Source organism: Nyctereutes procyonoides, unplaced genomic scaffold (assembly GCF_905146905.1).
Source record: "Nyctereutes procyonoides isolate TBG_1078 unplaced genomic scaffold, NYPRO_anot_genome, whole genome shotgun sequence".
In the NCBI taxonomy this organism is placed as follows: domain Eukaryota; kingdom Metazoa; phylum Chordata; class Mammalia; order Carnivora; family Canidae; genus Nyctereutes; species Nyctereutes procyonoides.
In genome coordinates, this window is record NW_026575040.1 from 1,726,454 (window position 1) to 1,866,270 (window position 139,817).

Here is a 139,817-nt window from a genome sequence, read left to right on the forward strand (position 1 = left end):
TGGCCCTTCACACTGTGTCACCCGGGGCAGCCCTTCCCATGGCTGAGTTTGCAGCGGCTCGATTTGGAGCGAACAAGCAGGGCGGCTTCTGACCCCCTGGGTCCGCTCCAGTGCTGCAGATCCTGCTCCCAAACCCACGACTCTCCCGACCCCAGGCCGGGGCGCTGCTCTGAGACGGGCCTCGGAAAGACCCCAGAGCGGCCCTCCCCCAGGATGTCCCCAACCCTGACGGCCCTTCGGGAGCCCCACCCCCCACGGTGAGAGAATAATGACCATAGTGAGAACAGTCACCCACACATGTGCACAGCGCTTTACAGGTTACAAAGTGTTTCACATACATCATCTCATCAATGCCTCACAACAGCCCTGTGAGGTAGGCAGGGCAGGGAGTCACGTTTCCATTTGTACAGATGTGGAGACTGAGGCCCAGAGAGGGTCAGCGACCTGTCTGAAACCACACAGTAAGTCAGCGGCAAAGCGGGGACCAGAAGTTAGGCCCGGGTCCTGCCTCCAGCCCCTGGCTCTCTCCACCGACTGTGCTGTCCTCCAGGAGGACCCCGGCCCCTGTCCAGAGTCTCAGCCACACCCGAGCCAGGCCCCCAGTCCCCAGCAGCCGTGCTTCCTGGCAGCTTGGCTGAGGGCCCCCACCCCATCAGGCAGCCCTGTGTCCTTCACCTGCTCCCTGCAAACAGCCAGCCTGGGGCTGGGCCCGCCCCCGCCCCCTGCCCGCTAGTGTCAGCTGCCTGGGCAGGTGGGGCTGGAACCTCCTTTCCTGTTTTCCTGAGTGATCCCTCCCCATAGGGGAAGAGAAGAGAAAGGAGGAAGAGAAGGAGGAGGGGGGGAGGGGGAGGAAGAGAAAAACCAGAAGCTGAGTTGGAAGAGGGCCCTGGAGCAATCAGGACGTCAAAAGTTTGCATTCCGACTAGCTATAGGAAATAGTTTTTTTTTCTCTTTTTATTATTTCAAGTTTTCATAAAAATCCATAATTATTGAAACCCAAGTTACAGAGGAAGTTCGTAACTTTTTTTTATTGAATTACTGACTGTGCGTGTCAGCCTGTCAGCTTCCGACTCCAGTCTGTCAATGCGTGCCCCTGTGCAGCGGGGTCCCCGGGCCTGGGCGGCTGAGGTCCTGGTGGAAGGAGGGCGGGTGGGGAGGGGGGCAGGGGCGGGGGAGGGAGGGAGGGACGGAGCGTGTGCGGAGGGAGGAGGCGGCAAGGACTGAGGACCAGGCCCCTTCCCCTGCTCCCCTGCCCCGCCCTCAGATCATCTTCATGTTGAACTTGCGGGGCGCATCGGTGGCGCTGACGCCTGCGTCTGACTTGCGGGGCACGTACTCGATCTCGATGTTGTGCTTCGTGTTGCCCTTGCCCCGGCTCCAGAGAAAGAGCAGCACCAGGCAGAAGAGGACGACGCCCAGGAAAGAGATGAAGCCCATGGTGGTGGCAATGATGAGGGTCTTGATGTCGAAGGGGAAAGGCACGGTGGCTCGGGTGCTGTTGGCCTCTCCCTCGCCCGGCTGGTTGGAGATGAAAGCGAAGGTCTTGTTGGGCTGATGGGGCCAGTCGGGTGAGTAGCTGCGCACGTGCAGGTGGGCCGGCATGGAGTCGTTGCCCCCCGCGTTGGCAGCGATGCACAGGTACGTGCCATTGTCCTGCACCTGGGCGTAGCGCACCTCCAGCGTGCCGTCGGGGAAGACTGTGAGCCGCCCGTTGCTCTTGGCCGAAACCAGGTGCTTGCGGGGCGAGAGCCAGAGGATGGCGGGCGGCGGGTCGCCGTCCGCCCGGCACACGAACTGCACCGTGTGACCCTCATCCACAAACACTTGCTGGGCCTTGCGGTCCCGGATGCGGGCGCGGCGGCAGGTGAAGTAGTTGGGCAGGAGCACGTCCGGGAAGTCTTTGAACTCCTTGCCCTGGACGAACTCGGGTGTGGCACATGTGGGCTGCTGCCGGTTGAAGTTGAGCCGCCAGCGGCGCCGGAACACCCACAGGAGCCGACAGTCGCAGGCCAGCGGGTTGGAGTCCAGGATGAGCGTCTCCAGGTTGCCCACAGAGTGGAAGGCTGACTCCTCCAGCGTGGTCAGCTGGTTGCCGGACACGTTGAGCACGCGCAGGTAGTTGAGGCCGCGGAAGGCGTAGGGCTCCACCACGGCCAGCTGCCCGCCCACCAGCTGGATCTCCTGCAGCCGGAGCAGCTCATGCAACATGGAGCCCTCGATGGTGCCGATGGGGTTGTAGGAGAGGTTGAGGAAGCGGAGATAGACCAGGTGGCGCACGGCCAGGTAGGGCACAGCGGTCAGGTTGCAGTGAGTGATGGACAGGGATGTCAGGTTGAGGCCGTAGAGGCAGTTGGGCGTCATGGTGTCCAGGTAGGGCCAGTGGGAGATCTCCAAGACCTTGAGCCGATACAACCTCTTGAAGGAGTAGTCCCGGATGGCATTGATGTTGAGGTGCCGGAGCCTCAGGACGATGAGGCTGTGCAGGTGGGACAGCGCCTCGGTGGGGATGGAGGTCAGGTTGCACTTCTCCAGGGTCAGCTGCTCCAGGCTGTTGAGGCCGCTGAAGGCCCGGTGCGAGATGTAGACAAGGTCATTGTCACCCACCTCCAGTGACTTGAGGTTGTACAGGTCCTGGAACATGTAGTCCAGCAGGATGACGATCTTGTTCTCGCTGATGTCCAGCTTGGTCAGGTTGCTGAGGCCCGTGAAGACACCCAGGGGGATGAGCTTCAGCCGGTTGCTACGCAGCCCCAGAGTCCGCAGGCTGAAGAGATTGTTGAAGGCGCCGGGCTCCACGGCACTCACGATGTTCTCGTTGAGCTCCAGCTCTTCCAGGTGTGGGAAGCTGGCAAACTCGTCCTGGTTGAGCGTCTTGATGCGGTTCTTGCCCAGGTCCAGCAGGCGGGTCTCGGTGGGGATGCCCTCGGGAACCGCCACGAAGCGCTTGCGGTGGCACAGCACCGCGCGGTCCTGGGCGGAGCACTCGCAGCGGGGCGGGCAGCCGGTGGCCGAGCCTGACAGCACCGAGCCCAGCACCAGCAGGAGGATGGGCTGCCAGCAGGCCAGGAGGGGGCTGGGCATGCTCCTCGCGCCCCCCGCCAGCATCCTCTCGCTCACCTGCAGCCGGGAGCAAGCACAGGACACAGGGTGGTTAGAGGACGGTGCTTGGCTGGCCCCACCCGGGCCCCCCACCCCGTCAGGATGTCCCTGGCACACGTACAGAGCTGCCGCTCCACAGTGGCTCAGGGCACCGGCTGCGACCCTGCGGTGAGGCCCGGATGCCCAGGCCGCAAGGCCTCCTGCCCTGCCGTACTCCTTACCCTGCCTGGAGCCCCCCCAAAAGGACTTCCCCAGCATCCCCGGGATTGAGGGGTTCGCTGCAGAGGCACCTCGGAGGAGCCTAGCCTCGGCACCTCCTTTATGGTTTATGATTTCACAGGCGACGTGATCCATGCACGCACCCTCTACCCCACCCCACCCACCCTCTGAACCTCAGCTTCCCCCGGTGCTCACAGGGATGAAGCCAGACCTGCTGAGTTGCCCTTGGGGCTCACAGATGGGATCAGAGGGGCTCAAAGGCTGAAGCCTCCGAGAAGAGCCTAAGGCGGAGCCAGTCTGGTCCCCCACCTGCCAGGCTGGGGCCCCCGAGCTGCTGGGGCCACCCCGTCAGCCTCCGCTTCCCCGGGCACAGACACCACAGCCCTCTCCTCGCCAGCCCTGCCCGAGCCCCCACCCGGGAGCCCCAGGATATCATTCGACCCAGTGGCACCTGTCCGTAGCCAGGAATCTGCTCCCTGGTGGGCTTTCCAGGTCAGCAGAGGGCACCCCGGCCAGGAAGCCGGGCACCTGGTGCCTCCCTGCAGAGTGCCCCCACCTCTCCCTTCCTCTGCGTCCAGCATGACCCGCCCGGGCCCCAGAGCTCAGGCCTCAGTCCCCGCGGCCCCTCCTCCCGGAGCGCCCCTGTGCCTGCTGCCGAGACCCCAGCATCCAGCGCTCCCAGAAGGTTTTTCTGACCCTTGGCGGGAAGCACGCTCCTCTCCGAGGACCACCAGCCTTCATCTGTCTCTTGGGGTTTGGGTCACGCTCCTCCCAGAGCCCCGGCCCCGGGCTGCTGCTGGTCTGGAGCGTCCCATGGCCCCCCACAGCCCGGCAGCCGGAGGCACCGTCTGGCCCACGAGGCGCTGGGTTTGGACCGTGAGGTGACGGGGGCTTGGGTGGCGGTGACAAGGGCGATGCTGTAGGTACAGGCTGCAGGTGGGTAAGCAAGGGGTGTGCAGGGGCCGCCCCCGTGACCCTCTGCCAGCTGGGCTCAGAGGCTGCTCTGCCCCCCATCCCCCCCTCTGCTCCGTCCTGTGGAGAACGGGCCCAGCAGGGTGCGTAGGGGGCAGCAGGGCTGGTCTGGACTCCCCCACACTGCAGGGCCTGGGTCACATGGTCTCCAGAGGCCGGACTATAGTTGGAACACACACCCACACCCATGGTGCTGGGCGGGGGGGGCGGGGGGGGATGGTGCTCACCGCAGGAAGGGGAGCCCCACAGCTCTACCCCCGGCCATCGGGGCTGCCCAAGGACACCCAGCCTGTAGAAGGGGGTGGATCTGGGACCAGAGCTCTGGCCACTGGGGCTCCAGCGGTCTCCCAGGACTGACAGGTGCTCTCCGGTTGTTGATCGACTAGGTGACTAATTAACCAGAGAGGCCTCTGGGTGTCACTGACATGTTCTGGCATCTGCAAGGTCCTGTCATCCCCAGTATCTCTGTCTGGCCCCCCTGCTCTCAGCCCCTCTCATCCTCTCCAGGCTCCGTGGTTCAGCCTCCCCCCCGCCCCCCAGCCAGGCCATTTTCAACAGTCACACACGCTCCAGTGAGCCACCAGGAAAGCAAACATCCTGACAGGCGATCAATAAGTAATTGGGCCGGCAGCTGGGGCTGGCTCGGGGTGGGGTGGGGGGTGGGAGACGTAGGTGGGGCTCCCAGCCTCCAGCTCAGGACCGGGCCGGTGGGCGTAGTGGGGGCTGCAGGAGGCTGGGGTGAGGGGGCACCGGCCACCGGAGATGTGGGGAAGCCCCGCACACACCAGAATAAGGCACTCAGCCCACCACCGCCTTGCCTCCCACCAGTCTGCCCTGTGACGCTGCCCAGGTGTCCTCAGCTGCTCCTGGCTCTGCACCACCTCCTTTTGGAGAACCCTCCCGGCCTCTAGGCCCAGCGGCCTTCGTGACCTCCTTTCCCAAAGGCCACCTTCTTAGTGAAGCCGTCCGTAACCCACGCAGTCAGAAATCTTCCCCTTCCTATAACACGGAGGCACCTTATGCTCCTTAGCAACATCATGGAACTGCTATCGAGCACATCCCTCCTTCTAAAAATAACTTGGGCCCATTGACAGAAGATGTTATGCCACAAGGTGATAAAAAGATAAGGGAAGCCCGCGAGGAGAGAATGCCACGACATCTTGCGTAATGGTGGAGGGGTGAGCTTCCTGGCAACCAGAACAAAGAAGGAAATATGCTCGCAAGCCTCTGCACTTGGCGCTGCGCCTCCACGTATAATCCTGGGTTAGCCGTGGGTGCTTCTGTCTCACAGAACAGCCCCTGGGATGTTCTCTGAAAGACAGGGTGTAGGGACACCCGGGTGGCTCAGTGGTTGAGCACCTCCCTTCGGCCCAGGGCGTGACCCCAGGGTCCCAGGATCGAGTCCCGCGTCGGGCTCCCTGCGTGGAGCCTGCTTCTCCCTCTGCCTGTGTCTCTGCCTCTCTCTGTGTGTCTCATGAATAAATAAATAAAATCTTAAAAAACCCCACAGGGTGTCCACTAGAGTCTTTGCAGGGCCGAGGCCCCTGAGTGGGCGGTGAGAGGCCCGGGGAATTCAAATACTATGGAAAAGCTGACTGGCGTTGCCTTGCGTGGCTGCCGTCCCCGCCCCCCCAACCTGGCAGTCAGACCCTCAGAACAGGTCCCGCTGTGCAGGACCAAGACCGCCCCGGAGGGCACATCCTCATCCTTCACCCTGTTCATGCGGCTGTCCCTCCGGGGGTACACTGAGGCCGGGAGCAGTCAAGATGCCTGCCCCAGCCGGCGCGGCAGCTACACAGCACACGGCGAGCCTCCCTACAGGGTCGCTGCCGTCTCGGGGCGGACAGGGCCACGTCTGCAGGGTCACCCCAACTGCTGAGCGGGCAACGTGCTGCTCCTGCGCTCCCGGTGCCGCGGGTCCTGCTGGTTAGCCCCGCGCTTGCAAAGGAGAAGTGTTTTATGCATTTTAATCAGCATTTTATTTTGGATCCCTACCCCCTGAAGGGCTTCCCACAAGGGCAGGAGTTTAAAAATTGGACCAATAAATACAAAAGGAATAAACGTCCAAGGCAGGCAGGTGGGCAGCCAGCATAGGAGCCAGGCCCGGGCACAGTGTTCAGACCCCGGCACAGCCAGAGAACCCCTGGCCCCACAGTGGTCCCGGGGCAGGACCCGGGGCTCCCCACACTGGCCCCACATGGTTCCCAGCCTCCCCACCGTGTGACCTCAGCGAGGCCGGGCCTCCCTGGTCTACTCCCCGCACTCTGCGGCGAGGGGAGGACTCCAGGCTCCCAGAGGGAGCCCACGACAGAAACGGACTTTCCCCAGCTAGAAAGCCAAGATTCTCAAACCTGGTCGGGCTGGCGAGGAGTTCCACCGGGGCTGGAAGGATCTATGGGAAAGGCCTCACTGTGGGGCCGTCCCGAGGGGCTCAGGATGGGATGGGTGACTGCGGGGGGGGGGGGGGGGGGACAGGAGGGGCCTGGGGCCACCTGCGAGTGGGCTTGGGGAGGGAGGCCAGGGGGCACTGTGCCTCCCCAGGCCGCATTCAAAAAAGGTATCTTTAAACCACTTTTAGGGCTTCCCAAATGGAATTCATTCACCCTCAGGCCTAGGCACCAAGTCCGTGGGCTCTGAGTTCTGGACCCACGGGGAGGGGCGGGCACAATGGGCGTGGAGAGGCTCGGGGGCCGGGGTGGCTCCAGTCCTTGGAAGGTGTGAGCGCCCTGCCCCCAGGCCCCACAAAAGCCCTTCCTCAACCGTGAGTGTTGAACACACTGGATGATGTCCCGGGTGCCCGCCGCTGCCTCCGCCGGGCTCGCACCTGATTTGGGGTCGGCTGCAGCACAGGACGGGAGGTTTAGTTATTTTCGGTTTATAGTATCAGTGTGTCATGGTGTTCCCACTCAGCGCTCCCCAGGGAGCACGGGGCTCCCCAGCACACGCGGGCGGGGCGTCCCTGCGCGGAGGTGCCCGCTGCCACCGCTGGGCCCAGGGCCTCGAGTGGCAGCCTGGGTGTGTGACCTGAGCGCCCGCAGCGGGTTGTCGCCCCCCGTGGAAATGAGGCAGGTGTGCACCACGGCGTCCTGTCCTGCCAGGCTTCGTGTCTACCCCGGGGCTGCAGCGGGAGGGAAGGAGCAGGGACCGGTCAGCCCTGTGGGGGCTGCCACCCAGAGATGAGCAGAAGCGCAGGAGGGAGGGGGTCCCAAGAGGAAGGAAGGGGAGGAGTGGCAAGGGTGGGGGGAGGACAGGCGAGGCTGGCCCACACTCAACCACCAGGCCCCAAGCACTCAGGCAGGCCCGAGTCCTCAGCATCAGCACCGCCCCACGAGGTAGGCCTGATTGTCTGACTCCAAAGGGGAAGGGACCCCTGCAGGGTGACCAAAGCACCGACACAGTCCTCAGACTTGCCCTGTCCCCAAGTCCCCACCAGCCTGACGCCAGAGCGTGGTCCCCTGCATCCGCTTCCTGAGACAATGAGGTGTTAGTGGGAAGCAGGCCGCTGGGAGGGGGCAATGGGCTCGATGGGGTGGGGGTGAAGCCTGCCTAGGAAGCCCTCCACGGTCACCCAGGTAGGGCCTCCGTCCTGTAGGGGTGGCTGGCTGCCCATCATGAGCCACGAGCCCAGGATTGACCACTCAGCTTGTGGAATCCAGCTAAGAAGGGATCACTGTCCAGAGCCCCCAGCATCTCTGCGGGGTCTGAGGACACTGCACCTGTCTCCCTTCTCCCCGCGGGAGTTTCTGCGCACCCCCCCCCGTGTCTCCCAGCGCAGGGCCTGTCCCACGAGTGCTGGGGCAGCTCCTGACACAGCTGCTCCTCGCCCAGGCTCTACCCGAGGGGCTTCCTGGAGGAGGAGGAGGCTCACTTGAGCCCAGGCTCCGCAGGGCTGGAGAGCATCCAGGGACCCCTAATTGCTCTCTCCGATCCCAAATCGGATCCCAAATCCGACCATCCTGGGCTCCTTCCAGAGCCGCTCCCTGCTGAGGTGTGAATGGCTGATAACCCTTGGCAGTGAGCTGCTAATGGGGGAACTGGCCAGGTCAGCCTAACTGGGCAGGGGCTGCCCCCGGCAGGGGGGCTGGGAGAGGGGTGGGAGGGCCCCGGAGCCCTGAGAGGAGGGCCTCAGTGTCCATCCTCCTGGGCTGGCCACCCGCCCTGGCCTATCCTCCCTCTCTCCCTCCTCCTCCCCCTGATGTTGCCCCCACAGAGAGGAAAAAATCAACCTGGAAGAAAATTGAGGTCACGTCCTTTGTCGTGTAGGATTCTTTATTTTCCTCTTGTTCTTGGTTCTGGCAGAGTTGCTGGACCCCCAGGGTGTGCATGTGCCCGCGTGGGTGTGCATGTGCATGCGGTGGGGGGCTGTGTGGGCGTGCCTGCCTGCTGCCCTCCTCCTACCTGGCCCAGTGCCGGGCCCAGTGCCACCAGCCCGGCTCTCAGCTGTGCTGGGCAACTCCAGCCTCTCCCCAGGGTGCTTGCCGGGCCCCTCAGCAGCAGCCAGGTCAGAGGGTGCCACCTGGGTGCAGTGGGGCCACCTGCCTGCTTGCGTGGCCCTGGGCAGGCACCCGCCCCACCGCCCACCCCACTGGGGCAGCTGACTTCAGGAGCGGCCAGCCTTCCGGCCAGCCCACAGCTCCAAGCCGTCTTCGGGATAAATTATGAATTTTAATTGTCAAAGCATCTTAGTGTTTAAAGGCTTCTAAATATAGGCTCTGGCCTCCAGGAGCAGCCGGCCTGGTGGGGCAGAACAATGGTAGGACACGGCTGAGAGGAGCCAGTTCTGGGTGGGCGGAGGGCACTGGGCCCACAGGTCCCACGTCCGCGGTCCAGTCCGGGCACCCTGCGCATCCGCCCTGCTCTCTAAGCGCGGGTGAGTCCTGGACCACTCTGGGCCCTGGCTGCCCTTCCCAGGCTGGCTCTGAGGTTAGGAGTCCAGCTAGGAGGCTAGGAGCTGTCCTAAGGGAGGTGGGAGGGAGCACTGGTTCTAGGAAGCTTCCGTACTGTCTGTGCTGAGCCCACCTGAGTGCACAGCATGCCTCCTTGGATGGGAGCTGTCCCAGAACCGAGGAGGGGTGGGCAGGTGCCCAGGGGCAGGTGTCTCAGAACCGAGGAGGGGTGGGCAGGTGCCCAGGGGCAGGTGTCTCAGAACTGAGGAGGGGTGGGCAGGTGCCCAGGGGCAGGTGTCCCAGAACTGAGGAGGGGCAGGCAGGTGTCCAGGGGCAGGTGTCCCAGACCGAGGAGGGGTGGGCAGGTGTCTCAGAACCGGGGGGGGGGGGCAGGTGCCCATGTGGTAGCCTGAGGAGGCGCAAGGAAAACACGGGTCCGGGCTGCTACAGCTCCCTTCCCACCTCTGCCCAGGTTAAAAGGCCAACCTAGGCTCAAAGGGGCAAGAAGGTACCCGCCAGCCCTCACCTGGGCCAGCGTGGGAGGTGCCTGGAGATCTCCTCTCACCTTCCCGCCTCCCCCAGTCCTCAGGGCTCCTCTACCTTGAGGACAGCTCAGGTCGCCCATCTCAGGCTTTGGAGGCCTGGAAACCAGCCAGCCCCCCACCCGGGAGCGCCGCCCCCCCACTCCAGCAGCCACACAGCCACGCAGCCACGCACGGGAAGGCCAGAGACCGAACATCGCGAGGATAATGACGGCCTTTCGCGTGCCAGGCATCATTCTAAGCACTTTACGTACAAAATTCATTTCTCCCAACATGACTGGTTGAGGTAGGACGTGCTATTCACCCCCATTTTGCAGATGGTAAAAAACAGAAGCACGAACAGGTTCTCCAACTTGCTCAAGGTCACAAAGAGGTCCCGTAACTTGCTCAAGGTCACACAGCTCGCAGGGTGTGACTGCAAACATGAGCTTGTTTCACCTTCGCGACAATCTTGTTAGGTTGGTATCATTCTCCCCGTTTTACAGATTCGAGGGTTGGCGACGCACAGAGGAGGGGCAGCGGGCCCCGAGTCCCGCAGCAACAAATGGCGGAGCTGGGGCTGGGCCGGGGCGGTTGGAACCCGGCTGTCCCGACCCACATCAGGCCTTTCTCTGATGCAGGTTCAAGGGCCTGCTAAGCTGTAGGGTGGCGGGCACGCGGCTCCATGTCTCGGGCTCGAAACTCCCCCTCCAGAAAAGGGGAGGACAGACCTCTCGCTGCCCTCTCGCAGCTGGGGGCAGAGAGGTCAAGAGGAGGAAGGAAACACACTGAGTGCTTTGCAGAAGGACCTCACCCACCCTCACCACATACCCCGCTTCGTGGATGGGGAAACTGTGGCTCCAAGCCATTAGTTCACCTGCCCGAGGTCCCTAAGCTTGCCTGACTCCAGAGGCTGGGTAACCCTAGAGACCACCACACAGGTGACGGAAGGCCCGAGAACATCAGGGCCTCATCCCTGGGTCCCACAGCATCTCAGGGCCAGGGCCTGAGAGGAAGCCCAGCCTCTTGGCTGCAGCCAGAACCTTCTCTCCGCAGCGTGCCGCCAGGATCCCGTGCTGGGGCTAGATCAGGGACAAGTGAAGGTTTGAGTTATTTCTGCCTCAAAAAGACGAGATTTAAGAGCAACCCCCAGATTTAACCCAAATCAAGGTCCAGTGAGTTTTTTATAACATGGACGGGGAAACCATAAATAAAAACACTTGCCCTTCCACCGCCACGGACTATTCAAAGCCCTCTCTGCTCAAGTGGATCTTGGCCAACCCCTTGCCGAAACCCATTTTTCCAACCCGTACACGGAGATCAGAGTCAAGGTGGCGAAGCCCTCTGGTTAGACGTGTGTGAGTGCTATGTTCTCAGGCACAATCGATGCCTTTACCCAGCTGCCTGTTCATGAGCAGCCCAGGCTTGGGGGGGCCTGTCTGCAAATCTCTAGGGGTGTCCCAAGGCAGAGAGTGCAAAGAGCCTGATGCTGGCTAGAGAGGGTGGAGTCAAAGCCCACGGGCAGAGTCCTGGGGGAGGCCCACTCAGCTCAGTGTGAGAAATCAAGTGGAAGACCACACGGTTCAGGATGGAAGATCTGCCCTAGTAGTAGTGGGTGAGTGGCCTGCCATGAGAGGTATGCGAGCAGAGCAGAGCAGATCACTGACACCGGAGGTGAACCCCTCTGCTAGGGCCACACCTCAGCGGCCCCTCTCAGCTCTGAGACCCCTCCACTGCACACCTAAGTAGAGGGACTGGAGACGGCCGGGCCGGCCCTCCCGAGAGCCCTACTAGGACTGGGCTCCCCCACTGGGCCAGGCAGAGGAAGCATGCTGGCTGGGCCCACACCCCCTCGCAGAGACACGAGCAGGTTCTCTGTAGAGGGAAGCAGAGGAGGTGGCAGAGAGAGATTAATTCCCTGAAAGGGGAAAAAATAGAAAAACACACACACACCACACACCCTAATAACATGTAATAAGAGGTTGGAGACAAGGAACAATGCCCTGGTAATGTCACCCTGGCGGCAATCAATTTGGGTGTCACATGAAATAGGCATAATTATTCCGCCAGCCCTGTCGCTCGTCTCTAACTAGCTCCAGGGGCCCAGGTCTGGGCGGGGAAAGCGGCCTGGAATCAATCGTTGGTGCACCAGCTGGCAGAGAGAGTGGCTCCAAATTACCTTGCCAGCCCCGAGCTTCTCAGCCTCTGGGGGCACGCAGGGTCCTGAGGCCTCCCAGGAGGACTCTGCTAATGCCCAGGAGCCACCTTGCTCAGCCAGCCCTCACCCACTCAACGGGCAAGCGCAGTCAGGGAGGACTCCCCAAGGAAGGGGGAATACATTTGTCTCATCCAGTATTCATTCCCCAGCTCACCAAACTCTTATTAAGGACTCCCCAGGCCAAGCCCCACACCAGACCCCAGGGTGTGGAGACAGGGTTTTCAGGAGGCCATGCATTATTAAGACAATGAAGCACAAGCTCACTCTCTCTCCCAAGCGAGGACCGCCCCTGCCCATCTTGTGGGTGAACGCAGAACTACTGGGGTTCCTTTGGCTTCAACTGTGCAGGACTTTATCTCTCTTTGCTCTTCTTTTACCCCCCCATCCCTGGGGGGTCCTCCTGACTGCTCTTGCCCATCCCTGAGCTCAGGGCTTGTCGAGACAGCACCCCCACTAACGGGGGATGCTGAGGTAGAGAAGGGACAACTGCTTCCTAAGCATCTGTTACACGTTGGCTGTTGCCCATCTCAATCCCCATTTCCTACATCAGAAACCCTGAATCCCAGAAATGCAAATCAAGACCAGAATGTAACACCATTTCACACTCAATCAATTGGTAAAACCCAGACGGCTGACCACACCGAGCACTGGCAAGGGTTGGGGGAGCACTGGGGACACCACTCCCCTGCTCAGGAAGCATAAATGGTCCGACTCATTTGGAAAACACTTTTAGTAAAGGTGAGTACGAACATGCCCTGCGGCCCAGCAATTCCGCTCCTAGCCAGATGCCCCAGAGCCACTCCGCACATCACCTCAGGCAACGGGGCAAGAAGGTTCACGCAGCATGGTTTGGAGGGAGCAACCCACATGTCCATCAACACAAGAATGATAAATACACTGTTCAAACAGCAGAACATAAAAAAAAAAATCCAGCAGAATATTATATACCTGCAAAAACAGACTACATCTACCATTCTTTGCCATAATACCGACGAAGCTTAGGAATATGACGCTGGAGGAGGAAAAAAAGCAAGTTCTAGAGAGCTGCAGCCGGTTTCAGGTCCTTCTGACAAAGTTCAAAAGTAACCCAAACTGAGCAATTTCCATATATTAAAAGACACGATTTTAGAAAGGCAAGGGCATGCTCACCAGATAATTAGGATAGTGGCTGCCTCAGAGAAAGCCACCAAGGAATAAAGTGAGGGGAAGCACATGGGAGGCGCGCACCACTATGGAAGCGTTAGTATTCAGGCTGTGGAGTAGCGCTGCTGCATCTGTAATACTGTTATTACTACTAATGCTAAATACGTGAATCAATTCCCAGGCCACACCCAGGTGAGTGAGCTCTGAACCCCAGGAGACTGAGGAAGGCTTCTAAACGGAGCGTGTGAGCTGGGGACTTTGGGCGAGTCAGTCTACCTGTCTGGCTCTCTCAGATTTCTCAGCTATCAAATCAAATCTCTGTACCAGCTCCAGGGGAAAGACTGAGAACTCATCACTGATAGAAGTTACGAGTAGCTAGGGCAGCCGGGGGGGGGGGGGGGGGGGGGGGGGGGCCTCAGCGGTGTAGCACCACCTTCAGCCCAGGGGGTGATCCTGGAGACCCGGGATCGAGTCCCACATGGGGCTCCCTGCATGGAGCCTGCTTCTCTCTCTGCCTGTGTCTCTGCCTCTCTCTCTCTCTCTCTCTCTCTGTGTGTGTCTCTGACGAATAAATAAAAATCTAAAAAAAAAAAAAAAGTTACAAGTAGCTAGCATTTCCTGAGAGCTTACTCTGTACTAGGCCCTGTTCTAAATGTTTTGCATATATTTGCATACTAAATTGTCCCGCTGGGCCTACAGGTCAACAACCTTGCTATCCTCCTCCCTTCATTGATAAGAAGCCACAGGAGGCCCAGGGAGGTTAAGTAACCAGGCAAGGTCTGAACCCAGGCATCTGGCTCCAGGGGTCACATTCAACAAGTTCACCATAGAGTGACATGAGAGGAACCAAGTACATAGGGGGAGACACTGTTGTCAGTATGTGGCTCTCCCGGACCCACAGCACCCAAGGACATTCATTCATTCATTCATTCAACACATAAACAAAGGTCAGTATCAATGCCTCAAATGCATTTGGACATGAACGTGCCTTATCACCACATGTTGTTTCTACAAAGAACTGTCCCCAATTCTGGAATCCCGTTTTCAGTGTCTCTGTAAAGTCTGCTACCACCTCAGGACCCGCAAGTCTCTCTCTCTCTTTCTGGAAGACTTCTGACTACTTCAGCCTCCCCAAACAAATCCAATCCTTCTCTGAGGGCCTGGGTGTGCTACCAAGTACCCTACCTGGGGCATCCTTGGTGTCACCTGGCTCTGTCCATCCACACAGGCTGAGGATATGGAGTCCCCTCCAGGTGGTCCTTGCTACCAGCCAACTACTGCTCCCCAGTGCCTCCCAGCATCTTCCCTATCCAGGGGGCCAAGCAGGGGAGCCCCGGGGGTGGGTACGTGATTCCCCAGGGCTGAACATTCAAGGCAATCCATGGGAGCCCTAAGACGGCCTAGTCCAGAGCTGAACAGACAGTTGGTCCAGGATGTGTAGAATTAGCACATGAATAATTGGTACAATATTAGGTCCAAACCAGTGTGGCTCTTCACTGTGGGTGCCTAGAGGAGGAGGGTCAGTAACTTGGAGCAGTCAGGGAGGCTTCCCTGAGCAGAGGTAAGGAGAAGAGGAGGGGGAGGGCCTCTGGGTAGGGATGCTGGACCAAGACAGGTGGTAGGAACTGGTGGGAAGGTAGAGGAACTGGTGGGAAGAAAACAGAGCCATCACTGGGTAACCACTGGGAGGAGGTGGAGGGGCCCTGGAGCTGGAAGGCACCATCTTTCCATAGAGTGCCACGCAGAGGACAGCAGGACGGAGAGACCCCGGCCAGCAGGCTAAGACTCTGACTTTGAAATCACCATCGTCCACTGCCTCCCCGCCCTGGCTGTCACTAGCTCCACATCTGACACAGCCTCGAGCCTCCATGGGACCCTGCATAAATCACCCCACACCGCCTCTCTCCTCCAGCCCCAGCTGTGATCCTCCGGCCCTTTGCTCTGGTGGGCAACTGGAGACAGCAGCAGATGAGCCATCACTGGTACCAGGGATCCCATCTGGCTTTATGCTGAACAAAGACCCACACACAAGAGGTTTCTGGGTCTTTTTTGGTTTTGGTTTTTCTTGGTGTCCCTCTGAAATTCTGAGTTTTAGAAAACAGTATCTAGGCAAGGAAAACATGGGTGGTCAGAGGCAGGGGATGGAGCAGCTGACTACTACACAAGGGGCAGAGGAGCCTCTCCACTTCCCGCTAGGCACCCAGGGCCCTCTCCCCACAAGCCAAGGTTCCTGGGCCTTGAGCACGAATCTGGACCCCCAAAATCTGGACCCGTGGACTGAGGACCTTCTCTAACTCTGGGCCCTGGGGAGCACTGCAGCCTTGACCAAGCCCTACCCAAGGCCCACCTCACACTTAAATTGGCAGGGGGCGGGGGAGGGGACAGAGACAGCAAGCACCTCTCGGTGAGCCTGCCCTCACCCTTGCTAAGCCCTCCTCCAGGCAGGCATCAAGGCATCCGGGTGCTGCCAGGAGTCCCTACCTGGGTTCCTAGGAGTTCCTGGCCTCTCCAATCTGCCACTTTATCCTCTCTCTCCTGCCTCAGGCAATGAGGAGGAAGCAGGCAAGCTGTCCCCCAGCAGACCAGATCCCACATAAGGACAAAGGATTTCGGAACCCGTGACCCTCTCTCCCCTCACCTGCACTCCTTGCTGGATGTGGGGAAGCCCCGGGTGCTTTGCCGCCTGGATGCCCTGGCTCATTGCTCCCTGGGCATGGGAGGCAGCAGTGTTGGTGGCATAATGACCAGCAGGGCTGAGCCCAGAGCTGTGGGCAGGTGCACCTCCGGCCGCCCAAGCCAAGCAGAGGAGGACCAACGGTGGGCTGGGCCGGAAGGGAAGGGGCCAGCCCAGATGGTGGTGCCTCCCACCTCAGGGCCTCCGGCACTCCCAGGGCACCTCTCACATGCCCCTTCTCCCCCACCCTGAGCCCAGGACCTCGGAGAACAAAGGGGATGCCTTCAGCAGAGCCAGGGCTGGATGGGGCTGGGCTGGGACCCAGGGTGGGAACAGGGGGCACTGCCCACGGGCCTGGCCCCACCCCTCCTCACGGTGGAAGCCACCTGGAGGGACATGGCCTGGGGGGGGGCACTGGGCCACCTCACAGAGGGTGGAGAGGCGGAACTGGATGCTCCCTTCTCACCTCCCTTCTCTAGGTTGCTTCCCACCTCCCACCGGCAGCCTCAGAATGAAAAGTGGGACAGGAGGAGGTGAGAAGCGGGGCTGAAGACAAAGGGAGGCTCCTAAAGGGTTCCCGAGTCCTCCACAACCTCAACTCCGTCCCCTGCACCCTCCTCACCCTCCAGGTCCCCTCTCCTCCCTCCCCGTGAGCCAGGGCAGGAAAGGGGCTGCTCCTTGTCGGGGGAGGAAGACGGTGCCCAGGCCGGAGCCCGTGGAGAAAACTGGTCCCGCCTGGCATTCACCCCCTGGCAGGTGCCGGGCGCCGCCCGGGGGCATCTGGGACCTAGGAGGGGTGCAGCGCCCGCTGGGCAGGGGCTTACCGTCCGGGCTGGGCAGCGCTGGCGGGCGGGGGCAGGGGTGGGGGGTGGGGTTGGGGGTGGGGCAGGCCCACCCGGCCCGGCGGGTGGCGGGTGCCCTCCGGAGCTGCGCGCCCAGCCAGCCAACACCCAGGCGGCAAGGGAAGGAGCTTCAGGTCTGAGGCCGGAGCGGGTCAGGCCTGCGACCCCGCAGGGGGGTCTGGGGGCTCCGCACCCCGGGGCCTCCGCGCTCACCTGCATCTCGGGCGCGCCGTCCGTCCGCTGGGCTCGGGCACCAGCCGCATGTCTCCCCGCCGGCTCCCCCGGCCCAGCCCCCTCCCCGTCTCCTCCTCCTCGGCCCACACCTCCGCCCGGCGGCGCTGCCCGTCCGTCCGTCCGTCCGTCCGTCCGCCGCGCGCGGGGGAGCCGGGCCGGGCCGGGATGAAGCGCGGAGGGCGGGGGCGGGGCGGGGCGGGGGCGCTCAGGCCGAGCCTGGTTCCGCGCGCCGGGCCGGGCCCGGGCCGCCGCCGCCGCCTGAGCCGCTGGGGCCGGGGCCGGGGCCGGGGTCGAGGCCGGGCGCGCTCCGCAGCGGGGCGGGGGCCGGGGCCGGGGCTGAGGCCGGCGGGCAGCGGGCGCGCATGCTGCTGCCCGACCCCGGGCGGGAGAGGGGCCGTGGGGGGGGGGGCGGGGGGTCCGCACGCTCCGGGGCCGGGGCCGGGGCCGGGGCCGGGGCCGCCCGCCCGCGCCGCTCCCCTCCCGCTCCTGCGCCCGCTCCTGCGCCCGCTCCTGCGCCCGCACCGGCTCCCGCCCGGGCTGCGCGCTCTGCCGCGGCGCGGGGAGGGAGCGCGAGGAGCGAGCGAGCGGGGAGGGAGGAGGGGCCGCGGGGAGGGGGGAGGGAGCGAGCCGGGCGGGGGGAGGAGGAGGCGCGGCCGCGGGGCCCGGAGCCCGGGGGCGGGGAGGGGGCGGGGAGGGGGCGGGAGGGGCGCACCGGTCGCGCCCTCCGAGGCCCGGGCGCGCTTCCCCGCGTGTGAACGCGCCCTCCCGTGCGGCCACATGCGTGTGCGCGTGAGCACGTGAGTGTGTCCGCACGTGTTCAGCAGGTCAGTGCGCACGGCCGTGGGGGCGGACACGCGCCCGACAGCGGCCAAGGAGGACGGCGTGGGGGTCAGGCCCGGAGCGCCCGTCCCCTGTCCCCGGGCCGAGGTGCCTGCGGGTCCACACGCCCGCGGCCCCGGGCCCCGAGGGCGCAGGGGGGCAGCTCCGGGGCGCCCAGCGGAGGGCTCCGCCGCTCCCACCCCGCCCCCGCCCCCGCCCCCTGCGGCCCGCGCCCCTGGCCCCGCCCCGCGCCCCCGCAGCCCCCGCCCCGCCCAGCAGGGGGCAGCCGCCGCCGCGACCCGCGCGGGCCCAGGGCGCTGCACCCACAGACCGGCAGGGGGCAGCGCGCAGCCTCGGGGCGGGCACGGCGGACCCGCGTCCGCGCCTCCCGCGGATCCGGGGCTCCGGGCCCAGGGAGGAGCCGTCTCCTCGGGCGGCGGATCCTCCGGGGCCGGCCGACGCGCGCGACCCCGGCGCAGTGCGCTGCACGGGGACTGGCACCCCTGGGCCCCACCACCTCCCGCCCCGCCCCGCCCCCCCTGGAAGCAGATGCCCTTCGGCACTAAGTTAACTTGGTCGATAAAACCACCAATGAGGGCACCCCCCGCCCCCCGCCCCTCCTCCACTCCGGACAGTCTACCGCATGGGCGCCCTGCGGTGGTCGGCCCGCGGGGGCGGGGGGCGGGTAGGGGTACGGGTAGGGGTGGGGGGTACGGGTAGGGGTAGGGGTAGGGGACGGGTAGGGGTAGGGGGTAGGGAGTACGAGGTACGGGGTAGGGGTACGGGGTAAGGGGTACGGGGTAGGGGGTAGGAAGTACGGGGTAGGGGTACGGGTAGGGATGGGGGTAAGGGTAGGGGGTAGGGGTATGGGGTACGGAGTAGTGTACGGGGTCGGGGTAAGGGCGGGGTAGGGGTACGGGTAGGGGGTAGGGAGTACGGGGTAGGGGTACGGGGTCGGGGTAAGGGGTACGGGGTAAGGGACGGGTAGGGGTGGGGAGTAGGGAGTATGGGGTCGGGGTAAGGGGTAGGGGGTAGGAAGTACGGGGTAAGGGTAGGGGTAGGGATAGGGGTACGGGTAGGGAGTAAGAGTAGGGGGTAGGGGTAAGGGCGGGGTAGGGGTTAGGGTACGGGATAGGGGTACGGGTAGGACGAACGGGGTCGGGGTGGGGGGTAGGGAGTCGGGGCAGGGGGTCGGGGCAGGGCGCTCCGGCGGCGGCGAAGAAGCCCGGGACCTCTCCCTGCGCCCCCCCACCTGGCCGGCCCCGGCCCCCTCGCCCCCCACAGCGCGCCCCGCCCCGCCCCGCCCCGCCCGCCCGCCGAGCCTTACGCGCGCAGCCCGGAGAGTCGCACGAACCTGCTCCAGCCAAGCGGATCCCGGGCGCTCCGCGGCCTCCCCGCCGCCCCGCGGGCCTGCACCGCCCCGCCCGGCCGCCGCCCCGCGTCCATCGCCCGCCCCGCCCGAGCGCCCCCCCGGCAGGTGCGCGCCGCCGCTCCTGCCCCCGCCGCCCTCCGAGGCGCTGCGCCCCCACGACGGGAGGGCGGACCCGGACTCGCCGCGGGGGGGCGCCCGGCCGGGGGCAGGCTCGGCAGGGGCGCGGGCAGGGGGGCGGGGGGCGGGGAGGCGGCACAGGTGTCCGCGCCCCTAACGGAGCCCGCCCCGGCCCGGCCCCTCCCCGCTGCCGGCGCTCCCCGCGCTCCCGCCCCCCGCGCGCCTCCCACCAGCCCGACAGGAATAGACGCTCTCCGGCTCCTGCGTAAAGGCTCGGCGGGCGCGGGGCGGGCGCAGACCCGCAGGGGGGCGGCGGCGGGGGCGGGGGCTATTCCTGGTGCGGCGACTGACGCAGGCACCGCGCGGCCACGGCATCGCCGCCCCCGACTCACCTGCTGCCAGCCTCGGTGGCGGCGGAGGAGCTGGGGGGCGCCCCTGCCCCCACGGCCGGCGCGGGTCGCCCCCTGCGCGCACCCCAAGAGCCCCGCCTGTGGCTCTGCCCTCGGCCTGGCTTCTCCACGGTGCACGGGTCCCCGCCCTGCCCCCTTGCCGTCTCTGCAGAGGACCGACCCCCCTCCAGCGCTCCGGGTGCACTGCGGTGGGTGGGGTGCAGCTGGGGCAACGAGGCGGAGGAAAGAAGCGCCTTTCGGAGGGTCCAGCCCGGGCCTCGTGCGCAAAGACCCCACAGAAGGGCGGGGAGGCCTGTCACCGGGTCCCCACCCAGTCGGATGTCTCTGCACAAGATGGGGAATGAGGCGCCTCTGCGCTCTGGCTGGTGGGGTGGACCCCGCAGAGCCCCCTCCCGGGCCCCATTAGTCCTGGGGACTAATGTGAACATCGGGGCGGCCTGGCCCAAGGCTTCCTTGGTATAACCCGGGGACCCTGCCGGCCTACAGCTGCGGACTGTTCCCCCCACACTTGCAAGCCTCAGTCCTCACTGGCCTGCCCGCACCTGGGCTTCAAGACCAAACTGAGACCTCTATTAGTGGTCTCGATTCCTGTCTCCCCTCCCCAGACTGAAAGGGCCTGGGAAGCCAGGCCGGAGTCTCCTCCCTCTCTGTCCTCAGACTAGCAGCTCCCAAGAGCAGGCCTCAACCTACCTGTCTCGCGGGTGGGCACCCAGCAGATCCTGGCTTCAGGGAGAATATTCGGCAAGCCTCAGTCAAGCAGGACCCGATGGCTGGAAGCAGCAGCCAGCCTGCAGTGGCCTGAGTGAGAACAGCAAAGTAGAGAAACTGGAACGGGTTTGCCAGGGGCCTGGGGAGGAGGGGACTGGGCCCTGGAACCTTTGCTCAGCCCCTACTGTGAGCCAGGCTCAGAGCCACAACTTCGAGTACTTGTCACTTCAACCCTGGTATTACCACCCCTATTGTACAGATGAAACACTGAGGCTCTGGGGAGGCTGGTATCTTGCCCAAGTTCAGTCTGATAGAAGCAGGGCTGGACTTTGAAGCTCGGCGCGTGCCTGATGTCACAGCGCCAGCTCTGGGCTCCCCCACTCTGCGAGGCCGTGGACGCAGGAAGAGGGGCCAGTTCCCCAGGGCCCAGGAAGGAATGGGTGGCACTCGCAGGCCCGCCTGTGCGCCGGCTCTGTCGTTGCTGGTGCTGCCTGTGTGCGGCCCGGCAGCTCGAGGGGTTTTACGATGATGATTATTTCTGAAGCCACTTGAAATTAATGACAGCTCTAAAATGGCTGGGACAGTGGAGTCATTGCTGAGACCTCTAATTAGCAAGAAAAACGGAGACCAGGAGCTGGGGAGGGGGTGGGGGCTGGGCAGGCAGCACAGGGCATGGAGCAGGTTGGGGAGCAGGCTGGAGTGGGAGCCAGCAGGAGGTCCCTGGGGAACTAGTGGACCCCCCCCCCCCGATGTCCTAATTTATATCACAAATTTGATTCCGAGCACTTTTAATAACTTGCTCTGGGACCTTGACAGGCCACTGCCCCTCCCTGGGTAAAAGCTTCGCTGGCTAGGCAACGGGGGTTGGCAGGGTGGGAAGGTGCTGTCTCTGTGGCCCCACCTGGAGAGTGGGGTGAATGGGATGTGACCTAAGGGGGGACTCCTTCAAGGCTTCTGAGTTCCTAGAAGGCTGAAGCCCAGGAATGGGGGGTGGCAGTGCAGCCCTCCGTGCTGGGGTTGCTGAGACCGCGGGTATAATGAAGTCCTAAGGACTCAGGCTGCAGTGAAGTGGATCAGGAAGTAGCAGAAAATCCATAGGTCAGAGCCCCGCACTGGTGCAGCCATGGAGGGGGCGGAGATGGGGCCTCCGAGGGGCTGGCAAGGAAGCCCCTCTTGGAGGTGGGCTTGGAGCTGTGGCCAGGGTTACGACCTTCTTGACGCCCTCTGAAGCCCCTTGCTGAGCCAGAGTGACTCAGGGATGCCAGGGGACCAGTCAGGCATGTGGCGTAGGGTCACGCCCAGGAACCGCGAGGGAAAATACAGTCCTCCAGGTGCTCCCCAGTCCCTGTCCCCCATCCTGCATGGGGCAGCCGGTCCCGGGAAGGGCACTGGGGCTCAGCTCAAGGGGACTTTGCACAAAGCACACGTGGAGATGTGCTGATCCCCACGGAGGGATTCCCCCTGCGGCCGAGGCCGAGGCCAGGGCTCCAAGGGCAGAGGTGGAGAAGCCCACCGTCACTTCCCCGGTGTCTCTTCCCTGGCAGCCCCCTACCTCACCATGTCTTGTCACTGAAGCTTTCTCAGACTCTCCACCCATTTCTTCCAAACGTTCCCCTCTTCCCTTTCAATCCGGGGGTCTGTGTGGCCCCCTCCTTCCAGAAGCCTACTCTGAGCACCTCAGCCTCCTGCTCTGTATCCTTGGGTACCTCTCTGGGCCTCAGTTTCCTCTTCTGGAAGATGGAATATCAGTAGAACCTATTTCATGGGGAATGACGTGAGGGTCTCATGACTTAATACATATCCAGTACTTGATGCGAGGCCTGGCACACGGTAGGTGCCTAAAAAATGTAGGCATATAATAGGTGCTTAATAAATGGTTATTATGCTGCTATGGTTGCTCTCCGTTCCCTGGCCCTCCAGCCCCTCCTCTATAATGACAGAGGTAGCTTTCAACGTTCCCACTAAGAGAAGCCTCGACCGAGTTCATCCTCTGAGAATCAGGAACACCCCGAAGGCAGGGATTGATCTTGTGTCTCTTCCACTTTCTGCAGAGAGCCCAGAGCCCTGATTCCGGAGGCGCTGATGTGTGCAAATTAAACTCCGCTGAAATCCACTCATCGGGAAGGACTAGTGGGTTCCCCCTGGAGGCGGAGGGGGCCAGGGCATGGGGGCAGAGACACTCAGATCCTCAACTCTCACTTCCCCTCATCTCGGGGCCTTGGTCACCCACGCCTCCACTGGAAATGTTCCAGCATCCATGACATTCACTCATCTAGCAGCAATGTAGGCAGCAGCCTCCACTACTTGGAATCCCACTGAGAACTGGCTCCTGGAGAACCCAGGGTAGGAGCCGTGCAGACGCATAAGGTCGGGGGACTGGCCCTCACTCAGCCTGGCCACACAGCCCTGCTGGGGTTCCTGGGGTGCCTGGTCACTGCATCCAGGAGAGCTGAGAAGCAGGAAATGCATCTGGGGCCAGTGAGAGGGCTGGTCAGCCCCGCCCACCCCAAAGTTCTCCCCCCACCAACACTTGATGTTCCTGACCTTGCAGTTAGCTCTCCTGAAAACGCAAGGAAGTGTACACGCTACTAAAACCAAACCCTCCCCCTGCCCCCAAATAAAACCCACAGATACACCCAAATGATTAAATCGAGAGAAAAAAAAAAAAAAGCAAACATAAAAAGCAATCTGTAAAAAGGGACCACTCCCTGGCTCTTTGGGAATCTGGGCTCCAGGCTTGGCAGAGCAGCTTCTCCTGAGAGCCTGGGCTTGGCTGTCCCCATGGATCATGTCAGGGGGCACCTGAGCTAATGTGTGCAAACAGGCAGCACTATTAGCAAATCCATTCATTAAGCGCTTGTCTTGAGTTCCGTTGTGCAGCAGCCTTGTTTATTAATTTAAGTCGGAACCTGTTATTAAGTCAAAGGCAGCGGGTGGTGGCTCAGAAGGTGTCTAGCCTTAGAGCGGAGCAGTCCTGAGTTCCAGTTCTGGCTCCACCTCCAACTGCTGTGCGACCCTGGGAAAGTCACTTCACCTCTCTGAGCCTCCGTCGCCCTGTGATAGGCGGCAGCTCCCTCAAGGACTCCCCGTGGTCCCTACCTTCTGGCATTAACCCACTGAGTGCAATCCCCTCCCCCTGAGTGTGGGCTGAACTAATGGAGTCACTTCTAATGACGAGGATATGATGGCCTAGCCCTTCTGAGGTCAGGGTACAAAGCTACAAAGAGACTAGCTGTCATCTTGGGAACCCTCTCTCCATCACTGGCTTGTTCACTGGGACAGGTAACAGATGCCCTATTATTAGCTGCCCTGGTGAGGAGCCCACATGGAAAGGAACTAATGTCTCTAACCAACACCCCCGTGAGGCCCTGAGGCCTTCCAATACCCACACGAGCAAATGTGGAAGCAGACCCTGCCCAATTTGAGCCTTGAGATGACTGATGCTCTGGCTAACACCTGTACCGTAGCCTTGTGAGACACCTGGAGTTGGCGGTCCCCAGCTAAGCCTCACCTGGATTCCTAATCCACAGAATTTGTAAGATAATATAAATTTGTTGTTTCAAGCCACTGGGTTTTGGGGTGATTTGTTACGCAGCCATAGACAACTAACAAATACATACTCCATCCGTGAGATGAGCAAAACATTACTTTCTCCCAGTGTGGCCGGGGGGTGTTGAGATAATGCAGGCAAAGTGCCTACTGCCGGTCGGGGTGAAAAATGGCACAGCAACTTGGCGGTTACCAAGTAGAGTTGAAAAGATGCACACTCTATGGTATGTGCCCCGCAGGAACATTCACAGGAGACAAGGACACAAGTGTACAAAATGTTTGTACTAGTGAAGACCTGGAAACACCCTACATGCCCATAACTAGGAGAAAACATGACCAGAACAGTGTGTAATCGCACAGGGGATGCCACGTAGCCTTGAAAATGGACGAGCTCCACGCACCAATGTGGGTGACCTCACAAACATCAGGTGGAGGAAAGAAACCCAAGGACACGTACAAGATGGTATCACCTACATAAGGTTTAAAAGCAAGCCCCAAATCTTATAAACTGTGTATGGATACCTACATTTTTAAGCAAAGTCTAAAAATATGCATAAAAAGTTAAAAAAAATAAAAATATGCTTAAAAATGGTCAACAGCAATTCCAGGGGGAGTGCTCCCTCTGGAGAAAGACAAGGCGGAAGTGGTAGAGGCAGGCCCATCCTGAACTCCACACTGAGGTGCTCCCGATGGTTCTAAGCAACATATGTTATCCTCTTGGCAGTCCCATGGGTCTATCCTTATTATCTCTTCTTATAGAGGAGGACTCTGAGGCACAGGGTCTCAGACGAGGCGTTCCTAGCTTTCGAGTCCAGCCAAGAGGCCAGAGCTTGGCTCCTCACTCTGCCGCCCATTTGGAGGAGGCCACATTACCTCCCTGGCCTCAGTCTACTCTTCTGGAGCATGGGAGAGACTGGTCCTCTTCCCCTTTCGCAGGTGTGAACTGAGACACCGGGAGTCTTGATTAATCTATCTAGGATGTTTGCAGGGCTCCCATGAGCGGAGCCTGGGGCCACGGAAAGAGATGTGGACAAGAGAAGGTGTGACTAGAGGACCCATCCACCCATCCACTCATCCACCCATCCATTCACTCCTTCCCTCGACAAACATTCGATACGGCTTTCTCCGAGCCCCAAAGTGCCCACGGTCTAGTGTGCAAGACTTAATGCAGGTAGAGACGGGGACGCACACACAGGGGAGTCAGAATGGGTCACCGGGAGGTGGTGGTGGCTGAGCTGCAATCTGGAGGCTAAGCACGAGTCGACCAGCCATAGGGAGGGTGGGGGACAGCGTCCCCCCGAGCGGAGAGAAAAGCAGGTGCAGAGGCCTGACCCTGGGATGGTGGGGACACACAGCTGGCCCTCGGGAAGGCCAGCGCTGGCCCAGGTGGTTCCAGCTGCCCCGAGAGGGGATGTGCAGCTGAGGCGGCCGCAGTCTCGCAGGTACAGGTCTGCCTGCCGCATCCTCCAGCCAGCTGGGCCCCCGTGTCAGCTCAGCCCTGTTGGGCAGGCTGGGCCCTGCTCCAGAGGGACTAGGAGCAGGAGCGTTCAAACCATCACGGTGCATGTAATTATGTTCAAAATGAAGGCCAGCTCCTTAATAATTGATGGTGGGAGAGAGTCAACATCGGCAGAGGCACCTGGCTGCATCGCCTGGTCCTGTCTGGCTGGGACCCAGGGCGGCCGCCTGGCCACTAATATGCCCGTAAATTATTGAAGTTAGAAAAAGAAAGCAGGTGTCATGTCACACCCATCAACAGCTTGTTAGCTAAGACTAACAAAGGGGCGCCTGGGCACCCGGCATCGCACGGCGTCCCCAACACCCCGCGAGCGCAGAGGGAGATGGATGTGAGCAGGTGTGGGGGGAGCCTAAGGGACTGGCTGGCCCTGCTGCCCGTCCCCTCCCTCATCCAGACCCCCGAGGAGGCCCACAGACCAGGAGCCAGAGGCGGACTGTGGGCTCCCTCGCTGCAGCGCCAGCTGAGGCCAGACAAACCTCCAGGGGCGGTGCTACAGGGGCCTGCCTGGCTCCCGAGGTCAGGTCAGGGCCACGCCCACAGGGTGTCATCCCAGGGAAGCCACCTGCTGGCCTGTGACCTGGAGCAGCTCACCTGCGTGCGCCCTCTGAGCCGCTTTCCATCCATGCCACCTGGGGACAGTTGTGCCTACCCTGGCGATTAGGAGGAGGTCCTAGGAGAATCTGTGTGTGATATTCCTGGTACACGGGGTGCTCCCTCGTCTTCCCAATCTCGCAGGAGCTCCTAATTAGATCAGGTCTAATGAGGCTTCCCTCTGCTAGGCTCTCTTTCCACTCCATTAAGGCCTGCGTGCAGGACATTAGTAGGAAGGGGGAAGAAGGCTGAGGAGGGGAAGGCATCCAGCTGCCAGGGCTCAGCCCACCCCAGGCTCCACCACACACGGGGCATCCCCATGCTCCAGGGAACAGAGGAGGAAGACGGAGGCGGGGCTGCCAACAGGGAAAGGCCTCACGGGGTATGGGCAGGAGGGGGGATGGATGGATGGCAATCCTGGCATTTTGGAACCTCGGTGATGAAGAGCATGGCACCCCACCATCTCTCGGGCCGAGCGTCCCCAGTCTCTGGGATACTTCCTTCAGGGACCAGGGAGCCCAAGCTGGGCATGTGGGTGCCCACAGTGCACCCAGCTCTGCCAAGGGCCACGCAGGACAAGGGGAGGCAGGCCTGGGAAGGCAGCCCTCTCCCCGACCTGGCCCGAAGGAGGCAGCCAGTTCACCCAGAACCTGCTGGAGGCCACGCAGGGAGCAGGCGAGGCACGGCAGCGAACGGGCTCCTCTCTCTAGTCCAAAACATCCCCAGTGGTATATTAGTTCTACAAGGGTTTCCTTCTCCCAGAGGAGTTCTCACCAGCGACGCTTGGGGCTGGGCCTCTCCTCTGGGGGGTCCTCTCTGTACCCCCTGCCTTTACAGCCTTGGTCTGTCCCATGGCACCCGTTTCGCACGTGGACAGAGAAGCATCACAGCTGCCAGAGGCCACACAGCAAGTCAGTGCTGAGCCTGCAGCCTCGGCCTCCTGCTTCTCCCCACAGGAGTTGGACTCAGTCCCAGGAGGAGGTGGGGAGATTCTCACGCTCATGCCCATGCTCAGCGTCATGTTGTGACAACCGGGACAAGCGCTCTGACAGCCGCTGTGGCGTGGCATTCCCAGGAGCTCTCTTCCTGACCAAGAATTCCTGGTCCTTGGCACCTGCCTGCCCATTAACTGCCTGGTGGGGTTGGGGCAGCTGGGGCGGGTGCCTGTGGTAGCAGCCAGATGGCCTGGGCAGAGGGGGATGGGGGCTCTTAGAGGCAGCTCTTGGGACCAGGTGCTCAGTCTGAGCCCTCCGGAGTCCTCCCTCCTCTGAGAGGGAACGTCTTTCACCCGGGATTGCATAGGTCATATGAGGGGAGCTGGAACGTGTCTGTCCAGTTTCAAAGTCTGCTCCAAAGCGATTGCACCTGCCTGCCCATCACCCGGGGATGGGGGAAGCATGCAGAAGGTGCAGGGATAAGACTACCGGCTGCTACAAGGACCCGAGCAGGTGTACTTTTGGGGCTGCGCTGGTTGGGTCAGGCCACAGCCCCTTGTGACCTCAGAATTCAGCACCAACCCCTCTCTGACCCCTTGAAAGTCGGCCCCTTTCTGTCTCTCCCTCCGTCTGTCTGGCTTACTCTCCTTCACTCAGAGGGTCAGGGGAGAGCAGGCAAGCCAGAGCCCTGGGCAGGTAACAGGTGGCCCTGACCAAGCCCCCGGGACGGTGCTGGAAGCTGACGAGAAATGGGGAGCAGGACGCCTGCCTGCCCTGGACCAGGTGAGAGAGCACGGCTTCCCGGGGGCTCAGGGGAGCGATCCAAGATCCTGGGGGTAGGACTACCTCAGAGGCGGGAAAGGCCCTCTGTCCCCCCTCATCCGGGTCAGATAGTGGCTCAGACGGCTGGAACCGTCGGCAGTGGTGACTTACAGCGAGGGGCGAGTGGCTCCCAGGGGGCGTGTGGATGGCGGGGGGGACGCAGGGAGGAAAACCCCAAGGCCTCAGGTCCCTGGGGCTCCTGCGGGACCTCTCCTGGCCACGTGGGCCTACACTGCCTCTCCCACCATCCTTGGGTGTGCCACCCGGCCAGTCCTAGTGCAGGGGGCGGGAAGGGGCAGTACTGACGCTGCTCCCCCACGCGCAATGCTCTAGGGCTTGTAGGGTTTGTGCCCCGTGAGGAGCCACGGCACTGGCCCAGAGGCAGCGAGCCACGGGGGAGCCTCAGACAGGGACTCGGGAGACAGGGGCATCCTTTCTGAGAGTCTGCTGCCGCCCCCAGGCAGGATACCCAGGTTTCTGCCCTTCTACTTCATCCCCCTCTAGTATCTGAGGACAGGGAAAGGAGTGAGTGTGATACATGAGAGAAGCTTCTAGAATGGAAAACCAAGGGCCTCCATCAGGGCTTCCCAGCTGTGCTGGAGCAGCAACTGGGCTCTGCATTTGGGCAGTGCCCTCCCTCTCTGTCCCTCCTCTGCCCAGGTTGTTTAGCAGCCCAGTCGGGTTGGTGAGGGGCACCCTGGTTCCTGGGGTCCCCGGGGAAGCCTGAGCAACAGTCTGCTCCTTCTGGGCCCACCTGCTTGTGGCATTTCTGTTTCCTAGGAAATGGGGTTGACATTAGAAGTGTGAATGACGCCAGGACGGCAAGAGAGAAGCCAGCACATGGGCCTGGGGCTGACAGGGAGTGGGCTCCAGAACAGGGCTGAGCTAGCAGCAGGCTGAGCCCTGGGCATCTCCTCACTGGCCATTCCTGCAGCTGATGGTGGCACAGCACTGGCTGCCCCAATCCCTCCAGCAACACGGGCGGAAGGAGCCACTGTGCCCATCTCACAGATGTGAAAACTGAGGCTCAGGAAGGTGAGGTGACTCACCCCACTGAAGCCACAACCAGCAGGCAGGCCTGACCCTGGTGACAGTCACAGAGGTCGGGGGGCAGGAGGAGGACCCTCGTGTGGAGTCCTCTCCGTGGGGGAAGTGACGTGCGGCTCAGGCTGGCAGGCCGAGGTGGGGAGATCTGGAAGGCAGACAATGGGAGAGCCCCCACACTCCCAAACCAAAACACAGACATCCAGGCAGTGTGTTCACACCACCTGCTGGGGCGTGAAAACCAGCCATAAATACCTGCACTGTCGTGGTGGCTCACCAGACAAGTGGGGACAGAGGCCCGGTGTGCCCTCAGGAAATTTCCCAGTGACTCACACACTTGTAGCTGTCCCTCTGCACACCCAGACGCTCCTCCCCCACTCATACACCCCCAGAACCCACTTGCCAGGGGGCCTCTGGCCGCCCCCCACCCTGCAAAAGAGCACGGGGCAGAGAAGACCACCATCCACTCCCCAAATCAGGGGCCTGAGGGATCTGGAAGGAAGCAGCCCTGGCCAGGCAGCTCGCAAGAGCTCCGTGTATCCCAGCCCAGGAAGCCAGGCCAGCGGGGGCCCTGGGCACACAGTGTGGTGGGGAGGACGGCGTGGAGTGAGGGCTGACCCTGTGCCTGGCTCCCCCTCCCCCTCACCGTCCCCTCGTGCCCCCACCGCTGCCCAGCTCCACTCTTGAGCGCGGCAGGAGCGCCTTCCCATTCAGTCAACGTGCTGGCGGGTGGGGGGAGGCACGCACCTGCGCGGACCACGGCTGAAGATGAACGCTGGTGGCGCCTCAGGTGTGGAGAGCATCACGAACGCACGCAGCAGCCTGCCAGCCCGGCCCCCCCGCCCGCCCCCAGGATGCCAGGCCCCGCACACGTGCAGGGCTGCTGCCCAGGTGAGCCCACAGCCCCGTGGCTGCCTCACTTTATGCCCACACATGTCTCACGGGTCCCTCGAGACAGCTGGCTCCAGGCCCTACTTGAGAAAGGCTGGTGGCCTTTCCTTAAGCCAGAGGTTAGCTCTGGAGGCTGAAGAATAAAGAGAAGCAAAGTTCAGCACGTTGCTGGTAACTCTCCCCTTGTGGTGGATGTTAGGCAGCCTTACTCGGGTGTGGACGGAGAGGCCGCCCAGGAAACGAGGTCCCCCAAGCCGCTCTCGTTCCCCCGCTGCCCAGGGGACCGGGGAACGAGCGAGCGCGCGAGCAGGCCTCCGTCTGCCCCTCTCTGTCCTGGGACAGCGCTGTGTGGCCCGCGTGCGTCGTGCAGGAGCCCGGTGGCGGTGTCACAGGGCGGACCCCCAACGGCAGAGGCACCGCCGGCTCCTCATGTGCTCTCGCTGCACGTCAGGAAAGAGCATGTGGCCTGGAAGGGACATACGGCCCCACCGCGCCTCAGCTGCAGGAGGGCCCTGGGCAGGAAGCAGAGGCCCCGCCCACCCCGGGCACACACGCTGGCACACCGTGGTTCTGTCCCCATAAGGGAGTCTGTCCCCAGTGCCCCACGGTCATGGCAACCGAGAGCGCGGAGCGGAGGGGGTGTGGACAGGCGAGGAGGGGACGGGCTGTGCCTCACAATTCTTCCAGAGGGCTATACTCTTTGGGACCCAAATTTAGGTCACGGATCTTCAAGCGGGTGGAGCAGGGCAGGAGCCACCTCCCAGGGAGCCGGACCAGGGGCCGTCCAGCCCTCCCTCCTGGGAGCAGATGGAGCAGGGTATAAACCCGCATCCGGGGCAGGACCCAGAGGCCCGGACGTCTCCCATCTCCTTCCACACAGCCTGGAGGATTTGCTCCATGGGGCCCCTGAGCCGGCTCTGTCCCCAGAGTCACCCCAAGGAGGGTGGGAACTGGGCCAGCCTTCAGTGCCTGGCCTGGAATTAGCCGACCAGCCAGGGAGGGTGTGTTCCCCTAAACAGGGCTGGGCTCTCCCCATGCGTCTCCCCTGCACCAGGCGCCAGGGTCCTCCCGTGTTCTCCACAGTAACTTCTCCCACAGTCTCAAGAACAAAAGGGGAAAGCTCTGCTAGTGCCCGCAGAGTCTCCCAGGGAGGGAACCGGGCCACAGAGAGGCACAGGGACTCACCCAAGGGCTCAGGGAAGTAGGTGGTAAAGCTGGACTGGCACGACGGGTACATTCTAGCCGAAGAGCACAGGGGAGCGGGGAGGGCCCGGCTGGCTGGTGTGTGTTGGGGGACTTAGAACTTCTGTGGTCCGGCCGCCTACTTCACAGGTGCTGATGCTGCTGCAGTTTCCCCGGTGGCTTCCCTGCTGGGAGTCTAGGGACCTGGAGGTCCTCAGACCAGGCCCTGCTCTGGACCTTTGGCCGTCCTGGCCCCGACCGCAGAGCACAGGCCCATGGAGAGGCAGGCCCTGTCTACAAGAGGGTCTGACACAGGCGGGTGGTCCTCAGAGCAGGAGGGGAAGAGCGGTGAACTGGGGCGTGGGAGCCCCAGGGTCTGCCTCGAGTGTCCTGCAGGAGCGGTCAAATCCTCGCATGCAGAGAAGGGAACATCTAATGGGAAGGAACAGAGGTACGAGGTGCAGAGGCTGCACAGAGCGGGGTCTGCACCAGGCCCACGGAGCGGCCACAGCTGCCCAGCAGGGGCTCAGAGTCGGGGTATGCGAGCGGCCCGCTGGGGGCCTGGAAATGCCTCTCCAGGGCCTCCCGCCCCATGCCGCGGCCCGTCTTACACCTCGCTGGGATGCCCCCGATGCTCCCCGAGGTGAGGCAGGCCGACTCACAAGTGCAGCCAAGGTGAGCTCTCACGGCCGCCCCCCAGCACAGCCCGGCTCCAGCAGGCACGGGGTCCCGGTGGCTTGGGGCGGCCCTGCCAAAGCCTGAGGGTTGTCTGGGCTCCCACGCCCGCCTCGTCCCTCCCTGCGCCCCGCCCTTCTTTCCTTGTATCTTCCTATTATTGTTCCTTTATTTTATTTTCAGCTCTCAGCACTTTTCCTGAAAGGGAACAGCTGGGCTGCTGGAGTCACAGAGGAAATATTTTTTTGACTACTTTGCAGATTCCCCTTCTCTATGAAAACTGACACCACCCTTGCTAACTGACTGACGGACAGTGAGCGATTCCCTTCCCTGCATCCTTCCTCCCTCCCCCTCTCTGTTCTAGGGCATCTAGGAAGGACGGGGCCAATGGCAGCAGACACGGAAAGTGGGTCGGGAGCCGGGACGCCTTTGGCATCAGGTGGCAGCTGGGGCCCCCAGCAGCATCACCAACCCCATTTTACAGATGAGGAGACTGAGCCCCAAGATCGCCCAGGTGCAACCGTCATTATCATGTTGACGTCAGCCATGGAGCTAGCATTCAAGGAGCGCTCGCTGTGTGCCAGGCACTGTGCTGGACACTTCATGAGCAACGGACCCTCTGAGGCCAATACGTCGCCAGCCTTGTTTTATGGAAGGGAAATCGGGGCTTAGAGAAGGGACATCAGGAGCGTCCGGCCACACTCCCGGGCCAGCAGAGCTACAGCGCCGACCATGCAGCCAGGGGGTGGCCATTCTGCAACCACAGCACCCCGCCCTCTGCAGCCGGCTGGTAGTGGGAGAAACGAGCCTCGAACTCGCGTTGGTCCGCACTCCCATCCCAAGGCTGAGCGCCACTCCCAGGTCAATCCCTGTCGCAGGGGGAACATTAAGTAGCAGTTGTACACACAGGATGGCCTGGTCCTGACCCCAACCTCGATCCCTGAGACGAGGGGTCCAGAGCTCCCGGCCCTTGGGGCTTGGCTGCCAAGTGACAATCACAGGGAGGCCAAGTTGATGTCCATACGTCATGTCAGCATGGGCACAGCATGGGCATGTGTCAGAAGCCCCGAGGCGCTTGGCGACTGCCACGGAAGACGGAAGCCAGGGGGAGTGAGGCTTTAGGATAAGCTCAAAAGTGAAAAAAATTATTACGCGTCTAAAGGAGTCGGGGGCTTAAAAGGCTCCCGGGTGGGACACAGACTAGGACGGGCTTCGCTGTTATTTTGCGATGGTGTCCACACAGGGAGAGACCCCAGGTCAGCAAGGCAAGCCTGGGCCCTGGTGGGATGGGGACGGCCAGCCAGGACGGGCGAGGACAGGCCGGGGACATCTCAGGACGGGGACTCCCCGGGATCTGGCCTCACCGGGGCCTCGAAGGCCAGGGCTGGACGGGCACGTGAGGGGACAGATGCCCACGGGAGAGGAGTGCGGGTCAACTGCGGCTGGGAGCTGGCGGAGGCACCCTGGCTGGAGAATGCTGGGGCTCGCCCCTCTTGCGCTGTGTAACCCTGGTCCCTGACGCTCAGACACAACTGAGGAAACGAATGGACAGAGACTGAATGAGGGCGTTTAGAAGGCTCCCCGGAGCTCTAAGGAGGCGCCCCCTCCCGTCGTTTGCAGGCTGGCTTCCAAGGAGCTGAGCCGCGAAGGAGGCCAAACCCACGGGAGCACCTGCCTGGCTCACGCCATGGAGCCTGCGACTCTCGGTCTCGGTGTCGTGGGCCCGAGTCCCACATTAGGTGTAGAGATTACTTAAAAGATACACTAAAGGGGGACCCCTGGGTGGCTCGGCGGTTCAGTGCCTGCCTTCGGCCCGGGGCGCGATCCTGGAGTCCTGGGATGGAGTCCCACGCCGGGCTCCTGGCATGGAGCCTGCTTCTCCCTCCTCCTGTGTCTCTCTCTGTCTCTATGTCTATCATGAATAAGTAAATTAAAAAAATCTTTAAAAAAATATACACTTAAAAAATTTAAAAGAGAGAGAGAGAGAGAGAGAGAGAGAGAGAGAGAGAGAGAGAAACCAGACTGACCTAAAAATGCAGATGGGCTGGTGGCCAGAAGCCACAGCAACCCCCACACTGCGGGGGCCCAAGGCGCGCCTGGAGCTCCCACAGGTGCATCTGCAAAATGAGCTAACGGTGACTTCCTAAGGCCAAATGATCAAAACCCAAAGCTGTATCGAGGAGTCCGCGGTGACAATTTCCACCCAGAAGGTCCCATGTTGCACCCAGGGCTCTAGATCTCGGGCGTGCTCTTAGTAAGTGGCGGTTCTGAAGTAGGCACTGGGCTCCCAGCCACAGGCGACACTTTCTAGACAACTGCAGGTGAAGAGCGAGCACCGTACCCTCCAGGGGCCCTGATGGACGAGCAACGCCAGCGGGAGGGTCCACGGACTGCGGGGCAGGGTCGTGGCTGACCCCGCGCCGTGTGGCTGCCACTCTGCCTTCCTGGGGGGAGACGCCCTGCAGCAGTGTGGGGGCTTGGGGTCTCCGCGGCTCTGGATTTGCTCAGGCCCTCGGGGAGCCTGGGTGAAGGCGGAGCAAGGGTGGCCCTGGAACACGTCTCGAACCTGAGGAGGCAAGGAAATCCACTGAGCGGGAAACCGAGACCGAGCTTCTCAGGCCAGCACCCTACCTGCCAAGGAGACATCCCCTAGATGAAGCCCACGTGGCTCCTAAAAAGCAGGCACGGATACACCACGGGGTCACGTGGTGTGAACCTACGGCACGGACCCAGCAGCTCTGGGCACATCTGGCCGTGAATCAGGGAATCCGCGGGGCAGAGCAGCCCTCACGGGGTCACGGGAGGATCGAATAAAACCACATAACCAAAGTGCTTCACGGATGGTAAAGTGCCAGGAAGGGTGCCTACTGCTCCTGCTGTCACCGGTTCGCCGGGGAGAAGGTCCCCGGGGCACACGGGGGGCTCAGAAGCCTCTCCGGACCTTTCTCCACATTATGAAATCCTGGTGACAGCGCTTCTGTCCTGAACAATCCCAACATCTCTTGCCTGCGGCTGCAGCTGGAGAAAGGTGTGTGCGCGTGTGCGTGTTGTGCCACTAGAACACGGAAGTCACCTGTCCCCGTGTCACTGTATCCTCCGGGTCATGTGGGTCACTCACTCCCACCCCAGACACACCTGCCTCTGAGCCATCGTTCCTGCCGTCCTCCAGCTGCAGCCTGCTCCAACCTCTGACCCAGCGACGTGGTTCAGGGGCTAGCTCCAATTCCTCCCTCACCAGGGAGTCCTCCTGGATTTCTCCAGCTCCGTGGTGGTCAATGGGGGGGCAGGAGGGGAGAGGCAGGAGACTGAGCTCAAGCTCCGGCCTGTCTGGTTGGTGCCATGGCTGCTAACCAGTGAGCCTCCTCGGGGGTAGTGTTCCTTGGTCACACCGCCCCATCTTGGCCTGATACCCATCGCCCCGCTGACCATGAGCTATGGCAGGGGAGCGCGGCGGGGTCTCACAGGCCCACTGAGTGCAGAGTGAGGGGTGGGGGGTGCACAAGGCCCTCTCACCTCACTTTGGGAACGGGAAACGCTGGTTGGTAAAGAAGCTCTCAGAGCCCTGATGTTAGGATGGAAACGCAGACCTAGGCCTGTGTTTCAGCTGTGGAGACTGAAAGCCGAAGAGGGAGAGGGACTTGGCCACGGACACACAGCCTTGTGTGTGGCTGTGGACTCAAGTGACCCGAGCTCCAAGTCCGTCCCACTGTCCCTTACCCTCTCCACCTCCCCAGGCCTTGCTAAGCACCTTGGGCTCATCTTGAACTCTGGTTTCCAGGCGGGGAGGATGCATCTTCCTGAGGACTGAGCAGAGGTGCTGAGTGGCAGGCGGGGTCCCAGCCCGGGGGGCCGCCCAGACCACCCCGGGCCCTCTTGGTGTAGAACAGAACATTCGCTGAACAGAATTGAGTTTACAATTTACTGTTCAATTGCAGGAGGTGTAATTGGATCTGGGTCTTATGAAGCCCTTAATAAAGTCAAGGTATTACTGGCATCTGCTGCTTTTTTTTTTCATTTGTTAAAAGCAATGCTGGGAGGGGGGCAGGGTGAGGGAGTCCTGCCCATTGTGGCTCCGCTGCCACCATGCCATGTTCCCCTGGGAAACACACCCCCCCTCTGTCCCAGAAGCAAAGGTCTTCCACCACAAGGCGGGCACGGTCCAGCGACCCTAGTGACCCATTCAGGGAGCCCCCCAGGAAAGAAAACAGGGTGTACATTCCTAGGACCTGCGAGCGAAGGGGAGGAGAGCTGAGCCTTTATTTGGCACCTTCTGTGTGCCACAGCCCCATTCCTCCCTGGGGGGCAGGTGCCTGCGGTCATCAAGGAGGAATGTTCCCTAAGGGCCCCCTTCCTGCTGCCATATTTCTGGGGTACAGGCCGGCGGGGGGGGGGGTGGGCAGCTCCTTCAGCCTGGGGTCTGAAGTGACAACGAGAACAGACCGACCCTGCCCCGATTGTAATCAGAGCAAGAAAATGCCCCAGAGTTGTGTGGACCCTCTGAGATGTTTGAGGTCAGTATTGCAGCAAAAGCCACCGAGTCTGGCGGACGGAGGCCTCTCGGTTCCCGTTTGCTGGGTGAGCAAAGGGAGGCGCAGAGGTCAGCTCACTTGCCGGGGAACCACGGTGAATCGGCAGCCAAGTTCAGAATCGGCCTCAAGATCCCCGATACCGGGACTGTGCTCCTCGGAAGCCGGGGTCCTGAGGCCGCCCCAGGCTGGCTCGTACGGTCCCACTCCCGCCGGCAGGGAGCACCCGTGCCTCCTCGTTTCTCTGTCTTTGCTGAGTGCAGCATCCTCGCAGCCAGCCTCACCCTGTGGCCCATCCGGGAGGCCAGGCTGCGGCCTTGGTGTGGGAGGGCTGGAGGAGAGAGGCCCAGAGGGATCATGGGCAGGGCTCCAGGGCCGACCGGGGCTCTAATCCCGGTGCTGCTACCCTAGCTGGGGACGGGGGCAACTACTCTCCTCCTCTGATCCTTGGTCTTCTCAGGTGTCAAGTGGGAATAATGCTACTGCCCCATCACTGCCTCCTTCCTGCCGTCCCTCTCCTCCTCCCCGTCAGGGCAGCTCCTCTCCAATGTCGCCTCTCCAGAACGCGGCCGTGCTGGGTCCCACCGCCACACCTTTGCTCAGGGTGGGCAACCCCCTCCAGGCCCAGGACCACATCCAGTTGTCCCTGGGCCCCCACCCAATGCCAGGGCCCACGTCCTGAGTGACACCACCAGGGGCAGATGCCATCTAACAAGGTCCACCCCCCCCAGGTGGTGAGCACTGCAGGAAGCCCGCAGCACGTGCCATCACCCCATTTCACAGAATGGGGAGAAGGAGGCTAGAGGAGGCTCATCTGCCAGAGGTGCCACAGGTATGAAGAGACAGCGCCAGATTCACACCCGGATCTGTCTGCCCCCAAAGCCTGTATTCTTAGCATATCCACCTCCCCCATCCCTTACCAGATGGATGGTGGAAACAGCCCTCTCCTCTCGGCTCCCCAGCCCTGCACGATTCCCTGTTCTCCAGGCAGCCTTCCACGTCTGTCCACCCTGCCACGTGGAACCCCACCGCCCAGCTACCGAAGCCATGGAGGCTGTGATGCGCTCGGGTCAGAACAGACTCCTGCCCCTGACCTCCTTGCCCCAGGGTCACTGCGCACAGGCTGGGCACTCAGGGACAGGAAGGAGGATGAGAACCCAGAAAGGGGCCAAAGACTTGGCTTCCAACTCAGGCAGGGCGCGGGGTTTGTGTGTTGAAAGGAAAAGGTTTACAAAGGCCTGGGTAAGGGGTCAGAGGGGACACCAGGCCCCACTCTGGCCCTGGGCTCTGCTCCTGCGAACAAAGGCCCTTGATCAACCCCACAGAGCTCCAGAAAGGACACAGCCCCCGTGGCTCCCTGTGCCTCATTCCATGTCTCTCCCTCCTTATCTTTTCCACCCCCTTTCCCTGCCCTTTTTCCCTTCCTAAAAAACACAGAGAAATGGGATTCAGAAGCCTACACCGCCTGCGAAGTATGGTTCAGCTTCCCCAAAAGAGGAAATGCCAGCGTGCGGGTTCTCATGGCAACCCCAGCTCCTCCCCCTGCACCCACCCAGCGCCCATATGGTGAGCTTCAAATGGCACTGACTCAGCTGGGCCCTGGGGTCTGGGGCCTGGGCTGCAATGGGGTGCTGCTGGTCTACTTGGCTGCTGGCTGCCTTGGTCAGGGCCTACCGTCCCCAGCAAGCGAGCCCATCTCCTGCAGGGACTCTTGTGATTGGCGGGGCGGGGGCAGGGCGGTGGGGGGCTGGAGGTGGTGCTGTCCTGCTGGCCCAGGCCCTGCCCAAGGAGCACAGAGCTCCCCAGCCCTGACAGTGATCTGGTGCAGCCTCTGATGGGGACAAGGGGGACAAGGGGACGGGGGGCCACGGGACAGAAGAAGACAACTCCCTCTGCCTCCTGTTCCCTCTGCCTTTGCTCCCTGATACCTGCCCTGGACTTGGAAGTTCAGGTGTGTTAGGTGCACAGGGATGCAGGGCACAGGACGGAGCGGGGTTGGTTTCTTTGCCCCTGGGCATGGCACGCCAGCCACCTGCCCCCACGCCATCACAAGCCATGGCACAGGTGCCCAGAAGTCTAGGTGTCTGAGCCGCGGAAAGAGGATGTGAGGCTCAGCCCCTCACCATGACTAAGCTGTCCCAGGGCACGGCCCCTTCACACTCTGAGCAGTTCCCAAAGCCCAGGGCATCTCCTACCAGCCTGCCGTGTGTACTCCGGTTTTCCAGGCCAGTTGGCATTTCCATGACTAATGAAATGGAAGCCAGAGCCAGGCAGGCTCAGGGCCGAGAAGCAAGTCTTTGAGGACCTAGTGCCAGCCCTGCTTCCTTTCCTGCAGGACAGAGGAGCACAGTGGGGCAGTGGAAAGACGTCTGGGTCCCTGGCACGACCACCTGGCTCCTCCTCCCTCCCCCCAGTTCCTCCCCGGAGCAGCCAATCCGACCTGGTCACCCTCCAAGCACCTGGGTCACCCTCCAAGCACCACCCGGGGGTGGACTGGGTAGAGTGGGGATTAGGTTGTGAGGAACCCTAGCTGCAGGCCTGAGGGGAGTGCAGGTTGGGACACACTGAGTCTGGGGTCGGGAATGTGGTTCTCACTACCACGTGGGGGCCACGATCCCTGGGTGCTCTGAATCCCAAACTTCCCTTTCTTTACTCTCCCAGAGCGTCAGAGTCACGGAATCCAATGGGGATGGGCCTGACCCCTTAGGAACGCGGGGCAGGGCGGGGGGTAGAGGGTCAGAAACTGCACAAGGTCCCACAGCAAGTACGGGGTCAGGCCGACGCCCCAAAACAGGTCCCCCGCCTCCGTGCCCGGGGCACTCTGGGAGTCTCAAGCCGCTCCCTACTCCTTGCTTCCCCTCAGCCGACAGGAAGGATGGATGGACGGACGGCTGGAGCGACGGCAGGGTGTGGGGGTGCGGGGATTCGGGAACAGATGGGCTCGAGGCTCCGCCGCGGGGGCCTGGGGGAGCCGGAGGAGGCCCGGAGAAGCTGGAGCTGTTACAAAGTTGCGAGTTAAAACATTCTAACACTCCCGCCTCCTTTACTGTTCTGATGCACCAAGACGTGACAAAAATGTGTCAGATTTTTTAAAAACCACACACATACACAAATGCCAGTCCTCGTCTCTGCCACCCGCCCAAGCTCGGGCCATCTGTTTCTCGGGGGTGGCGGGGAGCGGGGCTTGGCAGCTGCGCCATTGCTCTGGACACCCCCAGCCCTGGGTCTGGACCAGGAGCCTGGCCCAGAAAAGGCCCTCAGGTGATGGTGGGACACATGGGCAGGTGAGGGCTGTGAGCCTTGGCTCCCTCCCGGCCCCGCTGCCCTCGCAGCCAGCTCTGCCCCCGTCTCCCGCTTGCTGCATGGGGGGGCCCTGGGCCCAGAGCCGTCCCCGAGGCACCCGGAGCCCACTCTCCGGCTCCAGGAAGGGAACTCAGGCCAAAGAGGAAAAGAGACTTGCTCGGGTCCAAGTCACGCCCCTCACTCATTCATTCAACAAACCAACTGAGCGCGCGCCGGCGCCAGCATCCTTCTGGGCCCGGGGGGTTTGGGGCTGGACGGACACGCAGGACTGCTCTGCCCTCTGGCAGCTCAAGGCCAGTGGCGGGGACAGCTGACGGAGAAGGAAAAACACCGGGACAGGCTGGTCTTCTCGCAGAAGAGTGGTGAGGACAAGAAGACAGGCAGGCTTGGCAGTAGGGGCTGGAGGGAAATCAGGGTGCCCAACCAGGTCCATGTGTCAGGGACTGTCCTGGTTTCAGCATTAGAAGTTTTCTGGAAAAGCCCTAGTCGCAGGCAAACCAGGACGTCACCCGGTGGCTGCTGGAGCTGAGCCCCAAGCAGGAGGCTGCAATGCCGGGGTCTGGGACCTGGAGAGGGGGCGAGGGTTCTGGGGGGGAGTGGAAGGCGGATCCCAGAGGGCCTGGCGGGCCCTGGAAGGGAATGGGGGTCATCTGACCACAGAGTCAGGCATTACTGTGGTCACAGCATCAGGTCAGGGAGCAGCTTGCGCAAAGGTCCCAGCTCGGACGAATGAAAAAGAAGTTGGGCGCGGCCAGAGGAAGCCGGGACCAGGCATTGCCGGGCCTCTGAGGGACTCTGGCCCAGGGCGTCGGGGAGCCGCTGAAGGGTATGCGCCGCGGCCTACATGGTCAACAAGTAGGAACCGCAAGTCAGAAACTCCCAGGCCGCAGGTGGGCCAGGCCCCCATGGGGCCCTTCTAGCCACGGAGAACACCATCGCCCGGTCTGATGGTTCTTCAGGGCCAGCCCAAGTGCCACTTCCTCTGAGAAGTCCTCCCTGACTTGCTGACAGGCAGGTGTCATCACGCCCGACGCTGGCCTCCCCCAGCCCGAGGACCTCCAAGGACGGGTCCCTTGGGAACCCTCATCATGGCGGCCACCCTGCCAGCTCCCTCACTCGATCACACTGCACCCTCAAGGCCATCTGACCTCCATCCGTGTCCTGGGTGTGGACACAAAGGCTCAGAGAAGGGAAGTGGTTTGCTTGAGACCACACAGCAGTTGGTGGTTGAGATTAGTTCAGAATCGCGTTACCCAGAACCACGTTTGGGCTCAGAGCCCCCGGGGCCGTGCCCTCGGGAGTGTGGGGTGGGGGAACAGGGAATGGCCAGCTACCTTCCCACGGGGGGATGGATGACCGGTCACCGTCAGGGCAGCTGCGAGGAATGGGCTGTGGGGCTGGCAGCTGGCCGAACGGGAAAAGCCGGCTATGCGGGGAGATTTCCAAGGGAAGTCTCCAGATCAATGACTGAATTTCCAGGCCGCCTGGCCTCGAGCGCTGGCAGGCAGGAGAGGCTGAGCGGGTCTGGCTCCTCCAAGGGGGGCTGCCCGCAGGATCCAGGAGACAGGGTGGTGGAGATGCAGAGCGACGGGGCCTAAAAGGCCACCACTACCTCATGCTCCTTTGTTCCAAGGGGGGGAGCATCCCTGTCTGGGTGCAATCAATCAGCCTTCTGACCCCTCACTTCAGGAGGAGTCCATTAGGCCATCCTTCCGGAGAAGAAGATTCAGCACAGTTATTTCTCTTTGAGCTTCGGTCTCCCCATCTGCAAGATGGGAATGCTTGTCCCTGCTCCACTCACTCTGTAGGGTTTATTTGAGGCTCGTGTTAAACCACACTAATAGGCTCTGGGGCATGTCCAGCCTGGCACCGAGTCAACGGTATGGTCAGAAGGCCAGACGCTGTTCAGCCACAGGACACCTGGAAGGGCTCAGGGACCATGGAGGACACTGCCTTTGCCTCCCGGGGAGGCGGGGGGGCTGTGTGATGACCCTTAGCAGCAGCAAGGGACTTTCTAAAGGGCGCTCAGAGATCCCAGATGGAGGGGGCAGGCTGCCTAGACTGGGTGCCACCCTCCCAGGCATCTCATGGGAGACCTGTGAGCCCCAGGGAGAAGCAGAGCCTCCCCGCCCTCCCAAGGTGACCTCAAGCAAATGTCTGACATGGTTTGCAGTGCAAACCCCTGGACTCCTTTCTATAGCAAGTGGGAGCTGGGATGGAGGTTTGGAGGAGAGTGGTCTGCCCCCGCCTGCTCATTCTCCTCCCGCCCCTCAAAATACTTTCCTCATCTTCCCGCCAATTAGAAATTCATCAGAGGTAGTGGATCAATTGAACGATGTAATACGTGTACGGTGTCAACAACAGTATCCGACGCAGTAAAAACTGAGTTAGTAGTTTGTTACTGTTATTATTAATATCATTGCTATAATGCTCCTCTGTTCAAATCCAAATACCATAGGTAGGATAAAGGGCTATCAGTCACTGCCACCTTAGTATGAATTAGTTAAAAGCCACCTTGCTTCCCTACTCCCCCTGATCTAAGGTCAGCTTCTCTTTGGATGGAGGCAAATCGGGGGCTTGTTGTAGGGGGCAGGGCACAGTAAGCAAGGTCTGGGCCTCTTAGCCTCAGATTTCAGGGTGAACCCTGTGTCTTCCCAGCCTGGGTGGATAAGGCGGAGCGAGAGTGGAGAACAGCCTTCAAGGGCTTGAGAGGGATGCCCGGGTGGCTCAGCGGTTGAGCACCTGCCTGCAGCCCACGGTGTGACCCCGGGGTCCTGGGATCGAGTCCCACATCAGGCTCCCTGCATGGAGCCTGCTCCTCCCTCTGCCTGTGTCTCTGCCTCTCTCTCTCTCTGTGTCTCTCATGAATAAAGAAATAAAATATTTTTTTAAAAAAAGGGCTTGAGAGCCTGCCCCTAGATCTCAACCAAACCACAAGCCTGGTTTGGGAGCTGGGAAATCCCCAACACAGGCAGGAGCGGGGAGGAAGGGCTCTGAGCCTGCCTGAGCCTGGCTGGCTGCTCAGTGCTGTGCTGGGCTCTGTGGACACACACTGGGAGAGAGGAATGGGCAAAAAGAGTGGAAAATAAGGCCCTTTGGATGGCAAAGGAGTTCAGCAGAAACGAGATGGGCAGATGATGGGGACGGCAACACTAGGCAAAGGCGAGCTATTCTCAACCGGCCTGCTGCAGAGGGCGCTGCCGAGGGCCGCGTGGTCAGTCTGGAGCCTGGCCCCCAGGGGCTGGCCAGGCTGCGGGGCCCACCCACAACCAAGAAGACAGAGGAACAGAGGAGAAGTCGCTGAGGCCTTTGGATTGACCAGACCCCACAAGAGTGGTGGGATCAAGGTAAAGCATGAGGGACCCTGGTCAGACTCACAGAAGCTCAGGGAACAAAACAGGGTGTATAGCGTCCTAAAGACAAGCGTCCATCCTCCCAGAGGAGCTCGGCCCAGCCCTGCCTCAGGGCAGCGAGGAACGCCTTGCTGAGAGTGTTCAGCTGTGGAAGACCCCCTTGCCAGGAGCAGGGCTGTGTCCCCTTCGGGCAGGCGCTGGCCCTACCCATCCATGTGCCCGGGGAAGGCCTCCCTTTGTGCCTCAGTGTGTGCATCTATGAAACGGGGATGCTAGCACCTACCTCGCCAGCCCACGTGAGACTGCAAAGGGGACCCAGCGTAGGTCGCTGTCCATGCTCAGCTAGGCCACCTCTGCGGAGGGCAGGGCTGGGACAAGCCCTTCTCCGGCCAACGTCTGCTGGGGGAACAGCTGGTCACATCCTCACACCACCCTACATCTTGCATCCTGTTTTCCTGACTTTGCTGTCCTCTGCTCCTTCTCGCCTCCTGCCCTCTCGGAGGGGCCAAGCAAGCTGGGGCAGGGTGGCCCTCACCACACACAGCCAGAGACCAGCCCTCTACATTCACCAGGCCTCAGTTTCCCTGTCTGCAGCTGTGCCAAACCAGAGGGTCTTACAGACCCCCCCAAGGGCCAGTGCTGGGGGGAGATGATCTCAGACTGTCCCAATCTTCACGGGCCATCCCTGCCCAGGACACTGCCCACACCACAGCCCACCCTGCCGTCTTTCCAGCTGAGAATCCCGTGTGGCCCTCGGGGTGCCTGCCCCTCCGGGACCCCAGCCAGCCCTATCCCTTTTCCTTTCTGACCGGACCAGCCACATCCTTTGGGCCTGTCTCAGACACCCACTTGCCCCCTCGGGGCTCTAGCTCCATCCTGAAATGGAAGTGACCTCTTCAGCTGTTTGTCTGTCCACCTTCTTCAGAAACCCGCCCCTGAGGCACCCAACCCGGACCCCGGCCGTTGCCTACTACATGGAATTCCAGCATTGGGGGGCCTGCCTCGGGTCAGGCATTCTGTGCATGGGGTTCCTACCATGTGTCCCCAGCTCCAGGGACAGTCTTCCCCCAAACCAGGGGCTGAAGGCAGAGGGTCCAGCAGGGGACGGGAAAGCCTGCGTCGCCCTCAGCATGGCCAACAGCAGAGCACAGCACGGCTCACCCCCATTCTCCAGGTGAGGAACTGAGGTGCAAGGAAGCTGAGTGCACCCAGCCCCCGCCCCGCCGTGTGAGCCCTGGTGTCTGGCTGCGGGGAGACATGGAGGCCGCCGTGTGAAGTCGCCCGGGGAAGGGGGGCCCAGGGAGGGGTCCCCGTGCAGGGCAGGCCCGAGGCAGGGCCCCGGCTGTCAGACCACGGCCCAAGTTTGCCACACGGAGCATCTGCTGGGGAAGGTGGGGAGACGCCAAGAGCCTTCTCTGGGAGACTGACCCAGATTTCTCTCCCTCTCTCAGCCACACAGGAACACCGAGTGTGTGTGTGCGTGCCTGTGTGCATGTGTGTGTGTATATTCTCAGCCCTGGCAGGCGGAAGGGTGGGAAGGGAGGAGGCTTGCTGAAAGCTCTGGGAAATGAGAGAGAAATCCTCCCCAAATCCCTCGCCGCTGTCACTAATAGCTAAAATATGCTCTTGACAACAAGGTAAAAGGCCCTGAATCCCCAGGCCCGACCTCGCTGCCAGGAGCCCATGCCCCAGCTGAGCCGCGACCCTACCCTCCGACTCTCCCAACCTCTCCTTTCTGGGCACCTGGGTGCTGCTCCCTGAGCAACCCGTCATGGCAGGGGAGGGGCACGTAGGGATGGGTGGAGGGCACCCACTCGGCTGTCCCCTGGATGCCCACCTCCACCCACAGCGTCTACCCCCGGGAGGCCGGACCTTGGGGCCCCACGAGCTACGAGAGAAGAAATATCCCCAGAGACAGGCCACTTGGTGCTCAAGTTAAATTCTGGAAACCCTTCTGGGCAGTGGTAGGTCTCCAAAAGGAAGTCGCCTCCTCGGCCACCTTCCAGGCTCCTCGCCTGACCTCTGCCCTCGCTGAGCCCTGCACTTCTCCACAGCTCGCCTGCCCCAGACCCCGAGAGCTAGGGTCTCATCCCTGCCGAGGACCCCAAAACCCCTCCGAAGGGCGGGAGGCAGCCCGCCTCACCCGCTGCTTGTGCATGAGCCGGTGCGGGACCCCACCTCTGTGGGGACTCGGTCTCCCCGCTCCTACTGGGGTGACCCCTTCGGAGGGGCTCATGGAGGGGCTGGGAGCTCTGACGGCCGGGAGGCGAGGCACAGATGTGTGCAGCCCCGGTCCAGGTGTGTCTGGCTCCCCAGCCCAAGGCGCCTGCCAGCGAGCGTGGTCAGGGCACCCTTAGTCCTTGCACAGACCTCTCGCGGCTGGCTCAGTGAGCAGGCTGGAGACCAGCACCGCCACCCGACCGCGGACGCTGGCCTCGCACACGTCCCCCTACACGGGGCAGGGAAGATGCACTGAACGGTCCTCACAGGCCCCTCTGGGTGGGGGGGGGCGCCAATCCACCCAACGGCCCCAGTCAGCCCACCCTGCCTCAAGCAGGCCCACCCACCGCGTATTTTGTCACTGAACTCCCCCTGTCCCGAGCTCGACGTGCTCCCTCAGACTCTGAGCTTTGCACAGGCTGTTCCCTCTGCGTGTGATGCCCTTCCCTCTCCCTCAGCCTGAAAATCGCTCCTCCCCTTCCCGCCCTCCTCCCCCACCCTGCCCAGCCCCACACGCTGCCCTGGTACTTGTCCCCGGGCAAGTGTTACCCCGTCCGCTGCTCCCGTGCCACCTAGGCCGTGTGCCCAGTGGCCTGGTCACCTTAGCGAGCCAAAGGCCCTCCGCGGAGCCAGGCACCGAGTGTGCAGCAGCCACCAGGGCTCGTCCAACAGAAGAGGAAGCGATGGGAATGTGTGGGGACCCTCGCCAAGTCCCGGGAAGAGCTGAGACCCAGCTCCGAATACCCCTGTGGTGCCCGGGCCCGGGGGAGTGTGGCTCGGCAGGCAGCGCGGCCTCTTGGCACGTCGGGGCGCTCACAGGCAGAGCCGGGCCTCCTGCGGGACGTGGGGCACGAGACCCCTGCTGCGGTGCACAGAGCTCCAGGGAGGGGAGCCATCTGCTGTCGCCGCCACTACCCTCGCTGGCCCATCGGGCACCCGCTGTGGGCCGGGCACTGGGCGGGTGGCCAGGCAAGACGTGACCCCCACCTGTCCTGGGAGCCCAGGGGGAGAGAGGCAGGGGGAGGCAATGGCTTGGCGGGCGACAGCGGGGCTGGGTGCACTCAGCTTCCTTGCACCTCAGTTCCTCACCTGGAGAATGGGGATGATCCGTGTATTTACCACGTAGGGCTGTTTTGAGGACCGGATTGCTGTTAAGAGGCTTTTAACAGAACCTACCACAGGATAAATACTCGAGAAACAAGAGCGGCCACTTTAGCGCTGTCGCCTGTTTTCCTGTTAGGTGAGGCCTGCAGCCTGGCGGGCTGGCAGTGAGGTTGCTGGGGAGATGGCAAGGGTGGGGAAGTCCCTGGATGACGCCGGCTTGGCTTCTGCTGCTCAAGGAGCCAAAGGATCCAAAGAGATCTAGGGGAGGGAGGCAGAGGGGAGGCCCAAAGGGGTGGACAAGGAGACTCCAGGGGTCTGGGAGCGCTCCTCTTGGCCCCCCTGTTTGAAAGAGCTCACGGACGAGGTGCTGCCTGGCCCCCCAGGGGTACGCAGGTCCGGCTGGGACAGGGCCCGAGGCTCCCAGGGCTGCGGAGGCCGCTCTCCAGTGGAAGCCAGCGGAGCCGAGCGGAGGGCTGAGGGGCCGGGGAGCCGAGGGGGAAGCGAGCCCCCAGGGGGACACGGGGCCGAGGGGCCGCTCTAGAGGGCCACGCTCAAGGGCACGTCCCAGGGGAGCAGGGCAGAGCTTCGGGCCTTGGGCTCGGCGTCCGCCTCTCCTTCTCCTCTAAGGCCAGTCCCCTGTCCGCCTTGTCAGGGTGACGGTAACAGGCCGACACTGCGAAGTGTGCTCGGACCTCTGCCTGGGCAGCTGCTAATTACAGCCACGGGGGGAAACACCAGCGATGGGCATCACGCCCACCGCCTCCGGCACCCCCGGTGCTACTGCGGAGAGGACAGGGGCGCTGGGGCCACCTCTCCCAGGGGCAGGGCCCCCCTGCCAGGGCCAAAGGCTCGGCGCAGGGGAGGCGGAGCCGGCGTTCCTACTCACAGCCTGCTTCACCCAGAGACCTCAGGCAGGCCTCTGCCTCTCTGGACCTCAGTTTCCTCCTCGGCCGGACGGGTACGACAGCTCCAGCCCTGCCTACCGCGCAGCGTGGAAGAGGCAACCAACTGCAAAAGCAAGATCCAGTGGCAACACCCTCACAGCCTCTGTGCAAAAGGCCAGGCTCTTCTGGGCTGCACGAGACCGGTGGGGTAGCCAGGGGCTGGGGGCACCGACAGAGGGCCAGACGTCCTCCCGCCCTCCCAGCCCCACATCAAGTCCTTAAGACTTGCCGGCAAATGAACCCTCACGTCAGAAGAGAGGCAGAGCCTGAGTCCAATGCACGGCGGGCCAGGGCCGTGTGCGTCCCTGAGCCCAAGCCCGTGAGGACCCCCAGGCCTCCAGAAGCCCGCGTGCCGTGCAGTCACGGGCAGGACTCACGCCCGAGAGGGTGTCGCACGGCCCTGCCGCCCAGAATCACAGACGCAGGGGCGGAGCGGGGAAGGCCCTTCAGAGACAAGCCGGGGGGCTGCGAACTGGCCTGTAGGTGCCGGGGCATCGGCACACGCAACACCACGTGCGCACGCGGCCGAGTTCATACACCAGTGTGCACTGGCTAGAAGCAGCAAGCACCCCCCAGCACGCGTGCACACATGCGTGCAGCATCTCAGGCCCAAAGCCAAGGCTCTTCCAGCCCGTGGAAACCTTTCCCTGTTGAGAAGGAAATAAAAAGCCCCATGTGGCCTTCCAGGCACATGTGGCCTCTCACGCTGCGGCCAAGCCAAGCAGCAGCGATTAGGCGGCTGGGAAGTGAAGCCCAGCGTGGCCTGAATATTTCACGGGAGAATTTGCTTCAGAGAAAATCCCTTCTTCGCCTCTGTGCACGTCAGGGTATAATTACCCATTAGGTAGCAGAGCAGAAGCCCGGGAGGACGCGCGGCTCCGGGTGCGGGCCCTTGCCCTGCCTCTGTGCGGGCCTGGTCCAGCCCATCCCGCCTCTCACTGGCCCCAAAGGAAGGACAAGCAGATGCCATTTGGGGACGTGAGGTGTCCTAGCCCATGGTGCCCTCTGCCCTAGGTCCTCGGACTCTGCCCCCAGCACCCAAGCCCCCATCCTTGGGCCCACCCTGCTCAGGGTCTCTCTGCAGAGGCCGTTGGCTGCCCTCACCCCCTCATCTTCCCCTTCTCTCAAGCTGCTTGCAGTTCCCTGAACAAATGGCAGAGACCAAGGCTGAAGGTGGAGGGAAGGTGAGCACCAGAGGACGGGACAGAGGACACCTCAGCTGGGCCCTGGAGCCCCCCTGGCCTCCCAGCACCTGCCCACCAGGCCGGGGAAAGACCCTCCCTCACTCTTTCTGCCCTAAAAAATGTCCACTGGGCCTAAGTAAGGCAGGCGGCATCTCCTCCAGGAAGCCCTCCAGGACCCCTCCCCGGGTCAGGAGCCTTCTCGGTCTCCTACAGCTCCGACATTTTCCTCCACCACTGTTCTGTAATAATCAAAGGCTGAAAACCTAAGAGGCCTACAGGGGCCAGAGAGGAGATGACAGGGACCGGAGGGGCGCCGTGACGCCATCAGGAGTGGCAGGACCTGGGAAGTGGAGGGCACAGGCCCTGAGTGAGGCAGAGACACAGACACCTCACAGCCCAGCCGTCCCAGCCCCGGGGTAGATGCAAGACAACAGGACGCACGTTCCCACAAGGACCGTCACACAAACGTGTTATTCCTAATCGCCAAAAAGAGGAGAGAATCCCAATGCCCGCAAATGAACGCGTAACAGAAAACGCGGTCTATCCGTAGCATGGATATGGTTGGGTCACGAGAAGGACTGCGGGGCCCGTTACAATGTGGATGAGCTCTGCAAACGTCCCCTTGGGTGGACAGGCCCAGCAAGCTACGTGGCGCGGGACTCCAAGTCTATGAAACGCAGACGAGGCCAGCCCAGACACAGGGAGCGGAGCCGTGGCTGCCGGGGCCTGGGGGATGGAGAGCGGAGATGGGCACAGGGCTCTCTCTCCGAGGGCTGGAAACGCTCTGAAATTAGAACAGCGACCATCGTACACTCCTGTGAATGTGCTAAAAAAGGACTGAGCTGCACACTTTAAAGTGGTAAATCTCAGGGTACGAGAATTAGATCTCGGTGTTAAGGAACCAATGTGTTTGAAATGGAACCAACACATCCACAGGCCACATCCCCAGCTGTGGCCTCCTATTCCTGTCCCGCAGCTGACACATGGGTGTCTCCCCCAAGAACAGAGGTGGCCTCCCCGAGGCCCCTCTGCAGGCCCAGAGCCAGCACCCGCGGGCAGGCCCTAGAGCCACAGCTGTGCCCAAAGCAGCAGCGACCCAGGCCACGTTTTGTGCTTTCCAAACCCCCCTCAGGGGGTCTGGCACGAGTCCCAGCCGAGTCTCAGCAGAAGCCGCTAAGGTCCAGTTTCGGGGCCGCCTGTCCCCGGGGCCACACAGCGAGCTGCAGGCCGAACAGCAGAGGAGCCAGGCCTCCCACCTAGGAGGCAGCCGGCGGCCACCCCCTCGCCAGCATGGGCCCGGCCGGGTGCCCCAGACCCGAGTCCACCTGCTGGATCTGGCCTCCTGCCTTTGGCAGCCACACCTCGGACGCCTCTCCCCTCGCCCCTCCAGCAGCACCCCAGCCGGCCCACAGCTGCTTCCCAGAGCCCAGGCGCGGCCGGCACCAAGGCCTAGACCCCGTCCAAGGCGACCGGCTGCTCCGGGCCGGCCAGGGGCAGAGTCCGGGGTTCGGGGACAGAGGGGCCTTCGGGTGGCGTGATGGGCCATCCGAGGGCTGACACGGCTATGGTGGGACAGTCCTGAGCAGAACGGGACAGCCAGCCACCACACCTGCGACCGCCTAACCCCCTTCTCTGCCCCGGGGGGTGGGCCTCAGGGGGTGGGGTCTCCTCTCCTGAGAGGTCTCTTCTTCTGCTCGCCTCCTCTTTGACTCAGCCATCCTCCCTCCCAGAACCTTCTGTCAGCAGCTCCTTCGGGCCCCTTAAGGACAGCAGGTTTCCAGAACCTGCCCCATGAGCCCCTGTATCTGTGGAGATGGCCTGGGGAAGGGGCACCAGAGCCGGCCCCTTGGTTCCCGTCAGCCGCCGGAAGGCAGGGGGCAGTTTTCTATTTGGTTCACAGCCACGGCTCTGGGTCCAGAAGACCAGGTGCCCAGGAACACGTGCTCGACGAACACGCTTCCCTGCGATGGCTCTGCACGGCCGAGGACTAAACAAGCGGAAATGACCGCTGGGGAATAAATTCTGAGGTCTCTGTGCGGCCCAGGAGGCCTCCTCCGTCTGACCCTCGTGGTCACACACTGAGCCCCGAGCCAGGCCACACACTGAGCCCCGAGCCTGGTCATACACTGAGCCCCAACCCTGGACACACACTGAGCCCCGACCCTGGACACACACTGAGCCCCGAGCCTGGTCACACACTGAGCCCCGACCCTGGCTACTCACTGAGCCCCGACCCTGGTCACACGCTGAGCCCCGACCCTGGTCACACACTGAGCCCCGACCCTGGACACACACTGAGCCCCGACCCTGGACACACACTGAGCCCCGATCCTGGCTACTCACTGAGCCCCGACCCTGGTCACACACTGAGCCCTGACCCTGGTCACTCAACAGAGTCCTGACCCTGTTGAGTCTCACACTCTGAGACTGACCACTCTGATCCTGGTCACTCAACAGAGTCCTGACCCTGTTGGGTCTCACACTCTGAGACTGACCTTATTCACCCTCTGAGCCCTGAGCTTGTCACATCCTGAGCACTGACCCTGGTCACACACATAGCCCTGACCCTGGCAGGGTAGACTGGCCCTCAAAAAGCTAGAAGAGGCTCCAAACACCTCAGCCTCTCTCCTACCACTACTCCTCAGGGCTAGGTGACAGATTCGGTCTGTGGGTGTCAGAGACAAGTTCCAGCCTTGAGTGCCTGCTGGCAACTGGTGTGGCAGCTAATGGGTGGCTGATTTCCTGACCTCGAGGCCAGGGCTGAGAATGTGACAAGCCTCCTCTGATCCCAGGACACAACAAGTATCTAATAGATGTCAGCTCCCCCTCGAGCCCCAGCCCCAGGCATCCACAGAGGAGCTACCTCCCTCCCTGCCCGTGCCCCCCTAAACCTGGCTCCAGCTCCACCCCGCTCTCTTTCCCAGGGCCCCGAAGAAAGCTGTGAATTGCTAGGTACCTGCCTCCTCCTCTGTCACCCTTCCCCCTGCCTGGCCTTTCCCAGCCCAGATACACATCACACCCGGCCCCCATTCCGTGTCCTCAGCTGGCTGTCAGCTAATCCCTGCAGAGGTGTTAACTGATAATTAAGATGTTAGCTGTAAACTTAACGTGTGATTCCCTGCCAGGAGTATTCTGGTTTTAACAGGTTCCTCTTCAAAATGGGAAAACCTTCAAGACCCAGCCAAATGGCAGACAGGGAAGCAGAGAGGGGTGGAGGGGTGTATTTTATGCCTGGAGCCCTTCCAGCCTCCCTGGAAGCCGCTTCCCTCCGCCTCTCCTTTCACCTGTGTGGACAGAGTGCAGGCATGGCTGCAGGGAGCCGGCTGCCTCCCGGTCTCAGCCCCACCTCCTAAGAGCTGATGCCTTTGGACCTGTGATGAAAACTCTCAGGGCCTCAGTTTCCGCATCTGCAAATGGATATACAGAGTACCACCCCTGCAGGACCGCGAGGGCACACAGGAGGCCCTGGGGACTGGAGAGCCCCGTCCTCCCTAACTTCCCTCTGCCTCTCCCCCCACCCCCGAAGGCAACTGTGTCAGCCTCCACTCCAAACCACCCCCCCCCCGCACACTCCCCCCACACACACTCCGCCCCCCCCCCTCAACGACTGAGCCTCCATTTTCTCCACTTCCCAAACGTCTCCCCAGGCACAGATCAGTGGGATCAAACGATGGCAATGGACAGATGGATGGACGGAGCTGCAGAGCAGGGAGGAAAGTATACTCCGTGAAGCATCAAAGCAACTGGCCGGTCGTCTGGGGAAAACTACTTTGATCCCTCAAGCCACATACGTAACAACGTTCCAAATGAACTACAGAGCTACATGTTTTTAAATATCATAAACAACCAGAAAGTAACCCAAGACAACATTTTCAATACTTTGCAGTTGGGAAAGGCCAGAAACCGTAAGGGACAAGAGTGGAAAACCTGACCGCGGGACAGTTTTGAACATTTAAGGAGGTTAAGAAAAGCTCTGTAAGTGTGAATGACCAAAAAAAAAAAAAGAAAAAACCTCCACAAAACTGTGAAAAGCTATTTGCCACATATGACAGATAAAGGGTTAAACCCCTTAACCTCTCATAAATCAGTTTGTTCTTGCAAGTCAATGAGTTGCATTTCACACATCCGCTCCTGCCCCCACCCCTGAAACCAAGGTCATCTGTGATCTCCCGCAGCTAATGCGTGATCAGTGTTCCCTCCGCCTCTCATCCCACCTCAGGCCTGAAGCAGGTCTTGCCCTCGGCTTCCAGGACCTCACACCTGCCTGGTTTTCTTCGGCCTCCTGGTTGCTCTTTCTTACTCACCTTTCCTGTTCCTCCTCAGCTCCCAACTCCTAACTGGGGAGGCCCCAGGGACAAGCCTCTGGTGCTTCTCTTTTCTATGTATATTCACTCCCTTGATGCTCTCAACCAATCTCAAGGCTTAAACTACTACCTTTAGGCTGATAATCCTGAGCTTGTATCTCCAGCCCAGACCTCTCCCCCAGACTCCAGCCTCACACATCCAACTGTCCCTCCACACTTCTTGGATGTCTACTGGCATGTCACGCTTGGCATGTGCCCAGCCAGGGCCTGCTCACAGGTGTGCCACCTGGGCAGTCACACAAGGACCCTGAGTGTCGTTTAATGCTTTTGGTTTAATGCTCTACTGTTCCCACTTTGCAATTCTTAATGATTTTTTTAAACAAAGTGTGAAAAAAAAAAAAAAAAAAAAAAAAAAAACAAAGTGTGTCGGGTGGCCTGGGTGGCTCAGCGGTTTAGTGCTACCTTCGGTCCAGGGCCTGACCCTGGAGACCCCACATCAGGCTCCCTGCATGGAGCCTGCTTCTCCCTCTCCCTGTGTCTCTGCCTCTCTCTCTGTGTGTCTCTCATGAATAAATAAATAAAATCTTTTAAAAAATAAAAATAAACACAGTGTCACCCATTTTCACTTTGCTCCAGGCCCCACACATTAGGTCGGCAGGCCTGCCGCCCACAGATGAAGCCTTCTCCTTCCCTGCACCACCAACTCACTCCTCCTTATCCTCTGTCCAGTCTCCGTTGATGGCAGCGACTTGGGCCCAAACCCTTGGAGTCATTGTTACAGACTGAATGTTTGTGCCCCTCAAAATTCATAAGCTGAAGCCCTAACCTCTAATGTGGTACTTGGAGGTGGGGCCTTTGGGAGGTAAATAGGATTAGATGAGGTCATGAGTAGGGCCTCTTGATGGGATTAGTGTCCTTCAAAGAAGAGGAAGAGACTTCTGGGTTCTCTGCAGGGCAACTAAGGAAGAGGTCATGGGAGCCCACGGTGAGATGGTGGCTTGGTCTGCAAGCCAAGTGGGGGGTCGTCCCCAAGAGCTGAGTCTGTCAGCACCTTGATCTTAGACTTCCCAGTCTCCAGAAGTGTGAGGAATACACGTGTGTTGTTCAAGCCCCCAAGCCCATGGTGTTTGGTTATGGCCGCCCGAGATGACTAAGGCAGTAATCCTTGGCTCCCTCTCTGTCTCACACGCACACTCCGCCTCACCCAATCTGTCAGCAAGTCCCACTGGCTCTACCATGAGCACGCACCCAGAATCCATCCGCCTCCCCCACCTCCATCAAGCCCCCCCACTCCCGGCCCCCACTGTCTCTTCCCTAGATGGTTACAACAGCCTCTTGACTGATCTCCCTGTTTCCCTGGCCCCCTTCACAGCAGCCAGAGGGATCGGATTCAAATGAAATTCAGATCACATCATGTCATATTCAGAACTTTCCACGGCTCCCTGCTTCGTCCTGAGTAAAAGCCAAGTCTTCGGGGCTGCCGCCGCGGCTCAGTGTGATCTGCTCTGGATCCCCCTCTGGCCGTACCTCCCACCCTCTCTCACTCCCCATGTCCCAGCCGCTCCCATCCCTGCCCTGCTGTATTTTTTCCTCCTTTGAACTTAACACTCAATGCACACACCAAATTTCACTCATTTATCTGTTTTTCTCGGCCATCTCTCCTCCCCTAGAGCGTTAGTTCCAAGGAGCAGGTCTTTTTCTCAGTTTTGCTCACTGTTAGGTCCCCGACCAAACAGGTGCTTGACACATAGTAAGTGCTCAATAAACGCCTGCTGAATGCATGGACAGATGAGTAGCACAATGAGCTGAGGACATGACGTCAACAGTCAATTCGCAAACGAAGAAATGGAAGTGGCCAACAAACATACCCAGTCGTGCCCGACCTCATTCACAATCAAAGAAATGCAAAAGAAAAGCCATTTTCCCCTAACTCATCAGCAGAGATTTCCGTTACTGCTAATGCCCACGGCTGGCAAGGAGGAGGGGATGAAGCCTCGTGCACGTGGTAAGTGGGCACAACCTTGTTGAGGTTGCCCTGGCCGTACGGATCACACCTTGGAAGATGTGCACTCTCCGACCCAGGCGGCCCACTTTCAGAAACACTCCTGAAGGACCCACCACACATGCACACAGACGCACCAACTGGGAGGTTCCCTGGGGGAGATTTATGGATGGCCAAATGCTCTAACAGGCCACCAGCAGGGCTGACGAGGATGCATAGTTTATTTTTATTTTTTTATTTTTATTTTTTTTAGGATGCCTAATTTTTTTTTTTAATTTTTATTTATTTATGATAGTCACACACAGAGAGAGAGAGAGGCAGAGACACAGGCAGATAGAGAAGCAGGCTCCATGCACCGGGAGCCCGACGTGGGATTCGATCCCGGGTCTCCAGGATCGTGCCCTGGGCCAAAGGCAGGCGCCAAACCGCTGCGCCACCCAGGGATCCTAGGATGCCTAATTTAAAGGCCACCCAAGCCACGGGCAGGAGAGGACAGCTAAGAGCTCTGGAATGCTCTATACTACGTGTTGTCGGGTGAAAACTCAAGTGACAGAGCAGTGTAACCAGGATGAGCCCCTGTGTTTGCTTTTAAAATATTTTTATGGGATCCCTGGGTGGCTCGGTGGTTTAGCGCCTGCCTTTGACCCAGGGCACAATCCTGGAGACCCAGGATCGAGTCCCACGTGGGGCTCCCGGCATGGAGCCTGCTTCTCCCTCCTCCTGTGTCTCTGCCTCTCTCTCTCTCTCTCTGTCTATCATAAATAAATAAATAAATCTTAAAAAAATATATTTTTATAAGTGCATAGAAAAAGAGTCTGGAGGGAGATATACTGAACTAGTTAGTGCTTAGTCCTGGGGAGGAAAATATTAGGGGAAGGACTCAAAGTGCATGCTTCAAATACTTTGGATTGTTTGATAGATACATAGATACATAGACAGATGACATACAGAGAACATATTACCTAACTTATCAGAAAAATGATTCCATTTGCCATGAAAACACTTCCCTGGTCTCCCCAGTTTTGAAAGATGCAGAAATAGGGCATCCCAAGCCATCCATTGTCTGGCCCTGCCTCATTCCTGTTACCCCCCACCTCCACCCCCACACCCCAAGCACTCTGGGTTCCAACCTCATGAAACAATTTTCTATTCTTGGTTCTTTTCACGGCTCCAGGCCTGTCTCACAGTTCTGTTCACGGGCACAGAGGCTCAGCTGGCCACACCCCATGACCTTGCAGTCAGAGAGCCACATAGGGGGAGGACCCTGAGGGCACTGTCAACAGCCTCCAGAGGGAGCCCCCAGGTCTCTGCCCCAGGGTTGGCCTGTGGGACCTGGGGGAGTCAGATGTCCACTGATTGCGACCTGAGCAGGCTGGGCCACCAAGACAGTCATCACAGGCACTGGAGCCAGCTGGTCCAAGGGGGCCAAGGCGGGCCCAGCAGGGAGAACTTGCCAGAAGTAGAGAGGGGACCGGAGCTTCAGTCCCACTAGAGTTGTCAGATTTAGCAAAAATTGTATCCAATGCAGTATCAAGGATACACTTATGCTAAAAAAAAATTGTTACCTGTCTGAAGCTCTAATTTAACTGGACATCCTGTATTTTTTCCGGCAATCCCACAGTCCATCCCACCTGGGGGGCTGTTGGCCCTGAGCAGAAAGCCTCCACCCTTCGGGGTGCCCCGAAGCAACAGAGAAATCCCAAGTAGATCCAAAGTGAGCAGGGCTGGTCCTGGTGCCCAGGAGAGCACCTGTGCCCTGGGGGAGTCCTGCAGGGTCTGGGGCCTTCCGGAGTAAGAGCCGTCCCTCGTGGAAGTACACACGCAAGCCTAGCTCGGCGACTCCAGCAGAGAAAGGCCAGAGTGACAGCACCGGGAGCCCCACGGATGCAGAAGCTCCCAGAGCCACAGCACTTAGGGAAAGGATGAACAGAACACAGGGAGCGCGCATGTCAGGACAATCGGGCGTGGCAGGCTTGTATGTCCTGGGGCCTCTCGGTGCCCCCAGGCACCCCAGGAGGCCCTGCTGTGGTCGGAGCCTTCACAGCCACCTGTGTCCCACACCATCGCCGGCCGCCCATCTGCTCCTCACTGCCTGAGCCCTCACCCCCCCCCCCAGCAGAGGCAGGAGGCGGCGGGAGCCCCTGCTCTCCCCCTACCTGGGTCAGACGGCGCCGGGAGGCCAACAGATCTGCCTCTGGGGGCCCGGGGAGCAGCAGCCTCTCGGTCGCGGTCCCAGCATGCACTGCAGTGGAAGAGCAGGAGGGTTAGTGCAGGTGAGATGGGCCTCGGCTACTCTACCCGGGACGTCTGAGCCCTCCCCACGGGCCGCAAGAGCCCCAGCAAGGTCCAGAAGGTCCCCTGCACCATCAGCGCCCTTGGGCTGGCTGACCACTCCTCCCCGTAGGAGGCTCCCTGACCCCCCCTCTTCTTCGTCAGGGCACCCCTCCATCCATGGTCCTCCTCCTACACGTGGTCACAAGCTGCTGTGTCCTGTCCCCCATCCTCCCCGGCTGCCTGGCCGTGTGTATGCCCAGAGTGGAAGCCCGGCCACGCGGCCACGCTGCCGCTCTTCCGGGCCAGGCTCCTTCTCCTCCTCCAGGTTCAGCCGAGGCACCTCCTCGGAAAGCCTCCCCTGCCCTCCGTGTGCGTGAGGCCCTCCTTCCCCGTGTCGCACTACCCTGAATGACCTACCTGTCATCCGGATTTCCCTGTCTCAACAATCTCACCGAGAGCTTTTTTCCAGGCAGGTTAATTGAGCTATAATTTACCTAGAGTAAAATTTACCCTTTCTAGCACACAGTTCCATACGTTTTGACAGCTGCACACAGCCGTGGAACCACGACCATAGTCAAGACAGAGAACAATTCTATCAAAAGTCTCCCCGCGCCGTCCCTTTGTAGCCAACTTCCTGCACCCCAGCCGCTAACAACCACTCACCTATTTCCTGTCTCTGTAGGTTTGCATTTTCCAGAATGTCAGACGAAGGGAATCATCTCCATGTAGCCTTTTGAGTCTGGCTTTATTCACTTAGCATATAATGCATTTGCGATTTACCTTTGTTGTTTCTTTGTTCCTAGTTTCATTCTTTTTTTATTGCTGAGTAGTATTCAATTGTTCATCCGTTTACCAGTTCCAGGGCATTTGGGCTATTTCCAGCTCGTGGCGACTATGAATAAAGCCACTATAAATATTCACATACAGGTTTCTACATGAACATAAGTTGTTACTTCCCTTGGGTAAATACTTAGCGGCAGGATTGCTGGGTTCTATGGTAAACATATTTTTAACTTTATAAGAAACTGCCAAACGTGGTTTTTTTTTTTTTTTTGGCCAAACTGTTTTCTAATGTGGCTGTACCATTTTGCATTCCCACCAGCAACACAGGAGAGTTCCCGTTGTTCCGTATCCTTACCGAGACTTGATATTGCCAATTTTGTAGACGTCAATGCAAGAGACACATGGTGGTATCTCACTGGTTTTAATTTTTCACGTACCTGATTTACTGTTTTCGTACCATCTCTATTTGCAATGATCTATCATCTTAATTTAATTATTTACATCTTTTTTTTTCCATTTCCCCCATCATCCATGAGAGCAGAGACCTTGACGTCTACTCCCCCAACACCTAGCACCGCATCTGGTACTAGATGATGGTGGTGGTGGTGGTGATGACGGTGATGATGGTGGTGGTGATAGTGGTGATGACGGTGGTGGTGGTGATGGTGGTGGTGGTGGTGGTGGTTGTGGTGGTGATGGTGGTGGTGGTGGTGGTTGTGGTGGTGATGGTGGTGGTGGTGGTGGTGGTGGTGGTGATGGTGGTGGTGGTGGTGATGGTGGTGGTGATGGTGGTGGTGGTGGTGATAGTGGTGGTGGTGGTGCTGGTGGTGGTGGTGGTGCTGGTGGTGCTGGTGGTGGTGGTTGTGGTGGTGATGGTGGTGGTGGTGGTGGTGGTGATGGTGGTGGTGGTGACGGCAGCTGCAGTGTTGAGAGTTAATATTTATAGAGTACTTATCATGTGCCCAGCACTGTTCTGAGGACTTTACAAATACTAACTCATTTAAAGCTCATCCTTCCCCTAAGACAGATACATGCTATCAATACCCTCATGTTAAGAGAAGAAAGCTGAGGCAGAGGGAAGTACCTGGCCCTAGGTCACCTCGCTGATAAGGGACCAAGCCACGCTTCCATCCCAGCTGTTCTGGAATCAGACCCCACAGTAGTCATCAGTACATTCCATGACCCACATTTGCTGAAGGAATGAAAGCCTGGATGAAAGGCAGGATCTTCTAGCTCTCTCTCATGGCGAGGGTATGCTCCTGGGCTGGAGGCCATCATACCCAACAAGCCATAGACTGAGTGTCTGTGTCCCATCCACACCCCCAAATTCCTGTGTTGAAACTGAAGTCCAAGGTAATGGTATTTGGAGGTGAGGCTTTGGGGGAGGGGATTAGGTCATGAAGGTCTCATGAATCTCATGAATGAGATTAGCACCTTTACCAAAGAGACCCGTCCGTCCCTCGTGCCATAGGATGACACCATGAAAAGATGGCTGTCGATGAACTAGGAAGAGGGCCCTCACTAGACACCAAATCTGCCGGCGTCTTGATCTTGGACTTCCCAGCCTCCAGAACCGTGAGACAATAACCCTCTGCTGTTTATTGGCCACCCAGTCTGTGGGATTTTGTTAGAGCAGCCCAAATGGACTTAAGACATAGCTTCTGGATGTCTTCTCTCGGATTTTCTCTCGCCAAAGCTGAACTTGTCTTCACTCCCGTTCCTGCTTCTCCTCTTGAGAAACTCATTTTATGGGATGGTCTTGGTATTCAAAGCAGTCAATGGGGTAAGAGGGGAGAGGCTGAGTCAAACCTAGAGCCTGGTGAGTGGAGGCCTGGACCTGGGCCTGCCATGGGGCTTATTTCCATAGGGACTCTTCCCCAAAGCTTCTCTCATCAAGCCCTCCCAGACATTCTGGCTTCCCCAACCCCAGGTGGAGAGAATGACAGCAGGTCGTGGCCTTGGCGCTTCTGAAGCCCTGGCTCTGACAGTGGTCCTATAACACTCCTTGTAGAGAAGATTTTACTGGTCGCTGAACATCTGGGTGCATTTCCTCCATGCCCTCCTGTCCTAGCAGGATGTCCCCTCTCCTTGTCCCCCTTACAGTCAGTTGAGGCTGCATGAGAAGTTCTGGCCAATGGGTTGGGAACAAAAGTGATGTGTGTCATTGCCGGGCCGAGGCATTTAAGAGCAGAGTGTGATTCCATCTTTTTCTCTTCTTTGCCACGGTGACTGGAGGAGGCTCCGCGTTCCAGGTGGGGCGGCTACAGGATGGTGGAGTTCTGGCCAGCCTGGGTCCCTGCGTGACTGTACGGACCAGAGTCCGCCACCCTCCCCACTTCCCTCACTGGACATGGAATAAAAGGTCAGACTGTCCATAGAGGAAGAAAGAATAACAGAGCCTTTGCTGCCATAGGTCACCGGGAGTTCCCAGAGCACCGGTTCCAGCAGCACGGCCCTGCGCACCCCCCCCCCCATCCCGGCATCCCCACGGGCCACCTGGGGCACATGACCTTGCTGTATTTGCTTGGAGAACATGTTTGCATGACGTTCTGAGGGAGAGAACTAAGCTCCATTTGGAAGCCCCTAAATTACTAGCACTTCAGTGGGGGACACAAATGCATCAATCCCCAATTTCACGGGTTCCCCATCCACAAGTAAAAGGGGGAAGTTTCCGGCCCTGTAGTAGGATCCGCCAGAGGGACGATCCCCCCTGCAGAAGGGAGGCGCGAGCAGAGGCAAGCGGTAACACCTCCAGGACAGTGGGCGCCTCGGCCTACATTCAACGGCTTGGAGTTGAACTTCGAACAAAGGCTAAGGCGCCCTCAGAGCTTTAAAGACCCGCTCGGCCCGGGGCCCCTCCTTGTCTGCCCTGGATGACAGCTGGGGCAGGGAGGTTCCAGCAGGGCCCTTGAGCCACCATGACAGCGGCCACAAGCTTAATTCACGTTTGTATTTTGAACTTATGGGCACTTTACTTTGGCAATTATCCCCTTCAATGCTCTGCACTCCTGTGGGACAACCCAGGACCACAGGGAGAAGAGGGAGCCCCTGGAGGCACCAACCGGCTCTGGCAGCGACCTGCGGGGAAGGGCCTCGCGTCCATTAACGCCCCCGGGGTTCCTCGCTTTTTCCAAGAGCGAAGGTTCAGCTGTAGTGGATTATACTGCCTCCCTTGTACCCATGTTGGGGAGAACCTTAAAGGGTGCCGTGCAGCGTCCTTGAGGCCCGCAGGATGCGCAGGTGAGCTTGGGGAGGGTCGTCGTCGTCGTCGTCGTCGTGCTGACGTAGCTAGGTCGCCTCCAGCGCCCAAAGGCTCGCCTGGCCTTGGCCGTGGCCAGGTTGGCTGGGAGTCCTAGGGGCGCCCTGCAGGGGTGCGGGTGAGCTGGAGGTGGGGCTGGGCTGGAAGCCGGCAGAAATGGTGCAGGAGCCCCGGGACAGAGTCAGCCTCCCCGAAGCCGTCACAAGGACCCTGTCTCCTACCGGCCGGGGGTTCTGCTGTCCCGGGTGTAACCCCCCCCAGCCCCCCAGGCAGGCTCAGGCAGCTCTCTTGTCCTTTGGGTTAATAAGCAGGTATGCCTGATGCCGGGCAACTGAGAACAAAACCCTACAAGCGCTGGCAGCTCCATCCTTCACCACGAGCATTTATTTCCCCGGCGGCTCGTTCCGGCAACGAGAAATCTGCATTTCGGAATGATTTCGGTGGGAAACCTTTACCTGGGTGTAGACCTGAGGTTTGAACCAATGTGAACACCTTGCTCTCACCCTTCGCAGTCACACAATCTGCTCTGATCTGCTCATGGGAGGAAACCGTGCCGGGATTTGCGGGGCTTTCGGCTTTTGTTTCCTGTGGGTCAGGCTGCCGGCTGGGGCTCAGGGCTCCAGCGACGGCCGCAGCCGGGGCCAGAGCACACCCGTCTCTGCCCAGGGAGCAAGGGGTGTTCCAGACACCGGATCCGGATCCGCGGGGGGTGCACGGAGGCTGCCCCAGCCCTGGACGCCCTTTGTGACTGGCTGCGCTTCAATTCACGGTCTGCCGAGGCCTTGGGGGCTGACGCCCAGGACAGAGGTTCACACGCACAGGGTGAAAGAAGGCCCCGCGGGGACGGGGCGGAGGAAGAGCTGGCAGGGGGCGAAGTGACAGGCGGAGAGAAGACAGAGAGGAAGGAGGTGGGACGGAGCAGAGACCTAGGTGAAGGTGTCGCCTTGCGGCCGTCACCATCGGCCTCCCGGGCGGAGCACTTCACGGGCACTAACACTTCACTGCCGCCAGCACCCTGCGAGGTGGGCACCGGGATCGTCTATGTTTTCAGAATGGGGACACTGAGGCACGGAGAGGGGCTCTAACTTGCCTTGTAAGGTTCCGGCACTCGTGCTCAGAGTCCCCGACGAAATGGGGTTGGTCAGTTAGAGGCGAAGGCAAACCTCCTAACAGTGTTGGTGGGAGGGACGGCGGGGGCTCAGCCGTGGAGTGGCTACCTTCGGCCCGGGCTGTGACCTCGGGGTCCCGGGATCGAGTCCCGCGTCGGGCTCCCTGCAGGGAGCCTGCTTCTCCCTCTGCCTGTGTCTCTGCCTCTCTCTCTCTCTGTGTAAAATCTTTTTTTAAAAAAATACTGTTGGGTGGTCAGATCTAAGTTGTCGAAAAAAATCCCCTTTCTGTCTCGTACTGCTCTGTCTCCTTGAGCCACTTACTTATCCAGGGCCTGGGTCCTTGTCTGTAAGACAACCTCCTACGGTGCGCGTGCACCGAGCCGCGGACACTACCTGGCAGAGAACAGATGCTCCACGAAGACGAGAGCCCGTGCCGCGGCCCCTCCGTGCAGCCACGGTACAGAAGGCCAACCCCGGCCCCCGGGTACAGATGGCCAACCCCATACCCTGCTGGTACCCGTGTGCATAGATGTGTTCACAGATGCCGCGTTCCCGTGCGGGGGAGCACCTGCATGCACCTGCATGCGTTTCCCTCCTAATCCTGTCCCCACCTCACAGTGGTGGTGGCACCAGCCATGCAGACCCCCAGGCACACACCCCGGCATTGCTCCAAAGTCCTTTCCCTCTCCCTCTTCCATCGTTACATCCCATCACTATGGGCAGCCAATCCTTGAGTATTTCCCAAACTCACCTTCTCCCCAATCTTGCCCCAACCCCACCCAGGACAAAGGTCTCAGCTGCTTCCCGTCCTCCGGCTCGCTATCCCCCTCTGCCCGCCCTGCACACAGCGGCCATCAGAGCCACCTTTCCCAGTCACCCATCTGACCTCCACTTAGAACCCTTCCAGGAAGCCCGGCCAAGCAGGATGTGAAACTCAGAAACTCAGAAAAAGTCTGACAGATTTGACTAAATAAAGATCTAAAGCTTCTCTAGGGCCAAAGAGACCATAAACCAAGTTAAAAAAGACAAACAGCAGACTAGGGAAAAGATGTGTAATGCACCCAACAGACAAAAAAGTCTGAAAATCTCTAATATACTAAAAGCTCCTTTATAGCAACAAGAAATAAGGAAAAAAGAAAAAGAAAGAAAAATGGGCAAAGGATATGAACAGTCAATTCACGGAGGAGGAAGTACAAATGGTCCATGAACAAGATGCTCAGCTCCGCTGGGGAGAAGGAAAGTGAGTGTTGAAACCGCAGCAAGACGCTTTCCTGGCTTCTTAGCTCAAGTTAAAAAGCTTGGTCAGAGGATCCCTGGGTGGCGCAGCGGTTTGGCGCCTGCCTTTGGCCCAGGGTGTGATCCTGGAGACCCGGGATCGAATCCCACGTCGGGCTCCCTGCATGGAGCCTGCTTATCCCTCTGCCTGTGTCTCTGCCTCTCTCTCTCTGTGTGTGTGTGTGTGACTATCATGAATAAATAAATAAAATCTTTAAAAAAAAAAAAAAAAAAAAAAAAGCTTGGTCAGTTGGGTGCGGAGGACGGTGTGGGGGAAGTGGCCAGCCACAGATACCGCAGGCGGCCCAACCTTCTGGAAGAGCGCCGCAGCCACCTACCAAAATGTGATAAACATGCCCTTTGGCCAGGCAACCCCACTTCTAGAAATCCATCCTAGATGCTCACGCGTGTCAGCAAGATGTCTACTCGAGGGCGGCCGCTGACGCCTTATTCGGAAGAGTGAAAAACTGAAGATGACCTAAGTATCTGTCAACCCAGGACTAGTTACACACACCACCCTTTGGCCAAACAAGGGACTATTAGGCAACCATTAAAATGGACACCACAGATCTGTGTGCGGGGACACTGACAGATGCTCACCCCATGCCGGAAAGGGAAAGGGGGAGCCGCATGTGCTGGACACGAATCCATGTCTTTTTTTAAAAAAAGTGAGATACAGGGGACGCCTGGGGGGCTCAGCGGTTAAGCTCTGCTTTCAGCTCAGGTCGTGACCCCAGGGTCCTGGGATCGAGTCCCGCATCGGGCTCCCCCTGCTTCTCCCTCTGCCTGTGTCTCTGCCTCTCTCTCTGTGTTTCATGAATAAATAAATACAATCTTTAAAATAAATAGATAGTGATATACGGGGCACCTGGGTGGCTCAGTCGGTAGAGCACGTGACTCTTGATCTCAGGGTTGTGAGTTCAAGCCCCATGCTGGGTGTAGAGATTACTCAGAACTAAAACCTTTAGGAGGCGCCCAGGTGGCTCAGGGGTTGAGCGTCTGCCTCTCTGGCTCAGGTCATGATCCCCGGGTCCCGGGATTGAGTCCCGCATCGGGCTCCCTGCAGGGAACCTGCTTCTTCCCCCGCCTATGTCTCTGTGTCTCTCGCGAATAAATAAATAAAACCTTTAAAAAAAAAAAAAGAACTAAGACCTTTAAAGAAAAAGTGATATATAATAAATATGCTTGTAAAACGCAGCAAAAAGCTCTGGAAGGAGGCACCTCAGACCCACAACGGTGAGGCCTTGGCAGCACAAGATTTAAGGGCCAAGAGGGAACTTCCATGTGTATAGACACACGTCTATACTGTTTCAATGTCTTTGCATGAGCAAATGTTAAAAATGAAGAAAGAGAAAAAAAAGACCCCATCCCATGGCCCCTCACGGGCTGTAGGGCTACACTCCCCCATGTGGCATCCAAGGTCCCTCAGAACACAGCCCTGGGACCTCCCCTTGACCCATTTTTTTTGTTTTTAAGATTTATTTACTTATTTGAGAGAGCAAGGTGAGACAGCATGAGCATGAGGAGGGGCAGAGGCAGAGGGAGGAGCAGACTCCCCACTGAGCAGGGAGCCCCACTCAGGGCTGGACCCCAGGACCCTGAGATCATGACCTGAGCTGAAGGTAGACACTTAGCCGACGAGCACCCCAGAAGCCCCTCCTTGACCCATTCTTAAGTCTAGACATAACCAGATCCCTTGCATGTCCCCAAACTGCCTCTGGATCTTCGTCTATGTGGTTCCCTCTTCTGGGCACATCCTTCCTTGCCTCTGGGCCTCATCATGTGTCACCACCTTCTGGAAACTCCCTCAACACTGTACCTTCAGGCCCCTCCCAGAGTCACGGTGACAGCGCACAGTCGCTGTGGGTCTACGTCAGGGCTGCGCCATGGGCTTCACACTGTGTTCAGAGCAACCCCAGGAAGGCTTGTCATCACCTCATCTACCAGAGAAGGAAACTGAGGCACGGCGAGATTCTGCGACTGGCTCAGCCACACCACCAGGAATCAGCAGAGCCCATACAGAGGGGCCTGCGCTGGGGCCCGTAGCTGGTGGGTCTCAAGACTCTCCTGTGAGCCCCAGCGGTGGGCCTTGCCTTGTTTCTGCCCTGCTCCCTGAACCTGGGCCCGGGGAGGTCTGCTGGGGCCCCAAGGCAGCCCTCCATCCCCAGCAGGCACAGCTGCTGCGGAGCATCTGGCAGGCTGCGGGCCGGTGTCCTCAGGGGGCTAAGGGACCCGGGACTGCTGAGGAAAGGGATGGGTTTGTGGAGGTGTGGCCCCTCCCAAGGAAGCCTGCCCCCCACTATCTCTTGTACCCCTACTGTGTGCCAGGCCCTGGGGCCACTGGCCTGGGAAGCCAGGGCCTTGCCTTCCAGGAGCCACGACGTCAGACCCAGGAGGACCAGGAGCCTAGGGGGCAGGGCGGAGAGCACCTGTAGGATGGTGCAGGGAGCGCGGGTGACTTCTGCCTGGAGAGGGAGCCCACGGGGTGGCTCCATGAAGGAAGTGGCGTCTGGGCCCAGCCTAGAGACATGAAGGGGGTTTGGGCAGATGGCGATGGGGAGGAGAACTCCGGGGGCTGAATCAGCTTGAACAGGGCCTAGTGTAGTGTGGGGGGCGGAAAGCGCGGGGCGGCCAGGGGAGAGTCACGGTTGTGGCTCCAGAAGGCGGCAGTGGACGAGGAGGGGCGCTGGGGGCGGAGGGGGCAGCTGCAGAGGCTCGGCCAGGCTGGCCTGAGGCGGAGGGGTGGCTGGGCCCAGGGTGGGAGGGTGTCAGGCAAGCTCCCTCCGCCTCTGCACGTAGCGGGTGGCTCTGGGGGTGGACTCTGGCCCAGGCCCGGCCACCTGGATAAACACCTCCCAAGACTGCTGAGGAGATTAAAGGAGAAGGTGCTTCCGGCACCCGGAACCCGCAGAGGGGAGGTGAACACGCCTGGGGGGCCTGCGGGGGTCAGGGGCCGCCGCCTGCAAGGTGTGGACTTGCATCCCATGCAGTCCTGTGCTTGCGTTCGGGGTAACGTGATTCAGACCCTTTAACCTTAAGGACGGATGAGAGGCACAGCCCCATGATCTGGGAGGGTCCCGGCCTCACTTTGCCCACGACAGTGGTGGGTGGCCGGCTGCGTGGGTTCTCTGGGCCGGCTTTCTCAGAGAGGAAAGAAGAGGGGAAACGGGGAAGAGGAACCTACTGGAACCAGGAGAGGGGACAAGCGGGATGGGAAAGCAGCAGACTTCCTTTGGGGGGTTAGTCCCCTACGCAGCCAGGACCCTCTGCTCCCCGCAGGCCTCAGGCTCCAGCCAGGTGAGGGGGGAGGAGTTGGAAGGGGACGACTCCTGCCCCCCAGGGCCCGGGCATTCCCTGAAGGGCGGTGCGCAGGCCGAGAGCTCCGGGAACTGCCCCCACTGGGCAACGTCGGGCAGGTCCCTGCACACCTGTGAGCTCTTGGATGCAACAGATAAAAATGCCTCCCTTGTAAGGTAACACTACCGGCCAGTGCCCTACCAGCCCTCCCCATGCGAGTCGCCCGCTCACCAGCAGCTTGGCCTGGAGGAGTGCCAGCCAGTTCCTGCAGGAGAGTCACTCACCTGGGGGGGTTCCAGCGACCCGGACCCCACACCAGCCCCGCACCATCCTCCTCCGTGGCCGACCAGCGTCAGCCCCTCCAGCACCCCCAGCCTCCCCACCTCAGCTCCGACCTCAGTGCCCGCGTGCTTGTCACTCCCCCCACCAGCCCTGCGGGCAGGGACTGTGTGTGACTCATCTTGGCCATTTCAGAGACTGGTGCAGGCCTCGCAGGGCAGTCCTGCCGATAAGCAGGAGGGCTGGCGCTGAGGACGGACAAGTAGGGTCTCCTGCCCTGCCCACCCCAGCCCCTGTTACTCCGCCCGCAAGCCCATGACGATGCTGGGCTGAGTGAGGCTGGGATCAGGGCTCAGTCTAGGACTGGGATCAGGGCTCGGGGTGGGGTAGGTCAGAGCTCCATATAGGAGGTTTTCTGCCTCGGGACTCTCCCCAGCCTCGCCCACCGCTTGCAAACCACATATTCTGCTCTTGAGAGGCAGGGGCCTGCCTTCTGGTCCTCGTTATGCGCACCCCACACCCTGGTAGGGCCCGTCCTATGCTGCACCCTCCACAGCTCTGCTGGGATTCCCATATTCCTGTTTCCCCGGCCCCCAACCCCAGCCCAGCAGAAGTGGCCCGAGGCAGCAAGCACCTCCCTGCATCCCTAACTGGCCTTCAGAAACACAGCCAGGATGGCCGCCCTTCGGCATGGATGCATCCCCATGGCCAGGAGAAGGGGTTTGCGAATCATCCCTGATTTCTCAATTCTCCACCCCGCTGCCCTCACTCCCTTAGCCCAGAGACCGCCAACGGCCCTAAACCCAGGTCTGGCTCAGCATGCAGGTAAAGGTGTCCGCTGGCCCGTGCATGCAGCAAAACGTGACACCCCAAATGCCCCCACCCGTCGCAGTGCCTGAAACCCCTCCTTTGTGCTCCTTGCTCTCAGCCACCCTCACCCAACCCCCTCTGAAGCCCAGTTGTGGGTCAGTTTTCAGCTGTCTGGGTGCAGGGACTGCTGGATCCCTCAGTCCTGGGTGACTCGGGCCTAGCCCGGGCCGGGCACTCGCAGAGCTCAGGGGAACTGCATCGGAGGCCGCCCTGGGTGGGCACCAGAGCTAGGCTTCCTCCCAAGACCGCCAGGGCAGGGGGCTGCGGCCACCCCTCCTCCCCCACCTGCAACGCCAAGCCCCCCACCCTCTCTGCCCGCTACTCTCAAGCAGAGGGTCAAGTTGGTTTGCTGGCAAGACACATGGTTCTCATTTTAATTAATTAAAGAAAAATCTAATCACTGCATTAAACTTCTCATTACTCCACTTGAATACCCGTTAAGTAAATTTAATTACCAGAGGATTGGGTTTCCCAGCCTCTTTCATTAGCTTCTGATAAGATGAGAAGCGGGGAGGGAGCTGGGCGGGAAACAGAACAATGTCATTCGTGACCCACAGAGGGCAGGGTGGGCACTTCCCCCCCGGTTGCCACGGTCAGGCCTCTGTGTCTCCCTGGGGACAGGCTCAGCCCGGGCTCTGGGGGAGACCCTCCCACCCCAGCTGCCTTCGGGAAGGGCAAAGCCTGGCATCCGGCTGAGAGCTTTAACCCAGGCCACTCTTGGTTATTTGTAATTTAGACCCCACCTTCCCCGAAAAGAGTCTGAGGCTACTAAGAACAGCACAAGCTGAAAATTAAGAAATCAGAAGGAGAAAATGAGACAGAGGAGGCCAGAGGTAAGGTTACTGAGCGACCACGTGGCAGCACTCTGAGCCCTAACAAGACGTGGGCCACAAACCAGCCACCTGCTTCCTGGCAGCCAAGGCAAAGAGAGCAACACGCTTCGGCACCACTGCTGGAACCCACAGAGTATTCACGGGGACGTGCCTCCCCATCTGTCGGAAGGGTGCAGCCGAGGAAGGATTCAAGGAGACAGACAGTGGCCGGGGCAGTAAGCAGAGGCCTCCTGGAAAGGGAGGGACCCACACAGGCCCTGAAGGAGGATGCGGAGAGCAAGAAGGGGCATAGGAGGCGGGAGGACCACATGGCTGAGGCTGAAGGCTGTGGGGAGAGGCGGGGAGCAGAGGGAGGACGAGGAGGCCTGGGGTGGGAAAAGCTTCTGGAGAGGAGGGGACAACGATCCATCCTGTGAGCAGACCCCAGGCTGGGCAGCCCAGCTCGGGGTCACCTTGTCTGCGGGGCTGGCAGTTCTGTGGTATGAACCCAGGGATCAGCCCGAGGCTACGCTCCCTGAGACCACGACCTCACTCACGGGGCTCATTCCTACCCCATTCCTGCTCTTCCCCCTTCCGGGGATCCCAACTGGCAATACTTGCTCTGCGGCTCCTTCCAAGTTTGAAGAGAACAGGATGTTCCCAGCTCCCTGGAAACGGGAGACGAGGACAAGGATTTACGGAGCACCTGCCAGACGCCAGCGCTTCGCACAGATCATTTCGAGTAGCTCTCGAAGCATCCCTGCCCGGTGGGGTCATCATCAGATCAGGAAACCGAGGCTCAGGGAGGCGCAGGGATTTGCCCAAGGATGCGCAGCACGTCAGCATCTACCTGGGACTGGCGTCCAGCTGTCCAAGCCAGACAGACTCCACCGCTCATTTGTCACTTGCTTCCCTCAATCGGGGGTGACTCCTTCTGCAGCTAGACTCCAAGCTTCCTTTGGAGAACACCCTCCCTTCACTCCCGGTCACACGGTTGGGGAGGGACGGGCCCTGACCCCCAGTCCTTTTAGGTTTCCAGGACCTGTGGACCCTGTTAAAGGGTCAGGACGATCCAAACAGGGATCCAATCGGGCCCAAGAGATCAACCCCAGGACCTCTGTTTGTTCCATCAAGAAAGCAGAATTCATCTCCAGCCCTGACCCCAGATTTTAACCTGGGAGCATGTTGCCTCAGAAACTCTTGGTGGACATCGGTGACCATGTCATGTGCCATGGCTCCCAATAGCGGAGCCATCACCCAGGACAAGAAGCAGAGAAATACAGACAGAAAACAGGTCCTGGTCACATTGTTCGAGCCACTGGATCAAGCCCTGCCTGAAGTCCAACCTACCTCTGAACCCTTCAGTTATGTGAGCTGCTAATTTTATTTTATCCAAATGGGTTTTTTTTTGCCATTGCAACCAAGGGAATTCTGACAGAGACCGAGTTCATAAAGGTTTCCTTCTTATTCCAGAGACCACGAAAGCCCAGCTGAGTATCCCCAGGAGCCAGGGAGTGAGCAGAGTGAGGATGCCACCTACCGTGACTGCTACTGAGCCCCTCGGAGTCCTGAAGCTTGCGGAGCCCCCAGGCTGGGGTGGGGGGTAGGCTTGGAAGCTGGTCCAGGGGCTGGACGGGGGGAGAGCCCTGTAGATGCAGGTGGGAGGCTGAGTGGCCTCACAGGCTCAAGGCAGCTGGGACATGGCCACGGGATCCCTGGAAAACAGGAGAAACAAGGGTGAGCAGTAGGGCTCATAGTGGGACAGAGGAGCCCGTGGGCACAGGGGCAGGGTGAAGGCAGCTACTTTGGCAAAGGTGAGACCAAAGCCAGCTGAGCTCCTCTGCACACCCTCACATCCCGCCTCTGCTTCCCCCTGTTCACTGCACCCCAGCCCAGGCACCTCTCCTCCCCCTGCCGCACCTCCAGGCTGCAGAAAAGAAACTACGGGGGGGGGGGCTCCTCCGACAGGGAGGGAGAGGCGGGGGCAGGTGTGGTCAAAACCCTGGGTCGCCAGAGCACATGCACCTGCTGCTGGGGAGACGCAGCTTCACCCTCGTGCTGCGGGCTCCTCTCCCAGCAAGTGCCCGGCGCCGGCCTAGGGCTGGAGGCAGCCAGAGCAGCGCAAGGCGGCGAGCGAGGCGGCAGTCCTTCTGCTCTCTAGGCCACACCCCCCAAAGGAGTCCTAGAGAGGACAAGGCACCCCGAGGGAACCGGTGACACCTAGGGCTGCCCCCAGCCGGGAGACCCCCTACCCCGTCCGTATGCCAGCCTCCCCTGGGCACCGACCTTAGCTGGGGCTACCCTCCCAGGACCCAGACTCTTGCCCAGCTTCTCTCGGAGGCCACCCTGGGACCTCTGGAGAGAGAAACAGGGGTGGGTATTTCAGACTCTGGACGCTACCAGAGGTCCTGGCCTGTGCAAGGTCACTAAGCCTTGTTTTAGGCTCCTAATGAGTCCTCTGAGCTCTGGGCTGCTGGCCCTTCTTGGCATGATGACATGAGATCCTGAACCATAGCACACGAGGGCTGACAGGGTTTCTGGAAATGTCTCTTGACCAGCACAGTCCAGTAGAGCCTTCTGCAGCAACGGGAATGTTCTATACCCATAATGCCCAGTGTGGCAGCCACCAGCCACGACTGGATTCTGAACCGTGGACACCGTGACTACGAAAGTGATTTAAAAATCTTAATTAATTTCTATTTAAATCAAAATAGCCACAGGTGGCTTAGTAGCCACCAGAGGAGACAGCACAGCCCCAGCCAAGCCCCTGAGTCCACAGAGAGGAAGGGATTTGCTCAAGGTCACGCAGGGCGTGTGGGCGAGTGACAGAGACACAAAGGCAAGACCAGAGCCTTGCTGCTCCGGCTCCCGGTGGAGCTCCTGCCCGCCCCCCACGTGACCTAGGTTGTCCAGGCCAGACGCTTGTCACCGTCACACCCGATGCACTGCTTTTCCCACCATGCTCAGTGCCTTCACACTGGCCGTGTCACTGCCCCACTACCCCTGCTGCCGCTCCTGGAGTAGGCTACAGGCCACCCTCCCGGCCACTGCCACTGGCCTGGCCCTCGGCGCCCCCCGAGAAAGCAGCCTCGGTTGGTATCCATGAAGTTGCCTGGGGAAATCACCACCCACCCCGCATCAGAGATGAGGAAGCGCATCAGGACACCTCTGTCCGATGGAATATTACGCGGCCGTTAAAAATGACGAACATGGAGACTGGTAGCAACACGGAGCTACAATGATGCATTTTTTTAAAGATCTTATTTGTTTATTCATGAAATGCAGAGAGAGGGAGCCAGAGACCCAGGCAGAGGGAGAAGCAGGCTCCACGCAGCGAGCCAGATGCAGGACTCGATCCCGGGACCTGGGATCATGCCCCGAGCCTAAGGCAGACGCTCAATTGCCGAGCCACCCGGGCGTCCCGAGTTATAATGATGCTGAGCAAGAAAGTGGGGAAGATGGGGGAGGGTGGGGCCTGGGCGACAGCGGCGTCCGGGGCCCTGTGCTCACGGAGCCCACGCACACCCGCAGCGTCGCCGGTGGCAGATGACAAAACCATCTTGTGGATGGAGGAGCTGAAGCAGAGAAGCCACACGTGCTCCTGGGACACGGGGAGTGAGGGCAGTCGGGGCGTGAGCTCTGGAGTCGTAACCTGAAGGACAGGCTTCCACTGCTGCCTCTCCGTGCCGTGGGGGCCTCCTGGGAGCCCCTTCCTTCCTATTTATTTACTCCTCTGATTTAACAAACTCCTCCTAAGCGCCCGCAGTGCGGGGGAACGCTGCCTCGTGCAATCTGCACGGGAACCGGGGAGGGAGCGAGCGTGATGCCCTTGTTGTTGTTATTATTTTTGGATGAGGAGACCGAGGCATAGAGGAAGCCGCTCGCCTAAGGTCCAGAGCCCCCTGTACTCCCCACATGTTCTCCAAGGTTCCAGGAAAAGGGCAAGGAGGCAGAAAGGGAAGATTTGTTGCCTTGGGTTGTTGTAAATACAAGTCTGTGTGTGTGTGTTTTCCGTTTTAAATTTCATAAAAATTCTTTCGATTCGAAAGAAAACGTTTCAAGAAATGAATGTCTCAAAATTCTTCTTTCAAAAACAAGCACACGCACAAAAATGAACATCTCGCAAGGTCAAGCTCCTGAGGCATCCGAGCCACCGATTACGTGAACATAATCCAGCTCCCAGCAGCAAAGCTCGGGTCTCCAGGCTTTCCTGCCCGTTTCCAGCGCCCTGACCCCGCCCCCCCCCCCCACTGCTGGGCGAGACAGCGGGGAAGCAGCCCCCTGCGGAGAGGACTGCAACAATCACCTTCCAGCCGGTGCGGCAGGCCGGCGGGTCGCTGCCCGTGGGTCCCTTCACAGGGCATCCAGCAGCCCTGTCCCTCAGGGGAGGCGACTGGGCCTGGCAGGCACGAGGTTACAGGGCTCCCGGGCAGCGAAGCATGTCTGCATGCGTGTGCCCCCATGCACGCAGTGCTCCGGGCTGGGCCCGGCCCTCTCGTTAGAGGAGCAGATGACCCCCAGCCACCCTCACACACTCACGCGCACACGAGTGTTACACCCCGAGCTGCTACGATACCCACAACTGTATCATCTGCTATTTCTCCTTCACGTGATCCCGAGTTTCCATTTCTTCTTCCTGACTTATTGAGCACGTACTGTGTGCAGGCTGTATGCCAGGTGCTGAGGGCTCTGGGCTACAAAGCAGACAGGTCTGACGCTCCCACGGGAGGGGGCACAGAGGACAAGCAGACAAGCAAGGCAGGTGACCTACCGCAAAGAGCAGCAGGTACAACTAAGATCATCAAACCAGGGGACGTGAGGGCGGGGCCCTGGGGCAGGGCTGGGGACCACCCTACCTGGGCGACGCTGCACCTGAACTCACACCTAGAGGGTAGGGAGCCAGGCTCTCCTTGAGCAGCAGGAGGAGCCGGGCAGAGGTGGGTGGGAGGCCGGTGCTCTGGGGAGCAGCAGGCAGGAGGGGGACCCGGTGGGGGGCCCGGCGGGGGACGTGGGCACAACTATGGGAGATGCGGCTGCGGAGGGAGCAGGGCCTCCGGGCCAGGGCCCGGGTGATGAAAGGTCGCCAGGGAGGTGGGGGGCCGGCCTCCTCGGGGTGCAAAGTTCCCGGGCTGCTGGGTGGAGACTGGCCTTATAGGAGCAGCCGGGAGGGCCCAGTGCCCCGCGGGTGGCGGGGCGGGCCGCTGGGGACAGTGAGAGCCGGCTCCTGGGCGGGTGGCAGGTGTGACAGTGGGATAAGGAGAGGAGGCAGGGATCTCCCGTCTTCTAGCACACACGTGTCCTTCCTTCACCATCGCCCCACACCCAGCACCCAGCACGGGCCATCCCGGCCTCCCACGCCCCTGCCCCTGCCGCCTCTGATTCCAGAGCCCCTGCTCCCTCCTGGGGCCTATGCGTGGTGCGGGGAGGAGATCGCTGGCGAGACTGTCCCAAAAGACAGGACAGGGCTGGACGGGAGAGGGCGCCAGGGGGCTGGCCCAGAGCAGGCCCCACCCAGGAAGGGAGCTGAGCCAGAGCCAGAGCCCAGGCCCACTTCTACGTCCTGGCTCCACCTGGGCCCCCAGGACCTTCTGCTCCCCCAGGCTCGGCTCCCTCGCCCTCATCCCCCACACAAGGCTGTGATGAAGAGTCGGTGAAATGAGATATGTCAAGAAGTGGCATTTTTATAAATATTAGCATCCTTCCCCTTTTGTTTTAAAACGACGGGTTAAAAAAGCCAGTTTGGGCTTAGATGGGGCAGCTTCCATCCAGTGTGATAGAAACTCCAGAAGGGCTGCGCAGAGCCCAGGCAAGACAGCAGCACCCTTGAGTTCACCTCCCGAAGAATCCTGCAGCATAACTGCAAGTCCTCCCTCAGCTGTTCAGAAGGATGATGCTCCGGCCGGCCAGGGGCGAGGCCCTCCGGCTCCTCACGGAGGAGGCCCCAGCTGTGGGCTGGCTGCCTCGGGGCTCAGCTACGAACCTGGGGGCCCGGGTCACGCTGGCTCCGGGGGAGGATTCGCCGCCACACTGGCAGGGCTGGCCCTTGGCTCTGCCGGCGACAATTTTTCTTTCTTTCTTTTTTTAATTTTTCTGGCAGGGACTAGGATGGAAGCTTGGAGGTAGGTCCAGCCCAAGAGGGGCCAGTTAGGGAGGCAGGGTCCCCCGACCAAGCCCTCCACGTGCCCCAGGAATGGGCCACAGTATCCAGGCATTACCAGAGCCCGGGGAAGCTCCGTGGGAGCTCCAAGGGCCACTACGCACAGAGGCCAGGGCCTCCGGGCAGGTGCGAGCAGCAGACACAGAGGCTGCGTGAACCAGCTGCTTCAGCTCTGGAGCCAGTGCAGCCACTTCCAGAAAGCCACGCCCGGGCATCTAGGTCCCGGCTAGAAGGTCTGTGATAACATGAAATCTGCCCACAGGAAGAGGCGGACCTAGCACCCATGTTCCCCGGGGAAGCCTCGAAAGGCCTGGTCGCGACTTTAGGTCCCTGACAAAGACACGCAGCATTTGCATGCCCAGAGAGCGGAGCTAAGCCCAGGGAATAAGAGATTCTAGGGGGGGACAGATGCCTGTCCATCATGAGGGATAGTGAGCTCCCTGTCCCTGGGGGCATGCAAGCAGAGGTCTGGCAACATGGTATGCTGGGTGGGGATTTTGCACTAAACGCGGAGGTTGCTTTCAGCTGAGTGTTGAATTCTAGCAGCATAGGCGTCAGGCAGGATTGGGTTGCCTGGATCAAAGTGGGAGCCACAGAGAGTGAAGGGAAAGCAAGCGAGTGGCCAGAATAAATCACTGAACGTTCCCAAATATTCTCTGACCCGGATCTTCTGCTCATCCCGCAAGGTACACAGGGCAGGGTGACTAACCCATTTATAGGATGAGGCAACTGAGGCCCAGACAGGAAATGGGACCAGCCGAAGGTCCCACAGCATATCAGCCCCAGATTCTGGGTTGACGGCCCCACACCAGGGGCCTTCCCCGCCTCCACCCCTCATGATGACCCCACCACCCCTGCCCCGGAAGGAGCAGAAATCTCTCCGCCACCTGGGGTTTCATCCAGTTGCCGAGACCCTTCGTTCCTGATGCTTCGAGGTTCTTTGTGCTCAGCCCCCTGTGCCCTGGGAGGGGAGTCCCAGCCTGGGAGGCCCATCCTCCCAGGCTGCCCGGGCCCCGGTCTTCCATCCTCCCCACTCCTTCCCCTGAGTCCAGCCACCGCCCCGACGTGGCTTCCTTCAAATCAGACACTAGGCTTTGCCCAGGAAGTGGACTCAAGGAGACGGGCCCCTCCACCTTGGCCTCATTCTTCTCCTCGCACCTACGTGGGTGGCTCATGGGCGGGGGAACCAGAACCGTCCCTGCCAGGCACACCCCCCCCACCACCTGCCCTTCTCCTATCCAGAGGGCATCGGGCAGGGCAGGTGGGAGCCTCCGGAGGGGGCATCTCTCAGGGCAGCCACCTCTAGCGCCACCCCTCCCCACACCACGGCCTGAGCCCTCAGGATGCTCTTCCTCTCCAGGTGAGGGAATGAAGCCTCAGAGAGATTAGGGAACCCGTCCAAATTCAAACTACTAAATTGAACAGAAGCAGCTTGTAAGGCTGGGAGTCAGGATTCGAACCCAGGACCGGCTGAGGCCAAACACACCCTGCACTGCTGGCACAGGAGTACGAGGCAGCTCCGAAGGCAGCCTGGTGAGCAGATGATGGGGGCGAGAAGGCAGGACAAGGGCAAGACTCGGGGCGGGGGGGACGGGTGAACTGACAAGTGGCTCCCGCGGGGGCCAGGCTGAGACAGCCCAGAAGCCACCCTTTTGATCAATGGAAAGCCACCAAGTGCCACTTTGCTGCCATCTGCCCTCCAGTCCAGCCCCGGGCATCCCCAGATCCTTCCCCGGGTTTTGGGGCCTGAGCGGCACGTGGAGCCTCCTGCCTGGGGAGTTGCCTGTCTCGGGGGGTGCAAGCCCGGGGCAGAGGGGTGGCGGGCAGAGGGAGGGGGCAGGGCCGGGCGTCCCCGCGCCCCGCCGGCCGCCGAGCCCCTCCACTGTCCCCGGAGCATGCGGGGTTGGAGCCACAGCCTCTCTGCTGAATCCTGAAGAAGGAAAATACCTTTTGTTTTTTTTCCAAGAAAGAGAGAGAGAGAGAGAGAGAGAGAGAGAGGCAGGGAGGGAGGAGGGAGCCACGGGGAGGAGGAGGGAAAGCGGGCGGGAGAAACCTACCGTCGCTGCAGTCAAGGTCACAGGCCCGTGGTTGCGGGGCACGGGCAAGGAGCCTTTAATCTGAGCTCAGGCCGCTGCATCTAGACGCTCGAGCCGGAGGACATCACTGCCCTGAGTGATCTGTCGCCTTCTATTAGGCTAAATATCTCTGTCTAATGGGGAATTATCCTCCGAAAAGGCAAACCGCCGGCCTCTGCAGGGAGGGGGCGCGGCGGGAACCTCTCGTCGTGAGGGTTCTCCCACGGGAGGGGGGAGGCAGGGAGGAACAGGACCAACTCAGAGAGCCACCCCCCACCCACACCCCCTCCCCGGAAAGTCACAGTCAGCAGCTGTTGGGTGCTTCTGGCGGGTGCCAGCCTCCTTCCCCCTCCTCCTCAGACTCTGCCTCCCTGCCTCCACTCTGGAGCCGGAGAAGGTGCCAGAGCCGGGATGGAGGCCTGACAGCGCAGGGGGATGGCCGGTGACCCCCGCGGGGGCCTCCGAGCCTCTCTGAACCTGCTCCCCCATCTTCTGGACGGAGCTGTAACAGCCACCCACCGGGCGGCGGCGCCGGGGCAGGGGAGGAGGCTGGCACCAGCCCAGCGGGGAGGCGCCCAGGACAGCCTGGCTCTGCTCTGCCCACTGGAGCGCACCGCCCCTGCAGCCCCTCCTCCAGGACACACGCACTTCAGGAACAGCTCGTGAGTATCTCCTGCAGCATCCGACCCGCCGGGCGAGCCCTCCCAGGTCCCTGGGCCCGGGCGGCACATCCTTCGCCCCGTGTTCCCCAAGCGCCCTTCCAGGTCAGGGCACCCAGAGCTCTGCCCAGGTTTGCAGGCTCAGAGGCAGGGCCCAGGTGCTCTGGAAGGTAACACGCAGAGGAAGGCGGTCAGCGCCCGGGAAGCAGGGCCAGCGAGCCAGAAATCCTGGGACAGGAGTCTGTGAGAGCAAGGGGGTGGCCAGACCGCCTGCAGGACTGTCAGGGCACGAGGCGGGGCCGGGGCAGGGCAGAGCAGCACAGAGCCGGGGCTGCGGCTGGGTTCCCCGCACAGTGCTGACAAGCCAGAGGCTCGGGCCAGGAGATCCCAGGGGGCACGAGGGGCAGGGCTGGCCCGAGAGGGGGCACGGGTCAAGTGGTTCCAGCCGGGGTGATGCAGGGCAGTAGGGCGGGGAGCCGGGGGCGACCCTGCAGACCCTGCTCCTCAGGATTCCGCAGCCCATCGTCTGCGGCAAAGCCCTGGGCGGCTCGGGGGAGAGCCTCTGCTGCAGACACCTGCTGCTCCTGCGCAGCCGGCTGGGTCAGGAAGGCCGCTGCGAGGGCGATTCCAGAACAAGTGACTGCAGCCCAGGGGGCCCCAGGAGGCAAGGCCTCCCCCAGGGTAGGTTGGGGCTGCTGGGCTGCCCACATCCCACTGCAGACCCGAAGGGCCAGCCCAGAGTCCCCACGGCAGGGGGGGGGGGCGGCGCAACTCATTCATTCATTCAGTCCGTCAGCAAATGCTCTCTAATGCTTTCCGTGAACTAGAGGTACAAGCACCCCCAAGATCCTGCATCAGGGCATTCACAGCCTAATGGGACAAGTGCGTATGCGGAGCCCCCAGGGAGACAAGGCCAGCGATCCAGGGACTGCACCACAGTGAGCCCAGCTTGCTGGGGAAACGGCAGGGGGGCCTCCAATCCAGGAGGGCTTCCAGGGGAAGGGTCCTTGAAGAAAGGCCTTAGGGGAAAAGGAACTGGGTTTATTTATTTTAGTTTTTTTTAAAGATTTTATTTATTTATTAATGAGAGACAGAGAGAAAGAGGCAGAGACACAGGCCGAGGGAGAAGCAGGCTCCATGCAGGAAGCCCGACGTGGGACTCGATCCCGGGACCCTGGGTCACGGCCTGGGCTGAAGGCGGCGCTAAACTGCTGAGCCACCCAGGCTGCCCAGGAACTGGGTTTAAAAGCAGTGGAGCGAGGTCCACAGGCAGAGGGGCAGCCTGTGCCAATGCCCGGGGGCACAGACAGCAGGTGGAGGGGGAGACCGCTCCTCTCCCTCTGGGAGGGCCCTGGGTGCAGAGGCAGGGCCTTAGCTCTAACCTGGAGAGCCATGGGCAGCCTGAAGGGTTCTAAGTGGTAGTGACAGGGCCCAGTGAGGACGGATTACACAGGAGGAGACAGGGAGCAGGGAGTCAGGAGGGAAGGTGGGGCCCAGGGCAGCAAAGGATGCAGAGGAGGGGCAGGCGCAAGAGCGCCTGGGAGGCCAAGTCTGCAGAGCGAGGGGGCGGCGGGCGGCGGCGACAACGACTTGACTTGAACGACTTGGTGGGACGGGAGCACGGGCCCCACCAGCAGGAGGGCCACCAGCCCAGCCGGCGCCGTCAACCTGCGCGAGTCTTTTTAAAATGCAGCAGCTGCTCGGATCGCACACGTTCAGGTGAGCGGGCGCACCGGGCTTCGTGACTGGGTTCACTAGCGCAACAGGCATCTGTGCAGCGCCCACTCTGTCCCCAGCGGGGGGGGGGGGGGGCCGAGAGCCAGGAGAGCTGCCCAGGAGGTTCCCCGGCGGCACGGGGCGGGCGGCCAAGCAGGGCTGCTGCCACGGCCCGGCCCGAGAGCCCCTCGGCCACGCGGGGGCCAGTCCCCGCAGACTCCGGGGACCTCGCGACGCCTCTGCTCCATTGACTTCTACTGACCCGAGTTTGAGTGCCCAGCAGCTGGGGGAGCGGCCGGGAGGGCGGCCACACGGGGGCCCAGGAGCGGGGGGGGGGGGGGGGGGATGCAGAAGAGGTGGGGGCTGTGGCCGTGGGGGGGCCCGGTTCTCGCCACGCTGTAGGGTTCCTCAACAATCAGGTGAGCTGCCAGGTGGAGGGGGGTGAGAAGGGGGCTGGGGTGCGCCCAGGGGGAGGCCTCATGGCCACGGGCCCCCTAAGAGCACACACAGCCTTGCGAGCTGCTCCCCCAACTGCCCCTCACCCACCCTGCATGTGCCGGGCCCTGCCCCAGCTACAGCCCCGGGAGGAATCCGACATAAGGCAAAAGGGAGGATCCACTTCTCGGAGAAAGGGCGGAGCCTGGGAGGCTTCACAGAGGTGGTGGCTTCTTAACTGCTCCAGGCCTCACCTTGCTCTTCCACGAAATGGGACTGCTATCCTCCTCCTCCTCCTTCCCCTCCTCCCCCTCTTCCTCCTCCCCTTCCTCCTTCCCCTTCTTCCCCCTCTTCCTCCTCCCCCTTCTCCCCTTCTTCCCCCTCTTCCTCCTCCTCCTCCCCCCTCCCCCCCTCCTCCCAATGACGACAGCTGAAGCACATGCAGCGCTCAGTCTGCGCTAGGCCCTGTGTGAGCACCTGGTGCCCAGAGATAGAGGCAGGGAAGAGGCGAAGCCCAGCACACTCCTAGACCCCCTTCTGCTGGACCAGCTTGCGGACAAGGAGCGGAGCGTCTAGGTGTTGGGTGGCAGGCAAGGTGGGAGTGGCTGGTGGCCAAGGTGGGAGAGCGCCCTGTGCTTCCAGCCTCCCTGAGTAAGTGGAGTGGGGGCGGGGCTGCAGGGGCAGGGAGGCTTCCAGAGCCAGGTCCGGGCTGCGCAGGGGCTGCGGTGGGGCCTCAACCTGGCCCTGGCCCTCGCTGCGGTGCTGAGTGTGGCCTGCACCTGCGCTTCCCCCATCCTGCCCTCCCGGGACCAACCTCACCCACATGCCAGGTTCCAGAAGTCCTTGGGCTTGAAGCAGGCAGGGGTGGAGGGAGAAGGAGGGAAGAGGAGACAAGCAGCTGTGGCCCGCACCGTGTGTCTATGCGGGAATTGCACACTAGCCCCGGAGGGTGGGACTACTCCCACTTAATGAGGAAGCAAGCTCCCCGGGGGTAGTGCCCCTTGCCCGAGGTCACAACCGGGACTCACACCTACAACTGTTTGTTCAATGGAGATGGATGCCAGAGGCCAAGAGGGCTCACGGGGCTGAAGGTGGAGGGCGTGTCAAGCATAGTCAGCAGGCCCAGGACGGGTCTTTAGGGGCAAACTCTTCCTGACACCCTTCCCAGTGGCTGCAGGTCGTCCCGTACCCACGGCTGACGGCGGGGCAGGTGGGGGGTGGATGGGGCAGTTTGAGAAGATGAGGCAGGAGAGGGTAAGAGAGGTCTCTCCTCTGGCTTCCAGCAGCCCTCTGCCCCACTCACCCCTGCCGGAAGCATCCCAGCTCCCTGGTGGGTGGGGCACCCAGGAGGCCCTTGCATGTGGCTAGGGGGTGTCGTTAAAGGGAGTTGAAACTCCGCCCAGAGCTATGACAAGGCCACCTGCGGCCCAGGGACAAGGAGCACCAGGAAGGCCTAGGAGAAGGGGTCGCAGTGCCCGGACCCCCGCGAGCGCAGCATCATCCCTTTGAGTCCTCAGAAATGTGCAGTTTCCAGAATGCTGAGCCTGGGCGAGGCACCACCCGGGAATATCAGCCGGGGGAGAGAGGACCCTGAGGGTGGCCCCTTCCTCTACTAACACACTATGCTTCTTGGCACAAGTGTCATCCCCTCTCTGGTCCCCAGGTGACCCGTCTGCAAAGGCTGACGCACACCTGAGGGGGCTGGTGGGGCCCCCAACAGGCCACCCCAACCCCACGCCTGAGCCGACTGCAGGCTGTGAGCCCGGCGCCATCCTCCAGGCCTTCCCTTAGCCTCTCAACAAGGCCTTGACGCAGACAACAGCAGCACCCCATTTGCTAGGAGAGCACCTCGAGGCTCCGGCGTGAGAAGGGCCCTTCCCAGGGGTCCAGGAAGAGGCGCAGACAAGGCCCCTGGAGCGCAGCTCGTCTAGCACCGGCCGTGGCTCCGGGCCTCCGCCTGCACACCACCCCCGCGCAGCCACAGCCGCAGCCGCAGCTCCATCCATGGCCAAGCCCTCCTCCTTCTAGACTTCACCCCTGCCCAGGTGCCCCCATCCCGCCTGTGCTCCTGGCACGGCCCTGACCAGAGCACACAGCATCATCGGCTCGCGCTCCTCCTCTCAGCAGCTCCTTGAGCAGTGGGAGCTGTCTCCCTCTCCTTTCTAGGCCCCAGCCTGGGACACGGACAGAACTGGCCTGGGAGCCGGCAGGGGTGCGTGAGAACCGGGGGGGGGGACAACTGCAGGACCGTCACTGTCCCCCCCGCCGCCCCACCGAGCTTCAGGTGCCCCAGTGGGGACAGAGCCGCTCCCATCCGCCTCACAGGCCCGCCGGGGTTTCCAGAACAGCGCCCGTAAGCCGGAGGGGGGTGGGGCTGCTGACCCTCTGTCCACCCCGCCCTCCAGGGACCTCACCCAAATCCTGCACCGCTTCTCCCCATCAGATTGTCTGAATGGCCTACAAACGGGCAGACTCATCACCGAGATGTCTGAGGCCAACAGAAGGGCCAGGAAGCCCCCAGAGAACTGGCCCGGGGCTCAGAATCCCATTATTAGAATGTGATTCCTCTGTGGGCTCGTGAGTGTCCGGTTTCCACCAGGGTGAGGAGCCCGGGGGAGGGGACATCTAGGAACACTGGCAGCGGGCGACTGGGCCCTGGGGCTCCAGCCCCTCCTCTCTGCTGACCTACCGAGCGTCGTGGCGCAAGCGTCTTCCTCTCTTGGCCCTCCGTCACCCGCTCCGTAGATGAGGTGTCCGGGCCTTCACGAGGCAGGGTGGCCCTCTTCACACTATTTCCTAAAGGAGGCAAAACAGGAAAATGCTTGTAGGGTGATGCCAGCGTGGTGGGAAGGACCCTCCAAAGCTCTCGGACTCAGGACCACGGCAGCCCAGCGCCTCCCCTTCCCTTCCAACAAAGGGGCAAAGCCAAACTGCCGGGCTTGATGGGGTCCCACCGGCAAGCCCTCCCCACCCCCGCCCAGTCCCAGCCCCAATGAGGACAGGACCTGGCCCAGGAGGATCCCTAGTCCGTCCTCAGGCCCAGCTGGCCTCCCCCGGGAGCCCCAGCCCGAGGGAGGCTGAACTAACATCCCCCCCACCCCCACCCCGTGCACACAGAAAAGGGAACAAGATTCCCCGCGGGGCCTGAGTGGGTAGGGCTCTGCTGAGAGCTCGCTGCCCCGGGGGTGCTCAGGGAGCCCGGGAAGCGGGGAGGGACAGAGACCCTGCTCCCAGCCCCACCGCGGGATGAGCTGCCTGACCTCAGAGTCACTCTGCCTCTGTGAGTCCCAGTTTCCTGGTCTCTAAGAATAAAATGCACCCAGAGGGGCCGGCACATGGCAATTCTGGACAAGCCACCGACACGGTGACCAGATTCCTGGCCAGTGCTTTGGCTTTCCCATGTCAAGGCCCAGAGTAAGCTATGTCGGCCTTGGGCACTTAAGTAATAAGCCCCTTGGGGGAGGGGAGCCCTGGGAGCCCAGAGGGAGCGTGGCCGTGGAGGGTGTAGGGCCGGCCCTAGGGGGACTCCACCAGAGAGCCTGAGCCCTGGCCCTGGTCACCCACTGAGCCCCCATCCTGCTCATCTGCTGATCCCTGATCCTGCCCTCCCATGAGCCCTCATCCTACCCACACACCGAGCCCCCATCCTGCTCACCTACTGACCCCTGATTCTACCCATACACTGAGCCCTGATCCTACCCACACACTGAGCCCTGATCCTACCCACACACTGAGCCCTGATCCTACCCACACACCAAGCCCCCATCCCGCTCACCTACTGACCCCTGATCCTACTCTCCCATGAGCCCTGATCCTACCCACACACTGAGCCCCCATCCTGCTCACCTGCTGACCCCTGATCCTGCCCTCCATGAGCCCCAGCCCTGGTCACACACCGAGCCCCGCCCCAGTCACCAGCTACTGCATCCAGTCCACACCAGAGGCCAATGTCATAGCCGGCCCTGAGGAAGGCTGCTGGGTTCCCATCCTCTCGTGGAAAACCTGCTGGGTTAATTTTCACATGAACCGGCTCATTCCTGTGTGCCCCCTGGTCCCTTGTGCTTCCTGTTCACACCTTCCCCCTACCTTCTGGGAAGGCGCCCCACCCCCACCCCCAGCTCCACACCCATCACCCTGGCCATGTTTCCCAGGCACCCCGACCAGTTCTGTCCCCTGACCACAAGCCCACCGTCGAGGCCTTTGGTATGTTTTTCCTCTCGGACCTCAGAAGACGGAGAGCTTGGAATGCCTGAGGAAAGAAGCCTCAGGCCTCACTCATTTCCTGGGCTCTCTGTCCAGGCGGGGACCCTGAGGTCACTGGGGGTGAATGGGAGCCCCAAGACTCCCGTCCTGGCCCGGTGCTTTTGCTACCTCTGACCGCCCCAGCCAGCCAGCAGAGGAGGGGCCCTCGTAGACAAGTCCTGGCAAGTCCTAAGCCCCCTCCCATGTCCAGCAAGGGGGTAGGAGGTAGCAGAGCCCCAGGGAGGCAGCCCGTCCGGGGCTCCTCTGCCTCCACTCAGGACTGACTTTAGACGCTTCTCAGGCTGAACGATTGAAAGACTTTTCTAGATCCTTCCTGGCATTATGGGCTGCAGAACTGAGCTGCCTCCCACCGTCCCTGGGTGGCCGAGGCCCCTGGACCAAGAGCACTGCAAGTGCAGCACAAGGGGAGGGTCCGGAACTGAACCCAGATGCGGCCCTGAGTGAAGACCAAGCCGGTGACACTGGGAGATGCCACCCACCTAAAATCCCACCGTTCACAGCTTGTGCATTGCTCTTCTCAACCGTAAGCCTGGACAAGGGTGGGGGGGTCACCTCGAGAGGCCACGGCTCTGGGTCCATGTCCTGGCTGGGGAGACACCCAGCTGGGTGGCCTTCCTGAGCTGCAGAGCCATCATCCGTGAACCGGAGATAAGAATATGTCAGCTGCCTGATTGTTCCCATGAAAACCCTGACGTCCCTGTCCCGTCCCCCAGGGACAGCCCCCCCACACCTCCTCCCCCGTCCTCCCCGAGGCCCTCGCCCTCTGCCAGCGTCCCTGTCTCTGCGAATGTCCCCACTGGCCCCGCTGCGCACGCCAGAAGCCAGGGAGCCCCTGGGACCCCTTCCCAACCCCCTTCCTGCAGCCCAGCACAGTCCTGAGTGTATCTCCAACCTGCTCTGCACCTCCTCCCCCGCCAGGCCCACCGCCACCCGCTGGATGCACCCGTCGTCCTTCTGCCTCTGCGCCCCCACAGTGACCAGGGCAGGATCGCTGAGCCCTAAGTTAGACGAGGTCCCTTCCCTGCTCAAAACCATCCATCAGGGCAGCCCGGGTGGCTCAGCGGGTTAGCACCGCCTTCAGCCCAGGGCTGGATCCTGGAGACCCGGGATCGAATTCCGCGTCGGGCTCCCTGCGTGGAGCCTGCCTCTCCCTCTGCCTGCGTCTCGGTCTCTCTCTGTGTCTCTCATGAATAAATGAATAAAATCTTAAAAAAAAAAAAAAACCATCCAACAGCTTCCTCTTAAGACAAAACGCACCTGCCCTCCTTACCGTGGTCCACGCGCTGTGCCGGGCCCAGCCCTGACGCCCACCCAGCCCCCACCTCCTTTGGCTCTCATCCTCCCATTCCATGACCTTCCTTCTAGCTCCTCAAGGGCCAAGGCTCCTCCAGGCACGGATGTTCTTGGCCCCTCCTTGCTCAACAAATGGGAATCCTCCCCTGAGGTTCATCACTCGGGAGCAGTCGGGACAGTGTGCCCTCGCTGCTTTGCCAGGCAGCCCCAGAAGCCACCTCTGGAGTCCCAGAAGAGGAGTCGGTGGGCGCAGACACTCGAATCGGCCCGGCTCTGCCTCCTTGCCCAGTGCCCACGGCTGTGGCTGTGCCAGGAAGCTGTGCAGAGCCCCGGAGGAGTCAGTGCAGCTCAGGGCAGGGCAGGGCCTGCAGCCAACCGTGGCCGGGCATGCGGTGAGCGCCTCGCACCTCCTGCTCCGGCCCCAGGCAGGCCTGCGCAACGGGCTTCGGGGAGGGGATCCGGGCTACCTGAGATGGTCCTGGAGGCGGGTGGACCATACGGTCCACTGGGACACGGAGCCAGAGGCCTAAGCCTCCCATCATTCAATCACGGCATAAATGTGTGCCAGGCTCGGGCCCTGGGGTGCGGGCTGAACAAGCCTCGCCCGGCTCCTGAGTGACCATGACTGGGCGAGGCGACCACACCAACAAAAGCACATTCGGGCCCACCTGTGCCGAGGGGTGAACAGGAGACAGGAGCACAGCCTGTGGCAGCAGTGCAGGCCAGGGGCCGGGGGGGGTGCGGGGGACCGGGACAGGGGAGGGGATCCTGGTGCCAGACGTGGCTTAGGAAGGGTCTGCGTGGACAGTGTGCTCAGGAGGCTGGGGCAGGTGAGGGGCAGGCGGGTACCAACTACCCAGCCCCCAGCCCACCCCAGCTCCCGCCCACCAGGCTGACGCCAGGGAGCCAGGCCTCTCTCCGGAGCCGTCCCATCACGGGCACAGCGGCTCCCTTGGGAGAGGGGTCCAGGCTCCGCAGCGTCACTGACATTTCCACAAGCTGCCAAACCCTCCCAGGGGCCCGGCTCACTAGTCAGTGGGGACCAAAGTGGTCCCCGCAACCTATCACAGTGCCAAACCCCGGAAAGGTCAGGACAGCAAAAAAAAAAAAAAAAGCCCCATGGGGATATATCCAGTGAGGGGCACCCCACAGCCCTCATTTCTCCCCCTACAGCAACCTCGCTGGGGCGGGTAGCGGGGGGGAGGCTTGGGAAGTGGGCAGGATGGGGTGGGGATCATGGGAAAGGGAAGCCACCGCCCAGGACACAGGGGAGCGGGGACGGGGCACAGGGGAGGGCAGGGCTACCGAGGGACCCCGAGCCGTTCTCGGCCCCCTCGGGGCAAACCCCACACCGGGCATCCCACACCGGTGGCCACAGCCCCTGCTCACCACAGCCCTTGAGGGAGAGACAATCCTGATCATCCTGCACGCGGGGAAACAAGCTCAGGGAGGCCACAGCCTTGCCCAAGGTCACACAGCCGGGATCGGGGCCACACTGGGGCGGCAGCAGCTACTCCCCCACACAGCTTGGACAGAAGCCCTGATTCTGGGGAAGATGATCCCAGGGAGCTGGGCCGGGGTCCCTCCTCAGGGGTGCCGGGGACAGCTGGGCAAGCGGCCGAGGGCAGGGGCTGGGCCTGTTGACCCCGGGAGCCGCCCCCGGCTGCGGTTTTCTGGGACCAGCAGGCAAGCTCCACCGGGCTCCGGGAGGGTGGGCTTGGAGAGAGGCTGGATGGTCCCCAGTGAAAGCGGGGGGAGGGCTCCGAGCATCGCAACGCAACGTGTGCACCGATGCCCCCAACCCAGGCCTCTGAAGCTCTGCTCTTTCTCTGGGAGGCTCTGACTTCCTGGGGCCCCCAAGAGGGATGAGGGGCCCAGACCCCAGGGGACAAGGGGCCGGGGAGGGGGCAGGGGTTCGGCTGTAGTGGCCAAGCCAGCCGGTCGTGAACACCGTCCCGCGATTTCAGCGGCGCCAGGCAAGTGCCTGCCCAGAACCCCCATCCTGAGCAAGGTAATTACAGTCCCTCCTGTGTAATGAGACGGGTTTTAAAGGGCATTCAAAAGAAATTCCTCGTAATGAGGTGACGGGGTTTATGGTGTTCCACATCAAGGCGGCTGGTAATTGGCGGGACCGGGGCTGAGTCCCGGAGCGCAGCCGTGGAGTCCCCAACCTGAAAGGTGAGAAGAACCAGAGACACCCCAAGGCCTGGGAGGTCAGACAGGGCCTCTGCCAGAGAAGCGTCAGTGCGCCCAGTGTCCTCGAAGGCCGAGGGGAGCCTCGAAGGCCTGCTGGGGCCCTGTCGAGGCGTGGGGCTGGGTGAGGGCAGTGGGGGACCCGCGGGCGTGAAGTCACAGGAGACGAAGTCTGGGCTCAGGGGAAGGAGAGTGAGTGGACTGGCTTGAGCCGCGTCCCCCGCCCCCTCTGCAGCGTCCGCCTGGGACCTCAGACTCTGACTTTATTTGGAAACAGGTATTTGTAACCGCGGAGGTAAGCAGCTGAGATGATGTCATCCTGGGTTAGCGTGGATTCTAATCTAACAACTGGTGTCTTTATAAAAAGAGGTAAATTTGGACACAGACGCACACACAGGAGAACGTCACATGAAGACGAAGGCAGAGATTGGCGTGATGCCTCCGCGAGCCAAGGAACGCTGAAGACTGCCAGCAGCCCCGGGAAGCTGGGAGAGGCCAGGGGTCCCTCCTCCAGGGCCCTCGGGGGGAGCATGAGTGACCCCGCCAACTCCCCCATTGTGGACGCGAACCATGAGTGCAGCCCCGTGCTGAGGCAGCAGGTCTGTGGGAATTTGTTTCAGCAGCCCCGGGGCGTGCAAGCAAAGCCAGTGGTGTCTCTCGTCCCCCCACTACTCTCAACAGCTGCCAGGGCAGGTTTGCGCTGACTCCCCCGCGAGACGTCCAAGAAACCGGCCAAGACAGAGTGGCCATTCCCAACCCACAGATTTGGCAACTGAGGCCCACGAAAGGCAGAGAGCCGGTGCCTGGTGGCCATCCCGGCCCGGAATCCTGGGATCTTGACTGTCAGCCTGGGGCCCTTTCGGGCTCGCCGCCCCGAGTCTACCTCCTGCCCTTCCCAGTGGCAGTTCACTCACCATCCTGGACGGCCGAGGAAAATCCAGGTTCCCCGTCCCCCACTGTCCCAGAGCGGACATGCCATCAATGCCGAAAGCCCAACTCCAACCGGACGCTTCTGAGGGAGCCTTGCAGCCCATGGCCTCCGACGTGCGTGTTGGGTGCAGTCACCAGGCAAGGCGGGCGCCACACGGGCTGATAGACCCTTACTGAGCGCCCGCTGTGTGCAAAGCCCAGGCACGGGGGTGGGGGGGGTGGGGGTATGCATCAAAATCAGGGGAACGCAGGACTCTGTATCTCCTTGGGGACCCAGGGTCCACACAGCTCAGACCAGCCAGCGAGCCCCCGGGGGTGACCCCAGGCCAAGTGTGACTTCGGGCTTGCATCCTAGGCCCTGTCCTAGGCCCCTGCCTGGCAGGGGAAGGGAGGGAGGGAGGGAGGGAGGGAGGGAGGGAGGGAGGGAGGGAGGGAGGGAGGGAGGGAGGGAGGATGGCCGAGGGATGGCAGTGGCTCCTGCGCCTCCTCTGGCTCCTTCCAGGCCTCTGGGCCCTGCGCCCTCACCCGTGTCTGGCCGCCCCGTTGGCCCAGGAGCTGGGAGCTGAGTGGAGGCCCTGGCTCGGGCACGCTCGCCGGCCAGGGCAGCAGGGCTCCCAAGGCTGTGATGGGCGCTGCCCGGCGGGGACGCATGGGAGCTCTGAAGCCACCTGCTGAGACCTGTCCAGCGGACGATGGGCCACCGGCCAGCACAGAGTTGGGCCCCTTCTAATTAGGTGCGGCTTTGAATGCCAAGGCAGCCCGGTGTCAGTGCGCAGGGCTGCCTCTGCTCCCTCCCCGCTTGACGCCAAAACCCCCCAAAATCAAAGGTTCCTCCGGAGCCCTGCTTTCTGTTGGGTGGCCCTGGCAGGGAGCCCCAAGCCCGCAGCTGCGTCCAGCCCGCGCGACGGAGCCGGGCACCACGACCACCTGTGTGCAGAGCGGCTGGCTCGGGGTCCCGGGCACCGGGCCAGTGGCACCCCGGCGCCGGTCCCCCTGCGTCCCCCACTTGGCAGCTGCACGTGTGGGGGGCCACGGGCGATCCGCTGGCCCCCTTCCCACCCCTGGCGTCGGTCCGCAAGCCCTGGGGCATCTGGCTCACGTGTCCCTGGAGAAGACTGAGGCTGCGGGGAGGCGCCAGCCCCCACGGCCCACCCGCCCACCTCTCGTGCTCCAGCAGGACCCCTCGTCCTGTCCCCAGCCTCGTGGGGCCTTTGCTCACACAGCTCCCTCCCCACCCCGCGCCCTCTGCTCCGCCAGCTCCCTATCCTTCACATCCCAGCTCCTCCAGGGCCGCCACAGGCTTCCCTTCCCCTCTCCGAGATCCTCCAGGCCTCAACTCCGTCTCCTTCCACTGTCTAATGGCTCTACCTCTGCTCGCTATTTCGTCCCGTCTCCCCTGTGTGACGGTGGCACAGGGACAAGAACAGCATGTGTGTCGCGTCTGTGTTCCCCGCAGTGAGGACTGGCTGCTAATAAAGACTCCAGCCTCTGCCGGCACGCTGGGAGACACAGGGGGTGGAGACGCTGTCTTGCCCTCAGTTTCCCCATCTGTCAAATGGGAGTGAGGCCCTCGTCCTGCTTCCTGCGTGGGGCTGTTGGAGCACCCAGGATGACCTGGACAGACCACGTGTTCTGGGGGGAACGGGGGGCCATGCAGTGGGGCGGGTGCCCCTGGGGCAGGGCATGGCCCCGGCAGGGAGGTTGGGAGCCACCGGGGCTTGGACAAGCCAATTCCTCTCTTGGGGGCTCCAGTTCCCTAAGTGTAAGAGGCTGGCCCCGCGGTGCACAAGCGGGATGCGTGAACTCATTTGATCCTCGAGGCCACCTCTGCAGGACAGACTGGTCAGAGCCTCATTTCAGAAAGGCCTGGAAATACCTTAAAAACAGCTACGGGTGGAAGCAGCAGGACTTAAGCCCGGGCGACACGCCAGTCCAGAATCCGCCTTCTTCCCCACTCCGCTGACCTCCAAGCAGGCCCTGGCTAGGCTCCCGCCACCTCTGAAATGTGTGTAACCTCCCTGGGCCTCTGTTTCCCCATCTGAGGACTGGGTGCTGAGCAAGGCTTTGTAGGCGACCTCTGCTAGGCCCCTTCCAGACCCCAGCTCCAAATCTTTCCACCAAAACTTTCTTGTCCCTTCGATGCCTGCCCCATCAGACTATGGGCCCCACACCCCCAATCTCTTCCCTCCAACCTTCTGGCCCCTGCTTCTCACCCACAGCAAGGTCCCGTCTCCCTCTGAGCTCCAAGCCTTGTGATCCACACCAGGGATGGCCGGCGCCGGGGCTCACGGTTCCTGACCTCTGGTCTCCAGGGACCTCCAGCCTCCATCCCCTGCAGCTGTCACCCCGGGCCACAGCCTGGGCCTCGTGTCCACCATGGCTCTTGGTCAGGCACCTCACCCCCCCAGGCCACCACTGCCCCCCGCCGGCCCTCTCCCCCCACTTCCTTCTCGGCACTGGGACCACCAGGCCTCCCGCGTCTCATCCCTGCTCTTCCGTCCCTGCTCCCCCTGCCTCGCTTGGGCTCCCGTGTGCCACTGCACCCTCCAAATGCACCGTCCTCTCTGCCCCCCAGCAGTGCTCCTGTCCTGATCTGGATGGACCCAGCTGGCACCCTCTTGGCACCTGCGGCTAGAATGAGCCCACCACGGAGCTGTGCCCTTCACGAGCTGAGATCTCAGACCTCGAGCCCTGGGCCACTCGCGTCCCTGCTCTCCGAGGTGGCGCTGTCACCCCTGCTACACTGGCCTCACCTCTCCCGTCTCCACCCGACTGGCCACTCCCAACGGTCACATCCACCCGTCCTCCCTGAGAAAGCAGGAGCTAGCGGATGTGAACTCGCTCATCGGCCCACTGCAGGTTCCGGAAGCCCACCTGCTCTGGCCCACATGCCCTGTCCCTGCCTGGGGATGGGCCGTGCTGCCCCTCAAAGCTGAGTTGTCCCCTGGGGCTCTGAACCCGTTGCCTCTGGTCCCAGGAAGGTGGCTCCCGTCACTATGATTTCCTTAGGCACCATCTGCCTCGCCTCCCCTGGTGGATCCATCATCCTCCCCATCAGCAGTCAAGGTTCAGAGTCTCCCATCCTTTAAAAACCCCCTCACTCATTGTGCTGAGTTTTAGGAACTTGCGTCTCAGAAGGCTCCACGCCCGCAGTGATCCCGTTCCTGCACCACCCACGAGGCAGCGGAGCCCCGGAGATGGAGGAGCAAGCAGCAGGTGCTCGGGGAGGGGCGGGGTGGGGCAGAGGGGTGTGTGCAGCACGGGCCTCCGCGTGGTCACCCGAAGCTATGCCGGGGGCTCGGGCACCCCGCTCCGACGTGCCTGTATCACCAGGGCCACCATTTCGGCCCCAGCCTCCATCACGGCTACCTTACCCTGCTTCCCCCCTCGGCCCCTCCTGCAGCAGCCACAGGGGTCTTTTAAAGGCATAAATGCGGGCGGCCACCCCGGCATTCCAGGTCCACAACCTGGTAACCCTTCAGTAGTTGGTCGCCGACCTTGGGAAACATCTCTGCTCCTCCCACAGCCCGAGTGCCCCGCGGGTGCCCTCACTTGCCCCCTCCCCGCCATACAGGCTCCTCGTCCTCACTCAGCACCCTCCCTCGGGCTCCCGGTCACCTCAGAGGCCTGGGCCTCATCTCGCAGGCGACCCCGTCCATCCCGCCACTGCACCATTAACAATCTCGAATTCCCCGTTTGCCTTTACTGGCGTCTGCTTTACCCACCAGCCCGAGGGAGCCTGAACAGTCCACACGTGGCACCCAGTAGGTGCTCGCATGAGAGGTGTCGAGTAGGACCCGCACGGACGCGAGCTCCCTGGCCTCCCGGCGGCTGGTGGAGGCTGGCTCGCCTGTGCACGGGGGAGGGCGCACATGTCTCTAAAGGCTGGCACGCCCCACGCTCCCCAGGCAGTAACCGATCCCCGGATGGCTCGACGGCGTGATGGGGCGGCTTCCCGCGGTGAAGGTCTGCCGTTTTATGGCCCCAAGAAGACGTCAGCCGTGATGTGCTAGAATTATAACCCAGTGGAGTCCTCTGCTTCATACTCTGGAGACCGAGTTCCCGGGGCCGAGCGTGTTTCTGGATTGCCCGGGCGCCGCTGGGGGGCCTGGCCATCCGGGATGCGCGACCCCCCGGGCGAGCACCGGAGCCTGGCTCACCTCCTCGGCGCAAAGATCCAACTTCAGAGGAGAACTATATACTAATACACTATATGTTGATGGATTAGAACATCATAAATCCACAGTGACACCAAAAGAACGTGATCTACAATTGTGAAGTAATGCTTGTATATCACTTGTAAAGAATTTATCTAAGCCTGGAGCAAACTATATAGTCAGAGGACATGCAAATAGGGCCCACCCTCTGGAGATTAAACCAGCCCACCCCGACCCTGCAGCTGGGAGAGGAGGCCCAGCCCCAGGATCCCCAGGTGACCCCATTCAGGGATCAGGACAGAACACAGACAAACCACCATGGAGTCTGTGCTCAGCTGGGTTTTCCTTGTCGCTATTTTAAAAGGTAATTCATGGAGAACAAGAGACCTTGAGTCTGTGAGTGGAGGTGAGTGAGAGAAACAGGGGATGTGGGACAGTTTCTGACCAGGATGTCTTGTGTCTGCAGGTGTCAGGGTGAGGTGCAGCTGGTGGAGTCTGGGGGAGACCTGGTGAAGCCTGGGGGGTCCCTGAGACTCTCCTGTGTGGCCTCTGGATTCACCTTCAGTAGCTACAGCATGTACTGGGTCCGTCAGGCTCCAGGGAAGGGGCTGCAGTGGGTCGCAGGATTAACAGTGGTGGAAGTAGCACAAGCTACGCAGACGCTGTGAAGGGCCGATTCACCATCTCCAGAGACAACGCCAAGAACACGCTGTATCTGCAGATGAACAGCCTGAGAGCCGAGGACACGGCCGTGTATTACTGTGCGAGGGACACAGTGAGTCGACCTAAGTGTGAGCCCAGACACAAACCTGAAGCTGGTGCTTCCTGGCCCTGGAGGCCCAAACGCATGAGCACGTGAGACACACACATGTGCACGCCGAGGCAGGCAGGATACATGCAGACTGTGCATAAGAAGAGCCAAGAGCCATGTCTCCTGGTCCTGCGGCCTGAGCGTGTCCCCTGGGCAGGGCCTGGAAGGCTCTCGAGCGCTGCCGTCCTCCGCGGGCCCGTCCGGGTGGTCAGATCCCCTTGCACAGCTGTTAACCCGGTGGCACGGGAAGAGCTGGACACCCCTGAGCTCGTGCAGCAAGTCCAGGTCCTGACAAATGCCTTCTCACGCCATCCGGGGCCCCCCCATGACCCCCAATTGCAGACACCCCCTCTCTTCCGACCTGCTTGGAGCAGGACAGAAGCAAACAGAGACAGAGACAGAGGAGCAAGAAAGGCAAGGAGGGGAGAGGCCCAGGAGGAGCGGGTGCGGGGGCGCCTGGCACCCCCGCTCCCCGCTGCGGCCGGCCACGCAGCCGCCTGGAGAGGAGTGCGGCGGGGGGGTTAACTCTCCGCCGCAGAGCAGAAAATGAGGTTCCAGTTATTAGTTGATTTATTGCTCTGTCCTCAATCTGCACTCGGGTCCTGGAAGGAAATGTTCCACTCGAAAGCATTAAGCGTCTTCAAAGAGCAGAGGCATTAAAAATTGAAATCATAAAACAGACACGTAAATACAGTGGAGGCGGGGTGGGGGGGAGGACCCTGGGCGGGCCGAGGTGGGAGTGGCAGGCAGGTCCCCTCCCGAGGTGAGGGGAGTGCCCCCAGCGTCACCCCCAGTAGGTCACGGTGTCTGAGGAGTCAGACCGGCCCTGTCTGGCCCTCCTGGGAGACGGCCACAGCCCAGCCCTGGGCCGGTCAGACAAGGGCGGGCAGAGGGATGGGGACGGGAGGCAGGCGCCCGGAGAGCTTAGGTGACTTCCACCTTCGTCAGTGTCAGTGTGCCTGGGCGGGGGCGAGGACCCGGGCTGCTCAAGGCACGGACGGGGGGGGGGGGGGGGGGGCAGGTCCTTGTCAACGCAGCCCCATCCCCTGAGCACACCTGGGATTGCTTCGACCACGCAGGGAAGGGCCTGCCCCTGGCCACGGCCGGAGGCAGTGCGGAGACCTGTGCCAGCACACCTGGGCAGTGGGGTCTTGAGGTCTGTGCAGCTCACACTCTCTGCCTGCCAGGGCTTGGGGCCCACCCAGAAGCCGCCACTCAACCGGACACTCCCGGCACCCAGAGATGGTCCCCGCGTGCGCCAGAGCTCAAGCCTCCACCTCGTCAGCACCTGCTTAGAGAGCCACCGTCTTCCGGGGCCGAAGAACGGGCCTTGCCACATCCGCCAGCTGCACACACAGACCCACGTGGGGAGACACACCCGTGCGACGACGTAGGAGCGGGGCTGCCGGGAGCTGCACCCGAGGTGCACACATGCACCTGCCGTGAACAGGGCCACGTGCACGCAGGAGCACCCACACATGCAGACACACAGGTCCTGTCGACGCCTGCACACACGTAGATGTGGGATGCACATGTGTGAGCGCCCACCCACGTATGCAAGGGGAGCCTCTGGGCCCCGACATCAGGCTTCAGACAAGCCAGGGGCTGGTCTGCGGTGTTCCCGTGAGGAAGGGCCAGGGGTCTAGGGAGCCAGCAGCGTGGCTTCCTCTGGTGGGTGGTGGGGACCCTCCAGTTTCAGCCCCGGAGCCTTAGTCACCCTCATTACAAGGAGCATGGCCAAGAGGGCGGCAGCGACAAAGACCTGGGGACAGGCGTCCAGCAGAGAGCTGGGGCTTCAGCGTACAGGGACGGGTTGCTACAGCGTTTCCTATGACCCCTCCTCTCTGCCTTGTTGGGAGAGTCGCCCCCCGCCCCCGCCGCCTTGTCTGAGCCCCTCGGGGCTGCGAACATAGTGGGGAACCCCACAGTCTCCTTCCAGCACCTAGGGCACCCTGACTTGGGGCCTCCGTGACCCCGTGTGTGCTCAGTCCTTTCAGGAGAAGGGGACAGCGGTCACCTGAGACATCCCCCGCCTTCTCTGGGGCCTAAACCCCCTTCTCCATACAAGACCATCCTGCCAGCCCTGCCGGAGTCACGGGGTGCCTCCCCGAGAACAGGGGTTGAAAACTTACCACAGGGCCTTTGCACATGCTACTCCCTCTGCCCCCCCATCCAGAGTCAGACTGTAATATAAACGGGGAGGGGGCGTGAAGGCGAGACCAGCGGGAGCTGCCGCTGCCCGTGTCCAACCGGAGCTCCTCGCGGGGCGCAGGGTCCGGGCTTCTGACTTTCCAAGAGGTGCCACAGCACCTGGCTTTCATGGCACGCCTCCCAATCTTTCTGAAATCTAAGGACTACGAATCCTGCCGCGAATGGACACACACACGCACCCGGACGCTCCTATCGTACACGTACGCTCATATTCTCACGCACACGTGCACACTGAGCCCCACAGGCACACGGGTGCCTCTCACGCTCTCACACAGACATGCTGGGCCACCTACACGTACCGAGACCCGCACCTGTGCTCACACCTGCACACATGCACGTGCTCTCCCCCGAGCTCACGCTCACACACGTCCGTGGGCCAGATCCACCTCCGGGGCCCCGTTCGGGCCCTCTGACGTGGGTGGAGCAGCGGCATCAAGGGTCAGAGCTGGGGGACTGGGAGTCACAGAGGAGGCCAGCCCTGGAACCTAGTGTCCACCTTCTCCGGGGGCAGGAGACACCCCCTTCCCACCTGCCCTCCCTGCCTCCAGCACCCCCTCCCCGACCCCCCAGCCCAGAGCATCCACCATCAGGGCGCCCCTCTGCTTCCTCCCGGGGCCCCCCCGAGCTCCCCCACCATCACCCTTCAACTCCAGAACCACTTCCAGCCCAGGCACCCTCTTTACCCCACACGTGATTTTTTCTTAACTGGGAGCTCGTTAATTATCCCTGTGCTTTTCCGAGGCAAATAAACAGCAATTAGAGAAATTAGTGGTCTTTTTACTCTCCAGCAGACTCAGCAGCACGGCGCCCCGTGCCATCCCCGCCCGCGACGGCCACTGCGTGTGCATCCGTCCCCACACGTGTGTGGGCCAAGTGCCTGCCACCGGGCCACCCCAGCAGCGGTTGCCTCCTGGAATCTGCGTGAAGAGCCGTAAACTGCTGAGAAAGGACCTCCTTCCCCGTGCAACAGAAGGTTAGAGTGTTTAAAGAGAGCAGTGGAACTGTTTTTATTAATCAGAACCGCTATAAAGAAAGCATTTTAATTAACATAATTATCCCGATTGAGGAAAGCAGTCCTTATCCCATAGATACTTCTCAGACTAAAGATGCAAGCTGTCACCATCAGTCAGAACTAGGGAGGGCAAGCCACTCGTTCCTTCGCACTCCCTTCCCCTCTGGGGCACCCGGTCCTCCCCGGGTCCGAGAACCCAGGGCACACCCCCGCGGCCTCTGGAGCTGCATTTCAGCGCCTCGTGTGCCTGGCCTCAGCACGGCCCCCCGGCCCCCAGCAGAGGAAGGGGCGCCCTCAGACCACCACCCACTGCTGAACAGCCAGTCCCAGGGCCCCGGGCCTCCCTCCCAAACACCCACGGGGACTTCACTGGGTCAGCCTGCCTCCGGGGAGTACTGGGTGACAGCGGGCAGCCTGAGGCCACCACCCTGGTCCACGCCACCAGCCCCTCCTGCCCGGATGCACACATTCAACCCCATCCACCTCCCCACTCCACCCTCAACTCATGTTCAGGCCACTTCTCTACATAACAGCCAGAAATCTGTCCACACCCCAATCCTAAGCCTATCGCTGTCCCCATCCCAGGCCTCAAGGAGGCCTGGCCCAGCCCCGTCGGTCGCTGCCCAGAGCCCGCCCCACAGCAGCCACACTGGCCCTTCCTCGTCCTCTTGAGCTTCCACCACAGGGCCTTTGCACATGCTACTCCCTCTGCCTGCTGCCCCCCGCCCCTCTTGGCTTCTCCACTCATCCCACAGCACTTGGCTCAGGCATCACCTCCTCAGGGAAGCCCTCCTCAACCTCCCCGGCCCAGTCAATCCCCTCTTAAACCCTCTCATGGCACCGCACGTCCGCCCCATGGGAGGAGGTACGTGGCAGCCTTACGACATTGCTGTGGTTTTACACCCAGCATTGGCCTCGTCTGCACAACTACTAGCTCCGTGAAGTGGCCGGAGACTCCGTCCTTGTGTGTGTGCATGTGTTTGATGATAATGTCTGTCCGGTCGCTGCTGTACCCCGGCGCCTGTCACAGTGCCTGGCTCGTGACAAGCACTTAAGAAATACTCGTGGAAAAGAAGAAGGAAGAGCAGGGAGGAGGAGGAGGGAGGAGGGAGGAGCAGGAGCCCCCCACCCCCACCCCAGGGAGCTCTCCAGGACTGTCCTAAGCCCCGTGAGGGGGCCCCACCAACCTTGGAAGCTCCCCACGCCCCTCGTCCCATCTGGGCATTACCGCGCTACCCATTTTACAGATATGGCCCCAGAGAGAGGCAGGGTGTACTGAAGGTCACAGAGACCCCACGCAGAGCCCAGGCCTGCCCCATGTCCTGAGAATGTCTGTTCGACATGCGATGAGGAGGGAGATATTGGAGGATGCTCTCTGGGTACGGTGCCCCCCTCCCCGGGTCTGGGGCTGCTGAGAGCTGCTGGGGGCAACTCTCAGGGCAGGTGACCTTGGACCTTTCCTTCTCTGCTCTGGGCCTCAGCGTTTCCATCTGCAAAGTGGGCTGCCTGGAGCAGGTAACTTCGTCGGCCCTCCCCTCCCACCCCCACTCCACCTAACACCCCCAACGCTTCAGACCTCCCTCCCCTTCCCCCTGCAGAGCTGGAGTTGCTGACAAATGAACCCGCTCATCAAGAAACCGCCACCCTGCAAACCCACCGAGGGGTGAAGCTGAGTGCTGGAGGCTCCCCCACCGGCACCTACAGGGTGACATGTGCGTAGGTGACACCATGGACATATTTTAACCCGACATCCTGCAGCTTCCTCCCTGAAAAGGTGCTTATTTTTTAGTACATCTTAAATAGGAGCCACAAAGTGTGTTGTCAGCGCTTTTTAAATGGCTCGTTAATGCCCCGTAAAGCTCAGCGCTGGCCAGAGACAGCTCGCTCCTGGCCCCGCCGCGGCCGGACAGCCCCGCAGCCTGCAGCACACGCTGGGGCTGCGCCCTCTTGCCAGGAGACCCAGCAGCTAGACACTGCCCGGTGAGACGTGCCCGGAGCCCCCCGGGTGCCCCGAGACTTGGCAACCTCGGGGATGACGGGGGAAAGGGGAACGAGCGCGGGCCTTGTAGCCAAGCGCCTTGAGTGCAAATCCCTCCTTAGCCATTTATCGGCCGTGCGACCCGAGGCCAAGTGCCCACGCCTGTCTGCGCCCCCACTTTCCTCATCTATAAAACAGCAATGCGACTTCCCCCAGGGCTACCGAGAGGGATGAGTCGGGTAACAGACACCCATGCCAGGTAACATTTGGGTTTTATGGTGTGGCAATGGCATTACTGTCACATCTTTTAAAGTGTCCTTTCCTTTTAGGGCCGTACAACACCAAAACGTTAATGGATAAAATTTTACGATGTCAAAATAGCCCAGTGGTGGTGGGGAGTGGGCGGGCACAGAAGAAACAAGTCTGGTCACGAGCCGACGCCTGCTGGTGGGAGCATGAGGTCCGGCAGCCTGTCCCCGCTCCCGCGTGGGCCGCCGTCTCCACACGGAAGCACCGCACAGCCCGCGTGAGGCCCGGGATGCAGAAGCCTCTGGGGGGGGCGCTCGGAGCCGGGCCCCGCGGGGCAGGAAGCACCAGCAGGAAGCGTAGGGGCCGAGCCCCCCGGGAAGCCTGCTGCAGGGCTTCCTCTCCAAAGGGCTTCCCACCCTGCAGGCCCGTGGCAGGTGCCTCATCACGCCTGGGCACACGCCTCCCTCGGCCCCGGGAGCCCCCCGCCCCCGGGAGTCCCCGGGATATCCTCCAAGTGGTGCGGCCCCTGCGAGGTCACAGGAAACCCGGCCCAGCAGACCCGGGCCCCTGCGGACGGGGGGACGCGTGCCTGCTGCAGGTGAGGTGATGCCGACGACAAGGACCACTGGATAGCCACACCCGTAAGCGCGGCCCGGCCTGCACCTGCACTTGCACCTGCACCTGCTGGCCGAGCAGGCAGAGGTCAGAGCCGGCCCGGCCCCAGCGTCCCCGGCCCCGCCCGATGCCCCGCAGGACCCCGCAGCAAGCCCTCTGTGGGCCTCGGCTCCTCCGCGCGACACGGGGCAGCAACCCAGCCACGGCCCGGAGGAAGGTGGCACGGGCCGCGGGGGAGGCGACGTTCCGAAGGTTCCAAGCGGAGCCGAGGCGGCTGTGAGGTAAAGTTGGGGCGCGGGGGTGGAAGGCGAGAGAACGAGACAGATCTCCGCGGCTTGGGCTCAGGAGCTGTGATATTTTCCCCGGGTTATATTTTTAGATGGACTACTTTCTCTCCCCTCCCCCTGCCTCAGTAGGAGGAGGAACACAGAAATAGCCGGCGTGCGTGTCTGAGCGGCTATATATAGTGGGCACGGACCCTGGTGCCGGCCTGCTCCTACCCTGCCCCCCGGAGCAGGGCCTGCGAGGCAACGGGGCCTCCTCTCGCCCGTGGCCCCAGGCGTCCGCCCGGCCCCGTCCAGGCACCCCTCACCCGCACACGCAGGTGCACACAGCACCCACGACGGCCTGCGCGGACCCAGGTCTCTGGGGTTGGCGAGGCCCAGAGCCACCCGCGAGTCCTACCCGGACGCGTCCTACCTCTCTGAGCTCAGCCTCCTCATCGGTACGCCCCCCGGGCGATCGTGAAGACCAGACAAGACGAGGCAACGAGCTCCCCCATCCCATGAGGAAGAGGCCCCCCAGTCCCAGGGCAGGAGGTACCCCAGAGTCCCACCGTCTCCGTTGGCCGGGGCCCTGACCGGGCCAGAACTCCAGCCTCACGGCCAAAGGCTCGTCCACTCCCCCAACACCTCACCCCAGTCTGTGTCCACAAAGTGCACGCCCAGCCCGTGGCAAGCGGAACCAGCTGCTTCCCAGGGGGCAGGCGGACCTTTCCCTCCCTCCTGGGAGAGCCCAGGAATATGGCCTAGCCTCCGCCGACCCTCCATGGGCCACACAAGCCACGGCAGGAGCACCGAACCCCATGCTCCACCCTGTCCACACACGGCAGGGCTTCCTCCCAGGCACCTGAAGCTGGTCTGGATGCGCCCCATCTGGATGCAGGTGCAAACGAATTTGCTGGTTTTCTCCCCCAGGGCCTGGGTGGGACGATGATGCTGGATGGGGAATTTCAGCGACTGGGATCTGAGTTCTAGCTTAGCCACGTGAGCTTGGGGCCCTCTGCTTCACCATCTACACAGTGCAGTGTTCTCGGGGGCCCTCTGAGGTGCCCGATCCAGAACTCTGAGCACGGCTGACTCCCCACAAAAGGAGTTGTCCTTACATCCATCATCTCATTGAATCCTCAAAGTTCCCCTGTGTCATGGAAACCATGGCAATTTTACAGATGGAGAAACTGAGGCCCAAGGAGGGAAAGGAGGGAAGAGGCCTGTCAAGTTTGCACAGAGAGCGAGAGGGAGAGCCTGTTAGCCCCCGGCCTCACCGGCAGCCCCCATCACAGGCTGCCCGCCTCTGCCGGGCCCGGGAAGGCCGGGACCTCTGGGATGCCCGTGTTGAACGAGCGGCTCAGAACGTCCCTGAGCAAGTGGCAGTGGGTTCATGAGCGAGGGAGGCGTGCAAGCTGGCTGCTGCACAGCTGTGCTGGTGAGCATGCATGGGAGCGGCCACGCGGTCCCCACTCCCGTGCCCACCCCCCTGGCTTGTGAGTTTTTGTGCCCAAGCGCAGAACTTCCTTTTTCTGGCTCTAGAATTCTATTTGGTTTAGCGGGTTTTGGCCCAGCGCTTCCGTCGGCTGAGCACCCAAGGCGAGAACTGCCTCTTGCTGGCAAACGTGGGACTCTCTGCTTTCATGTGAGCCAGGAGAGGATGGGGGCACGGTAGGCCAGGGCCCCAAGATGCTCTGCAGGGGCCTTCCTCCCACAGACCAGTGTCTGGTATTCTCTTTGGCCCCCTGGTCTGCCTCCATCCTCCTGAGTGGACTGCCCCTGGATACCCACCCCGAGGCCCCCGCGGCCTGGACAACGGAGGGGCAGAGGCCTGCATCCCTGGGCTGGCTCAGACCCCAAGCCAGCCTTGCACCCCGACCCCCAGCCTGGGCGCAGCAGGGCCTGCAGCAGTCGGGAGGAAGAGCTCCGGGGAACAGCCGTCCCCCCAGGAGGAAGGCATGCGGTCCCTGCTCTCGGTGGACTCGGATGGACAGACGGCGCCCCAGAAGAGGCGAACTTGAAGCTGCTGTGAGCTACGTCTGGTTTCCTGCCATCCGACGCAAAAGAATGACACTGAACCCTTATCTTACGACATATACAAGCATCGACTCAAAATGGATTAAAGATCTACACGTAAGATCGGAAACCATAAAACCCCTGGAAGAAACACAGGGGGAGAGCTTCGCGACGTCGCATTTGGCAACGATTTCTTGGCTGTACCGCCAAAAGCACATGCAACGCAATCCAGACTAGACAAACGGAACCAGATCACACTTAAAAATTCCCGTACATCAAAGTAAATAACCAACCAAGCAAAGAGGCAACCTGTGGGACGGGAGAGAGCACTCGCAGACCACATGCGGAAAGGGGGTTGGTACCCGGAACCACAAAGACCTCCTACGACTCGACGCCAAAAACCAAATAACCTGATCAAAAATGAGCAAAGGATTTGAATCCACGTTTCTCCAAAAAGAAAAGATATACAAATGGTGGTGGTGGAGGGGGGGTCCCCTCAACCCGAGCCTGTCCAGAGAGGACCCCCAGGTCAAGGCTGTGTCTCCTCTCTCAGTCTGGGCCCCGCTCCCCGACCAGCTGCCAGTGGAGACTGGCCTCTGGCTGCCCCTCGTCCTCCCCGTCCAGCCAAGCCTGGAGGTGGTGGGTTCGTGGCGGCCACACCACATGCCCAGCGGCCCGGGCCCGGGGGTGGCACCAGGACCTGCAGGAGTCTCAGCCCCCAGTGCCTGCCCAGTTCCCAGACGGGAGGCCAAAGCCTCGCTGAGCGCCAGGGCCCAAGTGATGGCCCCACCGGGAAGAAGGCTTCCTGTGGCCTCACACCTGGCTCACACCTGCTCCTCCAGGCTCCCGGGACGGGCCACGGGGGCGGCTGGAGCTCCAGCGTCAGGGTCACATGGAGCCCTTCCTCCCCCTCCCCCTCCCAGCCCGGGAAGCTCATCCTCGCTGGGCCCCTACTCCTTCATCTGCGGTATGGGAGTCATGCTGCTCCCTCTCCAGCCCTCAGGAGGAGCCAAGGAAATAGCAGGTGCCAAATGCTCGGAATGTAATGGAAGCACAGTGAAAGGTAGGCCCCTTCCCCTTCTACTGCATCTGGACAGCTCTCCCCTGGGCCACGTCGGGGCTGTGTTGCTCTGGACAAGTGATGTGGCCGCTCTGCTTCAGCTCCTTCTGTAGAAAGAGTCCCAGGGGTCGTGGTCCGTATTAAACAGAGATCCGTAACCTGCCTGGCAGGTGCCTGGCATCCAGCCGGCACTACGGAAGCGTGGGCCGGGCTGGTTGCGGGTATGCTGCTGGAGTCCTATTCCATGGGGCTGTCCTAAGGCCTGGGCACTGAGGAACCATGCCCCCTTCTACCCCTCCTTCCCTGCAAGGCTTTATGGAGCCCCTGCCCCTCTCCCCCTGGGAATCCAGGCGGCACCAGGGGGAGCAAGGAAGACTCCATCCTGTGTCTGAGCACCTCGAGGTGTAGGGGGGCAGAAAGCCGTGGGCAGGGGAGGGCAGGCTGGTGCTCCCAGTGACCACCCAGAGCTGTGGGCACCTGCAGACCTGGACCACGGAGGACGTGCAGAGAAGCCGGCAGAGCTGAGCGGCTCGGAGCGGAGGGTCAGGGAGGCCGGGTGCAGGAAGCTTCAGCCGCTGAGAGTTCTGGAGGAGAGGACTGGAGCAGCGCAACGGGTGTCAGGACCTGCCCTGCGGGCGGACAGGAGACCCCGGGGGCCGGCAGGTGACGGAGGAGCTGGCAGGGGCACAGGCGTCGGGAGCCATGCTGCCCAGTGCCAACCCCACACCGTCCTTGCCCTGTGCCCCAGCATCACGCCCATGCAGGCGGCGGGGGGGGGGTCTCCCTGCCTGGTGCCGCCCAGCCCCCCTCACCCAGATCAAGCATCTGCCCCCCACTCCCTAAATCCTGAGCTTCTGCAGGGTGCATGGATGGCTGTGCAAATGCTGCCCCCACCCTGGCTGGCCGCCCCCTCGAGAGGAAGGAAGCTCGCTCTCTGCCTCTCGAGGCCAGACAGGCCTGGGTGCAGGGCTGGCTCCTCCCAGCTACGTGGGCCCCCGGGAAGCTCACGGTCCATCGCAGAGCCCCGGCTTGTTCACGCACTCGGTAGGGCACCGAGGAGGAGGAAGTGGATGGTGGCTCTCAACACCTGGCGCCCAGTAAGGACTCAAAACTCCCCTCTGGGCCCCCATTTCCACGTCTGGAAGAGACGCCCTGCGAGAGCCCTTCCGCACCAGACTCCACCCCTGAGCGGGCCCAGCACCGCCCTGGAGAAGGGGGGTGGGAATCCCAGCAAGATCAGGCCCGCTTTGCTGCTCATCAAATCCAGCCTCCCTCAGCCCGGTGCCAGCTGCAAATGACACAATGACCCTGCGCCCCCCCACCACCCCAGGGTTCCACCAGGCTCCAACCCCCACTCCCAGGGTCTGGAGGGGGGAATGGGGCAAGGGGAAGGTTGAGGCACACTTCAGCCCTGCCCCTCTTGTCTCTGGCCTCTGGTTGCACAAAAGAACCGGGAAGGCCCTGCTCTCGTTCTAGAACATTCCACGCCTGCTAACAACACTGACAACCATGATCCGAGTTTGTTGAGCACATGGGACTCAGGAGGCGTCACTGCTAACGCACGACTCGAGCACTTCAGCTGGCCCCCTAATAACCCTGGGATGTGGGGTCTACGATCATCCTCCCTTTTCCCGATGAGAAAGTGGAGACACGGAGAGCTTCCACGAGGGCACGACTCTGAGCAGAGGGGCTGTTAGCCAGGCACAGGGAGGGAAGAGGGTCCTGGCCGGGACGGGCGGCTGTGCCCCCAAGGAACTGGGAGAGCGGCCCCGCGGCTCCAGCTCAGGGCCCTGCACAGCCCCGCTCCCTCTAGCCCGGAGGCACAGGGCCGAGCGCCCCTAACCAGGCCCACCCGGCGCGAACCCGGACGTGCTGCAAAGCAACTGGTGCGTGTTTCAACACTCGCAGTGCCAGCCTCCCTCCTTGGCCTTCCCCACGCCACACCCCCCAGGGATGCCCCCGAGGGGCCCCAGGAACACACGAGGGGGTGTGGGGGCCTGGGTCACAGAGCCGGGCTCAAGGCCGAACCCCGAGCCCCCTTGTCAGCGAAGCCGCGCCCCGAGCTGTGCACCCAGGCTGGGCCAGATGAGGGTGGGGACCCGCCCCCCACCCCCCCACCCCCCCACCCCCCCCCCCCCGCAAGGCCCTGCTGCGGTCCCGGGGTTGCTACTGCAGGCTCCCCCCTTCACGCCGCCCTGCTCCCTCCGAGGTGAGGCTGACTCAGCAGAGGCCCTGACGCCAAGTTAACGCCAGAAGCCCTCCCGGAAATCTTCCGCTCAGCAAAGTCTCTTCAGAGCCGAAGTCCGGGGACACGCAGACGTCGGGGAGGAGGAGCTGGGCCAAGGACGCCCCGTCTGCCCCCCAAGACTTCCGGGGCCTGCCCTGATAGCCCCTCATCAGACCACATCCTCCAGGCACAGGAGGCATGTCCCCCAAACGCTTACTCATCACAGACTGTGGCCAGGGCCCTGCCACCCAGAGCACCTGCCCCCTGCCCAATAGGCAGATGCACCTCACCTGAGGGGACCACAGCTCTGTCCACTGTCCCGGGTCCCCGAGCCTCATTCCTGCCAAGCCCCCCAGGGTCCCAACAGCGGCTCCCCAGAGGCTCCCCAGCACTGAGGACCCTAATCCCATCAGAGGAGTCACACTCCCCCTCTCCTCCTGAGGCTCATCCCCAAACCTCCTCACCCCGTCTTCACCCTGTGACTCAACAGCCCCAGGAAGCGACTGGAGGAGGGCGAAGGGAGCTCCAGAAGATGGGAGAGGGAAGGGTTGGCAGAGAGAGGGCCAAGGAGGGCAAGACGGTGACCCCAGAACCTGCCCTACGCACACCCCCTTGGCCCCCACCTCATCCACCAACCTGGGCAGCGGCTGCTGACCTCACGGGGACAAGCAGGTGCAGGGGCTCTAAGCAGGACGCCTGCAGAGGGACAGTGTGGAAGGGACGAGACAATAGTCGGATGGGGGGGCCTGCAGACTCCCTGCCCGTAGGGCCCATCCTGCAGCCAGCCCCGCCCCGGGCTCTGCCCAAAGCCCTGCAGCAGACGGATCCCCTGCCCACACCTACCCACACGCACCCACGCCCGGGGGGGCAGTGCTCTGGCCCCTGGACACACAGCACCGAACCCCACATCCTCCCTCCTGGGACCAAATACCCTCCAGGTCCCCACCTTCACCTCTGACAGGGACTTCGACCTCGGTGGCCCTGACCCCGGGCCCGTCCCACTTTGCTCTGACTTCCCTGAACAGTACCAGCAGGCACGTTGGAGTCACCGGAGGGCTTATGAAGACACACGTGCCGGGTCCTGTGCCCCCAACCCCCGGAATTTCCCCTTCAGCAGGTCCAGAGTGGGACCTGAGAATGTGCATTCCCAACAAGCTCCCAGGTGGGGCTGTGCCGCCGTTCGGGATCATGCTTTGAGAACCACCGGTCTAGACGTGTCCGGACTGCAGAGTGCACAGCACACACCCTCAGGGAGGCCCAGGCCCGCTGAGGGGTCTGCACACACAGGCACAGCAGCCACAGTGGGAAATGTGGCTTCCACCCACTAAGATCTGATAAGGAGCGAGCTACGGGCTGGTGCAGTCTCGGAGGACTGCCTGCAGGAGGCAAAGGCCTAACGGGCAATCTCAGCTACAGTCTTATCATCACACAAACCAGCACGAAGCCGTCAAGTGCAGGCACCCACAAGCACTCCCAGCCGCCCCTCCAGAGGCCCCGACTGCCATCCCTCTGGTATGAAACTTTCACGGCACACCTGCACACACATGCAGAGACATACGCACAGAGGGGTTCCACACCCGGGATCAGAGCTCCGTGCTGGTGTAGACTATGCTCCTCGCTTGACGATGGGCCTGGAGGACTTTCCTTGTCCACAGAGAAAGCTAAGAAGAGTCACTGCTTGCACTCCCGGAGCTCCTGCTGGATGACGCACACCGTGTGCAACACTTCAGGTATTAACCCCCCTACTTTTCATGACAACCCCTAGTGTCAGTTCAGCTCTGCAGAGGAGCAGACCGGAGTGCACAGTGTGGCTGCTAACATAGCCAGGAGTCCTCAGCCGGTGGCTGACCCAACGAACTGCCAGTGTCCGACGGCCCGACTGCGGCCAGAGTGACACTGAATTCCCCCCACCGAGGTCTCCGCATGGGGCATACCCTCACCGTCTAACCTGACCCCTGGGCCCGCTGCTTCCTGGCTTCCGGTTTTTATTTCAAACCTTTGCTAGAAAAAGACCCCCTGCCTCTAGGGGCGCGTGTGCAAGGACTCCTTAAGGGTAGCTCAGAGGACGGACGCATTTTAAAGTTTGAACTCGCTGTCATGCTGTTCTCCAAAAATGTCTATCTCGACGCCGGGCTGCCGCTTCTCCCCAGGTGGACCCTTACTCTGTTCTTACTAAGAACAATTCGCGTTTGCTGAGCACCTAGTACGCATCAGATCCAGTGACGTCTCCATTTTGCACAAGTAGAACTGAGGCCCCGAGAGTCTAGGCCACCCGCCCAAGGTCACAAAGCCAGCGAGGGGCATGTGGATGGGCCTCAATACTGGGAAGGAAGAGAGGGAGGTGGGGAAGCTGGGGGAGGTGGGGGAGGGAGGGCAAGGGAGCGAGGGCCCTTGATCCCATGTACCCTTCGTGTTTCTGCTCCCTTTTATTGCAAAATTCAAGAGGTGTCTCTACTAAGCGGCCCAGCGTCCACAGCCCCGTCCCATTTCGCCCTCCCTCTGTCTGCAGCTGTGCCTTGGTGCCACCCACTCCACAGAACCGCTTCAAGGTTCCCAGAAACCTCAGTCTTGCCAGACCCAGTGGCCGTGCCAGACACGGCTGACGCCGGCCTCCCTTGGGAAACACTATCTCCGGGGCCCCAGGCCTCAGTTTCTCCTGCTTGTCCTCCCGCGCCTCCCTCGCCTCCAAACACCTGAGGCCCCAGGGCTCCCCAGACCTTCCTGTCATCTGGGTTTCAATGGGACCTCCTTTATCCTCCTCCGTCACCTGAGGACAAATGCCCCCATGCACCCCAATCTTTCCCATTTCCCATTGCTTTTGTGCCCACCTGCCATTATCCCGCTTACTTGCGTGTGTCCTTGTCTCTTAGGCGTCTCCTCACCATGACATAAGGTCTGCAAGGCAGGGGAGGGACCGTGTCCATCTGATCCGGCTCCACAGCCACCTCTGTACTATGTGCAGTGCTTGGTGCATAGTAGATGCTCAGTAAAAATTTGTCGAATGAATGAATGGGCAGAGCCAGCTCGATCTGGCTCCAAGGCCTGTCCTCTTACTTCCCTGCACAAACTGCCTCTCATATAAGGAAATGGGGAGGCGCCAGAGGGCACACCCCGCGGGACAGGACCCTCCGGGTAAAGGCAGGGCGTGGGCCAAGGCCGAGCCACGGGCCGCAGCAGAGCGGCCTCAGCTCTCCCTGGGGCTCCAGGCCTGGCACCCCCTGCCCCCCGGGGGCCCGCGGCCCTGGCACCTGCCAACCTGTCCCGCCTGGGAGGGAGCCTTGGGGGCAGCCGGCGACCGAGCGTGCCTGGCAGGGTGCCAGGGGGCCTGCCAACAGCTGGCGCCGCTGCCAGGCAGCCAAGTAATCGCGTTAGTCGCGGAAATTGGTCCAGGGAGTTTTTTTTCCTCAGCCTCTCGTTTTCTTTCTCTTCCCTCCCCTCTCCCTTGAAGCTGCGAGGCTGGGAAGATTGATCTTTGCCTGAAACAGAGGAGATAACTCGGTATAATGAACTTCATCATCCCTCTTGCTGTTTGGAGCTTTTAAAAAATTTAAAAGGCTAGGGACAAGAAAGCTCGTCCTCAGGCCTCTCCCTCCCACAGAAGCCCCGGCCCCGGCCCCGCTTCACACTCTCCACCTGCCTCCTTCCCCCTTCTTTTCCCCTCGGGATGTCTTGATGGAACAAAGGTTAAAAATATCCCCTTTCTCTTGCAGGTTTTAAAAATAATTTTGTTGAGGTCAGGGCCAGATCCGCCAATCGCCCTGCCTTCCACGGTCCCCGCCCCATGGCGGCCCCCACTCCTCAGAGTCACCAGCCAGCCAGGGGGTGACAAGTTGGCTCAGTCCACCTGTTCCCGAAGGGCCACCAAAGGGAGCAGGCCAGGCCTGGCCCACCCGCTGAGGGCTGCTAGCAACAGCCTTTGCTCCAGCAAACAGCTCTTTAAGGAGCCACCTAATGACACACAAAGGGAGCACAGTTCCAGCTGGGGCCCGGGCGTGGCCCCACCTCGAGGGAGGCCTCCCCGCATCAGCCCAGCTCCCCCCCCAGCCCGGCAGCTCTGGCCTGGAGCCCTGGGCTCCGTGCCCTGCAGGCATTCATATCTTCAACCGACATTTCCTGAGCACCTGCTCTGGGCCAGGCACTGGGCTGGGAGCTGGACACCCGGGGGACAACCAAGCCCTTCTGATTCCTGCCTTCAGGAGCCTTAAATAAAGCCTGGTGGGCAACCAGCGCTCACACGGGGCAAGGGCTTGAGAGGAGAGGCCCGGGGACTCTAACACACACAGGGGCTGGGGGGACTTCCCCAAGGAAGCATCCTGGAAGGACAAGTAAGAGACCACCAGGCCGGGACTGTGTGGGGAGGCCTCGAGGCATCACACGGAGGGTCTGCTCTCAGGAACACACCGCCCAGCTGAGGCCTCCCCCTGGTGCTCTCTGGCTACAGAGGGAGGTCAGATCACAGACTCCTTATGTGGCATTCAAGGCCCTTCCCAGCCTGAGCTCTGTCCCCAGGAGCTCCTCAACCCCAGGCCCCCCGCTGCAAAGTCCAGCTCGAATCTTACTCATGGGCCCAGCACTCCCATGTGCTCCCACACTGGCACAAGCATGCTAGCCTGGGGCTGGGTATTACAGCACCCCCCCCCCGGGCCATACGGAGCAGCCTCTGTGCCCATAGGCAGTCACTGCCCCCCCAGCACCCCCACCCCCAGAACCAGCACCAAGTGGCTAACGGGAGAGGGACGGAGCCTGGAGAAGGAGCCTGAACCCAGGCGGGGGAAGCAAGAACACCTGAAGAGGCTCGGCAAGGAGACGCTGGCTGGACTGGCGTGCCATGGGCACATCCCCGAGCCCAGCAATCCCTCCTGCACATCTGCTTCCTTGGCCCTCGGGGCTTCCGGCCTGGCTGGGCTCCTGGAAACGCAGGTCTACCCCCGAAGCCTGAGCCCTGAAGGAACCAACCTCCTCCCACCCACTCCACTGTCCCCAGAGGCTGGGAAACTTGGGGAACCTGCTCTGGCCAGACTCAGGGTCTCCATCATCTGGTTTTCGGCCCCGAGGACCCACCTCCAGCCCCCTTGGGCCGAGGACGCATCAGAGCCTAAGGGATCTCGCCTGCATGGGCCCCTCACTAACCCTGCCCTGGGTCCTCAGCGGAGGCCCGGCAGGTCCCGGGGAGACCTGGAAACAGACTCCACTGAGGCCAGGCCCTCTCCCCAAGGCCCACCGCTGCCAGGGGAAGCACAAAGACGCAGGCTGACCTTGCGGCTCTATAACGAAGTCTCTTCCCGCCTTGGCTTCCCGGTGTGGCCCACTGAGGCTTCGGGCTCTAGGGCACCGGGGACGGTTGGAGACATAGGAAGCTCAGTGGAACCAGCCCTGCCCTGCCCTGGTCCCCATGCAGCCCAGGGAGGCCTTGCCCAGACGCCAGGCTTCACGAGACCTCGGCTGTACTCAGAGAGGAGGGGGTCCTAGAGGAAATCGGGGTTCAGACAGAGGAGGAGTCTGTAGGCCCAGGGAGCACCCCACCCTGGCTTCCCTACTAGGGGTGCCCCCCTGTCTCTGCAGCCTATGCCCCGGGGGGCAGTCGGGCGGCCAGGGCCTCACGGAGCCACCCTCTGTGCCGCCCGCCTAGCAGCTCACCTACCCTCCCGGCGTTCCCTGAGGGGACAGTGTGCCACCTTGCACAGGGGAAACTGAGGCTGGATAGAAGCCACGGAGAGCATCGTTCCCAGCATAACAAAAAGAAGAGGCCAAACCACCTGCAAAATCCCAACTTCTATTCAGCCCATCAGAGCTGAGGTCACAAGGCAACCAGATGAACCAAACTGCAAAGGGTGACGGGGCTCCGAGGACAGTGATCCCACACACAGTCTCACCTTTGACAGAGCCCGGAGGAAAGGCTGCTGCCCAGCAGCAGGTAGGCAGGAAGAGATGCAGGTGTAGGAAGCCTCAGGGGTGGAGTGTGGGCTCTCCAGATAGTCCCGAGAGATGGTGGTGGAGGGGGGCACGATGGAAAGATGGAGAAAGACAGGCAGGACCCCAGCCCACCACTGACCTCTCTGGCAGCTGGACTGGAAGGGCAGGGAGGGTAGGGGAGCAGCGCTGTCCTGGCCGCAATGCTGCCTTGGCCCTCCTGACTAGCCCCCTTCCCCTGCTCCTCCAACCCCCCCAAACTCCCCACCAGGAGGGGCCTCCATAAAGTAGGCAGCCCCTTCTCCCCTCTGGGCTCCTACCCCCTCCCCTCCATCACTCCTGTCCATCCCTAACATACCTCTAGCCGCAGCCCACAGGGTAGTGCGAGGGGGCTGTGGGGAGCCCTGGGGTGGGGAGGGGGTGGGGGGCAGAGCGTGAGGGCTGTCTCCCCCCTCTGTCAAAGGAGGAGCACGACCTGATCCCACACGGTGGAGCTGAGGGGCCCAGTGGGTACAGATTCCTGCGCCCACCGGCAGAGGGGGCTTCCTGGCCCCGGGTTTGTGCCCTGTGTCCCGGGTCTAAAGAGGGTCGGCCCCCTTGCCCCTGCACAGAGTCTCCTCTGAGCCTGGATGGGGGGGTTTTCTTTGCTCTCTCCTCTAAGAACCTTTAGACAGTCAAATTATAGTTCGGTATAAAAGCAGAGGCAGAGACATCAAGTTCAGGAGTTATTCTCATCTTGACGAGCAAGTGGGGAGGACAGGAAAATGCAAGACAGGAGCTGAAGATGTGCTGGGACTGGGCGGAGACGGGAGGGGGCGGGGGAGGGGGCGGGGGAGGGGGCGGGGGAGGGGGCGGGAGCAGAACCAGCAGCCTTCAGGCTCCCAGGGAGAAGAGCAGCAAGGTGGGCAGCTGGTAGGTACTGCGAGGGCCAAGAGGGTGCTGCTGGGGCCAGAGCAGGGTGTGGGGGCCAAGGGGGTGCTGCTGGGGCCAGAGTGGGGTATGGGGGCCAAGGGGGTGCTGCTGGGGCCAGAACAAAGGGGGGAGGGGCGGGGAACAAGGGGGTGCTGCTGGGGGCCAGAGCAGGTGTGGGGGCCAAGGGCAACCAAGGGGGGGCCAAACCAGGGGACCCTGCCAATCAGGCACAAAAACTGGAGGTGTGGGGGAGCTGGGGGAGTGAGCACCGGGAGCCCCAGGAGCAGCCGCTGGCCTGCCCTGCCTTGATTTAGCCAGCGAGCTGGCCAAGTAGTAAGCAATTTCTGAGCACCTACTGTGTACCAGGCCCTGGGGTCCTCAGGGAATGAGACGGACAAGGTCCTGCCCACAAGCATCCTGGAAGAGAACACGCTGGGGGCAGAGCCTGGTCCAACGCCTCCTCCGCCCCCCAGGGGAGGCCTCCCCGCAGGTCGCACACCAGGAGCCTCCGGCAGACGGCAGACGGGCAGATGGGAGCAGCGCCCGGAGGAGAGGAAAGAGGAGGGGCTCTGGCCGAGGTCCCGAAGCTCCATCGCAGGCTGTCCGTGGGCAAGTCCCTTCCTCTCTCTGAGCCTCAGTAAGAGTAACGACAGCAGCTGACTTCTGTTAAGCAGTTACGACGTATGCAGCATTCGTTATCCTAGAACTCACGCGTGCCCTCATTTACCCAACACAGCGCCATGCGGTAGGTGCTAGCAGCGTCCTCCTTTTCCCGGAGGAAACCAAGACACAGACAGGGTCTGCATTGCCCAGGGTCGCACAGCTGCAAGTGGGGCAGCCGGGATGCACGGAGCAAAGCCTGCGTCCTTAATCACGACACTGGCCCAGAAGCGGTGCCTCGGCGCGGTCCCAGGCATCCCATTCCGACCCAGAATCATTGCTACCCGACCTGCCTCTGCCCACAGAACTCCCATCTACTCTCTGGGGCCCATCACATATGCTCTCTGCAGTGACACCTGACGATTCTCAGGATTATGGCTCCAAAAGACGACACGGCTTGTCCAAGGCCACGTAGCTGGCTCGGGGCAAAATTTGCCCTATGCCACATGCCTCTGGCAGGGCTGGACGGGGGGTACTGCGTGGATGAAGGCCATGTGAGGTCACCTGATGTTTCCTGAGAAGGCTGTAGGGTACCCGAGCCTGAAACAACAGAAGATTACAAGAACTGGGGATGGGATCAGCCAACTGGTCACCAAGCACGGCCTGGGTGCCCTCCATAAGGAACAGGGACGAGTGAGGGACCTCCTGCACTTGTCCCATGGCCTCCCATCCATCCCTCTCCCAACCCCATGTGAAAGCACCTGCTCCTCTTCCTACCTGTCCAATTCCCACCCAGCTATTTTTAAAGGTCTAGAACCAGTACTGCTACCTCCTGCAAGAAGCCAGCCCTGACTGCCCCAGCAGCCCTTCGAGCAGCCTGGACCCGCAGTCCGGTGGGGGGCTGGAGCAGACTGGAGGGCGGGACTGCCCCATGCCACCTGGGTAAGGGCACTCAGGTACGGGAGTGTGGTAGGGGTGAGGGGAGACCTGCCTGGAGGAAACCAAGGCACCTGACCTACAGGAGGCTCAGGCCAGAGCCAGCCATGCCCTTGGGCAGCAAAGCTAACATGAAGGATGACCCCATTCGAGAAGAAATAAACCGAGGCTCAGGTGCCAGGTGAGCTGGGTGCGTAGTGAACGTGCCAGCCACAGGGACGGCAGCCCCTACATCTGCCTCCCACCCCCCTCCAGCTCCCTGTGCTCCCAGCCCACCTCGACCCCCAGGGCAGCCCCTGCCCCAGGCTTTCTCAGAACCAGGGACAAGGGTACAAAAGACATCCAGATCAAAACTCCCACTGCACAGATGGGAAAACTGAGGCTCAGAGAGAGCAGGGCCTTACCCAACGTCACACAGGGAGCCAACTTCAGAACTTGGACTAGAACCCAGGCCCCTCACCTCAGATCACGTGGCCCTTCCCTCAGGGCCGCGCACCCTCCAGGGGCCTCTCCAAATCCCCTCTGCCCTCAAGCTCTGCCGAGTCCTCCAAGAAGAGCTCCTAACCCCTCCCATCGCCAGGCCCAGGCCGGTGCTAGAAGCCCGTCTGCCCCTGCGCTCCTGCCGACAGCAAGGCCATGTCACGGCGGGCACCCCGGGCGCAGAGGCATGTCCTGTAGGATGGAGCGGACAAGGAGCCGGGCCGAGCCACAGCAGGTGCCAGCAGGCCCTGGGGGTCGTGTTAATGGCCCCGTGAGACCCACCCCGGGGCCTCTGCCCAAGGCCCACCCCTCTGGCTTCTCTCCCCTGGGTTCATCGCGGCCCCGCGTGCCTCTGCCCAGTGGCCACTCACTGCCTAGAAGAGCGGCGCTCGGCCCGGTCTGCGGGCGTCGGGATGCCCACCAATTCCCAGGCCGGCCTCCCAGGGGCTGATGCGCCAGCCGCTCGGAACAAGTGCCTCTGCCAGACCGAGGAGCCGCCGGCCTGCCTGTGAGGAGCGCAGCGGGAGCTCTGGGGCAGGGGAGAGGGCAGGAGCCGTGCAGGCCCCTCACCCGCGCCCCCCACAGCGGCCCCCATGCCTGAAGTGTCCCCGCTACAGGGAAGCATCGTCACGGGCCTGGGTCACGGGCCATGTCCAGAGTCGGCAGAGGGAGCGCACAGGGGAGGGGAGGGCACCGGGCACCTGCTCCGGCCGGCGTGGTGGTGACGCTGCAGCTCAGAAGTCAAGTGCCCGCCGGGACAGAGGTCACTGAGCCTGAGAGTGGCAGAGCCAGGATCCGAACCCGGCTGGCCCGAGGCCAGGTGCTCCCCATCCACCCAATCCAGACGGGCGCTGTGGTGGCCTCCCTGCCTCCCTGAGCCCCCCGGGGCCTCCCCCTGGCAGGATGAGCTACTGGCCTCCACCATCAGCCCTGCAAGGCCCCAGGGGAGAGCTTCTGGCCCCAGGTGTGCGCAACCAGGAACTGAAGCCCTCCTCCGGCGCTCCCAGCAGTCCTTGTCCTCGTGAGGCAGGATTTTCCCCGTGTCCCCGCCCCTGGACGTGCCACTCCTCACCGCCACCCCGGGACCACTAGGGTTTAGGAAGAAATGGAGCTGGCTTGGGAATCAGGTGACCCCAATTCTAATCATGTCCCTCAACTGTGCAGGCCTCGGCTTCCCCTTCTGTAAAATGGAGAGTGGCACCTAGCTTGCCAAGTTGGCGCAGGGATGCCACTGGCGATGCAGAAGGAGCCTGGCACAGAGCCTGGCTCGGGGCCACCCCCAGGGTAGCCTACTCTGCCTCTGGGTGCAGCCACCCACCTGGACGTCCCGCAGGAGCCCTCAGGGAGGCCCAGAACCCCGAGCTGGCTGCCGTCAGAGGAGGGAGCAGAGCAAGGACAAGAGGGGAAGAAGCAGCGTGTGTCCTCCCAGGGCATCAGGGCATGTCACGGCCCCCAGGCCTAGCCCAGCCCTCCCCGGGGGCCTGAGAATCCCTGCCTGGCCCCCTACCGGGCTGCCCCAGGCCCCTGCCCTAGGCGTGACCGCAGGAAGCACTGCCAGGCCACACACATGCCACCCCGTGAGCAGGGCTCCCCCCCCATCCCCCCAACTCCCGGCTCAAGGCCTCTCCTCCTCCTCCCACAGCCTGGCCCAGGCCCAGAGGAGACAGGCTCAGCAGGTGGCTGGCCGGCGTCCCTGCAGCAGAGCGACACCCGGCCCCGGGGCCTCTAGCTCCTGACCTCGCTCCTCCAAAGCTCTCCTTTAGGGCCCCTCTGCCCAGACCAGCCGCCTTGGGGTCCCTCCTGAGAGCCAGCTCTTCCTCGCCCCCTCCCACAGCCCCTGCAAGGCCTCCTCCCTGCCTCCTGAAGCTGCTCTGCACCTGGGGTCTGGCCAGAAGAGCACCCTCAACCCGCCTCAGGCCTCCGGGCCCTCCAACCATCCCCGCCCTGCACCACCACCCCAGGGGTCCCGGAAGGAAAGGGGTAGGACTGTGCAGCTTATTGGCCACCGCCTTCTCTCTGCCAGTGAGCTAGGGGCGGTGTGGGCGAGTCAGGAGAGGCTGAAACCCCGAGAAGTGGCCAGCTTGGTGCCTGGTGCTGGGAGTGAGGAGGGTAGAGGTCCAAGCACGCAGCAGGCTTGCTCTCTCTAATTTAATCCCCCCGACCGCCCCGGGGAGGGCTCTACTATGCCCACGGCACGGCACGGGTGGGGAAAAGTGAGCCTCTCTGAGGTTAAGGCACGGGGCGGAGCGTGGACAGGAACCTGCATCTGCTGGGCTCGCTGGCCGCATCGCTTCCCCGCCCCCGCCCCCACCCCAGGTGCTGGGGGAACACAAGCATAGAAGGAACCAGAGTTGGGCCCATTTCCCAGGTTCCCCCTGTTGCCGAGATCCCTCCCTCCCTGCCCTCAGGGTCAAAAGCTGGCCTGGCCACACCAGGGCTGGGGGGGGATGGGGGCAGCCGTCTGCTGCCTTCCTGTGGGACCGTCTCCCTCTCCTTCCCTCCATTCTCACTAGCAAATGAGTAAGAAGAATAGAATCACAGTTTAGCTACACAAGGCACAGAATTAGCAAGATTAAATATAAATAGCTATTAAAAGTGCCTTATAATTAAATTCATTTTCCAGTTATTTGTTTTACACACACACACCCGCCTACACGTGTGCACACACGCACGCGCTCCCATCCTCGGCTCCACACGGAGTGGGTGTCGGGGCCCCAGCTGCTAAGCAGCCTCCTCCCTGCTGTCGTCCTCTTGCGAGTTCCGGCCCCTGCCTGTCCCTGGCTTCTCTCCCCTCCTCGCAGGCCTCGCTTCCGGCCTGGCCACCCAGCCCTCTGCAGAAGAAGGGAGGCCGCCCTGACTGCTGTTCCCGTGTGCGGAGCCTACTACGGGCCAGACACTCACAGCGTCACCCCCCTCATTCCGCCCAAAGACATTTGTTCATTCAATAAATATTTGTTGAGGACCAAGTACTTAACATGCACAGTGTGACCCTCCTTCCTCCACTAAGCTGCACACCGGCGCCTGGTAAGTGCTAGCAGCGCTTCAGCCAATAAGATCGGAGCCTCTGCCCTTGTGGAACCCCCCCCCCTCAAAAGACAGCCCAGAGCCAGGGGCCCGAGCCAAGGGGTGGGAAAGTCACAGATGCCACCTGAGTCGGAAGAGAAGGAGGTCAAAATGGATAGGAAAAGCTGGGGGCGGGGGGTGGTCACCACCGTGAGCCCCTTGAGGGCCCGAGAGCATCCCATCATCTCTCCGTGTCCCTAGAGACCCTCCGGGACCATCAGCCGGACATGACCTGAGCCGCGTGTGGGGTCTCACACATCTCCGCCACTTCTCCTGTTGTGCCCTCAGAGGCCCCTTCACCCGCTCCAGCCTCATGTTCCTTCTATGTAAAATGAGAGTAAACTTGACCCCATGTCCCTGCAGTAGAGCAGTGATTGCACGTAGAGAGGTGTGAACTGGGCCCGGCACACGGCAAGCTCAGTAAGAGCTAGCTGCTTTTACCATTACCGTTATTACTACATTATCGCTGGTACTATCATCCACCTCACCCAGGAGCCAATGGACCCAGGTAGGAGAGAACTTCTAGAAAGGGGCTCGTTAGAAATGGGAAGGATGGTAGGACCCACAGGACTCGGGGGAGGGACGGCCTTACAGGGAACACAATGAAAGTCTCCGACACAGGGAAGCAAAACCTCCAGCTGGAGAGGTTTCTGGAGACGGGCAGGGCTTCAGGCCTCTTCACCCCAGCCCCCTCTCGTCTGCTCACCTTCCAGCACCTTCCCACAAGGCCCTCCGAAGACCCCAGCCCCAGAGCCTAGACTGTAATGGAAGGAGCATTTCAAGAGCTTTAGCCTTCAAATCCAGGCATTCAATCGGCCTCCACTGCCTCCCGAGCCCCAGGAGAGGCATGAGATGAAGACTTTATCCTTCTAAGGGCTCACGTGGCCGAGAGGTGGGATATATGTGCCCAAGATGGATAAGGTCCGAGACAACACCAACTAAGGCACAATCCCAAGAGGTGAACCGTAAGGCCAACGAACAAATCCCGGCTGCGCATCAAGCACGGTGCTCCATTATCTTACTAGACCCAAAGAGCCACCCTCTCACACGGTGGGACTACTGTGGCCCCATTCCTCAGAGGACGCGAAACCCCGAGAGATCAACTGCAACTTGCCCTAGGTCACAAGGCAGAGCTGGGGACAGCACCCAGATCCCTCTGAGCCAAGGCCTTTCCTTACCCCATGCCTCCCCCTAAGCCGGGAAGCACCTGCTGTGGGGCACGGGGCCAAGGAGACAGCATTCCTGGACAGCTTTGTCTGAGCACCCTGCTTCCCCGGCCCCTCTCGTTTTCCCCTGTTGCCCTTGCGGTGCGTGCTCACCCCACTGGCTCCCTGCAGAGCCCCGCACTCAGCCAGCCCCAGGAACACAGCAGTAGAGACTTTTTGTCCTCAAAGGAGGCAGCTGAGCTAATTAGCAGAGACTCCATCCTCTCCTCAGCAAGGACATTATTTCATTATCTGAAGCTCAACACAGCCCCACGGTGTCCAGCCAACACGCTCAGGCAGCTGGCAACAGCAGAGCAAATCAATGGGCAGCAAGAGGCCAGCTCTGGCCCGGCCTCCCCATGGGGCCTGGGGCTCCGTCCCATCTTTCTGACAGATGCCGGGGAAGAGAAAAAAACCAGTGTTGGATGGGAAAGATTACAGGCTGAGCAGCGAGGCACAAAGGGCCCACTGACAACTCATGCCTATTGTCACTTCTGGACAAAATCGGCCATCTCCAGGCAAAGGAGGGAAGGTGGGCGGGGGGGGGGGTGATTCAGGTGCAGGCCAGGCTGGAGAGCCGAGGCGCGATTCCGGGGTGTCCATGGTGATGGACAGCCTTCCCTTGTGCCCGCAGGACAGAGACCGGCCCCGCGGCAGGGCCACTGCCTACCTGCCCACGCTCAGCGCCGCCAGCTGCCGTAAGCCCATCAGATGAGCTTCTCACCACCCCCACGCACGCAGGTGGCCTCCTGCCAGCCTCCTCTCTGGTGACCATGTTGGTTCCCCCTCCTTTCAGCCTCCCCAGGCTTGGTGCCTCCTCTTTCAAGGGGCCTTCCTGGTTACTCCATTCTGCTCTGCCTCCAGTCTCCGGAGCTCTTCTGGGCCCCACAAAATCAAGCCCGTGGCCCTGTAGTGTCTGCCGTGCCCAGCTTTCCCTGTGGTGGCTCTGGTTCTTGACCTGCAGGTCCTGATGTGGAAGGAAGAGAGATCTGGCCTCCTCGCTCCCTTGCCGTCGTGGAGCATGGTGTAGGTAGGGGCAGGCACACGGTAGGAGCTTGAGAAGCAGTGCTGACAGACCACCAGGAAATCCTTCCAAAGCCTCCATGCACTGCAGTCAGAGAGCAGGGCTGCGGTCAGCCCTAAAGTGAGAGTCTGTGTGCTCTTGGGTCAGTCCCTGGCATCCTCTTGGCCTCAGTGTCCCGGTCTGTCAAGGCAGGGTTTGAGTTGAAATGACCTCTGAGTTTCTGTTCACCTGCTGGGGCCGTGCTGAGCCAGATGCACCTCATGGCCCGACAGGCCGCAGGGGCAGGGAGGGAAGGCAGCAGAGGGCTCGCTGGGGCCGGGCACTGCCGGGCGGCACAGGGCCTGGTGCCCACGCGAGCGGAGGAGGCCCAGCCGCAGCTCGGCTGTGAGGGGACCAGCAGTGTAGCCGGTGAGCCACGTGGAGAACACGGTCTGGCGGAGAAGGGGCTGGGAGCGCACACACGCCACCTGTGCACACACGAGTACACACACAGCGATGTTATGTCAGCGAGGAGCGGCCAAGCCTCACAGGCGTCGAGCTTCTCAATCCGAGTGCCTTTCCAGGCGCTGCCACGCTTGCCTCGCCGCCCCCCCACCCGAGGAGGAACAGGGAACCCCTCACAGCCCCGTTCGAGATGGGTTCCTGGATCCTTCTCACTTCCAGAGTGTGAGAAGTCATTGCCCGATCCACGTCTTCCCCAAACTGTGCCAGGTGCTTGTCTTCATGAGAGATGAGACAAAGAAGGCATGTGCTATGGAGGAGCAGGCAATGTGCCTGGAGCGGAGAGAAAGTGGGAGCGGGAGGGATGGGAGGAAGAAGGACGGAGAAAGGGAAGGGGGAACAAGGGAGGAAAAGAGGATGGGAGGAGGGGAAAGAGGTAAGGAGGGAGGGGGAGGGGAGAGGAAGGAGGGGAAAGGGGGGAGGGGAGAGGGAAGGAGGGGAGGGAAAGTGGGGGGAAGGGGAGAGGGATGGAGGGGGAGGGAGAGGGGAAGAGGAGGAGGGGGGAGGGGAGAGGGTGGAGGGGGAGGGGAGAGGGAAGGAGGGGAGAAGTGGGAGAAGGGGGAGAGGGATGGAGGAGGAGGGGAGACGGAAGAAGGGGGGTGGGGAAGGGGGAGGGGGGAGGGAAGGAGGAGGAAAAGGGGGGAGGGAAGGTGGGGGAGGGGAGGGGAGGGGAAGAGGAATGGAGGGAAAGAGGGAAGAGGGGAAGAAAGGGGGAGGGGAAAGAGGGATGGATGGGGAGGGAAAGGGGGAGGGGGAAGGAGGGGGAGGGGAGAGGGAGAGGGATGGAGGGAGAGGGGAGGTGGACGAGGAGAGGGAGGGGGGATGAAGGAGGGAGGAGGGGGCAACAAGGGGAGGGAGAGGGGAGGCAGGAAGCGGGGGAGAGGAAGGCAGGTTCCACTGCTAGTGAAGAGCAGATCTTGGCAGGGCCCCGTGCTGGCCCAGCCACCGTCCGCTTCTGAATAATTTCTCCAGCAGAAACTCCATAATTATGGGTAATAACAATCACTCTGATTTGCATGTACGGAGCACCTTTCAGCCCCAGATCTCCAAGTGCTTTGCCAACATTAATTAAATCATTAGGCACACCCGCCTCCCTGGGACAGGGCAACGTGCTCCGCCCAGGGCTCCGCGGGCTCCCGGGCACCCCGTGGCTGGCAGTCCCGGCCTGGCACATGGGGTGTCCCGGGCGGGGAGCTCTGAGGAGCACAGGCCAGCCGAGTGGCCCCTCGGGCTCTGGGGCTGGCGTCTGGCTGCCCCCTCCAGGGGCCAGGGCTGCCCTCTCTGCACCGGGAGGTGCAGCCTCCCCGCCCCGGCCGAGCGCCAGGCCGTGGGCAGTCAGGTGCCCGGAGGTGGCTCGCCCCGGCTCTGCCCCCCGGTCAGCGCACACCTCGGGAAACTCAGAGGCTTCCAAGAAAACGGTATCTTCAGCCACAGAAAGGGTATGGAGAGAATTCCCAAGGTGGCTGTGAAGCTCGAGGCAGGCAGTGCGGGTGGCAGGGCTTCGATCTGAGCAGGGCTGTGCACGAGGAGGACATCTCCTCACCTCTGCTGCCAGGCCCGGGGGAGGGGGGCCAGAAGGCCACAAAGGCACAAACTGTTCTCAGTCCCCAGCCAGGACCCCCTGGACCGTCCTCAGTCCCCCTCAGGAGCGCGGAGATGCCCCAACGAGCTCTCAACAGCAGCCCTATTGCCCAGCCTGGGCCAGGGTCCACCCCGGCCTCAATGCCGGCGGCCCTAGGGACCTGACCAGGCGCAGAACCAGGGCCGAGAGGGGACGCTGGGGGCGGCAGGCTCAGCCCCAAGAGGCTCAGGCCAGCCCCTACTCCCGGAGAGTGACAAAACCCAAGGTCATCCCCTCTCAGCCCGGACAATGCAGATGGGCAAACCAAGGCACGGGGTCGGGGCGGGGGGGTGGGGGGGACTCAGGCTTCGAATCGAATCCTAGCACTGCCGTTTACTTGTGCCATCACCTTGAGCGAATCACTGCCTCCCGGAGTCTCCATTTCCCGATCTGGGAAGGGATGCAGCGACACCCCCGGCTCGTGGCGCTGCCCACACTGTAGGTGCCAACAAACTCAACGGTTCCTATTAGTTATGCTGGAGTCACACTTCCCATCTAACGCCTTCCCTGAGGTCACATTGAAAAGCCCATAATTAGACCCTCGGTCTCTCGCGGCACCAGTATTTACTGAGGTTCTAGTAGGCGCCGGGCTTTCTGCTGCCCACCTTGCTGACTCTCCTCTTCCGTGAGGACCCCGGCCCCAGCTGGCCGGCCTCCTCGCCCCTCCGCGCTCTGGCCTCCTTCCTGATGCCAACTGTCTGCTCCTGCTGTTCCTTCCACCTGGATCGCCCTCCGTCCTCCCCTCTGCAAAGCCAAAGCCACATTTCAATCTGCCAAGGCCTGCTCCAGCCCTGTCACCTCCAGGGAGCCTTCTCCGACCGGCTCGGTGTGGTTGAACACTTACCCCGCCGCCCAAGTTCCTTCTCCCATCCCTAGGGTGGGACCAGGGGCCCCTCCAGGGCCAGGACAGGCCTCCTCCTTGTCCTGTCTCCACAACGTGACCGAATAACAGCCAGTAGGAGGGTCTGGGCTGCTCCAGGCTGGGGTTGGGGAGACAGAGCCCCGGGGGACAAGGAGCATGCGTCCCCGTCCAAGGAGAGGGCCAGGGCAGGCCCCGGGCTAGGCCCTGCCCGGCCGGGCCCACTTTCTGCTCCGAAGGCTCCTGATCTCCGCGTGGACATCTCTTCGTGTGCTCGGAGCAGATGGCCCCTGTGTGCAGGCATGGAGCACGGTCTCACTGGGGTCTCTGAGGAACACAGGCCCCAAGGTGCTCCGACACTCTGACACCCTCGCTCACAGTCACACACACAGGACGCTAACACACAACGGTCATGCACACGCGTACACGCGCGCTTACACAAAACACACAGAGACGCTCGCTCACGGACACACTGACGCACAGTAACAGCCACACGCCTCCGAGCACATGCACACATCGTGCAGGGAAGGCCAACCCAGGGTGGCAGCCCAGGGTCAGCTCCCCCAGTTGAGGCAGCGAACTCACGGCCATTTCCATCCATCTCTCTCTCTCTGTGTCTGGCTTTCACCTACTTCTGCACGTTTTTAAGTCCTAAGAACACTTATGTCCAAAAAAATAAAGAAGAACGCTATGTGACACACTAAGTCGAAACATGACTGCAAAGGTGCCACTTTAGGGGCCCGTGCCCAGGGAATGGCCCTGCACCCACGTAGGCTCAGGCCGGGCCACCCCGGGAGCCCTCTCCACTTCTGTGCCTGTTTCCTCATCAATGGGGATGTTGTGCAGACCAAGTCAACGTGGTTTTTGACCTCAAAATGCCACATGGGTATTAGGGTCTCGTGGTGTTTCCCTGTGGGGTGTCCTCAGGGAAGTCTCTATTCCCCCCACAACAAGGGTCCTTGGTGGACCTGGAGCAGCAGAGACATCACGCCGAGCGCCCAGAGGGAAGGACAGAGGGTACGGAGGTGGCGTAAAGAGGAGTCGCCCTAGAGAAGGAGGAAGAGGAGACGGACAGCCACGGGCCTCTTAGCAGCAAGGGCTGCCTCGCACCACCCGGAACCCGGGGCTCAGCCCGCACCCCGGGCACAGACTCCAGGGCACCCGCCCCTGGTAAGGAGCCCAAGCTCCAGCTCATTAGCCAAGACCTGCTTATTAATCACCGGGGGCCGCCTCCCCTGTCGCAGCTGTGTCAGGCCATAGTAATGCAGGAATAACATTCATTTATTCACCAGCTTCCCACTCAGGAAAAGAGATATGGCATTGTAGGACTGGATTTATCCTGACACCCGGTTTTCAGCAAAGGGAGGCTAATTTAAACATTTATGTCAAAGGCTTGCCCCTCCTTTTTTTTTTTTTTTTTTTTTTTTTTACTGTGGGAAGGTGAAGGATGGGAGGAAAGTCGAAGCCGCACAAGCCTGCACGGTGTGAGGGGCAGAGGAGACAGAGGGAGAAGGATCTCGGCTGGGTCTCCCTCTGGCATCACCCCCAGCCTCCACCCTGGCCCCGTCCCTGAAGTGGAATCACCACCGGTGGGTGCACAAGCAGGAGTGCGGACCAGGAGGTCCAGCGCCCCCCTCTCCGGCCCCGTTCCCTTGTCTAGGGAGCAGGGGCCCAGGCAGACGAGACGCTGTCCAGGTCCCCTGCGGCCGCTGCAGCTGGGTCCTGCGGGCCTCCCCCGGGCATCTCCTCACCCCCCGTCCATCTGCGGGCTCCAGGGAGACAGAAGCCCGCCTGGGCTCTGCTGCAGACACAGCAGAGGGACAGACAGCTGCACCGGAGGGAGCTCGGAGCAGGCTGGGGCCGTGAGGGGAACAGCCCGGCCCTGAGCTCCGGGCCGAGACGCCTGGACTCACACCCCCGTTTTCCCATCTATTCTGGGGACTTGGCCGATTGCTTATCCTCCCTGTGCCCCCATTGCCTCATCTGAAAAACAATGACAGGTGCCTACCCCACAGGGTCCTCGGGAGGACCCGATGGGGACACCATCCATGAGAAGCCCTGGCCGCGCCCCCTTGGCACAGAGAAGCTGAGCAGCGATCCCAGCATCGCTGTCACCGGGGGTGGACAAGCAGGAACGGGGGGGAAATAGCTGAGTGAAGTCACTCTGACCTGAGTCCCCCCGGGGCTCATCCCTACTTCTGCTCCGGCCCCGGACCTGTCCAAGGTGTCCCAGGGTGGCATCTGCTTCCGCCCAGCCCACAGCCGTCCCCCAGGCCCCTGCCCCAGGCCGTGAGAGTTCTCCCCCGGAGCCCTGGCAAAGCTCTTCGCAGCAGGGTACGTGGGAAAACAGCAGGTGGGAGTGCGGCCAGAGCGGGTGGGGTGTGCAGCCTATGAAATACGCTGCCCTCGTGCGCACGCACTCGCCACACACCACCTCTCCTACAGCTTCCTCTCCCCCTCTGCGGCCTCCGGCCTGAGTTTACAAGCCCCTGGCTACCCCCAGCACCCCCGGGCCCCAGAGTGCCCTGGCACGAAGGGCCCCACTTAGCTCGATGACCAGAGGGCAGCAGAGAGGGGGCATAGCGACCCCTCAGGCCTGCTAACCCCGCACTGCCAGGGCCAACCTGCCCGAGTGGGCCTGGGGTCACAGGTCACGGCCAGGTCACCTGCAGAGCCCCCATCACCTCTTCTGGGGTGCCTAGGGGGCTCGGTCGGGTCATGACCTCAGGGTCCTGGGATTGAGCCTGCTCCTCCCGGCCTCAGGCTCCTGCTCAGCGGGGGAGTCTGCTTCTCCCTCTCTCTCTGCACCCCCACCCCAAATAAATAAAATCCTAAAAAAAAAAAAAAAAAAAAAGGAACCAATGATACCTACTGCACAAGACGGTTATAAAGATTAAGTGGGGCCTATGTAGAAGCAGCAAGGGAGAGGCCCGCAGAGGCCCCCCAGCACCCCCGCAAGCCGATGCCCCTCCCCTGACCCCATAGTGCAGGGAGGGCTGAAAGCAGCTTCCATCCCATGTCCTGGTGGAACGGGAGACCCCATGAGGCAGTGACAGATTGCAGGCAGCGTCCGAGGGAAAGGGACCAGCTTCCGTGGGGGTGTCCGCTTGCTCGGAAACCCCGCTCTAACTGGGCGTCCTACTGAGGCGTGCTGATTGGTTAACTCTGCCACGTTAACGGAACTCTTCCATTGCTCCTGTGTCATTTATAAAAGTCATAGCTGAACAAACATGCCGAACCCTCTTCCCCGGCCACACCTTCGGGGACCCTGGCATCGGAGCCACACCCCATCACTGAGAGGACCCGGATGATGGGGACACCCCAGAAAGTGACCCCCAGGCCCTAGAAGCCCCCTCCCTCCGTCCCCAAGCCTGGGTGACAGTTCTGAGGCAGCTGATTTTCCTCTTTTTTCCAAAGAGAGCTCGGCAGTGACTCACGCCTGTCTCCCCGGGGCACCTGCTTCTGTGTGTCACTCAAGCAGGCCTCTCAGGATGGCGTCACCCCGTGGCGGGGGGCTAGGGCCCACCGGGGGTGAGGAGAGGAACACCCGACAGCCCAGGCTGGGTACGGGGGAGGCAAGGAGCTGGTGGGAGCCTGGCCCCTGAGGGGGTCCCGGGCCCAGCCCCCAGCCCCACTGGGTCCATCTGCCACGGCAAATGTTCGACCAACCGTAGGGGTCACAAACCCACCACCAAGCCGGTCACTCGCCTGCTCCGTGGTTTTTTAAAAGATTCAGAGCAGTCACCAATTTTTTTACAAATCGCGTGGAAATCTGGATTTCTGGCTCCTCTTGGGAGAAACCTGATCTGGCCACACAGGACCTACAGTGGCAACTATCAGCCAGGAGCCGGGGCCCTGGTTCCCCACAGTCCCACCCGGCCCGCTTCACTCATTTCCATCCCCAACCGGGCTTCTGGGGCGTGAGACTGCCAGGCATCTGGAGCTGGGGCTGCAAGTCTCTCAGTCTCTATCAGGCCCCCTGCGCTCAGCCTGGGGCTGGGGAAACCGAGGCACAGGAGAAAGAGGAAGTGAATACATCTGCAGCAGGGTGAGGGGGCAGGGATGAGGCGCTCGACCCAAGCTAGGAATACAATCCAGGAACATACAAACCACAGAATTTATCGTCAAAGGTTTTATTCACAAGTATCCATTTTTAATTCACGCCATCCCATGAGACCGAACGCCTGCTCCAGTGCATGGGGTGGGACCGGGCTCGGGCCCAGCACCGCACTGGGAGGGCCGCGGCCACGGCAGCCGGGGCCAGACTCACGGGCTGTCCCCCGCGGCCTCGCTGACACTGCAGGACCCAGGGCGAACACGCTCTGTTCTCATCTTTGGGGACGCGGTGACCCGTCTACAGGCCTGACGTCGTCTCCAAACAAACACACGTGATGAGCTAGAAGCTTTCCCGTGCTACGACTACTCTCTCTGGTTTGATGTCTATGCTCTAAAATACCGTTCATCGGGTCCAGGTCAGACACAAGACACGGGAGGTAAATGATCCTCCACTGTAATTAAGGGCTAGAAAGCGAGATTCCGACAGGGCACTGGGGGAGTGGCTGGGGGGGCCCAGGCCACCTCCCGGCCTCAGGAGCCGACCCCCTGCCTAGCTGCCCGCAGCCCCTGTGCCCGGGAACCACCCCCCTCCTGGCCCAGCGGTGCCCGAGGAAGTACGCCGGGCACGCTCACTGCCGCCTCTGCCACGCGCCCAGCCCCGAGGGCTTCCATCACGACGCATGACCTCTTTGTGCCTCGGTTGTCCTGTCTGCAAAGTGAGTATAAGTGATGGAGTGAGGCCGGCCGGGCAGGCTTCTGCCTCCACTTCTCTCACTGCCCCCGAGACCCAGTTCTCGGCTAGGCTCTGTGCCCCAGGCTGGGCCCTTCTTCGCACTGGCTTCACGCCCTCCATCTGTGAAATGGGGCTTTGTGTCCTCTGGAGTCTCTCGTGCCAGCCCTGAAGTCACCTGGGCATGCTTGGCAGCGGCCGCAATAGCCCGAGGCTTCCTGGTCCCTGGCGTGGAAGAGGACGGGGAGAGGGCGGAGGCGGCCCCGGGTGGCCTTGTGAGGTGTGGGGGGGGGACAGGCCTCCAGGTCCCTGGTGGTGGCCGTTCAGCCCAGGTGGGAGGGGTCGTGACACATCCAAGCACATCTTATGCCCAAAGACTCAAGTGCGAGGGCAAGACAGAGTCTCGCCCCAGAGAAGCCTCCTCCAGGAGGCCTCCCCTGACCTCCTCCCTCCCTGCGTGGGGACCCCAGTCCCCACAAGCCCGCGGGGTAGGTAAGCTGGAGCAGACACCTGCGCCTCCGGAGACAGGACTGGAGGCTGAGTGGCACTGTCGGGGCAGGAAGGCCTTGGGGCAGGTCCCCAGTAGTCAAGCCGCCAAGCGCGAGGTCTTTACCCAAAGGAGCCCCCACCTGAAGCCAGGTGTCCGACCTACCTGGGGGACGCCCAGTTCCTGGGCCCCTCTTCCATGAGGCCCTCTGACCCCTCACCCCAAGAGCCTCACGGCTTCCTCCGGGGGGCCACGCTCGGGCCAGGCAGGCCTGCGCTTACACCCTCCTCCCCAGCCCCGCAGGCCTCCTGCGCCTTCTGCACACACAGCTGCCACCCCCGGCTGGGAGCCCCTCGAGGGAGACCCTCTCTCCGGCCGGCACCCCAGCACCAGCTTCCAGGACGGCGCCCAGAGGGTGCTGGGCCTGCTCTAAGGGGGGAGTGGGGGACCCAGGGCACCAAGCACCGGAGAACCGCCCTGAAGGGAAGTGCCAGGGCACCACCCCCCCACCCCCGCCGCAGGCAGCACCACCCCACCCCGCCCTCCCCCTTTGGCACAAGCTACAGAATTAAGCACAAGTTATAATTAAGACGGGATGTTTGAAGAGAAACATAATCTCCGTTTCCGTGGGATCCGCAGGCACAACAGTAATTAACGTCTCATTAACATTCGCCTAATTAAGCAGTTTATGAAAGTGTATAGATTTGCATACCGCCACACCAAGCTGCGCAGGCGGCAAAATTAACCCCTCAGGCCCGGGCGCCAGGAGGCAGCAGGCGGGGCAGCCTGGGGGCACACGCAGGGGGGCAACACCCCGCAGCAGAGGCTGGCAGGGGCTGGCCTCCCCCCACCCCCAGCCCTGCCATGCCCTCCCCACTCCAGCCCTGTCCACGCCTCCTCACCCCCCAGCCCTGCCCACGCCCCCTCACCCCCACCCCTGCCAGTGGACAGGTCACTCCTCCCTCTGATACCTTCCCAGAGCCCCACCTCCCCCAGCCCCCACTCACCCCCCCAGCCCTGCCCATGCCCTCCCCACCCCCGGCCCTGCCCACTCCCCCACCCCTCGCCCCTACACACACACCCTCACCCTCACCCCTGCCAGTGGACAGTTCACTCCTCCCTTCTGGCACCTTCCTGGGACCCCACTTCCCCCCAGCCCTGCCCACACCCTCCCCACCCCCCACCCCTGCCAGTGGACAGTTCACTCCTCCCTTCTGGCACCTTCCCGGGGCCCCACCTCCCCCCACCCCTGCCTACACCCGCCCACCCCCCACCCCTGCCAGTGGACAGCTCACTCCTCCCCTCATATATCTGCCCACTCACTGGGCCAAGGTCAGAGTTTCTCAAAAAGGCCCTTTCATAAGGCAAAGGTCCCACCCAGCACCAGCCCAGGCTTTGCCTGCCCCACGGACCAACCTCTGAGCGTTGACTCCTCCCCACCCCTGACTAGATCCCACTCCCACCCCATGCCCCAGCGTCCACACTCTCCTGCTCCAAGCCAGGAACGGACCTTCCACCTAAAGAAACCTTTCCAGCTTCAGGTACTTTTGCCGTCATCATCTCTGGGCCCTCCCAGGTACCCAAGGGCTGCATCAGCCTCATTCCCGTTCTAACCAGGAAGGGGAGGCTCCGCGAGGCCCACGCCGTGCCCCCATCACATGCCGGTCAGCGGCAGCACCCCAGGCTCTGTGACCCCAGAGCCCCCTCTGCTCGCCTGGACGGCAAGGTTCCGGAGGCACGAACCCTCCACCGCAGCAGCACCACAGGGCCCCGGCCACGGGAGAGGCCAGCTGCTCGTCAGACCTCTCCTGGACGCTGGTGAACCACCCTCCCAGGGCCGCCTCCACGCCCAGCCCAGTCGCCACCGCTGGAAACAGCCACCTGTGCCAGGAGCACTGCGGCCACCTCCGTTCTCCAATGGAGAAAAAGAAAAGGGCCTTTTAGGATGGTGTCAGGAATTAAGCAAAGCATTTCCATCTAAAGCACTTTGAAGCCTTGAGCAATGCACGCACTTTAGCTGCTCATTAATTATCCTGCTCCTTGATCCCTGCTCCCCCTGTAGTCCTGCCCACCACTTGCGCACCTATTGACTCCCTGCCCGTTCCAAGAGCAAATTAGGACAACTTTCCTCACTGATGATGTAGCTATATATATCAAAAGCCTGAAAAATGCTCATTCCCAATAAGCCGTAAAAAGCATAAGCCATAAAGGTGAGAAATTTGACTTTGTTACAACTTAAATCATCTGTGTGACAAAAGACATCACAAAGGGGAAAGACAAGCCATGGACGGACCAGAAGAGTACACCTGCAGTACAAGCAGCTGACAAAAATATTTGTTTCCAAGCTACATAAAGAACTCGGCGAATCAATAAAAGACAAATCGCCCCCTTTTTCTAAAAGGCAAAGAACAGCAACAGGCACTTGGTGGATGAGGAGACCCGGAGGGCCAACAACCATGACAAGACCCGCCTCAGCACGAAAGAGTTTCCAGAACCGCCAAGTGAAACTACACAATCTGTGCCCCGCGGTGGGTGGGGACCTAAAAAGGCAGTGCTGAGCGCTTGTGGGGCTGCGGGGCAGCAGGACCTCTCGGGCATCGCCGGGGGCCGAGGACGCCGCTACAGGCATCCGGAGAAATCATCGGGCCTCCCCTTGTAGAGCTGAGGATGCACACACCCTGCCACCGAGCAATGCCAGTCCAGGGAAACCCTCCCACAAGCGCACAAGAACACACAATGCCCACAGCCTTGTCGGTGAGAGCGACACGGGGAGATGCTCTGAAGCTTCACCAGGAGGAGACGGCCAACCGGGGGGACGGCTCACGGCGGCAGACTGGGCACATGCATTCACCCTCACTGCTTTCCAAAACCCCGTTATACCCATAAAGGATCTCTTGTGTACATAAACCCACAAGGACAGGGGATCCCCGGGGGGCTCAGCGGTTTAGCACCGCCTTCAGCCCAGGGTGTGATCCAGGGGTCCCAGGATCGAGTCCTGTATCGGGCTCCCTGTGTAGACCCTGCTTCTCCCTCTGCCTGTGTCTCTGCCTCTCTCTTTGTGTGTCTCTCATGAATAAATGAATAAAATCTTAAAAAAAAAAAAAACCACAAGGACAAAGAATGGAAGAGAAAACAGCAACATGACTTTGGAAGTCAGCAAAGCAAATGGGTGGGTGGTGATTGATTTGGCATAGCTGAGACCGCGGCATCCCAGGTCCCCGTCCTGTTACCTGGCTCAGGAGCTGGTGGCCCAGGTAAGTAGCAGGTAAACCCCAGGAGCTTCCATCCTTGGCTCCGCCCAGGGAAGGCTGGAAACACCAGGCCAGGTGGAGGGAGGGGCCTCACAGAACGGAAGGGGCAGGTGAAAGTGCAGATGCTGATTCCAGGAGGCCAGGGCGGGCCAGCCACTGGGAAGCGCGGCTGCGGGGCCACCCACACGCTGGGATGCCAGTCAGCCTCTGGTGCCCACTTCTAAAAAGGAGCCACCATCTGACCATCCCCAGACATCGCCAGACCAGCTCAGGGACTTCCGACCATTTTGTTCAAGGCTGCAGAACAGGGCTGGCACACCACAGGCACTCCATAAATTTCTGCCGAGTGAATTAACTGAGAAGAGCTCTAACAGGAAAGACAGAGTCCCAAACAAGCCAGCCAACAAGGAAACAGGCAGTGCAGACAGAAGGAAGCCTGAACAGAAAAAAAGAGAGAGAGCTATTACTATCTTCGCAGAAATAAAATATAGTATCCCTGAAACAAGAACAGGGTACAGCATGTTTTAAAGAGAACATTCAGCAAATAAAAAGGAATCTCTGAAATTAAAAATTTATGTACCACTCTATGAGAAGGGTGGAATGGTGACACAGGGGAGACCTCCCCGAAACAGCGACAGGAAGATACAGAGGTGACGAAGGAGGGGAGAGACGAGGAAGTGAGGGGTCCCTCCAGGAAGCATGACACCTGGCTAACTGGGGTTCCAGAGAGAACAGAGACAGGGGAGGTCAGGAAACCACAGGCTTTCCGGAGCTGGAGGACAGCTCGGTGGATTATCAGAAGCCGGAGATACAGCGGGTCCTACGGGCTGCCAGAAAGACAAAGCCCAGGTGGCCCGCACAGAATCGATGCCCCAGCAGCGGTGCAGCCCCCACACCAGCCCTGTAAGCACCAGCAAAGCATCAGCTTTGAAGGGAGGGCGTCCAGTAAAGTTCTGGGGTGCAGAGCTCCAGCTGGAGTTCTATCCCTAGCCCAACTATCCCTGGGTGGGGGGAGGGGCGGCACCAGAGTCTCCAGACAGGCGGCTCTCCCAACACCCCTCCCATGCACCTTTTCTGCAAGGCGTTGGAGGGTGGGTTCTGCCAAAGTGAGAGTGGGATCAGGAAGCAAGAGGTCCAGGCCCCGAAAGCTGAGTAACGGACCCCTGGACCCCCGAGCAATGGAGGTGGGCCACCCGCTGTGCCTGCAGCCCGGCCACCCTTCAGGTGCACTGGGTAGGAGAGGTCAGAGGCCTCAGGGAGGATCCTCCAAGGCAAAGCTGACAGAGGACCGCATGTGTTTACTAACATCGAGCACTTTATATTCACTAAACTGAGGGAGAGCGGGGAACTGAATGAGCGGTAAGCATAAAAAACAAGCGCTAAGCCCCCTCCCGCACCCCAAGAAAAATACAATTATCAATGTCAGGGAAAACAGCTAATCAAGAAAGGAAAAGTAGAGGCCTCTGGGTGGCTCAGAACATGAGCATCTGCCTTCAGCCCAGGGCATGATCCCGGGGTCCTGGGATCGAGTCCTGCATTGGGTTCCCTGCAGGGGGCCTGCTCCTCCCTCTGCCTGTGTCTCTGCCTCTCTCTCTCTCTCTCTCTGTCTCTCAAATAAATAAATAAAATCTGAAAGAAAGAAAGAAAGAGAGAGAGAGAGAGAGAGAAAGAAAGAAAGAAAGAAAGAGAAAGAAAGAAAGAAAGAAAAGAAAGAAAGAAAGAAAGAAAGAAAGGAAGGAAGGAAGGAAGGAAAAGTATCAGATATTGTACGTGGCTCGGCTAGGAGGCTCAGCCAATCAAAAACATGGCAGTGGGGGGAGGGGAGGTGGTCAAAGGGACCTAAATCCTCAGCCTCCACGGTAAAAGTCATTCAGTGACGCCTGAAACTGGAGAAATCAAAGATCAGCTGTATAAGCCGGTTATTTAGAACGAGGGAAGTAATGCACACAAGCAATCCACGAAAAGAATTGAAAGGGTTTGCTCAGAGTGGTGGCAGGAGGCCAGCGAAGGGCAGGGGACTGTAAGGTGTGTCACAAAGCAGTAAAACAGCCTCCTCCCACCTGAGCGGGGGGGGGGGGGGGGGGGGGCATCCCCCTGAACCTCCCCTGCCCCATCCTCACCTGTGAACCTTCAGTGTCCTGAGCTCCCCCACCCACCTGCGGCCCAGGCTCCTGGTCGCCCCCACCTCTGCCCCTGCTAGGTCTCAATGCCTGGCACCCGGGCCCCAAAAGGGGACAAAGCAGGTCCCCCGAGTCCTTTCAACGGGGAGACCCTCCTCCTCCTCCCCCTCCTCCTCCTCCTCCTCCTCCCCTGCTCCCTGGGTGGGGGTCTGCTTCCTGAGGTCAGGGGCCTGCCCAAGTCAGCAGACTGATAAAGAGCTGCTGAGCATCTCCTCGGTCCCAGGTACCAGGGACAGGCCTGGGAACAAGGCGGCCGCGCAGGAAGCAAAGCAGGAAACACAAATTGAAGGAAGGGCCACGAGGGAGGAGAACCAGGTCTGTGGAAGGAGACCTCCGGTTCCTTCAGAAACAGTGACGCTGAGGGACCGGCTGGAATGGTGGCAGCGGCACGATGTCTGGGCTTGGAGAGGACAGGAAGGGAACGGGCGGCAAGGAGGGGCGACAGGGAGTCTGCACCCCAGCCTCCCCGCTTTTGCTCCCTACCCACGGCCCCGGCCACGCGTGGAGCCAGGCTTGTCAGAGGGCAGCAGGAGAGAGAAACCACGGCCCGATCCTTTAACAGAAACCCATGACCACCTCTCCAGGGGGATCGCCACCCTCCATTCAGTCCGCAGATTCAGGTCAGATGCGGCCCTGCAGCCACGAGGGGCGAGGGGTGCAGGGTGTGGGCGCAGGACGCCCTCAGGCGTCTTCGTGCCCCGTCCTTCCTCCTGAGCGTGGCTCTCACTCAGGCCGCTCCTGCTCAAGACCCTTCGGCGGCTCCCACTGCTCTCAGGAACAATCTACGGGTCCTGCGGTGTGGGCCTGGCCAGGCTTCTGGAGGCACATTGCCGGGCCAGGAGCCGAGGACCACTCAGCGGTGTCCCAATGGGCACAGAGGAGGCTGTCCCAGAGGGAGGCCTCTCCCAGCTGCCACCTGGCCGGCAAGAGCCTCCAGGGGAACCTGCTGCAGCTGGCCTGGGAGGAGCAGGACTCTGCTAAGGGCTCACAGACAGGAAGGGAACTCCCCTGGCCTCTTCCACCCCCAGGCTCCTGCTAAGGGGCCTCCCTCCCCCAGCCCAGTTCACCTGCTGCATGTCCCCAAGGTCAGTCCCTCAACCAGCCTCCCATGACCTCACAGTCTCCCCTGTGACTTGGGCCTTTTCCTTTCCTCCTCCCCCCACTTCCCGCACATAATGGGGACTCTGGGAGATCTGCTGGCCAACAGAGAGGGGTACAGTCCTCCCCCCACCCAACTATACCCAAAATTGGGCTGAACGATGTCAAAACCAGCTAGGGACAAGCATGGAGGCGGAGGGACTGCCGTGGTGACAGGGTGAGTAAGGGAGCCAGCTCCTCAGAACCCCCACTGTGGACAGCGCCATCCACTGGCCTTGTGCACCCCCACCCCCACCCCCATCAAATATAACCCCGGGTGCTCTCAGCTGGAGAGGAGTCCGTGGCACCTTTCGCCAGGCTCACCCCCAGAGAGGCAGGCCCTGAAACCAATGCCTTCCTCCCAGGGAGAGAACCCACTAAGTGCTGAGTGCTACGTGAATCTTCATGATGCCCAGAGGATCTGCTCACTGCCGCACTTATCGATGGGGAAACTGAGGCTCCGAGGGGCTAAGGGACTCAGTCGGGTAATACACTAGGAATGGCAGATTCAGACCCAAGCCCGACTCCACACCCAGAGGCCCTTCCCAGGAAGGACACGTCCTCCGCACTCGGCAGGCCCTCGACTTGGCCTGGTGGGCGCAGGGCTTAGCTATCCAGGGCCAGGGACACGGGAGGCTGGCACTCCCAGCCCGGCCCAGAGGGGGCACCCAGACACCCACCAGCTTCCCAGCCCAGCCCAGTCGGAGGGATGGACCCCAAAGGAGTGGACTGGTCCCCATCCTCAGGTCCCTGAAGGAATAAGCTGCAACCCTTCCCTGCACTCGGTCACCCAGGAAGCTGACTCCTACCCCAGGCCCTCCCCTCTCTGCCCAACAGATACCTGGGTGGGTGAGCCAGGGTCAGAGAGAGGGGAGGACAAGCAGAGGTGGGATGACAACATCACAGGCCTGAGGGGATGGGCAAGCCCCCTTCTAGAGTGGGGTTGAGCCAGGGGCTCAGAGGCTTCCTTCCAAATTCCCTGATGTTTGCAGACCCCGTACCTCCAGAGGTCCCTGATGCTAACATCCCACGCTTCTGGAAATCTCATGCTACCGACATGGCACAGCATCCTGTTTACGGCCTCCACACACACACCCCAGCAGGAGGCGGGTTTTAACCCACTTTTCTCCTAGAGGACAGGGATCTCAAGGGCCCCAGGGATGAGTGGCAGGCTAGGGTCTCACTGACACCCCGACTACGGCCGCTGCGCACACGTCCTCATGCTCACAGTGTCCCAGGTGGGCACAAGCGGGTTTGGGGGGTAGGGGCTGTAATAACAGATTCCTCTGATCCAGCTCTGAGAGCCATTACTTCCCAGTCCCAGGATTCTCCATGGAGAGCTCTCGCAGGGCAGGAAAAATCCCCCACTCGGGCCCTGCCTCCAAGACCCTCGCTCTCCAAGCTCGACAGACAAGAGCTCCCAGTTATCCACCGACACCCCAAGCAGCAGCTAGTGAGGCTGACCTCTGGGCCCTGAAAGCCTGCGGTGGGGCCCAAGAGGTGCAGCAGGCTGGCACTGACCCCAGAAGCCGCTGCCCGCCCACCGCCTCCTCGGGAATGGGGTGTGACTGGGCCCATTCCACAGATGTGGTAAGTCAGGGACGAAGACTGCAGGCGTAGCTCCACATCCCGGTACGAGGCGGCTGCCCTCAGCCCGGCTCTGGCTCTAAGCAGCGGTGGGGGCCCGGGCAGGCCACCTGTCGCCTCGACCTTGAGTCTCTCTGTTCAGTGCGTGGGGTCATGCCCCACCAGCCAGGTTTCCAGGTCTGGTGTTAACAACCCTCAGAGGGTCCGCCCTCCGGTTCAGGGGCCACAGGGAGATGGGGAGCCCACCTCCACTGTGAACCCCACCTCCAAATGCCTTTCAAGCAGCCTCCTCCATGTGGAAAGTGAAACCCCGGGGCCCTCCCCTGGATCGGGGTGACCACAGGTGCTCTGGGGCCAGAGCGGGCCCGCCTTCCCCAACCTGTGCTCCCTGCCCCACCCCTGGGAGTGACCTGGCTGGACTCCCAGGCCCCCGAGGTCAGGCAGGAAGACGGGGGGGGGGGGGGGGGGGGGTAAGAGGATACCGCTTGGTGTCACCCAGATTCAAATGTCATGCCAACCACACAAGCAAATAGAAAATATCATTCAGGGCAGCGCGGGTGGCTCAGCGGTTTAGCGCCGCCTTCCATCCAGGCCGTGACCCCGGGGTCCTGGGATCGAGTCCCGCCTCAGGCTCCCTGCATGGAGCCTGCATCTCCCTCTGCCTGTGTCTTTGCTTCTCTCTGTGTGTCTCTCATGAATGAATAAATAAAATCTTTTTAAAAAATAAACATGAATGTTTAAAAAAATATATACCATTCAGGTTTTCCTTCACCACTGAAGCGGGGGGGGGGGGGGGCAAGCCTTTGAATTTCCCTCTACCTCAGTTTCCCCTCCCATCAGCGGAGGCCATAAGCACGCCCCTAAAAGGAGGGGGACGTGTGTGAGCTGAGGAAACAGGAGGCCAGGAGGGGACCTCTTCCCAGGCCTCCCTCCTCCCAGCCCGACGCCTCGCCTCGGCTTCCACTTTCGATGCCCCGGATCCACAGACAAGGAGGGGGTGACATCTGGAGTTTAAAGCGGAATTCGCCTCTCATTAAAATGAAGTTTGTCACCTCTGTCATAAACTGTCCCTCTCAGCTGCAGAAAAAGGTCCATTAACACTTTTTTTATTTTCCTGCTCCAAATGAGGTGAGAGTGGGTAGGTCTGAAAATCCCCGTGGGCGGTAAAAAAGCCAGAAAAGCCCTCTCCCCCACCACCTCCAGCTGCACCCCCCCCCCCCCCCCCCCCCCCGCCCCACAGAAGCCAAAACCTCATTGTAATTACCTGTCTGGGAGCGGAGGGGAGAGGGCCTTGGGGTTTTGAGGCGCTAATTAGAGGCACCAGCTTGGCCCTGGGGGTCACCCCCCCTGCCCGGAGCGGGCTTTCATCTCTCCCTCCCCTCCCGCCGTGCCCCCCTCCACCCCCTCCCCTGCAGCCTTCACAGCTCAGCCTCACCTGGCTGTCACAGGGACCGTCCTGGTGGTGGCTCTCCCTCAAGGCCTCCGTCTCCACCCCTGAGCTACGGAGCCCGGCCCACATGACTGTGGGCCCCACGGAGCCCCAATACTCTGTTCCAGGGAGGCTCCGGCACAGACGGAGCAGGCCGGTGGGGGCGGGGGGTCGCCTGGAGCCCCAAGTACTCTCAATTCTGAGATTATAAGGATGACGGACATTTAATGAGCACCTGCTGTGTGCAGGGCTTGACCCAATGGGCTCGTTCAATCTTGACACCAGAGCCCCGTGGGGTGTCCCTCCCAAAGTCCTTAACAGATGGGGAGGCTAGCCCCAGCCAAGTTAGTGGGAGCTAAGAGGTGAAACCCACACAAAGGCAGCAGACTGAGCACCCCCTCCCACCCACCCACCCACCCACCCCGGAAGCCCAGGCACCCCAGCCCCTGACTCCGGCCCCACCCAGGAAGGAACAGTGATTCCCCAGCTCTTGGCACCTTCCAGCACAAGAGGCCCTGCGAGATGGGAAATATCATCACACGGCGATGCGAAGGGGCAAAGGCACTCGCTGGGGGCACGCAGCCCAAGAGAATGAGGAGTTTAAGGAAAGGGCTCTTGGGACACCCGGTGGCTCAGCGGTTGAGCCTCTGCCTTCGGCTCAGGGTGTGACCCCGGGGTCTGGGATCGAGTCCTGCATCCGGCTCCTTATGGGGGGCCTGCTTCTCCCTCTGCCTGTGTCTCTGCCTCTCTCTTTCTCTCTCATGAATAAGTAAATAAAATCTTTAAAATACATATATATAGGAAAAGGGCTCTTGACTCCACTCCACACTCCTGGAAACTCACTCGGGGCGGCCAGCCCCCCTTCCAAGGCCCTGCCCGGAGCAGAGCTCCCCAACGTCCTCACCCTGAGACCCTACCTGAGAGCCGCTGTGCCCCTTGTGCTCTAAATCCCCTCCCCAACCCGTGCCCACACTCACACGGCCCAGTTTCCTCAGTTTCCTCGGTGGTCAAGCCCACCCACCCCTCCCTTACATCTTGAGAGCACTGCTCAGGCTCCTCCATCCCCCGCAAGCCTATCCCTCCTCGGCCCCAGAGGGATCACGGAGTCATGGGTGGGTGCACGACCCCTCCTGAACTCTGCCGGAGCAGCAGGTACACGGCCCCAGACAGGGAGCCCCCCTGGGCCCACTGCCCCTCAAGCACCTTCCAAGGGGCTGGTGTGGGTTTGGGTTCTTTCGGGGGGACAGGTAGGGGGATGGGTGAAGTAGGTGAGGGGATTAAGAGCGCGACGGTCATGATGAGCACCGAGTAACGTACAGAAGCACCGCAGCGTCAAATCCCTAGATTGTACAGCTGACGCCGACGAACGCTGGCCGGTAAACAGCAGTTTAGGTTCCACTCACACCCCAGACAGCAGAGGCCGGCTCCAGCCCCCAACACCGCGCACCCCATGCACGGTGCAGCGCCCTCCGGCTCGGGCCACTCGCGTCAGTTAAGGCCAGCAGGTGATGGGGCGGACCGCTCCGGGGCAGCCGATGAGGACCAGCTTGCTGACGCCAGGCTGCGCCCTGGCCCTGGCCACAGAGACCACGGACTGGCGCGCCCGGACTCTGGCCTCACACTGCACCACCCAGCCCAGGTGTGCACACAGCAAAGCGGCCCAGGGGGTGTGGACTCAGCGCCCAGCGCCAGGCCGAGCCCCAGAGAGGCCGAGGGCGCCAGCTGAGGTCACTCAGAAGCCGGGGCCACGCCGGCACCAGAACAGTCATACGCAGCCTGCCCATCCGTGACTCTAATCTGAATCCCCTTCCCTGGACCTGGGGCTCAGGTGGCGGAGCAGAGCCACAGGCCCCACGCTCAGGTCATGGGCCCAAGGACCTCCTAGAACTCAGGCTGCAGTGCCTCGGGCCTAGAAGGCCAGGCCCCAAACCTGCCCCTCTCTCCATTTCCTCCCCAGGGATCTCCCCCTCAGTCTCCCTGGCCATGCCCACCAAGCTCCGGCTTGCACACTTCTGATGACAGCAAGTTCACTACCACCCGAAGCAGCCTGTGCATTTGTAACTCTAATTGGAATCCCCCTCCCTGGACTGGACTCTGCTCCGGGGCAGCTGGGCCTCATTGCAGGCCAGGCTTTCGGGGCAGGGTTCTGGCCCCTCGGAGACTTCTGGACAGCAAGTGCTGCCCCCAGCCTGCCATTTCCAGCTTGCAGGTCGCAGTCCTCATCCTTGCAGTGGCTCTCCAGCACCCCAACCGGTGTCTGTGCCTCTCCAGCCTAGAACAACATTCTGTGGGTGGTCCCACCCCGTCACTAGAGAGTTAGGGAAGGCCTGTAGCTCTGAACCATCTCCCTGCCAGCTTGGCTTATCTCTGAGGTCGGCCTGGGGCCAGAGCCCGGAGCCCGGAGGGTCTCCCCCAGACCCCGGTCAGGAGCGGGCACCCCGGTGTGCCCCAGATGCCCAGTTCCCACCCCCATCCGTCCATCGGCATCCCCACCGTGCCCTCACTATACCCGGCTGTCCCTGAGCCCCAGGCCTGGTGAGCTACAGCCCATCCCTCCCTCCCAATGTCCCTGCCACTGCCACCGCGGGCACATATTACCGCGTGCACATCTGTCAGCCTGCGCCCGCCACCACCGCCGTTTCCAGGGAGACAGACTCCATTTATGACATTATCAGAGAGTCCGGCCCCTCCCTCCCCCTCCCACCTCCCGCCACCGCCTCCCTTTATGAGGATGGAGATTTGGGCTGTAAATACCACCACATGTTTCCCTGCACATTCTAACGGAGCCTGAGTCCATCAGTGCTGCCGCCGCCGCCGCTGAACCACAAACCCACAGCCACGGCAGGTTAACAGATGCATTAAGGCCTCACTCTGGCTGCCCTGGCCAGCCCCTGCCACACCAGGGCCACGAGAGAGGCCCGGCACCCCCTCGACCATGCACCCCGACCCCCGCCGCCCCTCGAGCCCTGAGAGGGGATCTGCTCCCATCAGAGGCAGGCGAGGGGATGGGTCACCTGCCCAGGGCTTTGATGGGAACCAGGGTAGGGAGCTGACCCTGGCTGACCACAGCTGCGGGCCCCAACATCACGGCCGCCTTCCTATCAGCCACCAAGGCCTCCTCCCAACCGCCCTGAGGGCAGCCAGCATGAAGAGATACAAACAGAGCCTCTGAGGTCACCCAGCTGG

General features: G+C 61.4%; 1 protein-coding gene across 5 annotated transcripts; it reads right to left on the reverse strand.

Annotated features, from left to right (window-relative positions):
- Positions 1-298: 298 nt before the first annotated feature.
- Positions 299-70,014, reverse strand: LINGO1 (leucine rich repeat and Ig domain containing 1). Of its 5 annotated transcripts, XM_055319641.1 has the most exons (4): positions 69,881-70,014; positions 56,539-56,624; positions 20,217-20,324; positions 299-3,117 (listed from the first exon to the last, which is right to left on the reverse strand). In XM_055319641.1, the coding sequence occupies exon 4, from the start codon at positions 3,103-3,105 to the stop codon at positions 1,261-1,263; it is 1,845 nt and encodes a 614-aa protein (XP_055175616.1). In that variant the 5' UTR covers positions 3,106-3,117; positions 20,217-20,324; positions 56,539-56,624; positions 69,881-70,014; the 3' UTR covers positions 299-1,260. The 5 variants fall into 5 exon arrangements, with proteins under 5 accessions (XP_055175616.1, XP_055175613.1, XP_055175615.1 ...); XM_055319638.1 differs by lacking the exons at positions 20,217-20,324; positions 69,881-70,014 and having other exon boundaries at positions 56,539-56,604; XM_055319640.1 differs by lacking the exons at positions 20,217-20,324; positions 56,539-56,624; positions 69,881-70,014 and adding an exon at positions 18,982-19,037.
- Positions 70,015-139,817: the final 69,803 nt, after the last annotated feature.